The 144179-nt window shown below is 37.2% G+C and overlaps 1 protein-coding gene across 1 annotated transcript; it reads right to left on the bottom strand.

Moving 5' to 3' along the window:
* Nucleotides 1–25173: 25173 nt before the first annotated feature.
* ND-42 (NADH dehydrogenase (ubiquinone) subunit ND-42) lies at nt 25174–141898 on the bottom strand. The gene is made up of 8 exons (XM_090382835.1): nt 141213–141898; nt 123923–124009; nt 97473–97594; nt 85432–85520; nt 57661–57715; nt 51005–51114; nt 43346–43460; nt 25174–25405 (listed from the first exon to the last, which is right to left on the bottom strand). Exons 1-8 carry the CDS (start codon nt 141742–141744, stop codon nt 25289–25291), a joined length of 1227 nt encoding a protein of 408 aa, XP_090238961.1. The 5' UTR covers nt 141745–141898; the 3' UTR covers nt 25174–25288.
* Between the last annotated feature and the right edge of the window lie 2281 nt (nt 141899–144179).

The following is a 144179-nucleotide window of genomic DNA, read 5'->3' as shown; positions in this document are numbered from 1 at the left end:
GCCAAGCTGCCAATTCAACCTCCTTTGACTGTGTTTCAAACATGTCTTTCAGGAGTTTCCTAATTTGGGGTCCTGTGAAAATTTTTCCTTAAGTTTGGCATATGTTAAATTAGGAAACACTTGTCAAGTATGCAAAATCCGTTACCCTCTTTATCTAGTCCCTTCATGAAATTTTTCATCAATCCAAGTTTGATGTGCAGGGGTGGAAGAAGAATCTTGTTTGATTGTACTAAAAGGAATATACAGTTGGAACTCTCTTTAACAAACTTCCATATAGCGAACTTTTTTGATCTCCCCGTGGTCATTACATTGAAAGCAGTTTCTGTATAATGAAGAAAATTTCCGTATAATGAACTGATTTCGAGAGACCTTGGTACGCGTTGTTCGCACTTCTGGCCTTTAGGCAATAGAGCTGACGCTGCAGAAAGCACAAATTAAGGACTAAAAGGATTAAGAATTAATCCCTTTAGCTTTAATAGCTAAAGGCTTTGATCCCACGAATTAAGAGCTAAAACATTTTACAATTTAATGGTGCCTGTAAAACCCTGCAGGAGGAAACTGGCCAACCACGGTGCGGAATAGAAAAAGATGGAAGTTTCTGGGAGAGTCCTTTGTGCAGCAGAGGGTCAGCAATGGCTAAAAAGAAATAAAACCTATACAACTTATACACTACTATAGCGAGAAGTCCTGCTGGTCAGCTGTCCACAGCCATTGGTAAATATTAAGGCATATTCCCCATGTGGGCATTGGCTCTGGTCAACCTATTTCTACCGTAAGAATCCTATTAGAGAATTATGAGAGAGTGATTTTCCTTTATCTCAGAAATTCATCTGTTGTTTTGAAGAAATGAATCATACACTTTCACTAAATTTCACCTGTCTCTGCTTACATGATAGCTACAAGTGGTCCCTAATTTCAGCATTGTTTTAACTGCTGTGCAAGTAACCTTAGTGTCTAAGAGGAGATCCTTGAGTGTAGTGTGAAAAAGTGGAAATGTAGATCGGAGCTTTAAAAAAAGAAAAAGAAATCACTTTAAAATTTAGTATCCCTGCCAGTAGTGTGTCAACCATTCTGAAAAACCGTGTTTAGATTTTCAAACTGTTTGTGGAAATGGGACCCAGTCGGAAGAGTGTGAAATTATACCTTTGGGAAGGATGTAGATGAAGTAATTTTTAAGTGGGTGAAGTTGATTCAAGACCAAAACATGCCAATATCAGCTATTAATAAAAGAAAAGGCTATGGAGTATGCATCTTTTCTGGGACACAAAACATTTTAAGGCAGTTCTGGTTGGCTGCACAAATTTAAAGAGCATCATGACTTACTCGAAAAAGATTTCTGATGAAAGTGGAGTCTAATCAAAGAAGACCATGCCCATTGGAAAGAAACAGGTCTATTTTTTAAATGTTTGCAGAACAAGACACTGACTTTTAAAGGTGATAAATGTGTAGGTGGTAAAAATAGTAAGGAGAGAATTAAATTGGTTGCAAATATGGCTGGTAATGAAAAACAAGCTTTTGGTAATAGGCAAAAGCAAACAACTCCTATGTTTCAAGAATAAAGTTGTTAGAGTTGAACTACAACAACAAACTTGAATGACAAGCAGAATTTTCGAGCAGTGGATTTTAAATTTCAATAGAAGGATGACTAAAGAAAACAGAAAAATCGCGTTGATTGTCGATAACTGCTCTGCCCACCTTCACTCGGTAATTTCGAAACTTACAAGTGTGAAGCTTGTTTTCTTCCTTCTGAATAATTCGTCTTAACTTAAATCCAGCCAGCGCGGGATTTACATATAAGCTAAACAAGCTACACCTTAGGGCTCACGTTCCAAGGGGGCCTTGCTCCATCTTAAAAAAATCCTTTTTTTAATATTGTCAGAGGTGAACAGTAAGGGAGAAGGGCCTCATACATGTTATAGCTTAAGACCATGACAAGTTTAAATCCAGCCATGACTGCAGCTAATGGACCAAGGCATTATCAAGAATTTGAAAATGCACTACCGAAGGTGCATACTGAAAAAAATTATACCGAGAATAGAAACCAACTAACCAACCTATAGATTCTGTTATAGAGATGTGCATATCCAAGTTGGCGAAAGTATGAAGTCAAGATGTGACAGAAGCAATGATTAACAATTGTGCAAAAACAGGTTTTGCTAAAATGCTAATTAACAGAGATGAGAGGTTTGTTTGTTTTTTTTAGTTGTTGGCACATCGGCTTCTGTGGCCATAATGCACCTCCCAAGGTTTTTGCAGTACTGTGATCCAAGACCGAGGCGGGATTTGAACCCCTGACCTTTGGATTGCCAGGCATGCACTTTACCCACCAGGCTGAGATGAGAGGGATGAACTACTAGAAAACATTGAGCAATCTTGGGAAGAGTTCCAAGCGAGGTTTGATCAGTGGAGAAATTGTTCTTGACGAATTTTTAGGAGTTGATAATGATGTCATAGTAGCTGAATATCCCAGTGACTCCAACATTTTGGAGCGTATTTAAAGAACTAGTGACGATATTGATGATGAGTTGGATGAAAATGAGGGCAATATTAAACCTTCCAAACAAGAAACGGCAGCATTTGAAACTTTGCATCGAGGCCTTCAGTGGGAAGAAAATGTAACAGAAAATATCTTAGTGGTTAAAGTTTAAACAAATTCGAACATTTTTATGAACGGTGTACAGTAAAATCCAGTGTACAACAAAAAATAAATAAATTATTTACAACATAATTCTTAAAAGTGTACTAATATATTTTGCACATCATGTACGTAGTCATTTCTTAATATGTATGTATTAATAAATTGTTTTGAAATGTTAAAAATGTAACCATTCCCACTTCTTTCTGAATTTACAGTATTTTTCATTGTTGAAAGGTCATATTTTTTTTGTAACAAAATTTCTGTATGACGAATTTTTTCAAGGGAACGAATTTCATTATACAGAGGTCCGAATGTATTTTACATTACATTGTCCTGGTATGAACTCGTCCCGTTTGTCCCACAAACACAAAAAACAACAATATTTTGTGACCCCCCCCCCCCACACACACAAACCAATAACCTTAAGATCACTGCATATGTTCCAACCATAATCCTGGTATTTTATAGCATGTAGTCATGCTTTCATGACTTTAAGTCCAACTGAATGAAACACAGGAACTGATGGAATTTGCTGCCATTATGAAGCAAAACTGCTTTTAAACTTAATTTTCAGGCCATAAATAAATAAATGAATAAATGCCATTTATCTGACTTATGCATGACATCTACTTCTTTCAGAAGCCCAGTAATGTCTTTGCAAAAACACATACTGTCCTCCGTAGCAAAATATTTTGAAACACTGAAATCTTTGTTCCTGCTGCAAGTATATTTCACCTCTGTAACCGTTCAGCTTGTTCTTTCAGTAAATTTAAGTCTCAAACCAAATCATTCAACTCATCATGTTTGACACCTCGCTACCTGAACTTACTGGCCGATAGTTGACATCTTGTGAAGTGGAGGCTTCCAGGGAATCCTCAACTTGAACTTGATCACTATTACCTTCCCCACCACTGTTATCCCAAGTTTTGTGGGACACTGGGTACTGGCAAATTGCAGAAGGTATATTATAACACATTTGCTTTTTTTTAGACATATGAGGGTCGTTTATTAAAGAATCCCCCTCACCTACTTCCACATATCGCAGAGTCATGATATTTTGTCACTGTGCGGAACTGGCTGAATTGCAGAAGGTATATTTGGATATATTATAACATATTTGCATTGCAGAGTCATGATATTTTGTGTGTAGCATCATACATATCTCTGTACTAAAGGTGTAAAATTTCAACCGTCTTAATTTATTTTTCTCTTACAGAGCTGAACGTGTGACAAAGTAGCATCATGGACAAAGTTGAAGCCAGAGCTGTAATCTGATATCTGTTCTTGAAGGGGAAATCTCCTAAAGAAATCCATGAGGAGATGACTGCTGTATATAAGGCTGAAGCCCCATCCTTGAAGCCCCACTGGCATAGACAGTTTAGGTGTGGTCGGAAATCGGTAGAATCTGAGCCCATTCCAGGTCGTCCCCATTCAGCCATTGATGGCAGCACGATCAGAAAATGAGTCGTTAATTATAGAAGATTGCCGGATACCTGTGCATGAATTGTTCCAAGAGGTGAAGATTAGTGTGGGCTCTGTTGAGACAGTCCTTCAAGACCAACTCCATTTACAGAAATTGAGTGCAAGATGTATTCCCCAATTATTGACTGGTTTCCAGAAGGCTGATCAACAACAGAAATCACAAGTTGTTAGCCCTGTGCCAAAAAAATGAGGAAGACTTTTTCTCTTGTCTAATCACTCAGGATGAAAGCTGGATACACCATTTCGATCCTGAAAGTAAAAAGCAGTCAATGGAATTGACTGCTTTTTATCCCCCCCCCAAGAAGGCAAGGGTCCAAGCGTCAGCAGGAAAGGTCTTGCTGACAGTGTTTTGGGATGAGAAAGGCATAATAATGATTACCTGCCAAAAGGTAGAACAATTACAGGTGCCTATAATAGGCAACTTACTCACAAAATTACAGGAGAAAATCAAAACATGTAGGTGTGGCATGCTGTCCAAAAGTGTGAGAATGCTCCAAGACAATGCCCCAGTTCACACTTCTGAAATTGCAACAACACAAGCGGCCACTTGTGGATATGAAATACTGCCCCATCCAGCACCATCGGAATTCTTGTTTCCTTCCCTCAAATCATTTCTTTGGGAGAACCCATTTCCCTGGTGACGAGACACTCATTTCTGCAACAGAGTCATGGTTCAAAGACCAACTTCACCACTTCTCCAAAAATGGTATCCGTAGCCTCATCCATCGATGGGAAAAATGTGTAAATCTGCACAGTGGCTATGTAGAGAAGGACCTAAAACCTGTGCCAAGAAGCAACAGGCTAGCACCTCTGCAGCTAGGTCAGGGCAATTCTTTATTGAACCACCCTCGTAACAGATATATTTGTCATACAGAAGTAGCAATCATTAATGTGGTTAGATGGTTCTCGCCAAACCACAGGGACTGCAAAAGGTAACGCTTTGAGTTTGCCACATAACCACTTCCTAAGGTTTGTCTTGATCACCAATTTTACATCCAAAATAAAAATACAAAAGTTTTGTAATGTCATAGATATTTTTCCTTTGAGCCTTTGGGGTAAACCATCCACAAACAACAAAAAGTGTCTGGATGATTGATACACTTCCTATGTGTCTGCTTATTCATTGTAGCACTAAATAAATTTCTGAAAATGTAAATTCAATTTTGAACACTACAATATAAAAACAACACAAATTCAATTTTTATCCCTACACAGTACACAGACGTGGCAACTTACTAGTTCTACTCGTGTGAAAACACTGAAAGGAAAAATATTTGCGAATCAGCAGGTATAGTCTGAAATTATTTTACTGCTACTGCAAGGGTTGTGGGCTGCACCTTCCTACTCTCAAGGAGCCGCTTATGTTTGGATGATAGACGTACAACCCTGAGAACACATCATGATCAGTTAATACTTGGAAAACTTTAGCACAGCCTACAAAAATCCTCACCAAAAACACTAAGTGTGCTCTCTTCAAATTGTAAATTGTTGCATCATAATTTGAACTTAAAAACCATAGGTAGAAGTCTGATTATGTTTATCACAAGAAAATAAAGGCCAAAATCAATTGATAAAATAAGAGAATTAGCTTATATCTGTTAAAATAAATCAGTAAGCCATACATTACTGGCTAAATTAGCATATTTTGGTAAAATGCAACTCCCTTTATATTTAATAACTTTGATGTGATGTGAAACTATCATGGTGATTTTCAAAATCTACGCATAAAAATTGGTTAAAAACAGCATTTAAGTTCTGGGAGGTAAAAATCGTGCTGGTTACTGTTATCAAATGAAACTCGACTTTCAACAACAAACAAATCAACAAGAGAAACCGATAATAATAATAATTATTATTTTTAGAATTTTCAAGGCCACTGATCCTGAATTCGGTTTATAGCAGTTGTTTTGGTTTGGTTTGGTTTTTAATGGCGCATTGGCAGCTAAGGCCATAATGCGCCAAGTCAATTACGTATAGCAGTTGTCAAAAATATCACACCTAATTCACCTTAAAAGTTTTGTTAGATGTTGCAATTTTTTATATAAACAGTATGATATATTCTGAATAAAATCTAAATGTTATTATAGCCAAAGTTTATACTATAAAATTTGGCAATTTTTATATGGTAGGATGAAGTGTCATTAGGATTTTTGAAATTGGTTTTTAAAATACTTACACAGAATACATCAACTTCATACCATATATAATTCTCATAAGTACAGATTTTAAACATGATTGTAGTATGTACTTTGTCAGACGCAGTGAAAATTTAGTATTTTTATCTTACAACCATTCAAGAAAATTTATAACTCCAGAATCTGTTACAATTCCCAATAAGAACTGGGTTTGAGTGAGTAGTATTTAAAACTAAACTGGATTGTACTGAGATTACTAAGAACTTGCGTGATTTAGATAAGGATAAGGATTTGGAGGGTAATGTAGTTTCATTTTAAAACTACATTACCCTCCAAAAAGTATCTGAACAGCACATTGGTTTCACACTAGCGTACACAGCACTCACTTCAATAGTGTCAGTCCTGCTTTGGTCAATATGACACACTCCATCCTCCTATGTAGCTTTCTGCCAACAAATGACTGCAGTGGGCATAAGTCCTCCATTCTTCCAGCCAAAAAGTGACCAGTTAAACTACCAATGTGGAACATATCAATCTGGCTCTCACCTAAAGGTGAACTGGAACTTTAGATGAAAGCCAGACTGACATGTTGGCATAATGCACAAATGTTCCATAGGGTTTAAATCAGGATCTTTATGCCAGCTATTCCAACTTCCATTCATATCAATAAACCATTTTCAGATGTCACTGGTAGTATGGCATGAGGCATTATCCTGTTGAAACAAGCATGGATCTTTATCAAAGAACTACCACATTTTGGGGAGTATGAAATTGTCCAAAATGTTAAGGTGGGCATCAGCATCCATGGTCCTCTGCACAACCAAGTCCTAGATTATGAGATCAGCCCCATACCATAACCCTATCTCCTTTGAGCTTCACCACTGGCACAATGCACTCCGGCAGCAGACATTCTCCACCCCACATCTGACCAGAACGGTGTATTTGTCACTCCATATAACCAATTTCCACTGCTCTATGGACCAATTATGGCATTCATTGCACCATGCAATGTGATACAGATTGGTGATGTTTAGCTTATGAGCCACATCCTCCAAACACAGGTGAAAACTAAGGTTTGTAGAGCTCTGTGTAGATATTCATACAGACCTCGACACCTTTCAACATCTTAAACTCCTAGTTGATGTTTTGCAGGGATGTCCGATTATCTTATCATACTACCCTTCTGTGGATCCTCTGGTGACATATAGCAAGCTTCTGTGGTCTTCCTGTTCATTGACGGATGGTGGTTACGTTGTAGGTGTACTGTCTATGCAGGCTGGAGGTTGCTCTCAACTCCAGTAAAGGTCTCTTTGTGGAGAAATGCACACTCCTAAGCCAGCCAGTGAGAGTAGTGATTCATGTGTAGTGGTGTGTGGGTTGTGTTGTTGCATTGTTGTGACCGGCCATTCAGTTACTGGGATTGGCTCTCAGCTGGAGGGCCTCTCTCCCAGCATACAACCCTGGGATGTGGACCCAGCCATCTACTATCTTCTCTGTCAGGGCTGGCCCCAGCTTGTCTTGAGTAAGACTGGTTGAGTCCAATTTTTATTGAAGATGCAACAGAAATTTTTATTGCAGTTTTATGCAAACAATTTTTATCGCACATGTGACAGAAAGAGAGGGAAAAAAAAAAAAAAAAAAAAGAAAAGGGTAGAAAATAAACAAGATCTGGACAAGGAACAGGAGGCATCCACCTGGGGGGGGGGGGGGCAGAACCTAGAGGGACAGTGAGTGGGAGTCACCAAGTCCAGATGCTGGCTGACTGAGATGCCAAAACAATGAGGGGCAAACCAACTGTAATTAAGTACTAGATGGAGTACTAAATTAAGGTTAGATGCTTATATAAATAAATAAAGGATTATACACTAAATTAAACCCAAATTTAGTAAAGTTAACTAACAATTAAAAAAAAAAATTATAATTAAGTACTAAGTGGATACTAGGTGATCCTATGAAATACAGTTACTAACTCAAACTTAATTTTAATTAACTATTTAAGTATATATATATAAAAAACAAACTGCAATTAAGTACTAGGTGGAGTATTAAGTTAAGATTAGACAATTATCTAAATAAATACAGGTTGACATTACTAAGTTAAATTTAATTAAGTTAACTAGAAAGTATAAAAAAAAAAAAAAAAAAAACTAAGTACTACATGGAGAACTAATTTCAGGTTAGATAATTATCTAAGTAAATACAGGTTGACATACTATATTTAACTTAAAATTAATTAGGCTAACTAGTAAGTTTAAATAAGGAAAAAACTGTGAAGTCCTAGGTCTTATGAAATACACAATTATATACTAATTTAGACTTAGTTTTTTTTAACTAAGTTAACAGTAAGTGAAATAAAAAAAAAAAGTATGGTATACATACCCTTGCATGCTAGGAGACAAGTTTAACCACTATAACCCCTCCTTTGCAGTGTTGTAGAAGTTTATGCAAGAATATTTGTCACAGTGAGTCTCCTCACCTCTCCAAAGACCCAGCATTACAGGCAATGTATCAAGAGCATGCTGTCCCTGTCCTTATGCATTTGATGGTTATTGTCTCAGGGCTGGTTGTTATCTTCACAGAAGGTTTTCTCTCTCTCTCTCTCTCTCTCTCTTAGTATGGTGAGAATTCAGCAGGTTGGGTTTTTTTTTTTTTTGGTTATTTGTGGTTTTTTTTTTTTTTTTTTTCGGAGCATTAGCAACTAAGACCATACTGCTCCGGGATATGCGGTGGTCATTCCTTGACCTTTCCACATCCTCCGTATTTGGTGATGATGGGCTCGAACCCCGGTCTAATCAAGAAGCGTGTGCTATGCACTGCTGCTCCTTCCCACCTGGCTACGGAGGCGCCAATTCAGCAGGAACCTTATTAATTGGCTTCCCCATGGTACTGGGGACTTTACAAGAACCTTCTTGGCAGGTGTTGTAGTTCAAAATCAAAATGATCACATTTTTGGATGTTAACTCCAAAAATGTTAGGTTTATTTATCTATTGAATCCTCAAAAGAGAGGGGAGGTTCCTAATGATGTACATTTATTGGATGAGTCTCTGCAAAGTTGTTTGTAACAATAATTATCCCCACCTCTCCATAGCATTTGGAGGTGGGGAAACGTAAGAGACTTACTGTTCTTGTTCATTTAATGCCTAAACAAGGCTGGTGGTTGTCTCTATAGAAAAAACTACTTGTTTATATAATGGCATTTCAGCTATGATGGATGGTGGTAACATTACGCTTCTATTTCATGACATCAATGACAACTGACTTTGGATGGTGCAGGTTGTCAACAATGTGCACAAATCAACAAGCCAGCAATGTGACATCTAACAACCCCCCCCCCCCTCTCAAAATCAGTCAGCTTGGCTCTATGTGCCATGACAAGAACTAACTTGTGTGGTTCATAAACATTCTTAATATGGTCTGAATCATTTGCTTATCCAGGAAGGTCCAACAGACTGTGAAAACAGTCTGTTATATATTGTGTATACACAATATATAACATGGAAATTGCAACAACACCATATAGAGGCAGGCAAATGATTGACAGGGTTTGGGGGTAGAAGAGTTAAAATGGCAGACAAAACATGATGTGTGATCATGTGAGAGGCATGCATTTGGGACCCCTTTCTTGTTTTAGTAGACTGCTAAATGAACTGCATATGCTTTTGGTACAATATCACAGAAATAACCACCTGAACCCCATTAGAGAAAATGGCAATGAAACTGCAGGAGGTTGGGCTGATCATTACAGCTATCACTGCATGGATAAGGAATGATGTTGGCACTGCTGGACACTAAATTCAAGAGCGCTAAAACAGATCCTAACCAGGCTACAATGCAAGACCACGGCATGCAAGGACCAGAATCTATTGCGAACAGTAGTGCAGGATCCCTTGGCCATGCTTAGGCAGCTTTGAGGTGACTTATGGGCAGTCAGCAGTACAATTCTGTCTCCCCAAACAAATCAATGCAGTTTAGACGATTCCAATTTCGAAGTGCACCAACTATCATGCTGCCTGCTGCTAATGTTGCAGCATAAATCTCAATGACAAATAGAAAGTGGCGATGTTCGCAGACAAATCCCAGTTCTAAGACAGGAAATATCTGGCAGCTTTCGGAAATGTATAGTGGACCAGCCTCTGGTGTAATTCTGTGGGAGGCATCATACGCAGCTAAACACCTGGTACACATTTGGGACATTCTCACCACTCAATGTTACACTGATGTTGTGTGGCCCATCACTGACATTCCTCAAGAATGAACCAGGTACCATACTTCTGTAGTCTAATGCCTGCCATTACAGTGGATGTTACCACAGACAGGCTACATGATGTGAATGTATTGCAATGGTCTACAAGCTCACTGGATCAGTTTTCCATCAAACACACCTAAGACACCATGGAACCCCAAATCCTCAGGATCTACCCACTTCCCTCCAGCATGCACAATGCAGGAGCCTCAAGCATAAGCTATTGTGTGAATGACTATCTACACCATGCCAACCCAACCCAGCCCAGAAGACAAATGTATACATTGCCATCTAGCTGCCTGTGTTTCCACACAAGAAAACACATTCAGAAAACTCAACTCAAGAAAACTGATTAAAGTCTCATTGTATATGCTGCATTCTCACATTATCCCTAGGTTTCCTTATGTATGTTGGAAATTTCGTGGGAATCTCTCACCATTTATTTGTCATTGCTGCAATTTCCATGCTGTATAATGTAGATTCAAGCACTGTAAAATTTACAAACTATTCTATTATAAGCATTGAATCAGAAGCTAATGGTGCTAGTTTATGGCAAGAGTGGACAGTTTCTTTTTTAAACCAGTAGTAGACACACTCATCCCACAGCAGCAAAAAAAAAAAAAAAAATAATAATAATAATAAATAAAATAAACCAAAAATTAAAATATCTATTAGAATTATTCAGTGTGAATTTTAGTATAGCTTCAAGTATGAAGCTGGAGATTTGGATGTAAGCCAATTGTGAGATGCATTCTTATCCTGAACTGCCTTGGCACATGGAAAAACCAGTTTTTTTTAATAATTGTGCCACGGTTTAAACATAGGACAAGAATTAAGTGTGGAATGAGGGATAAAGGATTTAATCTATACAAGAATAATTTCAATGAATGATCTGAGCAGGTATCAGGATCAATAGATTTCAAACAGTAGTCCAGCCAAGAAAAAGTTATATAAATCACACAGATCATCCCATTTCACAATTTTTTGTAATGCCAAATGATGCAAGTGTGACAAGGGATAAATGATCATCAGCGAGTTGTGATGATCTCTGACATGCCTAGAGAATAGCTAATATGAACTGTGCATCTTGCAAAAGTTATGAAGCCAGATTAAAAAACATGTTTCTTCATTTATAACCCCATTGCTATGTGGCACAGCAACTTCCAACTAAGTTGCCATATAACTTAATTTCTAGTTAGTACATGTGTAGTAGCATTTCTGTGTGGTCATTCATTTACAAGTTGTACTGTAGCATCTTTTAACATACAGTTACTGAGTTTCTGACTGCCAAAAATGTTAGACCAGTTGAAATGCATTGATGAGAGTCTAAAGAACATATCCAACACATTCTGTCCAAACTAGGGTAAAAGATTAGTACCAGATAGGTTCCCACGAGCTTTGAACAAGAAATGAAAAGACAAGTGGAAGTCTGTCAACTTTTGTCCCATTTTGAACATGGAAAGGATACATTCTTAAACATTATTTGTGATAAGAAGTGAATGCTGAAACCCATTCCAAGGAATTTCACCATATGAGATTGTTACTAAAGAATTACTCTGACATCATTTGCTTAGATTTCAGAAAGCTCTTAATATGTTCCACATAAATGATTGCTATATAAATCGGAGCAATGTGGCATTAAGGGAAAGTAACTACTATGGATAAAACAATAGTTAAGCATTAGGAGATAGACAGGCAGAAAGTAGTTATAAATGGCTACTGCTCTTCATGGACTAATGTTATGGGTGGTGTCCCAGAGGGTTTGGTTCTTGGCCCCCTTATATGATTATTATTATCATTAATATTCACCAATGATAATAATGTAGGTATTTCAAGTCTACTGTCTAAGTCTGCTGATGATATAAAGGTGGGCAGGATTAGTTATAACTAGAAAAAAAAAAAAAAAAAAAAAAAGAGTAACAGCTTTCCAATACAGCAATGTTGCTTCAACGTGAAAATAGTGACCTCAATGCAGCCAGCGAAACACTGTCAAGAATTTTCTTGCTGAAATTTGAGGTTGTTGTAAAAAACAAGTTTAAGTCAGTTTGTTTCTGCTGTGAGGAATCAGTTCTTTCTCCTCAAAGGCATATAACCAGCAAATGCACACATATTGAGTATTATCTGGCAAGTTGTGTGAGTCACACCTTATATTCAATATAACTTATTGTGAATTTATATTGAATATTTGCAAAGCCAATACACAATACTCATTGATTTCAGGAAAGCTATGATGAAACTAGAGAATACAGGCAATTCTCAGTTTACGAAAGAGTTCCGTTCCAAGACATTGTTATATGTTTTGTTCATTGTGTATCTTGCATTCCTGAGCTTTTACGATACATACTGTATACGTTATCAGCCATTTTAAAACATTAAAACCATGTACTAAACATTGAATGGTCTATACAACACATCTTATTATAATGTATGTATGCATTATGGTTTATCGTATATTATTATTATTATTATTAGCCATATGGTGCAAGGAAGCCTGAGGCTTATGCTGCACCAGCCAAAATAAAAATTCTGAATTACCCTCAGAGAGAGAGAGAGAGAGAGACAGAGAGAGAGAAGTAAAAGAAAATCACCAAGAAATAGAAGAATGATGATATCCAGCTCAGCACCCTAGGTGTGCCAAGTTCATACTCACCAGATGTGAGCCCCTTGCTCATTAGTTTCCTAAGGATTGAGACCCATATAATTATAAGATACAAGTCATGTTTCAACTTATCGCACTGTAGAGTTTCCTGATATACTCCTTCAAAACTTTTATAGTTTAATAAATCTCTGCCTCCATTTAGCCTTTCTGCTGAAGATATTATTTTTTTGTTTATGTAGATTTTTAAAATATAGAATCCTATATTAATGGTACCAATACCTATGCAGGTTTATTTTCATTGGGTTTGTTTCTATATAAGTTTTCCTACCAAGGTTTAAAGAGATATGTCCAGATAGGGGTGAGAAGGGAGGCTACGTAATTTGGCTGCATAGCTAAGAAGCAATACTTCTCCTAAGATTTAGTGGAGGTTCATTGGCGTCTATATACAAACTTTGCACTAGGGATGTCTTAAACACTCCAGAGGAAATCCTGAGAACACTATGTTGGACTGGATCGAGCCAAGCCAATGCTGTCTTACATGCAGAATCATAAAATGGGGCTCCATAGCCTAGACAAGATTTTATTAAGGTTCGATATAGGTGCAGAAGTGTAAAGCAATCAGAATATCCTCAAAGTTATCTGAATAGATAACTTTGAGGATATTCATCTTTTTCATGCACTGCGTTCATAATTGCCTTATATGCACCTGAAAAGTAAGTTCAGTGTCAAGTACTAGTCCCAAGAACCGGATATTGCTGCTAAGTGGTATTTGTTGGATTCCTAACCTTAGTTCAGGATCTGGATGGAGTTGACACTTTTTGCAAAAGTGGATAGCAGTTGTTTTTGTTGGAGAGAGACGACAGCCATTGTGGGATGCCCATGATTCTATTTTATTTATTGAGAGCTGCAATTGACTCTCAATTGAGCACATATTTTGTGTGGCAGGATATTGTAAGGTCATCTGCATATAGATGGGTGTCAACATTAACTGGAATATTTTCTGTTGCATTGTTTAGCTTAACTACAAAGAGCGTTGCATTAAGATCTGATCCTTGTAGGACCCCTTCTTCTTGGACAAATGTATGGGATAGAGAATTGCAGTAACACACTTGAAAGGTTCTGTTTTATTGAAAGCTCTCTATGATTAGTGGTAGCTGATCCCAGAGTCCTGTGGCATACAGATTTTGAAGAATGCCGTAGCACCAAGTGGTATCAAAGGCTTTCTCTATATCCAGGCAGACCATGACAAGATGTTCTTTATGAATAAAAGCATTCTGTATGTCGGATTCTGCCTTGATCATAAGATCTAGAGTTGGCCAATTTTTTCTAAAGCCGTACTTCTTCCTGTGTTTATTATTGAATGAGATTCTAGGTACCATATTAATCAAGCGTGAATCATTTTTTCTAATGTCTTACCAAGGGAACTACTAAGAGATACTGGCCGATAGTTTTTGTGGATTTGATTGGTCCTCTCCAGGTTTAGCAAAGGCTAGGACTATTGAGTGGTGCCAAGAATGAGGGTAGGGTGGATTTGCAATTTGTACAGAGTGAACAGCTGTTTGGAAGAAAAGCAACACCGAGAATGAAAGAGAAAACCAAGTTTTTTAGAAGCAGAGGAAGCAATATTTGTAATGTGCTTGTGCCAAGAGAGATTAGAAGTCAGGGTAATCCCTAAAAGAGATATATAGTCTTGCCTAGAAATCGGAGTGTCACCAAAGATATAGGAGCAGAAGAATCCTTTTTGCAAGATATAAGACAGAACTGAGTTTTAGAAGGACTGAAATCAACTAACTTGTCTTTGCCCCACTGGAGAATTACCTGGAGATCGGCATTTAAAGAATTGGTAGTGGATATTCGAGAGGTTGAAGCTGATTGAGCAGGGCAAGGTTTCTTAAACTGGAAGGTGGAATGCAATGTGCTATCATCAGCAAAACTATGGATAGGATTTCTGGTCAATGAAAGAAGGTCATTAATACACAAGAGGAAAAGTGTGGGGGAAAGAAATGAACCTTGGGGGGGGGGACACCAGCATTAGTGGAGAAGTTAGATGACACAGAGCCATCTACCATCACCCTCAGTGAGCGGTCAGAGAGAAAACTGGATAACTAATTACAAAAAACAGTTTACAAACTTATAAGATGGAAGCTTGTTTAGAAGACCTTTATGCCAAACACGATCGAAAGCCTTTGAGATGTCAAGAGCAACTGCTTGGGTTTCACCAAACTTTTCCATTGAATTTGTCCATAAATGGGTAACATAAGCCAGTGGATTGACATTGATGGAATCCATACTGGTGATCGTTGATCAGGCAGAAGGTTTCTAGATAGTTTAAGAGTTGGTGGTTAATTGATTTCTCCATTACTTTAGAAAGAGTAGAAGTAATTGCAGTGGGACGGTAAATTGTATGGGAAGGATTTGTCACCCTTTTTAGGAATTGGCTGGATGTGAGAAAATTTCCAACCAGAAGGAAAAACATCTCTGGAATAAGAAAGTGAAAAAAGGCGGCAAAGAATAGAAGTAAGTTCAGGAGCACAGGTTTCGAGAACAAGTGAAGAAATACCATCAAGTCCTGGAGCTTTCATAACATCAAGATTCGTAAAACTCCTTCTGACATCCTTTTGACAGAAGACCACAGGAGGCATTGAATGAAATGTGCTGGGAATAATGGGAGGTGTTTTACCAAGATCATTAATACGTGAATTGGAAGAAAAATGGGATGCTAGCAAGTCAGCTTTATCCTTGGCTGAAGTGACAATAGAACCATCTGGTTTGGACAGAGGTGGGAGCAGAGATGGGCAAAAGTTGCAGCCAATAGCTCTGGCAAGAGACTAAAATGCTCGACTACCATTTGGGCAGGAAACAAGTTTTCTACTCTTAGTCTGTTCAAAATCTAGTTTGGACTGATTAATAATTGCGTTACAATTGTTGCGAGCTCTGGTGTAGGCAGAAAATGAAATTGAAGAATTGGAAACAAGCCAGTTACAATATGCAAGGTTCTTCTCTTGAATAGCCTTAGCACATTTATTGGAAAACCAAGGTTTAGATAAAGGACAAGATTTTAAGTTGGAATGTGGAATAAACGATTTCTTTTCTACTAGAATAATTTCACTGACACGATCTGAGCAAACGTTGACATTAGAAGTTTTGAAACAGTGATCTGACCAAGGAAAAGAAGAAAAGAAACCTCACAGGTCATCCAATTTTGCATTCTTGAAATGCCAAACAACACGAGATTGGGAATAGCCAATCACCAAGTTGTGATCTGAGGTGCCTAAAGAACCACTCACTTCGACGGTGTACTTAGGATTGTTTGTGAGAAAAAGATCAAACGTGTTGGCTGTGTGGTAGGATTGTGTGGTATTCTGGTAGGTAAATGAACAATCTGTGCACGGTCATTAGTAATTGCAAAAGCCTCGGCATCTTGACCAGCTGGGTCTGTGTGACTAGAAAACGGAAGAAAGCTGGAGTTGTGGAAGTTAAAATCACCAAGGAAAATTACCCCACTGTTAGAAAAGTTGGACTGGAGAAAGTCAAGCTGCAAAGAGAGGAAGTCAAAGAGTTCCAAGTGATTAGTGGAATTGGGAGAGTGGTAGAGACAACAGATGAATTTGACACAATGAGGTAGAGAGATTTTAAGCCAGAGAAGATCAAAAAGAGGAGATTCCAAATTACCAAGTCTCTGACAGGGAATATCGGAACAGACATATGCACAAGTACCACCTTTGAGGCAAAATGAATCATACAGCAAATAATTTGGGCAACTGAGATAAGCAGTGGTTGAATCAACTGATAACTGAGATTCTGTCAGTAAAAGTACATGGGGATTGGCAGACTGTAAGTGGAAATGGACATCACCGAGATTAGAACTGAGACCACATATATTTGTGAAATGAACTAGGAAGTGTTTGGGAGGTTTAGATCTTTATGCAGGTAAGTTTTCTCTATTAGTTTGACAATTCATGGTGTATTCAATAGTAAGAAAAGGTGGGGAGGGGGGACATGCTGTATGTAGTAATGAAATTTTTGGATAGGGCATACTCATGGTAAGAATATACCCAGGTCATTGACATAACATGGCCTCGACAAGGTGGGGAGGGGGGACATGCTGTACGCAGTAATGAAATTTTTGGATACGGCATACTCATGGTAAGAATATACCCAGGTCCTTGACATAACATGGCCTCGACAATGCCCCCCCCCACCATACACACTACTCAGACTCCCTCCAGTCACTATCTGGCAGAGTAGAGGTAGCAAGATTATACACTAGCTGATCCGGAAGCCTCCTAGAGAGTTATCAATAGGTTTGGTCCGGTGTACTTACTAGTGGCCAGCCTGCGAATACCGTTTTATGGGGCAGTGAATCAGTTGTAACACCATATAGGTTTGGGCGCCTCCGTAGCCAGGTGGGAAGGAGCAGCAGTGCGTAGCATACGCTTCTTAATTAGACCGTGGTTCGAGCCCATCACCACCAAATACGGAGGATGCGGAAATGTTAGGGAATGACCACCGCATATCCCGGAGCAATATGGCCTTAGTTGCTAATGCTTCTAAAAACCAAATAACAAACCATGTAGGTTCTATGACTGACTACAGCAGTGAAATGTTAGAAAACTATTTTTGTTTCTGATTTTCTTAGAGTTTATTCACATGTTGCTCATTATATTTGAAAGTTACTGTTTTAGGACAATAATAACATATATCAAATAACTTGATTTATTTTTAAGTAGTCATAACATTAATGACCAGAAAAATGAATTCATTTGGAAATATTCATACACAGCATATTATTAGCTTCTGAAGATTGTCTTATAATGCTTATACATATGCTTATTACTGCCCTAGGATCCTTAATTTTGCAGTACTTACTCGCACTGTAAGCACAGGAATGTGTGTACTCCCCCTTTTGCACATCTTAAGTTGTACCTGGGTATAGTAAATGGTGTAAAATGTATCTATATTTCTTGTATAGAACCAAGATTGAGAAAGTATGGGCCCACCATTCAATTATTATATGAAAAACAAGCACACTCTACTGCTATGGGGGGAAAAAAAAAAAAAAAAACACACCTACTGTCATTATAATTTCAATGTTACAGAAACTAAAAATAAAAAAAAATTAAAATAAATAAAAAAATCAAATAACATAAATTTTAAAATTTTTAGAACTATAAGCATTTCAAAATGAGTAGTGTACTATTCATGTTTGCAAACTCAAATTCCATGCCTTCACTTACTGCCAGATTCAATTAAATATAAGATATAATGATAATTTACTAATACGAGACAGTTCAATACAGAATGATCATAATTTTTCATGAACAACCATATTGCTTGCTATTTCTAGCTGAGCTGCAATATTTAAGACCAAACCAAGCTACATCAAATAGCAACTGTGTAGTTGATTTGTACATTGTGTGATGTTGGTGGTCAATCAAGTTTATGCCTGTTCACTTTTTTGCCTATGTAACAATAAGAAACAGTATGCTGCTCTCCAATTTTGTTTCTGTCTCAAGAAAACATCAGCTGAAGAGTATGAAATGTTAAAATAGGCTTATGGTGAATCTGCACTTCCATATAGCACAGCTCACAGGTGGTTTAGAATGTTTAAAAATGGATGTGATTCAATCACAAAAATTGGTGGTCCTAGAGCTCCAACCACTGCTGTCACCACAGAAACCATAAACACAGTTTCTGTAATCATGAGAGAAGACTGTTGTATAACAGTAAGGTAACTGGCCAATGTTGAGAATATCAGTAGGATGCACACATGGTATTCTCCATGATATTTTCATATGATTTGTTTGTGCACACTGGGTTCCAAGACTATTCAAACCTGAGCAACAGCAAGTTCGCATGAAGGCTTGTTAGAAGCTGCAATGAATGGTTACTGGAAGTGGTGAGGTTCTGCAAAAGGTGATAACAGCAGAGAGATGGCTTCATCATTTCTACCCAGAGTAAACAACAATGCTCTGTTTGGAAGTCTACATTATCGGGAACACCAAAAAAAAACCAAAAGTTGTGACTTCTGCAGGAAAGGTTTACTAACAAGTCATGGGACCTTATTACAGAAATGTACTGCACACTTTCTGAGATCACATTTGTCACATACAACCACAACTACATGCAGTTGGGTGGATGCTATATCATGACATTGTAAGATTTCACATTACTCACTGTCATCAAATACATTAATGTCAAATGTGTTCCTCATCTGCCCTACAACCCCGATTGCACCCTGCAATTTTTTTTCCCTTTCCAAAGTTAAAGAAGGAGTTACAAGTAAAATGTTTTTAGTCATCAGAAGTAGTAAAGATATCAGAGGTGATTCTCAAACTCATGTCATAAAATGGCTTCAACCATGCTTTTGAAGAGTGGCAGAAACTTTGGAATAAGTGCATTTCATCAAATGGGGACTTCTTTGAAATATGGATGACTAATAAATGTATGTTATGAAAAAAAAAATTATGATCATTCTTTACTGAACAGCCCTCACATATGAAATGCAATAAATGTGTGACGGTATGAAAAAAAGGATAAAATAAGTTAGCATATACACTTGCAGTGTATGGGGGGGGGATGAGGAGTTACAGTTATATTGCATGCTAAATATTTTAACAGAAGAAAAGAAACAAAAAAATATATTGATCTTAATGTCACTATATTATATACTCACCCACCACTGACTGAAATGAGTGAATAAAATATGAACTGACCTATCAATGCTCTACCATGTCCAAGTTCCACTTTTCTGGTCTTTTTCTTTGAACTGCATTGTGGAATGAAGCATTGCAGAACTTTAACATAAAATTCTTTATTGTTTGTTCTTCTAGTGCATATTCATGTTGGGCAATAATCTTAGTCAAAAAAATGCTAGGAAAATGGCTTTGCTGGTTCAGGGGAAAGAAAGAGTCCTCCACTGGGATGACCACTGTTTGGTTCAAGAATCATAGCCTACTCATACCCCCGCAATTTGTTTCCAATTATGATATGTTTCAAAATTGTCTCATCATTAGTTGCACATTCCAACAAACTGGATGTGACCTTCTGGTGCTGTTCACATTCCTGTGTTAACAGCTGTGGCATGAACTTTGCAAAAACATGCCTTGCACTCCAAGTTTTCTTTAAAGTGGAATAACAAGATCCAACAGAGATAAAAGTTTCTTCAGTGATTTCGCAAACAGTTAAGCTTCAGTTCTTTTGTACCAAAGTTAACACTTAAGTTGTTTGTTATTTGGTTTTTAGGAGCATTAGCAACTAAGGCCATATTGCTCTGGGATATGCAGTGGTCATTCCCTGACCTTTCCGCATCCTCCGTATTTGGTGGTGACGGGCTCGAACCCCAGTCTTATCAAGAAGCGTGTGCTATGCTCTGCTACTCCTTCCCACCTGGCTATGGAGGTGCCGCACTTAAGTTGTGATTTCATCATTTGTTGAAGACTGTCCAGATCATGGATCACTTTCAATAGACTCCTTGCCCTCTTTGAAACAATGGTGCCAATTGTTTCAAAGTACACTGGCACAGTTGTAAAACAGCAGTGCCCGTGTAGAGCTCATCGAAGTCACATATGCTATTTAAGATCAAATGTTTTAACTTGCAGTTTTTCCAAATTTTAAGTAAAATTTAACATGAACACATTGTTCAGTGCATTCTGATATTCTGAAATATGACAAGATATGAAAACATAACATTGTTGGCTGATACTAACTGCTGTAATTGAGAGAACAGCTTACTGCACAGAAGTAAGTTTGTCACAGTGTGCCCTGCTGTACCAACCTCAAAAACAAACAAATTCAGATACTTTTTGCCATATAAATGAAATATTTGAACTATGGCAAACTGACATGCAGTAGGCTTCTGTTCCTTCTAATGGCTGATAATGCCTTCTCTAATAGAGGTCAAAAGATTGAGAATTTTCTTCACAGTCAAAATATTTACCAAATGAGGTGAGCCATAGTATTCAGACCTTGAATCTCACTAAGCACATCATTAATTGATTAAATCATTTACATCAGTATAAAACATAAGAGATCCCTCCTTGGAGTAGAAGCAAATAAATTCCTTTTCTCTGTATCTAAACAAAGAAAATGAAATGCCAAGTTCCAACAGATTCTTTTCATTTGACTTGGAGCCAAAAGAGTCATACCGAATTCTTTCAGAAGATCAAAATCCTATATGAAATCATTGAGTACAGCTTGTGTAAGCATTTGTATCTTCTTTGATATGGCCTCAACTTCACTATTCATATTGATGATCCTGAACAGGATCATCAATAGTTGTGCTATTTATATCTAGTGGGACAATGTGATTCATCCCTTTCCTTCTAGTGTTAACATAAGCAAAGAATTCTTTGCATTCTTAGCAAAGACTTCTCATAATCTGCCTTAGCTTGCCAAACCCCTTTAGTAACTTGACTGTAGACTATTTTGTACTTACTGTAGGTTTTGTAGTAGCAACACTAATTTTACAATACAAAACTCTACTCTACTGTAACATAAACAGCTGTAACATACATGTTAAATATATAAATCCTCAAATTATCTCACTCTCATTAATTTTCCTTTCAAAAGATAGTGTACTCTGCAACTGTTGATTACCAAAGAGCAGCTTTTGAGTTCATAAATCAAGTTTACTGCATGTTACAGTGAGAGGCATTTTAAGAGAGGGTAATAGAGTGGAAGGTTAGCAATGAGAAAATAAAACAGAAAAGTGTTGAAAATAACTGACACTCAATCTGTTTTATCACAAATACTGAACAAAATGTTATTTCTCTAAAATGAGAAAAGGAGTAATTATTTTTTAACATAGTGAAAAACTTCTTTGGAAAACAAGTTTCAGGACTTCTAAAAAATTCCAATATTTTAAATACTAAAGCACTGCAAAGGATTTTGGTACATTTTTACTCTTAAAGGTACAAACATGGAAATAAACAGAAATTCCTATTATTTCAAAAAAATTGATTCAAGAAACCTTTCCAGCACATTCAAATTTTGAGGTAGGAGGAATTTATTAATCTTAAAAGAATCTGTGAGTAATCTGAATTTGTGAAGAACAGTTATAATGTAGAAACGGAAATTCAAGATATGTTCTAATATGTGTAAAAGAGGAAATATGCATTTAACTCATACAGAATTTAATTATGGAACACTATAAAGAATTTTTGGATGAAACAAAGGTATACCTAAAATCAAAACACTAATAACAAACTTCTATAGACCATCAGATAACATTGTTTCAGTGTTATCAACACATATCTACTATGTTATTATCTGAGTAATCTTTCTTCTTCTTTCTCAGAATTTTTCTTGTGGCTTAGTGATCTTAGTAATATTACTGATCTTACTTTAACAACAACAAAAATAATAATAATAAATAAATAAAATAATAATAATAAAAAACTAAGTGATTTAAGCACAAATTGAACTGGATGATAATAGTCATCCAACTGACCACTCTCACTACAATTCCAGAGTGTGGTATTCTTTCACTGTGTAATCACGCAGTTATTTATTCTAATCTCATTATATTTTTGGTATCAGTTTTGATTCTGGAGTCCAATGTTCCTGTCTGAGGTGTTTTTTAAATAAAACATAAATAAATTTATTTGTGTTTTATAAAAAAAACCACATAAATAAAATAACTATGTTATTTTATTTATGTGTAAATAGATGTTGCTATGTTGCACCGTAGAAGAATTAGTGACAGGAATTTTAGTGCTAGGAATGAAACATATACAGATTATGAACTAAACAGAGCATTGGGCATCAGCCACCCTGAGCATATTGACCTGCATCTAGACCACTGCCATGAATTACAAAAAAGAGAAACCAGGGGCTCAATGAGGCTGTTTTTCCTAGGGCCATTGCTGGCTTTTGACGCCCATGGAACTAAATAATTCTGAATATGGAGAAAACAATGCTGACCATGATTCTGCTACAACCAGATGACACTCAAAAAGTTTTTCACAAATTTTCCCAAATCATGCTAATGATTTGGGAAAATTTGTGAAATAAACTGTAAATAAATTGTAAATAAACATATAAATAAACTGTTTGAACAATTACAACTGAAACACAATCATTATATTCTCACTGAATGAATAAAATTCAAGTGGAAGATCCTATGTATCATTTGACAGTTACATTTTTCATAAATATTTACTGATCTGAATATGGTTTGTAATAACAACAGTACTCCGCACAATGTAAAACTTGAACAAAAATTAGTGACTTCCTAAGAGTCCTGTTTCTATATTTTTACTGTAATAAAATGTAATGCAGTTATTATTTTGGTGAACAGTGGAAATCTAAATCAAAACCTGTCTTTAATTTCTAGAAAGAATACAGATAATTCTCAGATATTTCGTGGCACTTCTTGTAGTTAGTGATTAGGATGCTGCCTTTATTATAGTGGTACAAAACGTTTGTCCCCTTACCTAGAAATAATAGCCCTAGAAAGGTGTAACTTCACAGGAAGTTTAATCCTTTTCTATGTACTCTCCATGTATAGTAACACATTTCTCCCATCTATGGATCAGTTGTTTAATGCCTTGATCACAGAAGTCTGCACTTTCTGCCTGAAACCACAATTCCACTTTGATGCCTTTCTGAGATGAATCAAAGTGGCGTCCACACAATAGTTTCTTCATTTCTCAAAACAAGAAGTCTGACAATGCTGGGTCAGGAGAATAGGGTGGGTGCTGCAGTAGCACAAATCCAACAGTTGGTGCGAACATTGCATTTGACATTGCTTCTGCAAAGGTGTCAGCAATTTTGGAACCCTTTGTGCGGAGACCTTAGACATGTGCAGATGATCCTGTAAAATATTGTGGGCAGACCCATAACTAATTTCCACTGCATTTGCGATGAAACGAATTGTCACATATCTGTCACTCAGCACCAGCTGCTCAACCTTTGCAACCATCTCAGTGTCTGTGGATGTTGATGGCCTTCCTTCTCTTGGCTCATCAAAGACACTTGTACAACTGCACTGAAACTCCTGTTTTCACTTTTTTACAGTGTCATAGGATGGACAATTCTGCCATACACAGCTTTCATTTCTTCGTCAATTTCCTGAGCTTTCTTGCCCTGCAAATGCAGGAACTTGATCACTGCTCGATACTCCACGTTTTCAACCATTGCATTCTTCCTCAGATTCTGGGCTCCACCTCTGGTGTATGATCACTTACAGGAATGAAATTTCACATGTTAGTTATTGAATATGTAGACAACTTATATTAAAAACAGCATCCTCCTACTGATGTTTTATCTAGGTCAGAGTACGAACTTTTTGATACTCCTTCGTATGTGGTCCTAAAGCCATTATGAAGATGAAGTGGTACAAGAAGTACAAAGAAATATCTGAGATTCAACTGTATTCTTTCAAGAAATTAAAAATAGGTTTTACTGTGCTCAAGCTAAAGTGCTTAGATTTTTACTGTCTTCCATTTCAATTTGCCTGTACACTATGATGTTAAAAGAACAACTCAGTTATTATTTTCAAGAAAAACATTTCTTCAAAATGTATCGCCTAATAAGCAGCTAGAAATCAATATCTTTATTCCCTGTCAACGTAAGTGAAATTGTAACATATTTTCTATCAATGCTCAGCATCAGATGCCTCAATTATTTAAGGCAGAATGTTTTCTCCCAGAACCTTAAAAGTTGAATATCATGTCTCTGAACAGGTTAACAAAAACACCTATTATCAGATTAGAGAGAGAGAGAAAATCTTTTTTCGTGCAAAAACAAATTTTTAAATCGGACAACAATAGTCATCCATGTGTCTAATAGTGCCATAAAAGGTCAGAAAGGAGGGAAGTAGAAATCTAGAACACTGTTAATTATATATTATACAAAATGCAAGGTTCTTCACTTCAGTATGCTATCTTATTTACATTTCATCCATTTGAAACAATGGCATTATGAAGATTTTCCAAATAATTTATCGGTGCATGAGTTTGCTTATTATTTATTCTATTATAATCTAAGAAATATGCCTTTGCATATTTCTAGAACATCCATAATCAAGTGAATCAGTACAGAAAACTAAAATTTTTATTTTGTATCCATATTTTTATTAGCCTAAAGTGAAAACAATTTGAAACTTAATTTAGTCAATGCTTGTACATCAGCAACACACCATACAACTAAAGCATACCCCTTCATGCTACAGGTTCAAAATAAACAGCTATGTAGGAAGAGGAAAAAATGGGTTCATCCTTTGTCTGTAAGGAATTTTTGTCTTGAAGAGGACTTTGTCACCTGCATCTTCATTATAGCCTTTTATATATGTCTGACCAGGAACCTACAAGCAGATTTAATAATAAAATTATTAATTAATTGTTCTGTGTTAAATGAAAGGCATTATAAGGGAATGTTCAACAATCTATACAAGAAATAAAATACTCTAAACCACATACGATAGATGAATTCATTTAGTGAATGTTAAAGAAAAGAGCTAAATACAAATGTACCGAACACTTAGTATACTGAATTGGTTAAACTAATTAGCTCAATATTTATGAATCTCCTTTGGGATTCTGTCATCAGTCCAACTAAAAAGTAATAATAGACAAAGAAATAAATAAATGGAAATTAAATGAAAGAAGAAGAAGACAGGCTAACCAAAAAATATTATGTTTATAAAGCACAGCCATGCACTCTTAATTACAAGCATAGTATTTCAGCATAAAGGCAGTTGCAAGTTTACATGGCAGGAGCATAACAGAAACAAGAAAAGCATATTATTAATTAGAAATAAAACTAATAATTCTAATATTAACAAGTTAGTTAATGTATGCAGTGTATTACATTTCAAGGTGTTAATAATGATTCATAAAAAAAAATGACAACTTTTATGCATGATCTGAGAGTAGATGTGTATTTCTGTCCATTCATTCCTCTGATCAGCACATGTCAACGAACAATATTTGGTACTTCAGCCACAATATACAGCATATAGATAGACTATGTCAGGGATGACAAACCTTTTTAAGGGTCATGCCAAAATTGGCTAAATCTTTTAAAAACTACCCTTGCGTGCCCAGTACACAAAATTCATTAATTCTTTGTTATCCTTCTTAATCATACCAAATCTTCCACTCCAAGATTCTTGAAATCTTCTGATACTACTCTTCATTTGAATGTTTTTGTTTTTTTGATGGTTGAGCTGACATTCTAAACAATCTGTAAAGGACAAATAGCAATTAAAATATTTATGGGAATTAATGAAGAATAATCTCCAGTCTCCACGCCACATACAAACCGTAATTGACAATGAAGGAGGCTACACTAAATAGTGAATGTGGATAATATATATAACCTAACTTTACCAATAACTCATGTTCTGGTGTGAAATATACAAATTTTTTTCTTAATTTTGTTTCAAAATTTCATCAGTATGTCTCACCACTCCGACTTCAAACAAATCACTGCATGAAGTTCAAAATTTTTTTAGGATGTTCTGAATTAAGCGTGCCCAAAAAATTTGTACATGCTACTTTGGGCACGCATGCCATAGATTCATCAGCCCTGGACTATGTGATACACATTAAAAAAAAAAAGAAATAATTTCTGGACTTTTACTGGTCTGATTTTAGTAATATTTGGGAAGTTTCAACAAATTGTTCTAAAAGAGCCAAATATAAAATTTCATGAAAATCTATCAACTGAGAGTAATTACATGCAGACAGATCAGCAAAGAAATAATTACAAGATTTGTATTAGTCCAATTTTAATCAAATTTGGAATGGCTTGACAAGTCTGTCTAAGAGAGCTACATATAAAATTTTATAAAAATCCATCCACTGGGATGGATATGATTATTCATATCCATCCACTGGGATGTGAATAGATGGACAAAGAAATAATAGTTGGATTTCTACAGGTCTGATTTTAGTGAAATCTGGGATAGCTTGACAATTTTTCTAAATGAGCAAAATATAAAATTTTATGAAATCTTCCAATTAGGAGTCAACTTATTACATGTGAAGAGACAGACAGACATGGTGAAGGCAATAGATACTTTATACATACATGCCATGCTAATGCACCTAATAAAAGAATAATACTAAACTTTATCAAAAGAGATAATTCCATTATATAAAGCAATGGTTAGGCAATATTTTGAATATTGCTTACAGGCTTGGAAACCCCATTTTAGGAAACATCAGAACCTGTTTGAAAAGGTACAGAGAAGAGCAATGAGATTAGTTAATGCACAAAATTGTATTCTTATCAAGAGACACTTGAATTTTGTAAGTTAGTGTTTAGAAACTAGGTATCTGTGGAGTAACCTGATTGTGGTAGTAGTAGAAAAAATGGCAAATGATGCAAGAAAGCAAGCTTATACAGCATCAGCCAAAAATAGGTGGGGGGGGGGGGAAACAAGAAACACACAGTTCGCCCATTCATATGGTCCAAGAATTTGTCTAGTTCTCCCTTGAATTTATTCAAACCATCCAATTTCAAAACTTGTTCCAACAAATCCACCCTCAAATTGAATTTATGCCACCTCCTGTGTGTAGTGTCAGCAAGTGGAAGAATACCATTAACATTCACTTTACTCAATCCATTCAAGTCTTTAAACACCTCAATCAAATCACCCCGCAACTGCCTGGTCTCGAGACTGTAATTTGCAGAACTGAAGCCTTTTTGGTAAGGGCACCCTCTTGTTCTCTTCACCAATCTGGTTGCCCATCTCTGCACTCATTCCAACAAATCTACATCCTTCCTAAAATGAGTCCTCCAGACCTGTATACAGCACTCAACATGCAGTCTAACCATGGCCTTATATAAAGGGATAATCACCTTATCCCAGTTAGCAAAGTTTCTGTATATCATTGACAAAAAAAGCACATGAGCTGTCCTGGCAGCATGTCTGCACTATCAGAGAATTTCATATTTGACTGCATAATTACCCCCAGGTTTTTTTCATTCTCTACTACCCTAAGTGTAGTACCACACAGTTGATAAGTTACTAAGGGGTTACTGCTACCTATGTGCAGTACCTTGCATTTGTCAATGTTCAACTTGAACTGCCATTTCTCAGCCCAATGACCCAATTTTCCTAGGTCTTGTTGCAGTAGTTCACCCCAATGACTGTCATTAACCACACAGCCAACCTTTGTATCATCTGCAAACTTAACACATTAAGCCTGATATAGCATCATCAATATCACTGATAAATACTGAAAACAACAGTGGACCCCACAAAATAGAGAAAGAAAATGGGCCAGCAAATCAAAATGTCGCATAATGGGGGATTTTAACTTTTCACATGTTGACTTGAATTTGTGGGTTCACATGCTAACAAGACTTTTGTGGATTTCTTGGATGACTGTTTTCTACAGCACCAGGTTAGAGAGGCTACAAGAGGAAGCAATACTCTTGATCTGGTTATCAGCAGTGATTATTCATGCATTAAGAATCTGCAGGTAAAAGACCCAATGTGTAGCAGCGATCACAGTGTACTAATGATGAATTTAATTAAAGACATAACTACTGTCAAGGCATGCAGTGGGACCAACTGATGATGTTATCAACAGCAAATTCTAAATGGGAAGTAATCAAAGAAGTTACTAGGCTTTTCATACCAACAAATATACTGTTCAAGGCTTAGATCTAAATGGATGTCAGATGAACTACTGAAACGTGTGGCAGAGAAGAAAAGTGTATGGGATGCATATAAATTAGTCTTTAATCAAGTCACAAAAGAGATTAGGCAAGCTAAGGCAGATTATGAGAGGTCTCAGACAAAGAATGCAAAGAAAAACAGCAAAGACATTTTTTAATCCTTATATTAACTGAAGAAGGAAAGGGTTGAATCACATTGGGCCAACTGATGTCTGTGGCTTAACTGTTGATGACCCTGCTCAGGTTCCAGACAAATTGAATAGGTATTTTGTATCTACATTCACACATGAGGAATTCTTTAGGGAAGGGGATGCCAGAAGTGTGTCACAATCTAATGAGGAGCTAAATGACATTGTGATAACTGAAAAAGGAAAGTGGAGAAGAAATTGTTGAGGATGGACATAAAAAAGGCACCTGGGGCAGATGGAATCTATCCAATTATATTAAAGGAGGCAGCAAAGGAGGTAAACAAAACCTTAGCCATAATTATATTCAGGGGAGGTGTTTTTCAGCACCATGTATTGTAATATTGATGTTTTATAATTTTGAATCATCAAACTTACTGCATCTAGTGCACAGAAGTGATTTGTCACAGATGACTAGTTTTTTAAGAGCCTTTTCTATAATGATGTTATTAGTATTGGCAAAATGATGCAAAGAAGCAAGCTTACATAGTGAAAGCCAAAAAAAAATAAATAAAATTAAATTAAATTAAAAATAAAATATAGTAACAAATTTAATCCTCCCTCCTTTCATTTACCTATTTCCTTCAGGTATTTATGTAATCCTTCCTTAAATTTACATACACTTCTGATCTCCACAAGAATAAATGTGAGGTTATTCCAACAATCAATCAGTATCAGTCTTTAACTAAAGGGAAATTTTTGATTGGTCATCTAATTTGGAATTATCCCATCTCAATTTAAAGTTATGTCCTCTTGTGTATATCACATGACTAAGCATAAAAATTCCCTCAGCATTTAGTTTATTTCTGCATTTCAAATAGTTTATTTCATTTTGGCTGATGGTCTGGCAGTAGCATTACTGGAATTTTTATGAAGTTATTTGTGTGTTGATATTATTATTATTATTTATTTATTTTATTATTTTTTTTGTGATTTTATGAAACAATTGGAGAATAGTAATATCTAAATATCTTAAGCAGTTATGCAGAGTTAGTAAGGATTTTGGACTAAAGATGAATATGGCTAAAACAAAAGTAATGATGAACAAGTATGCCACAGAAGAAGCTATAATGATTGAAGGAGCAGTAATTGAAAAGGTGGAGTCATATACCTATCTGGGACAAGTCATTAGCTGTAATAATGATAAATGGATGGAAGTCAAAAGAAGAATAAATTTTGGATGGATAGCATTCAGGAAATATAGTCACATACTGAGGAGCAATATCCCAATTTGTCTGAAACGTAAAATAATGAACCAATGTATACTCCCCACATGACTTATGGAAGTGAAACTTGGGCACTCACCAAAAGAATAGCAGAGAAACACATGGATTAGGCAGCAAACTCAAGTACAGGATATTCTTATAAAAACTAAAGAGCTAAAATGGTCTTGGGCAGGACACAGCTCAAAGACATGATGACAGATGGACTAAGAAAATAACAGAATGGTACCCAAGAGGAGCTACGAGAAAACCTGGATGACAACAACGGAGATGGACAGATGAAATTCATGAGTTTGTGGGTAGTAAATGGATGGCTATTGCACAAAACAGAAGGAACTGGAAAGATGCTGGAGAGGCCTTCATCCTGCAGTGGATTGAAAATGGCTGATGATGATGAAGAATATCTAAAGTGAACATTTAGATCTTAATGTTCTTTTAGTGACATGATGTGCAGTTATATCAAGAACTGGAAATTGATAAAATGATGAGCACTTAAAACTGAGTGAAGGGTAATCCACATTTAATTTCATTAAGCATTATGGATTAATTATTCTCAGATGTTTGTGGTACTTCCTTTACTAATATTTCAGTTTGTGCTTTGTGATTTTTGGATAGTGCTGTTTTTCATATACGGATCTTAAATGTTCTTTTAGCAGAATGGTGCAAAGATATATCAAGAACTGAAAATTGGTGAAATAATGAGCCTTTGAGCCTGTGCGGAGTGTGGTCCGCCTTTAATTTCTTAAAGAATTGCACATTGTTCTCAGATGTTTCGTGGTACAGGAATTCTCAGACGCCGACTGGGCTAGCCGGGTGGGTAAAGTGCCTGTCTGGCAACCCAAAGGTCGTAGGTTCGATTCCCGCCTCGGGCTTGGATCAAAGTACTGCAAAAACCTTGGGAGGTGCATTATGGCCACAGAAGCCTATGCGCCAACAACTACCAAAAAAAAAAAAAAAAAAAAAAAAAATTCTCAGACAAAATGTCCGAGAATAATCTGTGATTTGAAGGATTGGATGCAGATTGCACTTCACGCAGGTGTAAGTGCTCAATTGTTTGCCAATTTCCAGAACATTCAGATGCTGAAATAATTAGAAAGAATTGAAGTTAATAATTCTGATGGGCTATTTGATGAATCATTGTATGTTAGTTTTTGTACACAAACTAATATAAATTAGTTCGCAGTAAGAGGAGTAGAGCAAGAAATTATATTATTTTACATACATTTAAAAAAAAATCAACTTCAGATTCTTCACAATATGAGATGTAATGAAACAAACAATGCCACTACAATAACTTCGGTCAACTTCTGCACATAGACATGAATATCTGCACTAACTTATAAATGTCCAGGGTTTAGTTTTGCCATAGTGTTTTGCTTTCAAGATGACTAAGTTTACAGTGATATATGCAATTTTATTTTGTCTGAAGGCAGTGCAACACTATGGCAACTCATGGAAACAAAATTTATTCTGCTGTAAGCATTAAGACTATATACTAGGCAGTTTAAACTCCGCTAGTGAAAACACACATACACACAGGGCAGGGAAAGTCTTGTACTTTACAAAAAAAAAAAAAAAAAAAAGGAATCTTAATTTACAGCATTTATAAATAATTATTTTTGTAGATAAAAGTTTGAGAACTACTGAAATAAAAATTACATCTGAAATGGAGAGCACAGTTTTTATCTGTAGTTGTCACAATAAGAAACTGACAAGTTTAATTATGGATTAATTTTTGAAATGAACCATTCTTATACCTAGTGCTTTTTTTTGGGACGGTACGGTGTACTGGTATCTTTATTAACAATGACATGTAACATTTGGATGCAGTGCACTTCGAAATTTGTAATATTCCATAAATTTTTTTCGCACGTTTACCTACTATTCAAATAAGCTTAAAATTATTTAACTAAATTTGCATTTTTTACTGTCTGTTGTTAAGATTTACTATATAAAACTGTATAATCATTTTTATAATTCTAAATTGCTCAGTCGGACCTCTGTTTAACGAAGTCCTTTTATAGCGAATTATTTTTAATTCTCCTTGGAAGTAACATTTAAAATAGTTTCCGTTGAGCGAAGAAAATTTTCATATAGCAAACGGATCAGGAGAGAATTAACTCGGTACGCACTGTTCATATTTCTGGCCTTCAGACAATTAGTGCTGCCGCAAGAATTAAGAGAGCTAAAGCATTCTACAACTTAGTGGTACCTGGTAAAACCTATCCGACCACCTGTCCTACATATGGAGGAGTCGCGCTAGTCAAGAGTGAGCAGATCAAGGTGTATTCCCAGTGGGGCTTTGGCCCGCCTTCTACTGCAGTGGTGTCCAACCTTTTCCCGTATAGGGGCCATATTCAAAAAAATTCAGTTACATTTCTTTAGTGTGTTACATTTTCCACATCTTGTTGCATGTAAAAGTAAAATTGAAAATATTCCGAAAATTTTTATTAAGTACAATATACAATTATATTGTACTTAGAGGGGAACAGGGGGCTTAGAGGGGAACAGGTATCCTGTGTGTTATCAGACACTCAGCCTAAAACACTGATGGATCCAATATCTCTCTATTACAGAAGATTTAGGAGAAGTCCGGTTGGCCTGCCTCCCTAAAATCCACTCATGCACACCTTCTCGATGGTAAGCCCTGTTACGTCACTTAGGTGGCAACGAACGTGTAGAGTGGTTCTCTTCAAGATGCCTGGTCAGCATGAAGAGGAAAAGACCAACCCCTCCAGCAATATGAAAGCACGACGAAACAAATGGCCCTCAGTCCCCAGCAGCTTTCACTCTTCCTCTTACGGCAGCGAGAGGATTAGAGTGGAAGCAGAGGGTGCTAAGAATCTCTGGGTACGACCAGGCTGCCATGCACGGAAACTGAACTTGGCCTGTTATAACGTAAGAACACTCATCGGTGAAGACAGGATATTAGAGCTGGAAAAGGAATTAGAAAATGTGAATTGGAATATCATCGGTTTGGCTGAAACAAGAAGAAGAAATGAATCACTTATAAGTTTATCAAGTGGAAATCTGCTGTACACCAATGGAAACAGTGAAAGGAGTGAAGGTGGAATTGGGTTTCTGGTCCATAAAGATTTTAAAAACAACATTTTGGAATTCAAAAGTACATCACCAAGAGTGTCAAGACTAATACTCAAGATTTCTAAGAGATACAAGCTAAAGATTATAATGATTTATGCACCAACATCGAGCCATGATGATGAAGAGGTTGAAGAAATGTACACTGAAATTGAGAGTCTTCTAGATGAGCAGAAAACCCACTACACTATTATTATGGGAGACTTCAATGCTAAGGTTGGAAAAAGACAAAACAGCACAGAAAGGGGAACTATAGGAAATTTTGGAATTGGTGAAAGAAATGAAAGAGGTGAAAGACTTGTGGAATTTGCAGAATCTCAAGGACTGTCAGTAATGAACACTTTTTTCAAGAAAAGGGTGAACAGAAAGTGGACATGGAAGAGTCCAAATGGATTAACTACTAATGAAATCGACTTCATCCTCACTAACAGAAGATATATTGTGAATGATGTTACCGTCCTGAATAAGGTAAATGTTGGAAGTGATCACAGAATGGTAAGATGTACACTTGATATAGATGTAGGAAAGGAAAAAACTGACTCGAGTAAATAATACAAAGGTCTTTGAAATAACAGAGGAGGAGAAAAAGCAGTATGTACTGGAACTTAAGAACAAGTTTGAGCTTCTGCAGACTGCTGATATCGACCAAGATATCGACGAGGAATATTACAACTTTTTGAAAGTGATAAAGCCCAAGAAACCTATAGGGAAAAAGAAATCCAAAGAAGAAAAAATTAGTCAAGAAACACTTGTCATGATGAACCAAAGACGACAAATGAAAAGCAAGAAAAACACTGACAGGGAGAAAATTGAGTATACTGAGTTATGCAAAGCCATTAGAAAGAGACTCAGAGAGGACATAAGAAGATTTAACACAAGAAAAGTAGAACAAGCATTAAGGGAAAACAAAGGATTTAAATCAGCAGCCATGAGCAGTAATACAGAAATACAAATGATACTGAAACTGAAGAATAGCGATGGTGTACTTATAAACAGCAGAGAAGGCATAATTCAAATAGCAGAAGACTACTATAGAGAATTATACAAGGAGCAGGGGAATGATGCCAGCAGTGGGGAAGATGGATTGCAAAGTAGCAACACATACGACATACCCAATATTCTTCCTGATGAGGTAGAACATGCATTGAAGAAAATGAAGAATCAGAAAGCCCCGGGGGAAGACGAAGTTACTGTAGAGTTGTTGAAATTGGGAGGAACAGACATAACACAAAAACTGGCAAGGCTCTTCACAAAGTGCATTAGAAAAGGTGTGACGTCTAAGCAGTGGAATAATGCAATCATAGTTTTGCTGCATAAGAAAGGAGATAAATCAGAAATTGGAAATTATAGACCAATTAGCTTGTTATCCCACATCTACAAGTTGTTCACAAGGGTCATTACTAACAGATTAGAAAGAATACTGGATGAGAATCAACCGAAAGAGCAAGCTGGCTTTAGGACAGGATTCTCAACTATGGATCACCTTCATGTAATATCACAGCTAATGGAGAAAGCAAATGAATATAAAACACCATTATGCCTGGCATTTGTGGATTATGAAAAGGCATTTGACTCCATACAGCATAAGGCAATGTTTCGGGCACTGGAAAGACAAGGCATTGATACCCCATATATTATGATTTTGAAGAAAATATACGAGAGTGCTACCTCCTTTATTAGACTAGACAAAGACAGTAGGAAATTCAAAATTGAGAAAGGAGTTCGACAAGGAGACACAATATCTCCGAAGCTGTTTACTGCTGCCCTTGAGGTAGCTTTCAGAAGATTAGACTGGTCGCAGAAAGGAGTCAATGTGAATGGAGAGTACCTAAACCATTTACGATTTGCAGATGACATTGTGGTCATAAGCCATGATCCCAAAGAATTAGAGGAAAATCTTAAATCAGTTATGCACAGCTAGTAAGGATTTTGGACTAAAGATGAATATGGCTAAAACAAAAGTAATGATGAACAAGTATGCCACAGAAAGGGAAATAATGATTGAAGGAGCAGTAATTGAAAAGGTGGAGTCATATACTTATCTGGGAAAAGTTATTAGCTGTAATAATGATAAATGGCTGGAAGTCAAGAGAAGAATAAATTTTGGATGGATAGCATTCAGGAAATATAGTCACATACTGAAGAGCAATATCCCAGTTTGTCTGAAACGTAAAATAATGGACCAATGTATACTCCCCATCATGACTTATGGAAGTGAAACTTGGGCACTCACCAAAAGAATGGAAGAGAAGCTGAGAACTACACAGCGAAGAATGGAACGAATCACATTGGGAATAAGACTGTTAGATAAGAAGAGAAACACATGGATTAGGCAACAAACTCAAGTAAAGGACATTCTTATCAAAACTAAAGAACTAAAATGGTCTTGGGCAGGACACATAGCTCGAAGACATGATGACAGATGGACTAAGAAAATAACAGAATGGTATCCAAGAGGAGCTAGAAGAAAACCTGGAAGACAAAGGCGGAGATGGATAGATGAAATTCATGAGTTTGTGGGTAGTAAATGGATGTCCAGTGCTCAAAACAGAAGGAACTGGAAAGTTGCTGGAGAGGCCTTCATCCTGCAGTGGATTGAAAATGGCTGATGATGATGATGATGATGATGATACAATTATATTTACTGAACAAAACATTTAATGATGATTTTTTTTGATAATTAACAAAATTTAAAATGCTGTTTTAGTTCATTTTCCTCGCAGGCCGTTGGTTGGACACCGCTGTGAATCAACTGTAAGCACCCTGTTTGAGAATTAGGAGAGGATGATTTTCTTTTACCCTGACAAATAGTTTCACGGACGTGCGTTATCCACATTTTCTGTAAATTTACCCTATCTCTGTTTACATGGTCGCAGTACCTGAATATCCGAATGACCGACATTTTCGACAGTTTCAAAAAAAAAAAAAAAAAATTCAAATTTAACAACTAGTGACGAGAGACGGAAAACGATGACAATGGAGGTATTAATCCTTCTAAACATGAATTGTTAGCATTTGGTGAAAGTGAAATTAGAAAATTGTAAATTAGGTTATAATTAAATGAAAGAGATGCAATTCATGGGTTTTGGGGATACCTAATTGATAAGGTTTCAGAAGAATTGAAGAATTTGATGAACGCTCTGAGTACGATACCAATTTCAACGAGTGAATGTGAACGAGGATTTTCACAAATGAATCTGATCACCAGTGCTTCATTGATGACAAAACAGTTTCTTCACTACTGTTTCTTAAAATTGTAGGCCAATGCTGACCCGCTTCAATCCAGCAAAATATGTCGATTCATGGCTGCTTCGGAAACATCATTCAGCATCCGACACACAAAGAGGAAGAAAAGAAGTCAGCATAGGACAGGAGTTGGCAACCTGCGGCTCGTGCCGCATGCAGCTCTTTTAATACGTAGCTGTGGTTCTTTAACTTTACAGCAAACATGAAGCACAATTTGAAATGGAGTTAGAGGACTTAAAAATCAAGGACATGTGGAGTGCAAGACTAAAATGCCTTAAAACCGAAATTGAGGATTTGGGGAGGCAAAAGGCTGCTGCTCTTGCAATTCTACACAAATGGACGGCGATAGATGAGTTTAAAATGCAGACCAAATTGTGTTTGATGCGTGGAGTAACTTACCGGACCCATATATAAATTTGAAAATACTTGCATTTGGACTTCTCTCAGTTTTTGGTTCGACGTATTTCTGCGAGCAAATATTTTTGAACATGAACTATATTAAAAATAAATCAAGAAATCGTCATCTGAACAATGCAGGCATGTTTAATTACGACATACTCGCATGACGTTGAGAGACTTGCTCAAGAAGTTCATCAGCAAAAGTCACATTAATTTATACCTAATTGAATGTTTGTTATGTTTTTTTCAGTATTAATAAATAATATTTCAAAAAATATATATTTTTTAATAAACACCTTCCCACTCTATTCCATTTCTTTAAAAACTCTCGCCTTTCTTCCTCTCCTCCTCCCAGCTTGAGCTGAGGTGCGTGGCTCTTTGGACTCTCTCTTTTTTAAATTAGATCAAAAATGGCTCTTCACTCAAAAAAGGTTGCCGACCCCTAGCATAGAGTGTCAGATGAGAACTTAATAAAAATTTGAAATATTCTACAAAAACTTTATTATGAAATTATTTTTACTTATGTTATTATTTTTTACTTATTTTACTCACATTTTACTTATTTTTTTATACACTTGAATAATAAATTTATGCTTAATAAACTGTGTTAATATACCTAATTTGTTGTTCTTATTCTAAAAACATTACTACTAAAGTAACAATACCAGGAAAAATATTTTTTAGAGTACTTTTCATATCCTTTTAATTTTCAATTTTTCCTGATAGTGAAGAATGAGTACCGGCACCTATTTTTTTTTTTACAAAAAAAGCACTGCTTATATCACTTATGAAGTGCTTTGACCAAATTCTTAAACTTATTAACAAAAGTGATGTTCCAGGATCCTTGCTGGATCCCATCATTAGACCACATAGGACTATTAACAGCTCCTCACCACGGCTCACTAACAAGACTGTACAAGAACTGCTAACAGTCCTGTACGGTCTGATGACGGGATCTGGCAAGGATTCTGAAATGTTACCTTTGCAATAAATTTAGGAATTAGATCAAAACAATTAATAAACTAATTTGCATTATTCACATGGTATAAAAGTGGTTCATTTTAAAAACTGATCAATGGATAATCACTATGTAGCATCATTTCCAAATTATATTAAGTTTAATTATATTATGAAAGAATGATAAATATAAAAATCACACAATCTGCAATACTTTGCTGATGCAGTTGTTGATACAGTATTTTCAGCTGCAAATTTTATAATGAATTTTTGGCTGAAGAGAACCAAAAGACTTCTTGCATATGCATTCCCTTTATTATTATTCACAAAATCAAATTCCACTATCAAAACTACAAATATGAATAAGTTTATAGGGAAATGATAACACAAATCCTCAGACCAAAGCTATTTCAAGAATTGAGTCAAGATTTGTAATTCTCATGAATAAATAAATGAAAGAACCACACTGATCCAAACTTCAATAAAAAGGGAAAAGATCACTTGAATCAAATTAATTTTCTCAATTTTTGAGAAGTGACTATTTACTTTTGTGAAATTAAAATACTTACATTGGGTTTAAAAGATTTGTGCTTTTAATAATGTATATGCCATCTCCTGTTTCAATTACCGAAATATAAAAATATAATTTGCGGTTGAGAATATTTGCAGCAACAATCTCCTTATACATCCATTTAAAAATTGTAAATTAAAATTTCACATTAGTATTCATAGTATGGGAACAAGTTGGTCCTTGAGGGTGTCGCAGACATTCTCTCAGATATGCCAAGCTGTGCTTGCTACCTAGGAGTCTAAAACACTGATGGAACTGATATTCGGATGAAACTCAAGTCAACTGGACCTAATTTCGGCAAAGTCCAGTCGGTCTGTAACAGCCAAATCCCTGCTTGCACCTTCACGATGGTGGGACTGTTAGTAACCTGGGTATAACCTCTGTGTGCAAGTCCTGAAATATGGCACCTAGCACACTGTGGATGACCACCCAAGTGCAAACCAACGTAAGCAGGGGGTCGAGGTGTGGCGCCCACACCACATGGAGGAATGCCACCCCTGTGTTACCAGGCAATACTAGGTGGTAGATGACTCATCAACCGGTGCAATACCACCACTTTGCTTATTGGAGGCTTGAAGTGGTGGAACCCATGTTTAGTCTCCAGAGCAAAGCTCTGGTAATCCTTCACCCATCTCTTCCATCATGCAGTATGATTGATGGCTTTTGAGGTTATGATGGACATCATCGTGAGATACAATCTTCCTTACATTTTGAGGGGGGTACAGCTCTAAAACGATGTTCGCAGGCCGGCTGCTAGTTAGTACGCCGGGCCGAACCTATTTGTAACTCTACAGGAGGATTCCGGATCAGCTAGTGTATAATCTCCCTGCCTCTACTGTTCCAGACCGTATTATTTTTTATTTTTTTATTTATTATTTTTATATTTTTTTTATTTATTATTATTATTTTTTTTTTACACAGGCGGCCCTTGCCACTGAAATCTTTGGAAACTAGGTGGCAGGGCCTGCCAGAGTACAAAAATCTACTGGGTACCTGACCTGCCTCCCTGGGGCCAAGTGCGGTAACGGTGGGTCTCAACAGCTAAATGGTCAGAAGAACAACGGTACACAACACTACACATCCTTCCACTCCCCACACACTTTTTAAATCTCTGGCCTTCACAGAGTTCTTTGCTACACAGAGTGCACAACGCAGAAATGGGGGAAACCCCTGGTGCCATCAGACAACTAACGCACTTTGTTCCAGACAGGTCTCAGTAGTGTGTATGGGGAGGCCACGTTATGTCAAGGAGTTGGGTATATTCTTACCGTGTGTATGCCATATCTAACAATTTCATTATTTCATACAGTCCCCACCCCACCTTTTCTTACTACTAATAACACCATAAATTAAATAAAATAAATTTTCTGTTTATACTCCAGGATGACCACATGATCAGAAGAATTCACAAGATAGAGAGAATACAAGAAACAGCACCGTATCTAGTAATCACAGGCTTTAATCCCCGGTCACTCAAGGCACCCCAACCTCACCACTCGGATACGGTGGCCTTTGTCAAACTAATAGAGAAAACTCATCAGTCAAAACACCTAAACTTCTCAAACACTTCTTCATTCATTTCACAAATATACATGGTCTCAGTTCTAATCTAAATAACGTCCATTTCCACTTACAGTCTGCAAACCCCATGTACTTTTTCTGACAGATCTCAATCATCGGTTGATTCAACCAATGCTCATCTCAGCTGTCTGAACTATTTGCCGTTGATTCCCTTCTCTTCAAAGGTGATACTTGTCCATACGTCTATTCTGATATTCCCTGTGAGAGACTTAGTAATTTGGTATCTCCTCTTTTCGATCTTCTATGGCTTACAATCTCTCCATTTTCTATCAAATTCAGCTATTGCTTCTATCATTCTCCCAACTCCACTAATCACTTGGAACTCTTTGACTTCCTCTCTTTAAAACTTGACTTTCTCCAGGCCAACTTTCCTAACAGTGAGGTAATTTTCCTTTAAAAAACCAAATGTTCAAAACTACAGCTGGCTTATGTTTTCTAGTCACACGGACCCAGCTGGTCGAGATATTGAGGCTTTTCCAATTACTAATGACCTTGCACAGATTGTTCATTTAATACCAGATAGTCCTAACCAAAAAGTCAACGTGCTTGATCTTTTTTTCACAAACAACCCTTCTGAGTACAGTTAAGGTGAGTGGTCCTCTACGCACCTCAGATCACAACTTGGTAATGGTTCTCCAGTGGAGCCTTTCTTTCATGGCCATTCCCAACCTCACATTGTTTGCATTACAAGAATGCAAACTGGATGATCATGTCTGAAATTATTCTTGTAGGGATGGAATCATTATTCCACACTCCACCTTAAAATCTCGTCCCTTACCCAAATCTTGGTTTTCCAATAAATGTGCTATAGTCTTCTGTCAAAAGGATGTCAGAAGAATTTTGACAAATCTTGATGTTAAGAAAGCTCCAGGTCCTGATGGTATTTCTCCACTTGTTCTCAAAATCTGTGCTCCTGAACTTACTCCTGTTCTTTGCCGCCTTTTTTCACTTTCTTATTCCAAAGGAGTTTTTCCTTCTGCTTGGAAATTTGCTCATATCCAGCCAGTTCCTAAAAAGTGTGACAAATCCCTCCTATCCAGTTACTGTCCCATTGCAATTACTTCTACTCTTTCTAAAGTAATGGAGAAATCAATTAACTGTCAACTCTTAAACTATCTAGAAGCCTTCCATCTAATCAAGATTGCCGGCATGGATTCCATCAGTGTTGATCCACTGGTGATATCTGCCCTATGTTACACATCTATGGACAAATTCAATGGAAACGTTTGGCAAAACTCAAGCAGTTGCTCTTGATATTTCAAAGGCTTTTGATGGTGTTTAGCATAAAGGTCACCTAATTAAGTTCCCATTTTATGGTTTGCCAAGCACTTTTTGTAAGGTGCCTCCATAGCCAGGTGGGCAAGAGCAGCAGTGCGTAGCACACACTTCTTGATTAGACCGGGGTTCGAGCCCGTGCCCACCAAATATGGAGGATGCGGAAAGGTCAGGGAATGACCACCGCATATCTATCGAGCAATATGGCCCTAGTTGCTAATGCTCCTAAAAACCAAATAACAAACAAACTTTTTGTAATTGGGAATCCAGTTTTCTTTCTGTGGGTGATGGTTGATGGCTGTCTACCTTCTAACTTCTCCACTAATGCTAATGTTTCCTAAGGTTCAGTTCTTTTTCCTCTTGTATATTAATGACCTTCTTCCATTGACTGGAAATCCTATCCATAGTTTTGCTGACGACATCACATTGCAATCCACCTTCCAGTTTGTAAAACCTTACCTTTGCTGAAATAGCTTCAACTTCTCAAATATCCACTACCAATTCCTTAAATGCTAATTTTCTGGTAATTCCCCAGTGGGGCAAAGATAACTTAGTTGATTTCAATACTTCTAAAACTCAGTCCTGTCTTATATCTCACAAAAAGGATTCTTTTGCTCCTATGCTGATCTTCGATGACACTCCAATTTCAAGGCAAGATCGCATATCTCTATTGGGGATTACCCTGACTTCTAATCTCTCTTGGCATAAGCACATTACAAATATTGTTTCCTCTGCATCTAAAAAAACTAGGTTTTCTCCTTTGCTCTCATCTTCTAAACAGCTGTTTACTTTGTAAAAATCACAAATCTGCCCTATCATAGAATATTGTTCACACATCAGGGGCGGTACCCCCAAAATCTCTCAGACTTCTAGATTCTATTCAAAAGAGGGCATTTAGGTTAATTAATGATTCATCTCTAACAGAGTCTCTCCATCCCTGTCTCATAGACGTTCTGTTTCTGCTGCATGCCTTTTCTATAGATACTTCCGTGGGCGCTGTTCTTCTGAACTAGCCTCTATAATTCTCACTCCCCTTTTCAAAGTAGTCTGAATACATGCCACAACCAGTCAACATCCTTTTACTGTCCAACTACACACTCACAGAACCAACTTTTCTTCTCCCTCATTTATTCATTCAACTTCCATTTTCTGGAACAACCTTCCTTCATATGTATTTCCTGAAAATTTCAATCTACAGAAGTTCAAGTCTAATGTCAACAAATATCTTCTTTAATCTTCTCAACCTACACATACTACTAAGTACTATAGGTTCTAATACCTCTCGTTTTTTGGGTTTCATTTAAAAAAAAAAAAAGAGTAACGCACCTGATAAATTTGCATACTTTGCAAGGGCAGATTTATTAATATAGAAATGCAAATTATTACATTAGTAACTGATTTTATTCATAATAATTTGTTGTAATTAGCTATTTCATCTATTATTGCATCAAAATTACTATTTTACAAAAAAAAAAAAAAAGGTATAAAATTCACATAACACAGGTAAGAAACTGTCTGGTTTCATACAATATTTTCCTAAAAAGTCGCCACATCACCAAACAGCCAGTACAGTGTTTATATATTTAACCTATCAAAAAATTAACACAGATCTCAAAATTAGTCTTCAGGTTAGTTTCTGCTGCTGCTACTTAAATTTTTATTTAGCTGGCAAGATCAGATTCCTGAAGACTGTAAAGCAAAAATAAATGACCTTACTCTATTCTGAAAATTATTTCTTTAGACTTTAAAATCAGTGTAATTACAAATAATGCTGCAATAAAGGTGTTTTTTAGCATTCCCACCCCCCTCCACATGTGTTTTGGCAGAAAATTCATATCAATGAACATGTAGAATATTTTTTGACAAGGAAAACTCTTCCAATTATGCAGAATTTTTTTGGCACACAGTCCTCATTAATATAGAGCTTTTATTGTGTAGTACATATAATTCAGCAGTGCCAGCTGAGATCAAGAAAATCATGGCTGCTAGTAGAATAATTGTAAAATGGTGGGGTCTTGCTTGCCTGATTTCATGTAACTTTAATTATTATGGATTAAAACATTATTTATACTTACTTTTCTCAATACATGATTAAATTGAATCGTGTCTTCAGCTGAGGCCCATACTTCAGGGACATCAAAATTTGGAACTGAACACAGCTCTACCAACGTAGCCTTGGAATTGGTATACCTACGAAAATTTGAAACAAGTCTTGTTATCAGAAAAAAATAAATACTGACCGACTGAAGTCAAATTTCATGGTTGAAAAGTGGATGAAATCAGACAGTAAAACAGTGCCAAAAGCTCTACAGAAAATTAGCAGTATAGCACTAAAATGGCACTCTTTTTCACCCAAAAAGAGAGAGAAATATTTTTCATGGCTATAATTCTTTAGTTAAAAAGTAATGATACATAATGGGAGGAGGCAAATATTGTACTTAAAAAATACTAAAATTATCACTTTTTTTTTGAAAATTCACACACATTTAAATATTTTTGGTAGGTGCTGTATACCAATGTGTTAATTTGAAGGTCAAAAGGAAAGATGAAAACTTTTGATTTTTGAAGAGCAGGAGATGTTTTTTTTAAATCCAGACTTTGGCAATGAAATTAAATTTTGCCGACAATGCATATATTAAGATACAGCACAGAATCCTTTACCAGTATGGTACAGTGCACTTTTAGCATTCAATACCAGATGACTACTTTGCCCTCTTCAGAAATATTACGACAACTGTTAGCATTAGCAGAGGCATATGATGCAAGAAAGCAAGCTTATATAGCATCAAGCAAAAAAAAAAAAAAAAAAAAAAAAAACACTACCAAATTCACCCATCTATTCATTCCAAAAGTTTGTACAGTTCTTCCTTGAATTTATTTAAGCTATCAACTTTCACAATAACAGATGGAAGTTTGTTCCAGCAATCAACTACCTGCTGGCTAAAGGCAAATTTTCGCACATCTATTCTACAATTGCCTTTCCTCAATTTGAATTTAAGCCCCCCCTCGGGTTTATAATCCGAGCAAGAGGAAGAATCCCATCAGCATTGAGCCTGCTCAAACCATTCAAGGCCTTATACACCTTAATCAGATCACCTCACAGGTACCTGGTCTGCAGACACTGCAGTTTGCAGAACTTAAGCCTTTCTTAGTAAGAGCACACCTTCGTTCCCCTCACCAATCTTGTTGCCCTTCTCTGTACTTGTTCTAGCAACTCTGCATCCTTCCTAAAATGAGACCTCCAGACTTGTACACAGTATTCAAGGTGTGGCCTGACACCACTGCTTTATACAAAGGAATAATCACCTCCTTATCAAAATTCCTGTATATCATTGACAAAACCACATGCTCTGCTATGGGAGCCTCTCTGCACTGCTCAGGAAACTTCATATCTGACTGCACAATTACTCCCAGGTCTTTTTCATTCTCTAATACCCTGAGTGTAGTACCACACAGTTGGTACATTTATCTGGGGTTACTGCTACCTATATGTAGTACTTTGCATTTTTCAATGTTAAACTACAGGTGCCACTTCTCAGCCCATCTGCTCAACTTTTCTAGATCCTGTTGCAATAGCTTGCTGTCATTAACAATCCTGCCAACCTTTGTATCATCTGCAAACTTCGACATTAAGCCTGATATACCTTCATCAATATCATTGATAAACACACAAAACAACAATGGATCCAACACCAAACTCTTGGGACTCCACCAATAACATCAGTTCACAAAGAGCAGTGGCCATTGATTACCACTCAGTCTTCTCCCACTCAACCATCCATTTATCCATTGTAGCAACTTTCCCTTAATGCCATACTGCTCCAATTTATACAGCAGTCTTCCATGTGCAACAGTATCAAAAGCTTTCTTGAAATTAAAGTATATGATATCAAAATTATTTTCTGCATCCAGTTCCTTTGTTACCACATCATAGTATCCAATCAAATTGGTCAGACAAGACTTCTCCTTAACAAACCCACACTGAGTCTGAAGTATGACTGCAGTCTTTTCTAGATGATCTTGCAATGCTTCTTTAACCAGTGACTCCATTATTTTCCCCAGAACAGAAGTTAAACTAACAGGTCTGTAATTACTTTGTTACCCTTTCATCCCCTTTGTGAATTTGGGATACATTTGCACATCCCCAGTCCATGGGGACCTCATGCATGACTCAAGATAATTTGTTATATTTAAAGTTTCCTTTTGTTCCCCAGCCAAGGAATGGGGAGCAATTAGAGATGATTAAGCACTGCTGATAAGTTCTTTCTTCTTCTATAATAGCTTCCAGTAGGTTTACACACACATTGAAACTGAGTGAAATAATACTGCAGAACATCTAATGCCTATCTATTCATCTATCTTTAATGGTACTGAGAAGAATTGGAAACTTGTCCACAAACATTTCAAATTTGAAAATGATGCAATACCAAAATTAGTGTTACTTCAGAATTTATAAGAACATTTTTCAGTGGGACTATGTAATCACATGCAGTAATAAAGTACAGCAATACCACGCATAGCACTGATAATTGGTACCGAAACTATTCCATGTTACGTGAAACCGTGTTGATTGAGGTATAATTATAATGGGTTTTAACTGAATGCGTACCAGAGAAACAGTCTATAAACAAATTATAACAAACCTATAAACAATTTGCACTTGATAGCCAATTAAAAGGATTTAAAAAAATATATATATATACTGCAAAAATTTAATTAATGAAAAGGTAACAGCATGAGAGATGAGAAAAAAGCGTTATTGTTTATTTAAGTATTTCAACGAAGTCTGGTGAAGTCGTCTCTTCTTTTTCTCAGCATACAAGTCTTTGTAGCATCAAATCCCACCTTGTAAAATTTGCCGTATCTTGATGCTATGTTTAACATTTGGATCTCCATTCATAATCGCCTTGCAGGCCATGTAAATCTCCCGAAAATCTTTCTCCAATTCTTCTGTTGAAAATTCTTTGGCAGTTGTTTGAACTTGCGATTCAAAACCAGTGGGATCATTTGCCAAATGGGGCAAAACATGTTGCCAAACAGAAGGCATGTTGTTGACAGTGATTTCTAGAAGATGCAAATATATTTTCGATCGTATTTAAAGGGGTAAAAAATAAATTGTGAAATGAAAAGTTTGAAAAGCTATCATGTTGTCTCATCATAATGGAATTAAGAATACCGAACACTGTTGCATGTTGCCGCTGACTGCCTGAGGGGAGCTATTGGCATATATGCACATGTGAGACAATATAGTTGGCACCGCAGCATATATGTATGTTTAACTAGACTACGACAACACAGCATATATGTAGAGTACGTGTCTAGGCAATTGAATGAGTTTTAATGTGTATAGTAAATTTTCAACTTAAACTTAATTGAAAACTGGGTTATAGTGAAACCTGTGCTGTTTGAAGCCGTGCTAAGCGAGGTATTGCTGTACTTCATAGAATAAAAGAACAGAATCTCTTATTTTTCCCTTCACTACCTTGGCAGTAGAGCCAATGACTCAGTTAGAATCATCCTTCTGACTTAGTCTGCTATGATAATCAACAAAAAAGAAGTGGAGGATTTGCTAACTAATTTATGTACCATCACCTCCTTCAACACATCAAGCAGCAAAGACCTCAGTAAATGGACATGAGAGATGCATTTGATTGAAGAACTATGTTTAGATTTGCACAATGGGTGCCAGACAGTTTTCTAAAGGAATCTCCCATCTTTCAGGTTAGTCAAAAGAAGGTGCCCAACATTGTACCCTATAGAGTCACCTTACAACATTGGCATTGAGAACAATCTGTTTTTGACATGATGATTCTTTTTCTTGTCAGGAAAGATCACCACAATGAGACACAGCAGTAATCACTTTGATTACTGCCAGCCGTGGCAATTAAAAAAGCAAATTTCTTCACTGCTTTCAATAACAATGACTGCTGTTTTTGTTTTCCTATATCTACATTATTTCACTATAAGAAAACATATTTCAGAACAATGCATAACACCTTTCAGAAAATAAATGAGTATCTTGGAGATCATTCAATAATCAGGTTTCAGATAGTGTAGACTAGCAGTTCCCAACTGGTGGTTTGCGAACCCCTGGGGGTTCACAAAAGTGTTCCAAGAGGTTCACACTAAAAATTCTATAATGGCATCTGCTTAGATTTACATAGGTATATTTTTGTAAACTACAAATAGTTTAATATTAATTTATGCGGTTCGGTACAAAATTTATATTTATTTGTGGTTTGGGTCACATGCGCTTACATAGCGAGCATGCACAACAGGATATTAGTGGGGAGGATTGGGTGCGAACATGATATGTATCACGCCGTTCAGTCATATGTCAGACAATTTTGTGTGTTAATAATAGATTTTTTTTTAATCATTATTGGTGTCCTTGTAATTACTCAAACTATTGACATATACATTTTGCCCCAAAAAAGAAAAGTAGTAAATGACATTATAACCCAAAGATCTTGCACCTTCTGATCATACAAAGCAGTCAGGTAGCTTGTGGGCTGTGGTAAAAGGGTTATAAAAAATTGACTAATAATAAACAAAGATAGAATGAAGTAAAATAAAATTAAATATACAGAATTAAAATTAAAGAATTGTCAATGAAAGAAATCACATCTCCCACAATTCCTTATAATTAGTTTACTATCTTACAGTATATAGTGTTATATAAATATATGCGTCCACACTAAATTGTTTTTCATTCTCAAAGACCATTACAGGTGACCCCCGCTTAACGCTGATCATTCGTTCCGGAAAAACAGAGCGCTAAGTGAATCCGCGCTAAGCGAGCGCCGCTTTCCCATAAGGTAACATATATATTTGTGAGCTGTGGTCGGTGCCATAGGATATTTCCTAATCAATAATAAACGGTAATGAAAGTGAAAAGATGCACAAATGTCGGTCAAAATATTTAATATTCAAATATTTGCACATATAAAATATTCTGCATTACATACGTATAATTATATGGTAACTACTTGTGTATCAAAAGTAAACTTAAAATTCTAATTAAAATAATGAATTTAATTGATTTAATTTAATGGATGAATTTAATCATGAAAAATGTGTGGATTTGAGTTGAACTTTGGCCCTCTTCCAAATAAACTAAAAGGGGTATTAATTTTAAATGGCCCGCAGCATTACCACCCAACAATAAAGTCAATTGATCCTTCGCCGTTTTGAAACTTGGCATGTTTTTTTCTTCTTTCAATACGAAACTTCTTTTAGGCATTCGTTTCCATAAAAGTCCCGCTTCATCTATGTTAAAAACTTGTTGAGAAGTATAACACATAATACCCCGCTTCAATAATTTTAACAAGTTCTTTTTTGAAAGTTTTGGCTCCTTGATCTGCACTAGCGGCTTCTCCCTGGATTTTAAATCTATTCTACCAGCCCTTACTAGTTTTAAATGGTTCCACATTTTTTTTTTTTTTTAGGCAAGTTTTCTTCAGATCATCATATTGGCTAATCTCTTTCTCTCTCTCTCTCTCTCTCTCTCTCTCTCTTTTTTTTTTTTAAATATTTAACTTGACTGAATTCTGCATTGGAATATTATCTTCAATAAAATTAGTCTTTCCATTTCAATCCTAATAGCCGGCCTAGTCCTAGTTGCTTGCAGTGGAACAGCTATCTTTCCCGCTGCTAAAATTAATTCTTTATTTTTTTATAATTGTTCTTACAGTTAAAGTTGCAAGTCCTAAATTATGGCACACATCCGCTTGTCGTTGACCGGAATCGATTCGCTTCAAAACGTCTTAATTTAATTTTCAAATTCAGTCTTTTTCTTACATTTATAGTCTTCGTACTGCGCCCAGACGTTGTTGCCTTTTCATTCCTGTCGGTCATTATTAGCTCTTCGAAAATATAACTGCGTTGGTTGAATTAATTATGATACAATGTTCAAGTAAACTTTCCGTTACGCACGATGTCTAATACTGTACTGAATGATGACTAGACTTCGGATAAATGCATGTAACGCAAATATTACAAACAATATATTTGATCATTTTTTAAAATTTTGATCTCGGAACTACGTAACAAGTGACTGTACTGCAATTAAATTAGCGTGAGAGAAAATTTCACTGAGCGTGGGAAAATTCCTCAAGTCGGCGTGGGAAATGTTTCAATGCTGTTTTGCTATTCATTTTCAAGCTATCGACTCCATCAAATGAAACGATTTCGTTAAATATGCCAAAAATGCAATCTGTAAAAGAGCGTTATAGTGATCTGTGACAGCGTTATAGTCAGATACGGGTTATAATATAAGAACAGCGTTATAGCGAATCAGCGTAAAGCAAACCGCGTTATAACGGGGGCCTGCTGTATTCTCTAACGGTACTTAATAATTTTATATCATTATGCAATATCACTTATAAAAACGCAGTACTGGCAATATTTTATAATAAAAATTCAGAACTATTATACAATTTCAGAGAATATAGACAGTGGTTCGCAATAAAAATATTATGCTGAAAGGGGTTTGCAAGTCAAAAAAGGTTGGGAACTGCTGGTATAAGCACCAGAACTGTTGGAGGAGTGGGCCCTCCAGAAAGGATGGAAAAGTGGGTCCTGAATCAGTACAGGAAACTCCTGGTAGCGGCAGCAGCAAAAAGTATAATACACAACTGTGTGGGGAATTTTATGGAAGAAATAACTTGAACACGCCACTTTTAAAGGTTACAAGGTCTTATGAAGCTGATTTCCCACCACAAACTTGGTTTCATGAACAGCATGTCTACAATCCCCCTTTTCTACCCTCCATATTGTTTTCTGATATCTTATTTCCATAAGAAATAGCATGATCAATTTTCACAACACTCATGACTGTGCAGAAGAGAATCCATTGCATCATCCAGTTACAGCACTAGCAACAATTTAGTAATAATGTCATCCAGTTAAGGCGCTAACAACAATTTAGTAATAATGTCATCCAGTTAAGGTGCTAGTAACAATTTAGTAATAATGTCAGGAATTACTGCCAATTGCTTATTGGCAGTAATAATGAAAGGGTTATTCTTCCAGCTAAATCCTGGAAGATTAACCAGAGAATCCTATTTCAATTTTTTAAGGAATGATTTATACAATTTACTAGGTGAAGTTCCTCTTAGTGTTTGATGTTGCATGTGGTTTATGCACGGTAGTACTCTGCCTAATTTTAGTCAAACAACCAGAGACTATGGATGAGCATTTTCAGGATAAATGGACATGCCTGTTGCATGGCCGGCTAATTTCCCAGACCCAAATCCACTTGATTTTTACATGCCTGGAATATCTGAAATTCATTGTTTATGCAACACCCACATATAAGCAATACCTGGAATTTTTGAACATATTAGGCAGTCCATGTTCAAGCATAATACACATGTGATCATGGCTCAAAAGTGCAAAGCAGCCATTTTGAGTACTTCCTTTAAAGGTAAGGTATATAACTGTTGGAACACAACGGACTGTAATTCGGAAGCAAAGCAATTTCAGGCAAAACTTTGTTCACTGTTTCCAGGTCCAGAATCAACCCCAAAAGCCTACACCTTAAAAAGCACCTTTTGTAACTAAAATACATCTTAAAAAAAAAAAAAAAAAAAAAAAAAAGTCCATGATGAATCAGGATGCACGTATAGATACAAATAACTATGCACAATTACATTTTGAAAATAATGGTTAAGGGCTAGCTAAAAAAATTTTTGAATAAAAATTGAACCCCTCTCATACATACAAACTCTTACCATCGCCGTCTTTCATGCCAATACCACTTGCCTGGAAGACGCCAATCTTCCATCTTAGAATCATATTTATCAAAACTGTCAAAGTCAATTCTTTCAATATCTTCTACTACCTGGAATAAGGAATATTATAGAATATTTTCTAATAAAAAAGATTAAAGTTTATTCACATGGGACATTTTCATGTTTTTAATTACCATAGTGAAATTTTTGATAATCCTATAATAGCAATGATATTTTCAGCATAAAGCCCAACAATATATTATCTAAATAATAATGTTATAATGGTTAGTAATATCTGAACAACATGAATAAAATTTTTATTAGTAAAAATCAGGCTTGAAATCTTCATGCATTAAAGTAAAACTATGAAAGTTGAGCCATGTACTGTATTTTGAGCTCAAGGCTAACCAACATCCCAATACAAAGAATTCAGAGGAGTTTACAAGTAAATTAAAAAATACAGCACAAGTGTTTGCACAACTAAAAATCATTAATAATAAATTTAAAAAGTCACCACCTAAATCCAAAACAGTTTCTGAATGAAGAGACTGTACTCCTTATATATTCCAAAGAAATCACTAGAACAGGAAGACATGCCTTGCCTGAAGAATGATATCAGACATGGCTTTCCTGAAGAATGACACCAGACATGTTTGTCCTAAGGTCCCAAACATCTTCCAGATACTTGTGACCAAAAGGGCTTTTCACATGGCCCCATGCAGGAAAATCAGCAGAACATCTAAAAACTTAATAATCTAAAAGGCTAAAAAAAAAAAAGGAAAAAAAAAAAAAAAAGACTAAAAAAACGTGCATGATTAATAAGAATTAACATGTAATATATGCAATAACTATGCTTACCACAAGAAAATTAAAAACCATGAATGCATTTTATATGAAAAATATGCAAAAAATAATAATAAGAACTCACTGACTGATGATGATAATATTGAAGAGCCATGACGAATTAATCAATGAGGATGTTAAAAAAAATGGGATCTCCCTGAAGGTCATTCTGGGAAAGGGATTACAAGTGACTGAAGAGAAAGAAGGCACAATTGCAATCTTCTTTCTGCCAGTGCCTTAAATGCCAGCTAAGGTTTAGAATCACATCACTTTTCTCACAGCTTTCACCTTGCTTTATTATTATTACTGTTAGCCGTTTAGTGCAAGGAAGCCTGAGGCTTATGCTGCACCAGCCAAAAAAAAAAAAAAAAAAAAAAATTGAGTACCCTGAGAGAGAGAAGTAGGAGGGAATCTTCAAAAAAGAGAATAATGATGATATCCAGCTCAGGACCCTGGGTGTGCCAAGCCCATACTCACCAAATGTGAGCCCCTGAGGTCAATTTCTTTGAGATCATCAAAATCCTCTCTTCCTACATCACTGCCAAACTCACAATCCTCTGCAGCCTCTTCTTTTTCATTGCTGGGATGCTGTTCAGATCTTTCAGTGCATCAGGCAATGATCTCCTCCACAATGCATTCCAAGTTAATGGTCTGCTTTCATCTGGATTCCTATATATTTGTTATATACGACCATTAGTGACAGCAATCACTGATGTGAAATGAAACATGGCTTGAAGAGAGACTACACACAAATAATCATAACTGCAAATGTTAAACAGGTATACTGTAAAAAGGTATTATCCACAAATATCGAGGGTTTACTCTACATGCATAATAATGCACATAATAAGCTAGCTTCCAAGTTTGCCTTGCACAAGAAACACAAACATTTTTAATTGGAAAATATTAAATGTTACATATGTCTGTAATATCTGCATATTATGGGAATTTAAGAAAATATTTTTATTTAATGAAATATGAAACAAACTTCAACTTAGTTTTGTGGTGAAAGTAGCATTTTAGAATCAATGAGGTTGTTAATGGGATTTTTAAAATTTTCAGAAATTAACTTAAGGGAAAATATCAGCATAATATATAAAGCACTACATCATGTCCTAGCTATTTATGTATCACTGCCTAGCAACTGACTGGATCCACTGTTCAACCTTTTCACGAGTACGTATGCACATCTATGTTTTATATTTTTCACATGTGGACAATGGAGAGTACATATATAGATCCACATTTTGAAGGTAACTTCAAACAATGTGTTCATTAATGGATGAACCATCTTGAAATTTCTCTAGTTAAGTACTGTCACCACTTATCTGTGCTTCTATTTATAGACAAATTATAACACATTACAGCAAGAAAAAAGCTTTGAAAGTCAAGGAAGAGGAGACAATCACACCTGCTAACTTTAGTTACCCAATTTAGGTTTACAAAAGGCAAAGTTAAAGAAATTCTGTGGAATTCGGATCCAGAACTTGTTGGGATATCAGGGATGTAGTGTCACACAGATACAAGGAAAGCAGAATCGAAATTTGGGGAGTACAACGTGTACAGAAAGGATAGGAAGAGAGGAGGGTTTATGCTGTTAGTTAAGAAACAAAAAATCTAAGGCAATGCATCCAGTTGACATTGGTGGACAGTACAATGCTGAGTCAGTTTTGTGTGACATAAGCACTGGGAAAGCAAAAATGAGGGTAGGAGTGTGTTATAGGCCTAATAAATCTAAGGAGTATAATGAACAACTATACAGAGAAATAGAGTGGGCCAGTAAATCAGAATGTCATATAATGGGGGATTTTAACTTCCCAGATGTATACTGGAACTTGTGGTTTGGTCACTCGCACACTAGCAAGACTTTTGTGGATTTATTGGATGATTGTTTTCTACAGCAGCATGTTCAAGAGGCAACCAGAGGGAGTAATACACTTAATCTGATTATCAGCAGTGATCACAGTGTACTGATGGGGGATGTACATAAAGATGTAACTACCATCAGGGAAGGGAAGGGTTTTTGCTTTCGTAAAGGTGACTACAGTGGTCTCAGTTTTTAAATTATATGCAGTAGGACTAACTGATGATGTTACCAACAGTAAATTCTAAATGGGAAGCATTCCAAGAAGTAATCTTGGAAGCTACCAGACTCCTTGTTCCAACTAAGAAATACTGTTCGAGATTTAGGCCTAAATGAATGTCATATGAACAACTGAGACATGTGGCAGGAAAAAAATGCATGGGATGCATACAAATTATCAGGCAACACAGAAGCCTATGATAGACCAAAAGTAGTCTGTAATCAAGTCACAAAGGAGGTTTGGCAAGTGAGGCAGCTTAAAAGACAAACCTTTAGCAAAGGATGCAAGAAAAACAGCAAACGCTTTTTTACTTATATAAATTCTAGAAGGAAGGGGATAAATCAGATTAGCCTACTTGATATTGATGGTTCGACTGTTGATGATCCTGCTAAGCTGACAAACTGAATGAGTATTTTGCATCTACATTCACACATGAGTAATTGTGTAAGGAAGTGGGGGACAGAAGCTTATTAAATTCTAACAAGGAGCGAAGCTTATTAAACTTTAACAGGGAGCTAAATGGCTATAATAACCAGAGCAAAGTGGAGGAGAAATTGTTAAAGTTAAAACATAAGAAAGGCACCTTGGTTGAACAGGATCTATCCAGTTATATTAAAAGAGACAAAAAAGGAAGTAAGCAAACTCTTAGCCATAATTATAAGAGCATCCTTGGACTCATTTTCACATCCCCACAGAGTGGAGAAGTGAAAATGAATCCCCAATTTACAAAGGGGATCAAAGGGTGACACGAATAATTACAGACCTGTTAGTTTAACTTCTGTTCCAAGGAAAATAATGGGGGTCACTGGTTAAAGAAGAACTGCAGTCATAATTCAGATGCGGCGTGGGTTTGTTAAGGAAGGGGAAGTCTTGTCTGACCAGTTCAATTGGATACTACACTGGTGTGCAAAATTTAAGGACCAACCCTATTTCTAAAGGTTACAACCACAAAATTTTTACTTAAGGTACTCTTTACTGATGAGAGTAGATTCAGTCTCAGCAGCGATTCTGGACGTCAGATAATCTGGCGAGAGGTTGACACACAGTATCACCCTGCAAATATCACTGAAAGGGATCGATATGGTGGTCGAGGTGTTCTCGTATGGGGAGGAGGCGTTATCTTGGATGGACATACATAACTCCAGATACTGGAAGGCGGTACTGTAACCAGTGCGCACGCTACTGTGCTGAGGTAATCCTACCCTGTGTGCGTCTGTTCCGAGGTGCCACTGGCCCCAAGTTCGTGTTTATGGATGATAACACCACACCCCATCACACTGCAGCTGTTGATATGCTTTTGGAAAGTGAGGACATAAAAAAAAACTGATCTAAATCCCATTGAACACATATGGGATGCTCTGGGGAGACGCCTAGCGGCACGCCCACACCCACCAGAAAATATTCACCAGCTGAAGATGGCACTGACAGATGAATGGACAATGTTACCGCAAGAACTTATCAACAACATTGTTCTAAGTATGGACAGGCGGTGCAAAAGCCTGCATCGACATTAGGGGTGGCCATATCTCCTACTGAGGACCACCTCTTCCCTTTGTTCCACCTTTGGCAGTGATGCATCTGTATCATAGCAGCCAGTGCTATGTTGCCATTTTTGAATAAAGTCACTCTGTACCGTTTTGTTTCCGTTGCTGTGTCAGTGTTGTTTTTCTTCATCATTTCTGTACCTCACGAGGTTCCTTTGGTATGCTTTTCCCACATCCAGGCCACTCCTATGAGAAGCTACAGGTGAAAAACTGACGGGTCCTTAAATTTTGCACGCCAGTACATGATGTGGTCACAAAGGAACTGGATGCAAAAAATAAATTTTGATATCATATACTTGGATTTCAGGAAAGCTTTAGATACTGTTGCACATGGAAGACTAATGTACAAATTGGAGCAGTATGGCATTAAGGGCAAGTTGTTACAATGGATAAATGGATGGTTGAGTGGGAGAAGACAGACAGTGGTAATCAATGGACACTGCTCTTAGTGGAGTAATGTTATTAGTGGAGTACCCAGGGTTCAGTGTTGGGCCCATGTTATTTTGTGTGTTTATCAATGATATTGATGAAGGTATATCAGGCTTAATGTCAAAGTTTGCAGATGATACAAAGGTTGGCAGGGTTGTTAATGACAGTAATAACAGAATGCTATTGAAACAGGATCTAAAAAAGTTGAGCAGATGGGCTGAGAAGTGACAGCTGAAGTTTAACATTGAAAAATGCAAAATGCTGCATATGAGTAGCAGTTCCCCCAGATAAATGTACCAACTGTGTGGTACTACACTCAAAGTATTAGAGAATGAAAAAGATTTGGGAGTAATTGTGCAGTCAGATATGAAGTTTCCTGAGCAGTGCAGACAGGTTGCCAGAGAAGGTCATGATGTCTTCTCAATGATATACAGGAATTTTGATAAGGAGTTGATTATCCCTTTGTATAAGGCAATGGTATGGCCACACCTTGAGTACTGCATACATGTCTGGAGACCTCATTTCAGGAAGGATGTAGAGTTTCTATAGCGAGTACAGAGAAGGGCAACCAATCTTGTTGCCCTTCTCTGTAAAAATTTTTCTTTTTAACCTTTTCTTTTATAACTCTTTCTTTTTATGACACTCATCTGAATAAACTCACCTGTTTAAATGATGTATTCTTCAATGGTAATATAAATATTCATATTATATTATGAATATAAAATACCAAAATGAAATCGATTAAGAATAAAAACACTCACCAAAAGCTGAAATGAATCTCAACATTCTGATTTGTTTTCACAATTTACAAAAATTAAATGTTGGAAACTGAAACAGATTTTTTTTTGGGCATGACTGTCATCTGCCAACATGTAGAAGTGAAAATAAGACTTGGTGAGAACACGTTGTGGAACTATTTTGGGAATTCATGTGTTCATATTATTAACACAATTTCTTGTTTTAAATTTTTCATGTGGAAAAGTAATGTGATTCATGGTTCCCCTTTTTAAAATATTTACTAGGTATCTTATATTTAATAAAGGAATACTATGAAACTGAAAATATTCCTTGAAATATTGTTTAATATTTCTTTAATAAATTCAAAATTATCAGTAGACATTTCAAAAATGTGGAAAACTAATCACATTACCTTCCCATGCAAGAAATTTAAAATTAAAGATCACATTAGAGACACAAACACATGATTTCCTCACCTAGTTTACTGTGTGTTGCCACTGAGCCTCATTTTCACTTCTACATGTTGGCAGATGACAACCATGGCCAAAAACTCAATTTAAGTTTCCAACACTTAATTTTTGTAAATTGTGGAAATGAGCCACAATTGGAGAATATTTTCATTTTTAATCAATTTCAGTTTGTTATTTTCACTTCTTAATATTCATATTATGTATTGAAGAATATATCATTGAAAATTGTACGAAGTTCATTCAGGTGACTGTTGTATAAGATTTATACCAAGTTTTTGATTTAATTGACCATTACCGACACTATAAGTTACTTACCACAGTTCACCTTAATTAGAGAAAGTGTTAATTTCATTGGGCTCATACCTAGTTCAAATATTAAGTGAAAGAGAATATATTGACTTATATGGTCTTATATTTATTTATATTTGGTCAAATCTTATTTGACTAAATATAAGTATTGTCCCTGCTACTAAATTCAACTTTTCCTTAAAAAGCAAGGATTAATTTGCATATACGAGCAGATATGAAAGAATATTAAATTAACTTACCACTTCGACATCACCATAATTACTCCAGTCATAAACTAATAATTCAGCATGGGTGCTAAAAAAAAAAAAAAAAAAACCATCAAAACAGGAAACAAATGATGCCATTTAATGGGTAACAGGCCACAAGTCATCTTAAAGTTATACATATTCTGATGGGTGGTGAAAAAATTATATCCAGAACCATATTGCAGTTTATACTATATACCAGTGGTCCTCAACTTGGGGTATGCCGTGAGAGCCCAAAAGTCGCTAGATCTAGTAACAAAGTCGCTAGGTTGGCAACACTGCTACTGATTAATATCTGAGAACTGAGTGATGAAGTGCAGCACTGTAGTTCATGTCTGTACTTGTTTGTCAATCCTCCTCCCCTTCTCTACCTGAGCTGAACAGCTGATCTCAAAGTCAAAACATCCATTCTAAGTAAGTGAATGTGCCTTCTTACTGCTCTATGTATTTGTTATGATTTATTTCACTTGCTGTGCTTAGTTATTTTTAGTCTTCAGTTTACTGTTAAGTTAAATGAATGTGTCTAAAGTGCCCTGAAACATGGATAAATGGATAATTAAGAAGAAAAGTAATGTGGAGCCGGAGCCGACTGCTTCTACATCTACGACTACACCATCATCCCATGTGAGTAAAGAGGTGGATTCAGCAGTAACTAAAAGAACGTTAAAAGTTAAACAATCAAGTGATAAAAAAATTAAAAAAGATGAATATCATGAATCATATTTACAATTTGGCTTTACATGGACAGGAAATTTAGTAGAACCAAATCCACAGTGCGTTGTTTGCTCTGAAGTCCTGTCACAAAATACTATGAAACCGCCTCTTTTATGGCGACACTGAAACAAAACATGAGCATTTAAAAAATAAGCCCTTAAGCTATTTTGAACATCTTTTGGAAGACTTGAGTAGTAGAAAAACCGTAATTAAGCATTTTTCTGGTGTAGAAGAAAATTAAAGTACACTTACAAAAGCCTTCAAATTGCCAAAGCCAGAAAGGCTCACACAATAGCCAAGTCACTCATTCTTCCGGCAGTGGAAGAAATAGTTTCTTGTATGTTTGGTCAAAAGAGGCAAACCTCATCAGAACCATTCCTTTGTCAAACAACACAGTTTCCAGGAGAATTAAAGATATGGCCTGTAATATTAAGGACCAACTCATTCAAACTATTCAATGTAGTCCGTGGTTTGCCATACAAGTGGATGAGTCGACAGACGTAGCTGGACTAGCTCAATTACTTGTTTTTGTGCATGGAAATTCCAAGATGCAATATTCGAAGATATTTTATTTTGTAAGCCTCTCAAAACTTCTACTACAGGTGAGGATATTTTTAATATGATTGATTCATTTTTTGCCAAAAACAACCTTGAATGGAAAAATTGTATTTCTGTATGTCCTGATGGAGCAAAAGCAATGAGTGGTTATATCACATGGCTAGCAGGTCGTATAAAACAAGTTGCACCCAGAATGTAAGTTCACTCATTGTTGTCTTCACCATGAAGCGCTGATAGCTAAATTTCTCCCTGATGATTTGAAAAGAGTTCTGGATGAAAGTGTAGAAATGGTTAATTTCATCAAAACCCGACCATTGAAGTCTCGACTTTTTTCGATTATGTGTGAAGAAATGGGTAGCCTGCATAAGAGATTACTGCTTCACACAGAAGTACGTTGGTTGTCACGAGGAAATGCTCTTTGCCATTTATTTGAACTCCACAATGAAGTATGCCTTTTTTTCATGGACCACGAGTTTCGACTTTCTTTGAGGCTACAAGACTTAGAATGGCTTCTACAGTTAGCATATTTAGCTGATATTTTTGAAAAAGTGAATATTTGGAACTTATCATTGCAAGGAGACAACGTTGATGGGTTCTATGTTGAGAAGAAAACAGAGGCCATGGTAAAAAAATTTCTCCCTGGAAAAACGGAAAAAAAAAAGAACAGCTGGGACCAATTTCAGTGACTCGATTCATTTCTTAAAGAAAATGAGCAAACGATTGCAGACTTTGAAGACATCAGACAACAAATAATCGTTCACTTAAGCACTCTTGAAACTCTTATAAGGCAGTATTTTCCACCCCTGATGAAATGCAAGAATGGATTCGAGATCCCTTCACTTTTGATTTAGAAAAATGTAAGCTTTCACTGTCCAATAAAGAAGAGTTGATTGAGATATCTTGTGACAATAGTTTAAAAAGCATTCATTCCAAAAAGCCACTGATTAGTTTTTGGATTGGAGTGGAGAAGGAATATCTGACTTTGTCAAGAATTTCCGTCAAATATTTGTTACCTTTCACAACAACTTATGTGAAACTGGTTTTTCATCTTTAACTGCTTTAAAAAATAAATATAGGAACAGGCTGGATGTTGAAGATGACTTGCGGCTCTACCTTAGCAAGATAATCCCAACCATTGATGAACTGTGCAAGTGTAAATAAGTGCAACCATCTCACTGATTACCCAGTAAAATGTTTATAATTTTATAAGATTTGTTAAATTGTTTATGTCACTGTGTTTATTGATAAATGTAATTTATGGATACAAAATTTAATGTGTATATATACAGTATATGTTTTATTTTATTCCCATTGTTATACTATAACTATAGTTTTATCTGTCTATACAAGGGGTATGGCAGTTACATACACATTTCCAGGGGGTACGTAAAGCATAAAAGATTGAGAACCACTGCTGTATACAACAACCATGACTGTGTTAAATTTATATATATTATATACGAAAAATATCATTATGTATAAGTTAAACCAGCATTTCCCAAACTGCAGTCTGCAGACCTCTGGGGATCCCTACACCAGTTCCAGGGGGGTCTGAGAAATGTTCAGAAGGTATCAAGTAATATGTGTTTATTTTCTTAAAAAATATACTGATAGAATCATACAAATTTTGTTATAGAACCTTACTTATTTTCAATATAATTAGTACATATAATTGTATACATATTTCAAATTATTCATTCTATGTATAGCAAATTGATGATAAATAAAGTTATTATTATATATCTGTATAAAAATAAGAATAAAGTTGAGTTGTTTCACACATAAAACTTTTAATTTTTTTTTCAGAAAACTCAGTGTTCATACACACATATATACAGGGTGTTTAAAAAATATTGGTACAAACGCTTAGGGGAGGTAAGTAACATCTAAAGGAATATGAATCGTATAGGAACCCATAACCGGAAACGTCACCGTAAGTCAGTAGACAGCGCTATTCATCAGTTCGCGAGAGGGAAAATTTCTGGGGTTTACTCATTCAAGCAGTAGTCGCTGCACAAAGAGCATGCATTGATATACGAACTGTGAGCTGGCAGACATGCACCTAGTGTATGGATTAGCAGAGGGCAATGGACGCACCGCTCAACGTATTTATGGAGAATGCTTCCCAGACAGACATGTACCGGACCACCGTTTGTGCGTGTGCATCAAAATTTGTGCGATTATGGGTCATTTAGAGGTAACAGGAGTAGTGCGGGCAGACCACATTTGACGCAACCTCCTGCCATGGAAGAAAGTGTGTTGAATGCCGTCCAGAATAATCCTACTACCAGCACACGTGCCATTGCCTCTGCCTTAGGAGTGTCTGGCACGATGATTTCTTTCACCCCTTTCATCTCCAAAGGGTTCAGTTACTGCTCCCCAAGATCATCCTGCACGTGTGGCTTTTGTGCAGTGGTTTCTCCAAGAAAGTGTTCAAGACTTGAATTTTCCAGCCTATGTTTTGTTAACAGATGAGACTTATTTTACTCGGGAAGGCTTATTCAATTAGCACAATGCTGATGTGGGGGCTCACGACAACCCGCATGGTGTGTGCCCCCATGCAGCACAACATCGCTTCGCAATAAATGTGTGGGCAGGTATGGATGGTCGGTGACTACTTAGTCAGCCCATACCTGTTACCATCCCGCATGAACTCCGCTAAATATCGGATCTTTCTTGAACAAGTTCTACCAGGGTTACTTGACGATGTTCCAGCAAATGTGAGGCCCAACATTTGGTTTCAATATGATGGGCGCCTGCCCATTATGGAAGGTGTGTTTGTGACCATTTGAACAGGCGTTTTGGGAGTTGATGGATTAGCCGTGGTGGACCCATTGCCTGGCCCCAACGCTCACCTGATTTATCAAGCCTTGGTTTCTTTCTGTCGGGGGGGCTCAAATCTATCGCGTATGAATCACCTATGGAGACGGAAATGGATCTCGTGGCGAGACTTGTCTGCGCTGCTGCTGCTACTGTCAAAGAAACAGGTGTGCTCGGCCGTGCCCGCCAATCCATGCTGCATCGGTGTCACGCATACATCGCGTCTCGTGGTGGAACCTTCGAGCTTCTGTTGTAACATCATGAAATGCAGCCATCTCGTACTCCATTGTTAATATTATGTCAAATAAATGTTTGCAACTAATTACTGTCTTGTGTCATTTCTGCTTCTTGTGCCTCTGCTACTACTTTCCCGTGATGTTTCCGGTTATGGGTTCCATTGCGATTCACATTCCTTTAGATGTTACCTACCTCCCCTAAATGTTTGTACCAATATTTTTGAGACACCCTGTATACAGTGCTTTTTTTTGTAAAAAAAAAAATAGGTGCCGGTACTGGTTCTTTGGTATCAGGAAAAATTGAAAATTAAAAGGATATGAAAAGTAATCTAAAAATTTTTTTTTTCCTGATATTGTTACTTTAATAGTAATGTTTTTAGAATAAGAACAACAAATTAAGTATATTAACACAGTTTATTAAGCATAAATTTATTATTCAAGTATATAAAAAAATAAGTAAAATGTGAGTAAAATAAGTAAAAAATAATAACATAAGTAAAAATAATTTCATAATAAAATTTTTGTAGAATATTCCAAATTTTCATTAAGTTCTCATCGGACACCCTATGTCGACTTCTTTTCTTCCTCTTTGTGTGTCTCTTTCTCAATGATGTTTCCAAAGCAGCCATGAATCGACATATTTAGCTGGATCGAAGCGGGTTAGTGGTGGGACTACAGTTTTAAGAAACAGTAGTGAAGAAACTGTTTTTGTCATCAACGAAGCCCTGGTTGGGCTGGCTATCAGACTCTTTTGTGAAAATCCTCGTTCACATTCACTCGATAAAACTGGTATCATACTCAGAGCGTTCATCAAATGCTTCAATTATTCCGAAACCTTTTTATCAATCAGGTATCCCCGAAATCCCAGAATTGCATTTAACTGTAACCTAATTGACAATTTTCTAATTTCATTTTCACCAAATGCCAACAATTCATGTTTAGAAGAATTATTACCTTCATTGACCTCATTTTCCTTCTCTTGTCATCGGTATTGTCACTAGTTCTTAAATTTGAATTTTTTTTCCCTTCTTCTTCTTTTTTTTTTTTTAAACTGTCCAAAATGTTGGTGTCATTCGGATATTCAGCTACTGTGACCATGTAAACAGAGATGGGGAAAATTTACGGAAAAATGTGGATAACGCACTTCTGCAAAACAACAGATTATTTGTCGGGGTAAAAGAAAATCACTTTTCTAATTCTCGAACAGGGCGCGCTTACAGTTGATTCACCGAGGTGTCCAACCTAAGGCCCACGAGAAAAGTGAACTAAAATATCATTTTAAATTTTGTTAAAAAAATTCCCATTAAATGTTTTGTTCAGTAAATGTAATTGTGTATTGTACTTAATAAGTTTCGAATATTTTCAATTTTAATTTTACATGCAACAAGATATGGAAAATGTAACACACTAACCAAATCTAACTTTGAATTTTTTTGAATATGGCCCCTGTACAGGAAAAGGTTGGACACCACTGCAGTAGAAGGTGGGCCAGAGCACATTGGGAATATACCTTGAGCTGCTCACTCTTAACCAGCGCAACTTCTCCGTATATGGGACAGGTGGTCAGATAGGTTTTACCAGGTACCACTAAGTTGTAGAATGCTTTAGCTCTCTTAATTCGTGCAGCAGCACTAATTGCCTGAAGGCCAGAAATACGAACAGTGCGTACTGAGTTAATTCTCTCCTAATCCGTTCGCTACATGAAAATTTTCTTTCCTCAATGGAAACTATTTTAAATGTTACTTCCAAGGGGAATTCAAAATAATTCGCTATAAAAGGACTTCGGTAAACAGAGGTCCGACTGAGTAATTTAGAATTATAAAAATGGTTATACAGTTTTATATTGTAAATATCTTAACAATACACAGTAAAAAAATGCAAATTTAGTTAAATAATTTTAAGCTTATTTGAATAGTAGGTAAATATGTTAAAAAAAATTTACGGAATATTACAACTTTTGAAGTACATTTGCATACCGTCCCAAAAAAAGCACTGTGTATATATATATATACAGGGTGTCCATAAATGATGTTTCTGATTTTGATAATTTTTTAATTCAGAATTACTTCAAGCTATACTCATGAAACACACAACAGCTGAAAAATCAATTCAATACATTTTATGAAGGTACATTTAAGTTATTGGTAAAGTTCAATGTGGGCACCATGAGTAACTCAAACGATATCATAGCAATATTCAATCTCCTGCCACACGCTGTGTTTCATTTTGTGATCAATTTTACCAAAGGCCTCTGTGCTGTGCCTTCAGCTCCTGCAGTTCGTTGGTAATGGAGGGATGTACACATTGTCCTTCACATAACCCCACAAAGAGAAATCCATTGGCATCAGATCAGGCAACCTCAGAGGCCATTCCATATGGCCTCCACACCCAATCCAAAGCTGAGGAAGATGTTCATTCAGGTATGACTTCACTTCATTATGAAAATGTGGAGGGGCACTGTCTTGTTGATAAATCACATCTGTAATGTCCTCCTGCAGCTGTGGCATTAACCACTTACTGACTATGTCCAAGGAGATGAACCCTGTTGATTGATTGAGTTTTATTGGCGCATCAACAAAACCTTGTCAAAAAAAATTGTAAAACATTCAGTGACCTAATGAAGATGAACCCTGTCACAGTTGGTTCGACGAAGAACAGCCTGTACAGCTTTTCTCGAGACATTGCTGCAAAAATGTTAACTGTGAGACTCTCTTTCATGTTAAAAAAATCTCATGAGGATTTTCACTGCCCCAGATTTGTAAATTGTGTCAATTCACTCATCCCATTTTGTTGCATGAAATACTAACACACAGAGTGCTTTCTCCTGCCTGGTCGCCATTTTGCCATTCTGGCGAACGTAGCACTGCATAGTGGGTAGAATGAAAAACTGGCAGTCGAGTACCAATTTAAAAAAACTTATTGAATTGATCTTTCAGCTCCTGCAGTTCTGCTTGAAGTAATTCTGAATAAAAAATATCAAAATCAGAAACATCATTTACAGACACCCTGTACGTACACACACACACACACACACACACACACACACACACACACACACACACACACACACACACACACACACACACACACACACACACACACTGTACTGTATTAATAGAATCACATGAATTACGCTGAAAAACATTACTTATTCGCGATAAAATTAGTAGACATATTTCAAATTATTCATTCTATCTAAAGCAAATTTATGATATAAATATTTGAAGGTATATATATATATGTTTAGATATATATATATTGATTGTTATATTTATGTGCAGTGGTTCTGCAAATATACTGTATTTTGATTTTTTGAAGGGGTCTGTAAATCTTAGTAGTTTGGGAACCATTGAGTTAAACAACAGTCACTTTTAAGTTATTTCTACCACACAATGGTAAAAGTATTAAAAACTCTTCTTCATGCCCAAAACAAATTTCTTTCAGATTAGTTGTTGAATACTAAACAATGAATATTTACTAACAAGACTAAAATTTAATAATCCACTAGAAGAAATTATTTGGCAAAAAGTGAAAGACTGTGACATTTACTACATTAAAAAGTCTAATGTTTGAGAAAACATTAGTACATTTTCAAAAAGCAAACTATTTGCTGCTTTTAACAAACAAAGAAATCCAGTTTTCCAGTTTTCATTCACAGAAGTTGGCTATCTCAGTTTGGCTTTCTATTGTTATTTCAAATGTGTCCCAGGGGGTGTTTAATTGGATTAAGACTGAAGCCCCCATCATAACACTGCCTATGGGGACAATTCACAGTGTTCTCCCCAGAAACTTTTGTCAGCAGGGTAACATTATGAAGTAGCTGGGTGGGAAAGTATAATACTTCACAATATTATAAAATTTTCTGTTATTTATAAATGTGACTCAAGCAATCCAAAGCAAAAATTAATTGCATAATTTAACATTATATGCTATTGTCGCATTGACCTCGATCACATAGAATATTCAAATTATTGATCGAATACTAACATTAGCATTAGTAGAGGCATTTGATGCAAGAAAGCAAGCTTATGCAGCATCAGCAAAAAAAAAAAAATAAAATAAAATAATAAAATAGATAAATAAAAAATAACCACTTCCACTTCACCCCTCTGTTCGTTCGAAATACCTGTCCAGTTGAGCCTTAAACTTATTTAGGCTATCAACTTCCACGACAAGGGATGGAAGTCTGTTCCACCAACCAACCAACCACCCGCTGGCTAAAAGCAAATTTCCGCACGTCTATCCTACACCTGTCTTTCCTCAATTTGAATTTATGCCCTCTCAGCTGATTTTTCTGAGCAAGAGGAAGAATCCCATCAGCATTGAGCATGCTCAAACCATTCAAGGCTTTATACACCTCTATCAGATCACCTCGCTGGTGCCTAGCCTCCAGACACTGTAATTTGCAAAACTTAAGCCTTTCTTCGTAAGAGCACCCCTTTGTTCCATTCACTAATCTTGTCGCCCTTCTCTGTACTCATTCCAGCAGCTCTACATCCTTCTTGAAATGAGGCCTCCAGGCCTGTATACAGTACTCTAGGTGTGGCCTGACCATTGCCTTATACAAGGGAATAATCACCTCCTTATCCCTGCTAGAAAAATTCCTATATATCATTTACAATACACCATGAGCTACTCTTGCAGCCCGTCTGCACTGGTCAGAGAACTTCATATCAGCCAGCACAACCACCCTCAGGTCCCTATTCATTCTCTACCACTGTCAGTGTAGTACCACAGAGTTGGTAAGTTGCTCTGGGGTTGCTGTTTCCAATATGAAATACTTTACATTTGTCAATGTTAAACTTCATTTGCCACCTCTCAGCCCATCTGCTCAACGTTTCCAGATCCTGTTGCATCAGCATAGTATCAGTAGTGTCCTTGACAACCCTGCCAACCTTTGTATCGTCTGCAAACTTGGACATTAAGCTTGATATACCATCATCAATATATTTATAGATACAGAAAACAATAATGGACCCAATACTGAACCCTGAGGGACTCCACTAATAGCATTAGTCCACAATGAGCAGTGTCCATTGATTACCACTCTCAGTCTTCTCCCCCTCAACCACCCCTTTAACCATAGCAGCATTTTGCCTCCAATGCCACACTGCTCCAATTTGTGCAGCAGTCTTCCATGTGCAACAGTATCAAAAGCCTTTCTAAGATCCAAGTATATAATATCAAAGTTATTCCCTGCATCCAGTTCTTTTGTGACTGCATCATAGTATCCAATCAAGTTGGTCAGGCAAGACTTCCCCTTAACAAAACCATGCTGTGTCTGAGCTATAACTGAAGTCTTGTCTAAATGATCCTGCAGTGCTTCTTTAACCAGTGCGTCCATTAATTTTCCGGGAACAGAAGTTAAACTCACAGGTCTATAATTACTTGTGTCAGCCTTTGATCTTCCTTTGTGAATTGGGGTCACATTTGCACATCACCAGTCCATGGTTCCTCCCCGAGTCCAAGGAAGCTCTCATAATTATGGCTAAGGGTTTGCTTACTTCCTTTGCTGCCTCCTTTAATATAACTGGATAGATCCCATCCATCCCGGGTGCCTTTCTTGTGTTTATCTTCAACAATTTCTCCTCCACTTTACTCTCAGTTATTACAAGATTCTCTAGCTTACTGCCAGAGTTGAATACACCTCTGGCATTCCCCTCGCTGAATAACTCGTCATGTGTGAATGTCGATGCAAAATATTCATTTAGTTTGTTAGCTACCTGAGCAGGATCATCAACAGTTGACCCATCGATATCAAGTGGACCAATCTGCTCATCCCCTTCCTTCTAGAGTTTACATAAGTAAAGAACTCTTTGCTGTTTTTCTTTGCATCCCTTGCCAAAGATTTCTTGTAATCTGCCTTCGCCTGCCTAACCTCCTTTGTAAGTTGGTTACAGATCAACTTGTATCTATCATTGGCTTCTGTGTCGCGTGTTAATTTGTATGTATCCCATGCATTTTTCTTCTCTGCCATATGCCTCATTAGTTCATCTGACATCCATTTAGGCCTAAACCTTGAACAATATTTCTTAGTTGGTATGTAAAGCATAGTAGCTTCCAAGATAAGTTCTTTGAATGCTTTCCATTTTGAATTTGCTGTTGGTAACATCATCAGTTGGTTCCACTGTATAGAATTTAAATACTGTCTCAGTTCATCGTAGTCGCCTTTACGAAAGCAATAACTCTTCCCTTTACCCCTGATGGTAGTTACCTCTTTGAGTAAATCCCACTTCAGCACACTGTGATCACTACCACCTAGTGGTTCATTTATCTGCAGATTCTTAATGCATGAAGAATCACTACTGATAATCAAATCAAGAGTATTACTCCCTCTAGTTGCCTCCCGAACATGCTGATGTAGAAAACAATCATCCAATAAATCCACAAAAGCCTTGCTAGTGTGTGAGTGACCAGCCCCCAAATTCCAGTCAATATCTGGGAAATTAAAATCCCCCATTATAAGACTCTCTGATTTACTGGTCCACTCTGCTTCCCTGTACAGCTTCTTATTATACTCATCAGAGTCATTAGGCCTATAGCACACTCCTACTCTCAATTTTGATCTCCCAATGCTTATGTCACACCAAACTGACTCAACACTGCACTGTCCAGCGATGTCGACTGGCTTCACTTTCTTGGATTTTATGTCTTTCTTAACTAATAGCATAACCCCTCCTCCTTTCCTATCCTGTCTATCCTTTCTGTAGATATTGTACTCCCCAAATTCCAGTTCTGCATCCCTTATATCTGTGTGACACCGTGTCTCTGAAATCCCAACAATATCTGCCTTTGATGTTTTGAGCAATACCTCAAATTCATCAAATTTATATACTAAACTCCTAGCATTGGTGTACCCGCAAGTATACATGCACCTGTTCTTTTTCTTAGCCACCCTAACTACAACCCATGTGTTTACTTGTACCCCAATGATTCCCAGCAGTCGCTGAAATATCCTCTATCTTATTTTCCAGGCTGCTGCTCATTCCAATAGAAGTCGTGAAAGAATCACTTTCACCTCTGCCAGTGGCTACTGTTAATCTATTAGTCCTTGTATCCCCCCCCCAATCTAGCAGTTTTCCGACCCACCCAACACTGCCTCGATAGCATCAGCAAACATTCTTGCACTCTTTCTATTTAAGTGTATCCCATCCCTGTAGAAGCAGTCTCTCCTGTTAACAAGTACAGACCAGGCTGAAAAAAATTTTACCCCTTGAGATGTGCACAATCTTTCCAGGACCGAATTGATAGACAGGACTCTCATCATATACTCCCTCCTATCATGTCTGGGCAGAACTGCAGACACTTTCAAATTCAACCCTAATTCACGGCTTTTTTTTTAACAGTGACCTGTACTTGTTAAGTAATTCCGCCGGTCTCCTACTCTTAATATCATTAGTGCCAACGTGTACAACTATATCACCTTTTGTGCCCTTAAAAGATGATATCCGCTCTACAACGTCATCAACCTTTGCCCCTGGCAGATACCCTGGTCCTGTTCCACCTATCCTTTTTACAAAGCATGTTTCCCGTTTCCCTGACAATAGAGTCACCAACACCTACTAGTTCCTTTGGGACCAGCGCATTCTGCCTTGGGGGGGCTGCCGCTGTGTTGCGTGATGACCAGGTGCAAGCTCTGGGATTGGTGTGGGCAGCTGAGAGCTTGATGGGCCCCTCACTTTTAATCCTTCAAGGGTATCCACCCTGTCCTTCAAGCTCTCATATAGGCCCAAAACAACACTTAGCTGTCGCCTGATTTCCTTACACTCCTTGCATCACGCACACACAAAGACATCTCCCGTGGCAGTATCATGTCCCGTACCCGACAGCTCCACAAACATCAAGCAAGTAGTGCATTTTAAAAGGCTGTGATTCAGAGGGCAACTGCCTCCCTGAGTTCTCCCCTGACCCACAGCACTTCCATTAGCTTGAGCCTTTTGCTTTGCTGCTCTGGTCTGAGTCATGATTTCGATTTAATTTCAATAAAATTTCAATTTCAGTACAAAATTAAAACCCCAAACTTGTATCCCAACACAGTTATAACGCTATATTTATGTTTCAGTATCGAGTGTTATCTACGAAATCCCTTTATATAACTTCCGTAACAAGTATTAATTATTTATTTTTACTAATTATTTATGTTACGTAACCTAAGTCGTTATATGTATAGTTAAAAGTACAATTTAATTGACAATATTATGTACTATACTATAGTATATTAAGCTTATGCTATCTTGTTCGAGATATTTTGTATCGCGTAACAATGGCGGCAATTACGAACGGTAAACACGTGGATTTGATACCCTTACCGATACTAAGTAATACCTACAAAATCTCTATCTAAGTTACTTTAAACTAAGTATTGTAAATATGAATATAAAGCTACTCTAGAAAATAAGTTAATATGTCAATAATAAGTAAATAAGTCAATTTAAACTAATAAAACAGAAAATAAATCAGAAAAAACTTCTCTGTTCCAGGAGCGGCAAAAAGCTACTAATCGAAGTATATTCGAATTATTAACATTGATCGAGATCAGTGAGCAGTACCATATACCGCGAGAATTGCTTAAATTTTAGCCAGGTGGTGTGCATATTCAATAGGTCCTGGGGAGAATACTGATTCAGTTTGCATGATACCATTCCTTTGGCATAGGACATACCTGGGCATGTCATATGGACTGATCCCATACCACTGCTTTATTGGCTGGGTAGCTTGTTTGTTTGTTATTTGGTTTTTAGGAGCATTAGCAACTAAGGCCATATCGCTCTGGGGATATACGGTGGTCATTTCCTGACCTTTCTGCATCCTCCGTATTTGGTGGTAAAGGGCTCGAACCCCGGTCTAATCAAGAAGCGTTTGCTATGCACTGCTGCTCCTGCTCACCTGGCTGGGTAGCGTGACGAGTCATGTTATTCAGTCAGTATAGCAAGATGAAAGATGTAAGCCTCTTCTCAATAGAATTCTCATGACAGTATATTAAAATCATAGATATCACAGTAGGTATATTCATTCAAAGTTTTATGTCAATAAGCCAAGACTGAACTATACGAAAGCCTCAGATAATTACATTACCATCAGTGAGACATGATGGAGAATGCAAGCAACCATTCCTTTCGCATTTGCCCCACCCAGACGGGTTTATTTGACATGTGAATTTTGTAGCGCAACACATCATGCCACATTACCTTCTGCAGTGGACTTTTTGGTGGCGACAGAGGGAGTTATGTGACATGATATATTGTGCTACATTACTCTCTGCCATCATTGCAAGATAGAATGCTTAAACTCTATAGACAAAGACACTGGCTACAAACATAAAGTGACAGCTTGGTATTGTGAGCATCTCTATGAGCACGGTATCCCATCCAATGCAGTTTTTCATTGATAGTACAATTGTGAAGGGTAATCAAGTCACAAAGGAGGTTAGACAAGCTAAGGCAGATTATGAAAAGTCTTCGGCAAAGAAAAACAGCAAAGCCTTCTATGCTTATATTAACAGTAGAAGGATTGAATCACATTGGGCCACTTGATATCTATGGGTTAACTGTTGATGACCCTGCTCAGGTTGTAGACAAATTGAATATGTATTTTGCATCTACATTCACACATGAGGAATTCTTTAAGGAATGGGATGCCAGAAGTTTATGAAACTTTAACAAGGAGCTAAATGACTTTGTGATAACTGAAAGAAGAGTGGTGTAGAAATTGTTGAGGGTGGACACCTTGGGTGGATGGAATCTGTCCAATTATATTAAGTGGGGCAGGCAGCAAAGGAGGTAAGCAATCCTTTTACCATAATTATGAGAGCACCGTTGTATTCAGGGAAAGTTCCTATGGACTGGAGAAGTAAGAATATATCCCCAATTCATAAAGGGGAATCAAAAGGCACCATGAGTAATTACAGACCTGTTAGCTTAACATCTGTTTCAGAGAAAATAACGGAAACACTGGTTAAAGAAGTAATGCAAGACCATTTGGACAGGCTTGCAATTATAGTGCAACAACAGCATGAATTTGTCAAGGAGTGGCCTTGTCTAGCCAATCTGATAGGTTACTATGCTGCAGTGACCAAGGAACTAGATGCAAAAAATAATTTTGACATCATATACTTGGACTTCAGGAAGGCTTTTGATACTGTTGCACATAAAAGACTGCTGTACAAACTGGAGCAATGTGGCATTAAGGGCAAATTACTGCTATGGATAAAGAGATGATTTAAGTAGAAGACAGGGGGGTGGTTATTAATGGGCACTGCTCTTCGTGGACTAATGTTATTATTCGAGTTCACCAGGTTTCATTGAATCCACTGTTGTTTTCAATATTTATCAATGATATTGATGAAGGTATATCAGGTTTAATGTCTAAATTTGCAGATGATACAAAGGTTGGCAGGGTGGTTAACAACAGTCATCAGGGTGAGCTATTGCAACAAGATTTAGGAAAATTGGCTCAATGGGCTGAGAAATGGTAGTTGAAGTTTATCATCGACAAATGCAAAGTACTACACATGGGTAGCAGTAATCCCAGACAACTTGTGTGGTACTACACTCAGGGTAGTGGAGAATGAAAAAGATCTGGGGGTAATTGTGCGGTCAGATATGCAATTCTCTGAGCAGTGCAGACATGCGGTCAGGACAGCTCATGGGGTTTTGTCAATGATATACAGAAACTTTGCTAGCAGGAATAAAGAGTTGATTATCCCTTTGTATAAGGCCTTTGTTAGGCTACATCTTGAGTAGTGTATTCAGGTCTGGATTCCTCACTTTAGGAAGGATATAGATCTGCTGGAACAGGTGCAGAGAAGGGCAACTAGATTGGTAAAGGGAACAAAAGGGATGCTTTTATCTAGAAAGACTTTGGTTATGCAAATTGCAGCTTCTCAGGATCAGGCACTTGTAGGGAGATCTGACTGAAGAGTTTAAAGTCTTGAATGGATTGAGCAAGCTGAATGTGAATGGCTGGTTGGTTGGTTTTTTTTTTTAGGTTTTAATGGTGCATTGACAACTGGGGCTATAATGCGCAAAAACCACGTCCCATACAAGATATAATGTGAACAGCATTCTTCCTCTTACTGAGAACACACATGAGGGGTTTGATTTGATTTGATTTTGGTTTTATTGGTGCAAAAACAACTAAGGTTATACTGGGCCAGGACACGATTAAAATATCATCAAAGATAAATTCTGGTAACCTTTAAAAAGGTTACCTCATCAAATTGTTATTTATATATGTGTGTATATATTAATAGCTTGTAAAAACTTAACTGCCGACACATGGTCGTTGTCTGATAAAATCTGACTGAGTGTATAAGGCTCAGTCGGATGGGTAAAAGTGGTAAAATGTATATTGCGAACATGGGCAAAATGAACGCAATCTATTAAAATATGCTTTAAAGTTAAAACGATGTCACAAGACTCGCACATTTGAGGGTCATCCGCCCTCAGCAGAAAAGGTGTCAGATGACTGTGTCCTATGCGGAGTCGAGCAAGAACAACTTCCTCGCTCCGATTCCTGCACAGACTAGACTGCCATGTTTCTATTACAGGCTTTATTTGGTATAATTTATTTGTTCTCTCTCTATGCCATAGTTCTTGCCATTGGGTATATATCTTGTTGTGTATTATTTGCCTGTAGTCTGTATAGGGGACTGACAAGCAACGATTATTAGTGGGTGTTGCTGATTTGGCTGCAGTGTCAGCCAAATCATTTCCCTTTATCCCAATGTGGCTAGGAATCCAGCAGAAGCGGATATCAAACTTGTATTCATGAAGAGAATGTATCTTCTGCTGAACCCGACAGAGAACTGGATGAGAGTTGTGTCTCAGAGATAATAAAGCCTGTAATACACTCAAAGAGTCAGAATATATTATTGAACTTTGGCATTGACAGGTTCGAATGTGATCCAAGGCTAGCTCTATAGCATACAGCTCTGCAGTGTATATGCTGGATTCAGTAAGAATCTGCTGCACATTAGGGGGGGGGGATAAATTCAAGTTGAGTAAGGATGGCTGCAGGACAGATGTGTTGTAGTTTGCCTTCAGTCAATAAGTTGTTGACTGAAGGCAAACGAAGAACTAGACAAATTCTTGGTGGGTATGGATGGATGAACTGTGGGATTTTTTTTTTGGCTGACGTTATATAAGCTTGCTTTATTGCATCGTTTGCAATTACTACTACTATTTGTGATAATATTTTATTGCTTATTCCAAAATTAAGTGCTGCCTGTTGTTACCTTATCTAATACTCTTTTTATTCCTATCTCTTTTAAAATAGGTCATTCAAGTTACTGATAAATTCTGAGTTGGCAAAAGATATAAAAAATTTCAGCTCATTTCATTAAGTTTTTTTACACTAGCAAGCAATGTTTTCGAATTTTCCTCCTGCCACCTTTAATTTTTTTTTGACTACATCCAAACTTGCATTTTCAGGTCTGATAAACCAAATAGGTTAATATTCAAAATCTGGAAAAAAGCTCTTAGGATATATTACTCAGATCTTCTTGATTATCACTGAAACACAGTGCTGTTAATAACACTTATTAAAATAATTTCTATGATAAATGTTCTACCAAAGTCTGTTAAAAGGAGCAGGGAATCTAAGGACAGACAAGCAGGAAAAGAGAGACTTGAAAATGTTGGAGGAGGAAGTGATAATAATGGTAGCATTGATATAATGAATTCTATCATACTGCATAAAACACAGTGGAGTCCCAATTATCTGAGGTAATGTGGATAATCAAAAGCTCGGATAACATGAAAGATTTGGTAAATTATTATTAAATAAACTGGATTTGAATACATTAACATGATTTACGCTCTATTTTCAGGTTACACCTACTCATTGAACATAATGACTTTTAAATTATACAATAAAACACTTAATTTTATTTACAACTGTTTTATTACAAAAATTACAAAATTAAAAAAAAAATGTAGTGTATAAAAATTACAAGTCATAGACAAGACAAATATACATTTACAGTCGTTAGCACTACACCTTAATATCATATAAAAAATTCCTTAATCGGTTTCTGTTTCATAGAAGCTCCTCGCTTTTTAGCTGCTATATCTTGTAGGCGCCTAAGTAACAAAACATCAGCAGGTGTAGTATCCTCCTTCTGATGTACAATACAACATAAAGCTGACTCAATAGCATTTAGACCGTGTGTGTGTGTGTGTGTGTGTGTGTGTCATTTTTGTCATCACCTTCACTTTCAACTTTTTGTTTGTCAACAAACTTTACAATCATGTCATCAGTCATTTGAGGTGATTGTCCTTCTGTATAAGGCAATGGTCAGGCCACGCTTTGAGTATTGCGTACAGGTCTGGAGACCTCATTTTAGGAAGGATGTAGATTTGCTTGAGCATGTACGGGCAACAAGATTGGTGAAGGGAATGAAGGGATCCTCTTACCAAGAGAGGCTTAAATTCTGCAAATTGCAGTGGCTGGAGACTAGGCACCTCGCAGCGATCTGATTGAGGTGTATAAGGCCTTGAATGGGTTGAGCACGCTGAATTCTGATGGGAACCTTCCACTTGTTCAGATTACGAACCTAAGGGAGCATAAATTCAAATTAAGAAAAGACAGATGTAGAATAGATGTGCGGAAATTTGTCTTTAGCCAGCGGGCGGTTAATTGCTGGAACAAACTTCCATCTGTCGTGGAAGTTGATAGGTTAAATAAATTTAAGGAGGAACTGGACAGGCATTTTGAGGGAATGGTGTGATTTTTTTTTTTTTTTTTTTTTTTGACTGATGCTGCATAAGCTCATACACTTGCTTTCTTGCATCACATGCCACTACTACTACTACTATTTCCAGCTGTTCATCAGAATTCATCCACTCTTTAAGATCATCTGTAGTAAGAGTGTCCAAAACAGAAAGGTTATTGGCTAGTTCTAAAAGGGTTTCCCACCTCTTTCATTTTCATTTGCAGACTCGTTCTTGTTGACTTTGTTTTGAGAGCGAGCATAAAATATTTTTCCTGGATTTAAAAAGAGTAGATGTTTTAACATTGTTCCATGCTTCTGCCAACCAGTAAATAATGCCCTTGATGTTTATTTTTTTAAGATTCTCAACAAACACTGGTACCCATTTCAATATTTTGAAGCAGATGTTTTAAAGACATTGCCAATAGTTGCATTTCAAAGTCTCCAAAACAGCTTGATCTATAAGTTGAAGAAGGGATGTCACATTAGGTGGAAAAAACAGAGCTCTGGTGTCACCAAAAACTAGTTCACTTTTGTCTGGATGGGATGGAGCATTGTCTAAAATTAAAAGTGCTTTATGGGAAAGTTTCTTTTTGTTCAAATATTTTTTTGTGCTAGGGACAAATTCTTCATGAAACCATGTTTTAAACTAACTTGAATTCATTCATGCATTTTTTTGATTTGTGTAGTTAACAGGCAAACATTTTCTACATCTCTACATCTGTATTCTACATCTCTCTTTTCTTAATTTGAATTTATGCCCCCTTAGGTTCGTAATCTGAACAAGTGGAAGGATCCCATCAGAATTCAGGGTGCTCAACCCATTCAAGGCCTTATATACCTCAATCAGATCAGGTGCCTAGTCTCCAGCCACTGCAATTTGCGGAACTTAAGACTCTCTTGGTAAGAGGATCCCTTCATTCCCCTCACCAATCTTGTTGCCCTTCTCTGTACACGCTCAAGTAAATCTATATCCTTCCTAAAATGAGGCCTCCAGACCTGTATGCAGTACTCAAGGCATGGCCTGACCATTGCCTTATACAGAGGGATAATCACCTCCTTTTCCCTGCTAGCAAAATTCCTATATATCATTGACAAAACCCCATGACCTGCCCTGGCAGCCTGTCTACATTGCTCAGAAAACTTCATATCTGCCTGCACAATTACTCCCAGCCCTTTTTCATTTTCTACTATCTTAAGTGTAGTACCACACAGTTGGTACGTTTCTCTGGGGTTACTTCTACCCATATGCATTATGTACTTTGCATTTGTCAAGGTTAAACTTCAGTTGCCACTTCTTAGCCCATCTGCCCAAATTATCTAGATCTTGTTGCAGTGGCACACTGCCATTACTGTCATTAACAACCCTGCCAACCTTTGTATCATCTGCAAACTTCGACATTAAGCCTGATATACCTTCATCAATATCATTGATAAATATACAAAACAACAGTGGACCTAACACCGAACCCTGTGGAACACCACTAATAACATTAGTCCAAGAAGAGCAGCACCCATTGATTACCACCCTCTGTCTTCTCCCACTTAACCATCCTTTTATCCATTGTAGCAACTTACCCTTAATACCATTCTGCTCCAATTTGTACAATAGTCTTCCATGCGCAAAAGGTCAAAAGCTTTCTTGAAATCCAAATATATGATATCAAAATTATTTTTTGCATCCAGTTCCTTTGTAACCACATCATAATATCCTATCAAATTTGTCAGACAAGATTTTCCCTTAACAAACCCATGCTGTGTCTGAATTATTGCTGCAGTCTTGTCTAGATGATCCTGCAATGCATCTTTAACCAGCGACTCCATTATTTTACCCGGAACAGAAGTTAAACTAACTGGTCTGTAATTACTCGTGTCACCCTTCGATCCCCCTTTGTGAATTGGGGATACATTTGCACATCTCCAGTCTGTGGGAACCCCCCCTGAGTCCAAGGATGTTCTCATAATTATGGCTAAGGGTTTGCTTAGTTGCTTTGCCGCCTCCTTTAATATAACTGGATAGATCCCATCCACCCCAGGTGCTTTTCTTACGTTTAACTTCAACAATTTCTCTTCCACTTTGCTCTCAGATATTACAAAATCATTAAGTATCCTGCTACAATTTGATAACCTTCTGCCATTTTCAAACCTTAATAATTCCTCATGTGTGAATGTAGATGCAAAATACTCATTCAGTTTGTTTGCTATCTGAGCAGGATCATCAACAGTCGAACCATCGATGTCAAGTGGACCAATCAGATTCATCCCCTTCCTTTTAGAGTTTATATAAGTAAAGAAATCCTTGCTGTTTTTCTTAGCATCTTTTGCCAAGGATTTCTCGTAATCTGCCTTCGCCTGCCGAACCTCCTTTGTCACCTGATTACAGATTAACTTATATCTGCCATAGGCTTCTGAGTCGCTTGATAATTTATATGCATCCCATGCATTTTTCTTCTCTATTCGGAGTCTCATTAGTTCATTTGACAACCATTTAGGCCTAAACCATGAACAATATTTCTTAATAGGTATGAAACTTTTAGTAGCTTCCACGATTAATTCCTTGAATGCTTCCCACTTAGAATTTACTGTTGGTAACATCGTCAGTTGATCCCACTGTACTCGCCTTTACGGAAGCAAAAACCCTTTCCTTTACCCCTGATGGTAATTAAATCTTTAAGTAAATCCCAAATCAGTACACTGTGATCACTGCCACCTAGTGGTTCTTTTATCTGCAAATTCCTAATACATGAATGATCACTGCTGATAACCAGATCAAGAGTATTACTTTCTCTGGTTGCCTCTCGAATATGCTGCTGCAGAAAACAATCATCCAATAAATCCACAAAAGTCTGACTAGTGTGTGAGTGCCCAACCCACAAGTTCCAGTCAATATCTGGGAAGTTAAAATCCCCCATTATAAGACATTCCGATTTACTAGCCCACTCTATTTCTCTGTACAATTGTTCATTGTACTCATTCAAGTCATTAGGCCTATAACACACTCCTACTCTTATTTTTACTTTCGCAGTGCTATGTCACACCAAACTGACTCAACAGTGCACTGTTCATCTATATCAACTGGATGCACTTCTTTTGATTTTATGTTTTTCTTTATTAACAGCATAACACCTCCTCCCTTCCTATCCTGTCTATCCTTTCTGTACACATTGTACTCCCCAAATTCCAGTTCGGCATTCCTTATATCTGTGTGACACCACGTCTCTGATATCCCAACAATATCCGCCTTTGATGTCTTGACCAACACTTGAAATTCATCAAATTTATTTACTATACTTCTAGCATTGGTATACATGCAAGTATACATGCACCTATTCTTATTCTTAGTTACTCTAACACATCCCATATAACCACCTGTTTCACGATGACTGCCATCCGTCCCTGAAACCCCCAACACCCTTCGCTCCCGGTCGCTACTTATTCTAATAGAAGTTGTGCAAGAATCACCTTCACCTCTGCCTATGGCTACTGTTAAACTATTAGGCCTTGTATCCCCCCCCCAAGCTATCAGTTTTCCAACCCACCTAACACTGCCTCGATAGCATCAGCAAATATTCTTGCACCCTTTCTATTTAAGTGTATCCCAACCCTGTAGAAGCAGTCTCTCCTGTTAACAAGTACAGTCCAGGCTGAAAAAAATTCTATCCCTTGAGCCTTGCACAGTCTTTCCAGGGCCGAATTGATCGACAAGGCTCTCATCATATACTCCCTCCTATCGTGTCTGGGCAGAATTGCAGACACTTTCAAATTCAACCCTAATTCACGGCTTTTTTCATCAGTGACCTGTACTTGTTAAGTAATTCTGCCGGTCTCCTACTCTTAATATCATTAGTGCCAACGTGTACAACTATATCACCTTTTGTGCCCCTAAAAGATGATATCTGCTCTACAACATCATCAACCTTTGCCCCTGGCAGACATACCCTGGTCCTGTTCCACCTATCCTTTTTACACAATATATTTCCTGTCTCCCTGACAATAGAGTCACCAACAACTACTAGTTCCTGTGGGACCAGCGCATTCTGCCTTGGGGGTTGCCGCTGTGTTGCGCGATGACCAAGTGCAAGCTCTGGCATTGATGTGGGCAGCTGAGAGCCTGATGGGCCCCTCAATTTAGATCTTTCGAGGGCATCTACCCTGTCCTTCAAACTCTCATATAGGCCCATAACAACGCTGAGTTGTCGCCTGATTTCCTTACACTGCTTACATCGCGCGCACACACAAAGACATCCCCCATGGCAATATCGTGTTCCGTTCTAGATAGTTCGGCAAACATTTCACAAGTTGCACATTTTTTTAGGCTGTGATGCGTTGGAGAATCGCCCCCCCCCTCAGTTCTCCCCCGAGTCACAGCACTCCTGCCACTTTGTGCCTGTTGCTTTGCTGCTCTAGTTTGGGGCATGACATTTTAAATTAATAAGATCGATAAATTAAATTAAATGTCAATACTACGCTATCTAATAGAAACAGTGAAGTGCATTACTGTTTCTAAAATTATACGTTAGAGCTACCTAGCTACCTCAATTAAAAATTTGAATTCACTATCACTATATACAAAAACAATGCCTGCAAGATTCGAACGAAATAACGGTTTTATAAAGTATTACGTATATCTACAAAAACTATTGATATAAATTAAAATAAAAATAACCAGCGTAATTAGAACTATAAGACTACGTATTAAGTACAATATAAAATAACAATTATGTAAATAAAAAGCAAACACTTATCGTTTTTTTCGGAGCCTGTAACTCGCAGCTGTATTTTCTTATCAATTTTGTTATCAATGTCTACTGTGGTTAAAGGGAAGGGCCTTTGATTATCTAATTGCGGTGAGACTGCCCCAATCTCCGAAGCTCGGCTTGTGGGTAACCAATCGAGGTCCAGATCCAATGTCCACTTGTATCCTTTTCATGGTATAACTGGCCATAGTAGGGATGAACTGGCCATATGGGACTAAGCTAAACAAACTACATAAATTATAGATTAAAATCTTATCATTATGACAGAACAAAGCAACTTAAACACATACCAGCTGGGACACTACTGGTAAACAAGGTCCTTCTGTGTTCATAATAGGTTGTAGTCCACTTACAGTTATTCCAGTCCTAAGCATTGATTAGGTGTTATTTCTTACCAGAGAAGAGTAAGATTGGTGGCCACTGCACTGCTGAATTTAGGGATGACTCTTTAGTACAATATTAATTGTACAGAGGAACTATTCTGACAAAGTAGTTATTTCAGAAACTTAGAAAATGTTTTTTTCAATATTTGGCAATGATTTTCTCTAAGCTACTCTATCAACTGGATATTACACAAGGACTAATTGTTATCAATGTCTACTGTGGTTAAAGGGGAGGGCCTTTGATTATCTAATTGCGGTGAGACTGCCCCAATCTCTTAAGCTAGGCTTGTGGGGAACCAATCGGGGTTCAGATCCAATGTCCACTTGTCTCCTTTTCATGGTATAACCTGTTAGTAGGGATGAACTGGCCATATGGGACTAAGCTAAACAAACTACATAAATTATAGATTAAAATCTTATCATTATGATAGAACAAAGCAACTTAAACACATACCAGCTGGGACACTACTGGTAAACAAGGTCCTTCTGTGTTCATAACAGGTTGTGGTCCACTTACAGTTATTCCAGTGCTAAATATACTAATAGAAAAACTATCAAGATAAGTACTGTCAACATCAGAAGCTTAAACTGCAAACAAGTATAATTAACAGAAGAACTAAGTTGATATAATATCAGAATAACTGCTATCACAGAAACTAACAGGATGAATATAGGCGAGCTACATACAGCTAGACCATAACTATAAAAATTAATTTATTCTAGGAGCAAAATACATCAGAGGTATAGGTACAGAAATAGTTTGGAAGAAAGTTCAATTGGCCAGGAAGCATCATTCAGTAGATGGGCAAAATTTAAGATGGAAAGTTGGGTGATGAAATTTATGTGTACATATGACACAGCTGAAGGCTCAAAAAAAAAAAAAAATGATATAAAAGAGTTCTTTAATATTTTAGAAATAACAGTGGGAATGAATAACAAATAAAGAATAGTACAGCAAACCCCCGCTATTCGCGGTATCTGTATTCGCGGTTTCGCGATCGCCGATTTAATATAAAATGAAACCTGAAAAAATGTGAATTTTAAAGCGCCGTGAATATTTTCCGCCATAAAAAACATGGGCGTGGCTAAAATTATCTTTCCCAGTCAAAACAGCGCTCAGTAGGTGGGGGGGGGAGGGGTGAAAAAATCGCGAGCGTGGATGTTTCTCGGTAATCCTTGTTCAGTATGTGTTAGTCATGGAAGGTTTCGTCGTTTGCTTTTAATTTATATGCTTATAAACTGAATAAATTTATCAATTTATAAATTGATATGCTTATAAAAAATGATAAATCTACCGTTTTGCAGTGTAAAACAGACTTTTTCGAGTGCGTTAACGGAAGAAAGTGACTTTATTGTGGACAAGTTCTTTCTAACCCCTACAAAAATATGGCTACGAATAAAAAGAGAAATGTGAAAATATCAAAGAAGGTGATAACATTAGCGAATAAAATTGAGTTATTAGACAAAATGTCTAATGGTGAAAGTGTCTCCTCAGTGGCAAAACATTATAAAATCAATGAGTCAACGGTACGATCAATCAAGAAATCGGAAGAAAAAATCCACCGTAGTGTCCGTGAAAACGCGCTAATTGCTTCAAAAATTTGCTCTGTAACTCGTGATGTTAAATTAGAAAAAATGGAAAAGGCTTTAAATCTGTGGATAGAAGACCGAACTCGAAATAAAATTCCGTTAAGTTCACTCATCATTCGCGAAAAGGCAAAACTCCTCTATCAACACTTTAGCGAAACTGCTGATAGCACTGGCGGGATGTTTTTTTTTGCTAGCAAAGGCGCTGGTTTGAAATTTCTAATAAATATTAGATTTAATATTAAATTGTTTCTTATTTTCATTTCGATGCTATATGCTTGCATTTCACTATGTACTGTCTATGTACATGTCATATTATGAAGGTACATATAATACATACATAGACAAAATTTTAGACTAGTTTTTCTTATATATTTCATACTTTGGAACGGAACCCCTTTATTACTATGGGAGCCATAACTCAGTATTCGCGTTTTCGGTATTCGCGAATTTCTCAGGAACGTAACCCCCGCGAATAGCGGGGGTTTACTGTATTGCTGGAAATTTAAACAGCAGGATATTTAAAAAACAGAATATGGGAAATGACAATTTACATCTACAATGGCATTTTAAGAAAACTTGAGGATAATGGTAAACCTAATAATAATGGTAAATGGCTATTAGAACTTTTCTAAAGTCATGCACTCTTAATTACAAACACAGCATTTTGGAATAAAGGTAGCCAAGGTTATATGGAGGGCAAGAAGAGCATGCATAATGGATTACATCCTTAGAGAAAAGGATCTAAAATTGATATAAGATGGTCGTCATAGCTAAGTGCTCAAACATGAGTACATTAGTACATGCGTTTCAGTTGACCATAGTTCAAGCCTGTGTGACTAAATTTGATGATGTTTTTGTCTACTCTCTACCTTGTGAATTCTTCAGACCCAAAGTGGCTGCCTCAGAGCATATAATAGTTTGGAAGTGACCATCATATGTTAATAAAATTAAAAATTATAATTAGCGCTAAAAATAAGTGTTAAACAAAAATCAAATTGCTCTAAGATATGCCTGCAATCATTAAATAAATAAATAAAGAACAGAAAACAGGTTTCTCCAAAGTTCAATTGCATTACTGATGCTAATATGACTTTAGATGAGGAATGGTAAAAACATAAGAGAATTTTAGTAGAAGCTGCAAAAGAAGTACATAGGAAGAAGTTTTGTAAAGACAGGAAGTTCAGACCCAAAAAATCAGAGGCAGTTAAAAAAAAGAGAGAAAAGAAAATATAAGAAATTTCTGGCAAATAAAGCTAATTAAATCTTATTGGAATATAACAACAAAAAAAAAAAAGTGCAGGAGAGCTAAGATATGTATAAAAGAGGTTAAAGAAAGATCTTGGAAAAATATAGAAAGCAAATAGCAGGAAGTCGAAAAAATATTTTGGAGCATAGTTAAAAATATTCAAAATATTCAAATATGGAAAACCATAACAAATATAATCAAAAACGATAAGGAGAAAGTTAAAGATGTAAATTTTAGAAGTATGAAGCAAACAGTTCTTCAATGCCTTTCTAAGTTTAGAGGAAGGTGTAAAACTTGTATCATTATAATATAGGAATAATACTGTGCAATTATATAGTAGCTTGCAAGATCTTTTAGAATCTTTGAATAAATTACACAAAGGTTGTAGAGAATTTTGAAATAAAATCTGTTAACAATTCAAATTAATTACATCATAAGAATTTGTTTTTAGTAAACAATACAATCTCAGCAATTTGTTACTGGTAGGATCCTCATGATTGCAACTAATTAATTAACATGACAAATTACGAGGCATACAGAGCTATATTGTATAAACCAATGGGAGAGTAGCTTACTTTAAAAGAAAGAAAAAAAAAAAAAAGGCAAAACAAGCAGTGTGGCTAATTAGGCAGGTGACAAATTATCAAGATCATAATATGGGCATATTGAGTATATACCTTCTTTTTATTTTAAAGTGTGTAAAAATAATGTAGGCGAATGATAATTTTTGGTGGAACATCTTACAAAGAACTTAGCCAATATTTGCAGAATATCAATTGAAAAATACTGCCTTAGTTTCTGTCTGCCAGTGCATGATCATTTCAAATTAAAACAAAGTCAAAGCAAATTTTACCAAGATAGGAGCTAATTTTCCCAAGAAAATGCAAGACCCTCTGACCTTGTAGCCATAGAGGGCAATACTGTAACCTAATATGCATTTAGGTATAATGAAGATAATCACTCTCTCAAAATTTGTAGATCTAAACAGGTCAACAATAAACTAGAAAAATTACATATGACAAAGCTGCAGACCTAAAAAGTTCACTTTTGTCTTTGTTTTGATAACAATGTCCACAGTAATCAATGTTAACACGAGTATGTTATGTGTTAAAAGTATTTTGATGTAAATGAAAATAATACCTTTTTCAATTGCATCACATGAATTTTCTTTCATTAATTAATTAATGGGTAGGTTACAAAAATTAAACAGCTGAGCATAACTGCTGGGTTGTAATGTGCAAAGAATCACAAGCTGATGAGCTTTTTTTTTTTTTTTTTTTTCGTTAGTTGTTGGCGCATCGGCTTCTGTGGCCATATTGCACCTCCCAAAGATTTTGCATTTTCTACTCTGATCCAAGCCCGAGGTGGGATTCGAACCAGCGACCTTTGGGTTGCCAGGCAGGCACTTTACCCACCCGGCTAGCCCGGTCGGCGCTGATGAGCTTACAGCTAAGTATTGACAAAAGGACAAGTTTTTATATCTCATCATATGGTGCCACTATGGGACATATTTTATTTAACATAAAAGTATTTGAAAGCTATTTGAAAATCAAACCACCATGAGATAAAAACAATCACACAAACTCTATTATATTTCCAGATGTTTTACTGCTATTTCACTATACTTTCATGCACTATTAAAAAAAACAGTCAATGTGCATAACACCTTCACACTATTCAGCGATGTTCGTAATCAGTAATAATAATAATAATAATTAATCATAATTTCTTATTAATAACCATCTCTTACCTAATTTCCTTGAGAAAATTCTGTTTGTAAAAATATTCTAAAGATTCAAGGTATTCTTTGCTAAGAACTTCAGTATTCATTTCATGAGGCTATACAACAGAAAAAAACAGAATTAATGCATAACGGCAGTAAGGCCTTGAGCATCAGGAATCATAGTATAATAATAAAATTTTTGCAACATTGATAGCAAAATAAATAAAAACTACAGTAAAAATAATGTAACCATAAAAATACAAAATAATATATACATAAAAAGAAAATATAAATTGAATGAAATATACTGTAAGGATAGAATTAGTGGGATACCTGGTTCCTGGGCAACGTCTCGCTAGTAGACGAACCCATTGCTTAGCAGGTATACGTATAGGTACACTGCATTCACGTAGACAGTAATTCGATGTCAGTATGGATAAATGTCATGAGTTAACCGACTTTGAAAGAGGGATGATAGTGGGTGCCCAAAGCCGGGTCACTCTTATTGTGGAGGTGGTACAGAAATTGAACTATCCCCATTCGACAGTATCAAGGGTGTATCAGGAATATGCTATTTCCGGAATAACATCTTATCATGGACAGCGCTGTGGGCGGAGAAAGGTAGTGGATGAACGTGGCCGTCGACGTCTGTGTCGCATTGTTTCAGCCAACTGAAGAGCAACAGTGGCACAAATCACCACCAACTTCAATGAGGGAGGTGTCAGAAATGTCTGCACCAAGACTGTCAGGCGATCATTAGCCGCAATTGGTTATGGAAGCCATCAACCCACCAGAGTCCCACTGCTAACACCACGACCCAGGACTATGCCTCGACCGGGCGAGGTGCCTCCGTAGCCAGGTGGGCAGGAGCAGCAGTGCGTAGCACACGCTTCTTGATTAGACCGTGGTTCGAGCCCGTGACCACCAAATACGGAGGATGCAGAAAGGTCAGGGAATGACCACCGCATATCCCCGGAGCAATATGGCCTTAGTTGCTAATGCTTCTAAAAACCAAATAACAATAACATAAGAGCCTCGACCAGGCGAAAGAACATCAGAACTAGACTTTGGATGATTGGAGATAGTTTTCTCCTGATCCGATGAGTCCCATTTCCAGTTATTTAGAGTGGATGGGAGAGTGCATATCTGGCGGAAACTGCATGAAGCTTTGCACCTGTGTCATGTCAACAAGGAACTGTCTAGGCAGGTGGACAGTCGGTAATGATCTAGAGCGTGTTCAACTAACACATGGAAGGGATGCAGATGACCATGAAGGGATCTGCATCCCTTCATGGTCATCGTGCACCCACAGGGCAATGCACCTTTCACAGAGCCATGGTTGTTGTTGATTGTTATTTGGTTTTTAGGAGCATTAGCAACTAAGGCCATATTGCTCCGGGGATATGCGGTGGTCATTCCCTGACCTTTCCGCATCCTCTGTATTTGGTGGGCACGGGCTCGAACCCTGGTCTAATCAAAAGCATGTGCTACGCACTGCTGCTCCTGCCCACCTGGCTACGGAGGCGCCTACAGAGCCGTGGTGACTATAACATGGTTTGAAGAGCATTCTGCAGATTTTACCATCATGGAATGGCCTCCCCATTCACCAGACATGAACCATGTGGAGCATCTTTAGGATGCTATGGAAAAGTCTGTTCAAGCTTTGGTTTCTCCGTCCAGGAATATGACGGAATTATGGACAGTGGTGTAGAAGCATGGATGGAAATACCTGTGGAACGCTTTCGTGAACTAGTGGATTCAATGCCTCACTGTTCGACTGCCCTTATCTGGGCAAAAGGATTTGCCTACCCATAACTAGGTAGGTATCCCATGATTTCTGTCCACTCAGTGTACACACAATATACACAAAAAAGTAATATAACGATCATATACCAAATAAGATTGTGATAGGTGCATTATGGCCTTAATAGCCCTTGCACCATAAATCCAACAAACAACAACACAAAAAAAAAAAAAAAAATCACAGAAAACAGCCATGAGGTTGCTACGTTGAGAGAACTGGTGAAACACATATACCCTTTTTGTGTCCTGGACTATATACAATTCCAAGTATGTGACATATCATGTACCTGTGAGGCATCTTCCCCCTCCAAATTTGTTGCAACAGCCTATCCTTCCCACTATTCATATGTTTGTCTTGCCGAGATGTTGCATAACTCACATTCACTGTGCTCGACATCTTGGCAGGAGACATCAATCTATCATCACTTAGATTAAGACATCTATTTATGTTGAGTACACATGAGCCTTCCACATGCAGTGTTCCAACTGTGGGATTCTTGTAGGAGGCTCAGAGCACAGGATATCCAAATAGATGTCCTTTTGATATTGGTGTGAGCAGCAGGGTTGATTTGAATGGTTGTCTCATCAAAGGGTACCATGGGACATATTTAACATGGCGGCGATCTATTTGAAAATCAAAGCACCATAGGATAAAAACAATCAAATAGTACTCTATTATAGTATACTTGGTTTAGATAACAATGCCGACAGCAATCATGACAGATAGTTTTAATTTAATTCAATTTTTGAGCTGTTTAATGCAAATTCTAATAATAAAAATAATTCACACAGTCAACTAATTCAAAATTGCAAGTGTTGAAATAGTCAAGTATTTCAACACTTGCAACATTGAAACAGCTGACTGTGCCAAATATTACCATATTTATTAGCTCATTTGTTCGTCAAGCACAACTGACTTCCCTTCAATAATAATTCTTTCCTTCTCCACTTCTCTTACTTCCATTTCTCTCTCTCTCTCTCTCTCTCTCTCTCTCTCTCTCTCTCTCTCTCTCTCTCTCTCTCCCCCTTCCATACTCCTCCCCACCCCCACTTCTTTTTTCAGTGTTAGATATAATTTTCCATCTGTTATGTTATCATCACATGTGAGCACATGGTTACATTTCTAACTTTTTATGGCCATTCATGAACTACATTTAATGAGCTGACAAAAGGGCATAGAGTTCCAAAAGCTCATCTGTTTTGGTGCATATTCTGTATATTTTATCAATTTTATGAGAGCCTTGTCAATCAATTTGGCCCTGGAGAGATTGTGCAAGGATCATGGGGTAGAATTTTTCTCAGCATGGTTTGTGCTTAATAGGGGAGAGACTATGCCTACAGCATTGGGATACACTTAAACAGAAAGAGTGCAAGAATATTTGCTGGTGTTATTGAAGCAATGTTAGGTGGGTTGGAAAGCTGTTAGCTTTGGGAGGGATACACAAACTAATAGATCAACAATAGCTAAAGGCAGAAATGAAAGTGATTCTTGCACTGCTTTTGTTGGAACATGCAGCAGCCCAGAAAGCAAGGTAACAGGGATTTCAAGGCATGCTATGAGTTATCATGGAACAAGGAAACATGGACTGTGTCAGGATAGCTAAGAGTAAGAATATGTGCATGTATACTTGCATATACACTAATGCTAGGAGCATAGTACATAAATTTGATGAATATGAAGTGCTGGTCAAGTCATCAAATGCAGACATTGTGGGGATATCAGAGATATTGTGTTATTCAGATTTAAGGGATGCAGAATTTGAATATGGGGAGCACAACATACACAGAAACAATAGGCAGGATGGGGGGGGGTATGATCTTAGCCAAGAAGCACATCTAAGACAGTGCATGCAGTTGAAATGTGTGGCCAGTGCAACGCTGAGTGACTTTTGTGTAACACAAGCACTGGAAAAACAAAATGAGAGGAGGAATGCATTATATATCAAATGACTGTGATGACTACAATGGACAACTGTAAAGAGAAATAGTGGGTGAGTAAATCAAATGTCCTATAATGGGGACTGAAACTTGTGGAACATTCACTCACACATTAGCAAGACTTGTGGATTTATTGGATGACTGTTTTCTACAGCAGCATGTTAGAGATGCAAAAAGAGAGAGCAATATTCTTCACCTCATTATCAACAGTGATTCTTTATGCATTAAGAATCTGAGATAAAAGAACTAGTAAGTGGCAGTGATCAGGGTGTACTGATTTGGGATTTACTTAATGATGTAACTACCATCAAGGGTAAGGGGAAGGGTTTTTGCTTTTGTAAAGGAGACGACAGTAGAGAGAGTTTTTAAATTCTGTACAGGGGGGCCAACTAATTGTGCTACCAATAAAAATTCCAAGTGGGAAGCATTCAGGGAAATAATCATAGACTCTACTAGGCCTTTCATACAAATTAAGAAATACAGTTTAAAGCTTAGATCTAAATGGATGTCAGATGAACAATTGAGACATGTAGCAGGGAAAAAAAATGCATGGGATGCTTACAAATTATCAGATGATACAGAAGCCTATGGTAGCTTTAAACTAGTGGCAAATGATGTAATTAAGATATCAACAAACAACAGCTGGAAGTTCTAACTTCACAATTGCCTAGCCTGCAGATGCTACAATTTGCAGAACTGAAGACTTTCTTGCCAAGAGCACCCATTTGTTCCCCCACCAATTTTGTTGTGCTTCTCTGTACCCATTAGAGAAGCTATAGATCATTCCTAAAATGAGGTCTCCAGTCCAGTATGCAGTACTCAAGATGTGGCCTGAACATTGCCTTATACAATTTGTTAATTATCTCCTTATCCTGCTAGTAAAATTCATCTATATCATTGACAAAACCCCATGAGCTATCCTGGTAGCACTGCTTAGAGAATTTCATATCAGACTGCACAATTAACCCCAGATCATTTTCATTTTCTACTAACCTCAGTGTGGTACTACACAGTTGGTACGTTACTCTAGGGTTACTGCTGCCCATATGCAGTACTTTGCATTTGTCAATGTGAAACTTCAGTTTCCATTTCTGAGCCGATCTGCTTAACTTTTCTAGATCCTCTTGCAGTAGCATACTTTCATTAACCACTCTGTCAACTTTTGTAACATCTGCAAACCCAGACATTATGCCTTCATCAATATAAACTGATAAATATAGAAAACAACAATGGGCCCAACGCTGAACTCTGGAGAACTCCACTAATAACATTAGTCCACGAAGAGCAATGTCCACTCATTACCACTCTGTCTTCTCTCACTCAGCCATCCCTTTACCCATAGCAGCAACCATAGCAACAACTTGCCCTAAATTCCACACTGCTCCAATTTGTACAGCAGTCTTTTATGTGCAACAGTATCAAAAGCTTCCTGAAATCCAAATATATGATATCAAAATTATTTTTTTCCATCTAGTTCCTTTGTGACCACATCATAATATCCAATCAAATTGGTCACACAAGCTTTTCCCTTAACAAACCCATGCTTCAAGGAACTGCATTTGAAGTACGAGTGCAGCCTTGTCTAGATGATCCTGCATTACTTCAAGGGGCAGTTTTGTCTAACCAATCTAACAGGTGACTATGATGCAGTGATCAAGGAACTGGATGCAAAAAAAATTTTGACATCATATACTTGGATTTCAGGAAGGCTTTTGATGCTGTTGCACCTAAAAGACATGTACAAACTGGAGCAATTTGGTATTAAGAGCAAGCTGCTGCTATGGATAGAGGGATGGTTAACTGGAAGAAGACAGAGAGTGGTTATCAAAGGGCACTACTCTTTGTGGACTAATGCAATGTTTCTCAACCTGTGGTCCGCAAACAACCAGTGGTCTGTGAGTTAGTTGTAGGTGCTCCGTGGGAAAGGTAAATTTTATTGTAAGTATAAAATATAATCACAAATAAAATTAAAATTGGCAATCAACTGTTTACTCTGTTGTCGAAAATCAAGAGGTAACCCTTACAACGTAAGGGATACCTCCTGATTGGAATGTAAGGCTTACAATGTAAGACATTGCGTGTCACCAGGGCACTGTTGGTGGGGCTACAAGCTTTAATCTGTCACAGTCAATCACCAGCATCTGAGAATGTGATATGTATTGGATTTGTTTTTGTGTATTCATAAAGCATTTTTTGTTTTCACAAAACTAGTGTGCAAGAATAACTGCTAAAAATTTGTAGTGATTATTTGATTGTATATGTTGGGCGAGTTTTTTTTAGTATATTTTTAATTAACAAGTGATATTTTATTTGAGATTGGAATTATTCATTTTAGGAATTTAATATCAGCCCAATACTCAGCATAGATCCCAGGCACCTGGGGTGGATGGGATCTATCCAGTTATATTAAAGGAGGCAGCAAAGGAGGTAAGCAAACCCCTAGCCATAATTATGAGAGCTTCTTTGGACTCAGGGGAGGTACCCATAGACTGGAGATGTGCAAATGTAACCCCAATTCACAAAGGAGGATCAAAGGCTGACACAAGTAATTATAGACCTGTTAGTTTAACTTCTGTTCCAGGTAAATTAATGGAGGCACTGGTTAAAGAAGCACTGCAGGATCATCTAGACAAGAATTCAGTTATAGCTCAGACGCAGCATGGTTTTGTTAAGGGCAGGTCTTGCCTGACCAATTTGATTGGATACTATGATGTAGTCACAAAAGAACTGGATGCAGGGAATAACTTTGATATTATATATTTGGATCTTAGAAAGGCTTTTGATACTGTTGCACATGGAAGACTGCTGCACAAATTGGAGCAGTGTGGCATTGGAGGCAAATTGCTGCTATGGATAAGGGGATGGTTGAGCGGCAGAAGACAGAGAGTGGTAATCAATGGACACTGCTCAACGTGGACTAATGTTATTAGTGGAGTTCCTCAGGGTTCAGTGTTGGGTCCGTTGTTGTTTTCGGTGTTTATGAATGAAATTGATGAGGGGATATCAAGTTTAATGTCCAAATTTGCAGATGATACAAAGGTTGGCAGGGTTGTTAAGGACACCACTGACGCTATGCTGCTGCAACAGGATCTGGATAGGTTGAACAGATGGGCTGAGAGGTGGCAAATGAAGTTTAACATTGACAAATGTAAAGTACTACATATGGGAAACAGTAACCCCAGAGCAACGTATCAACTCTGCGATACTACACTGACAGTGGTGGAGAATGAAAAGGACCTGGGGGTAATTGTGCAGGCAGATATGAAGTTCTCTGAGCAGTGCAGACGAGCTGCAAGAGTAGCTCATGGTGTCTTGTCAATGATATACAGGAATTTTTCTAGCAGGGATAAGGAGGTGATTATTCCCTTGTATAAGGCAATGGTTAGGCCACATCTTGAGTACTGTATACAGGTCTGGAGGCCTCATTTCAAGAAGGATGTAGAGCTGCTGGAATGGGTACAGAGAAGGGCAACAAGATTAGTGAATGGAACAAAGGGTTGCTCTTACGAAGAAAGGCTTAAGTTTTGCAAATTACAGAGTCTGGAGACTAGGCACCGGCGAGGTGATCTGATAGAGGTGTATAAGGCTTTGAATGGTTTGAGCATGCTCAATGCCAATGGGATTCTTCATCTTGCTCAGAATAATCAGCTCAGAGGGCATAAATTCAAATTGAGGAAGGACGGATGTCGGATAGATGTGCGGAAATTTGCCTTTGGCCAGCGGGTGGTTGGTTGGTGGAACCGACTTCCATCACTTGTTTTTGAAGTTGATAGCCTAAACAAATTTAAGGCTCAACTGGACAGGTATTTCGAGCGAACGGAGGGGTGAAATGGGAGTGGTGTGTTTTTTTTTTTTTTTTGGCTGATGCTGAATAAGCTTGCTTTCTTGCATCATATGCCTCTACTAATGCTAATAGTATACTAAACAACATGGATAACTGGCTAAAAACAGGATTTTTGAAATGTCAATCCAATACTAGTTTTTTTCACAGATGTAAGGAAACCCTACCCGGTGGTCCGCAATAAGTAAAGAATGCTTGAAGTGATCTGTGAATGATAAGAGTTTGAGAAGCACTGGACTAATATTATTTGAGTTCCCCAGGGTCAGACATGAAATTCTCTGAGCAGCATAGACATGCTGCCAGGACAGCTCATGGAGGTTTTGTCAATGATATACAGAAACTTTGTAACAGGAGTAAGGAGGTGATTATCCCTTTGTATAAGGCTGCATCTTGAGTACTGTATACATGTCTAAAGGCCTCACTTCAGGAAGGTTGTAGAGCTGTTGGAATGGGTGTAGAGAAGGGCAAGCAGATTGGTGAAGGAAACAAAAGGCGGCTTTTACTGAGAAAGGGCTTCAGTTCTGCAAATTGCAACTTGAGATCAATCAGATCTCCCTGCAGTGCCTACCTGCGGGGAGATCTGGTTGAGATGTTTAAAGTCTTTAATGGATTGAGTAAGCTGAATGTTAATGGTATTCTTTCACTTGCTGAGCCCAAACACACAAGGGGGCACAAATTCAAGTTAAGGAAAGATGGTTGCATCAATCACAATCCTCGACTTCAGTCAACTACCTTGTTGGAACAAACTTCCATCTGCTGTTGCGGAAGTGGGTGGTTTGAATAAATTCAAGGAAGAGCTAGAAAAATTATTGGAGCATATGGATGGGTGAACTGTGTCTTTTTTTGGCTGATGCTATATAAGCTTGCTTTCTTAAATCATTTACCATTACTACTACTATTTCTTTAACCAGTAACACATTATTCATCAGTTTTATTTATTATGCTTCTAGTATTGGTGCACATGCAAGTATACATGTACCTACTCTTACTCTTAGTTACTCAGCACAGCCTATGGATTTACTTGTTCTATGATAACCTTTCCAGGTCTTGAAATCTCTGGTACCTTGCTTTCCAGGCTGCTACATGTTTCAAAAGAAGCAGTGAAAGAATCACTTTCATTTCTGCCTGTACTGTGACTGTGACTATTGTTAATCTGTGACAATTTCAAGTAGTTCAAGATGACAGGGATTTAGCCCAACTAAACAATTATCTCCCCCCTCATCCTACCTAACACTGCCTCATCAGCATCAACAAATATTCTTGCATCCTTCTATTTAAGTAGTAGTAGCATGTGAAGCAAGTGTATGAGCTTATGCAGCATCAGCCAAAAAAAAAAAAAATCACACCATTCCCTCCAAATGCCTGTCCAGTTCCTCCTTAAATTTATTCAACCTATCAACTTCTACAACGACAGATGGAAGTTTGTTCCAGCAATTAACCACCCGCTGGCTAAAGGCAAATTTCCGCACATCTATTCTACATCTGTCTTTTCTTAATTTGAATTTATGCCCCCTTAGGTTCATAATCTGAACAAGTGGAAGGATCCCATCAGAATTCAGCGTGCTCAACCCATTCAAGGCCTTATACACCTCAATCAGATCACCGTGCAGGTGCCTAGTCTCCAGCCACTGCAATTTGCAGAACTTAAGCCTCTCTTGGTAAGAGGATCCCTTCATTCCCCTCACCAATCTTGTTGCCCTTCTCTGTACACACTCAAGTAAATCTACATCCTTCCTAAAATGAGGTCTCCAGACCTGTACGCAGTACTGAAGGCGTGGCCTGACCATTGCCTTATACAGAGGGATAATCACCTCCTTTTCCCTGCTAGCAAAATTCCTATATATCATTGACAAAACCCCATGACCTGTCCTGGCAGCCTGTCTGCATTGCTCAGAAAACTTCATATCTGACTGCACAATTACTCCCAGGTCTTTTTCATTTTCTACCACCTTAAGTGTAGTACCACACAGTTGGTACGTTTCTCTGGGGTTACTTCTACCCATATGCAGTACTTTGCATTTGTCAAGGTTAAACTTCAGTTGCTACTTCTTAGCCCACCTGCCCAAATTATCTAGATCCTGTTGCAGTAGCACACTGCCATTACTGTCATTAACAACCTTTGTATCATCTGTTATATTAAGGGATTTTTTAATTATATTAAGGGAGCAAATTCCCTGGTAGAAAAGGAAGTAAGCAAACCATTAGCCATAATTATGAGAGCATCCTTGGATTCAGAGATTCAGGTTAGGTCCTCGCAGACTAGAGATGTGAGAATATATCCCCAATTCACAAAGAGGAATCAAAGGATGACACAAGTAATTACAAACCTGTTAGTTTAACTTCTGTTCCAGGGAAAATAATGGAGTCACTGGTTAAAGAAGTAATGTGGGACCATCTAGACCAGGCTACAATTATACTTCAGAGAGAGCATGGGTTTATTAAGTAGAAATCTTGTCTGACCAATCTGATTGGATCTTCTAACTTCTCCACCAATGCAATTTCTCCAAGGTTCGGTTTTTTTTCTGCCACTCTTTTCCTCCTATATATTAATGACCTTCTTCCATTGACGGGAAATCCTATCCATAGTTTTGCTGATGACAGCACATTGCATTCCACCTTCCAGTTTGAGAATCCTGCCATGTATAAACAGCTTCAACTTCTCAACTACCCATTAACAATTTGGTAAATGCTGATCTCCGCGTAATTCTCCAGTGGAGCAAATATAACTTAGTTAATTTCGATCTTTCTAAAATTCAGTCCTATCTTATATTTCACAAAAAAGATTATTCTTCTCTTGTGCTTATCTTTCATGATACTCAGATTTCTAGATAAGATCACATGTCGCTATTATGAATTGCCCCAACTTATCATCTCTTTTGGCATAAGCACATCATAAATGTTGCTTCCTCTGCATCTAAAAAACTGGGTTTCTCTTTTGCTCTCAGCATTACTTTTTCCTCTAAGCAGCTATTCATTCTATACAAATCTCAAATCTGCCCTACCACACAATGTTATTCCCACATCTGGGAGGGGGGGGTATCCCCATAATCTCTCTCAGGCTTCTAGACTCCATTCAAAAGAGGGCAGTTAGGTTAATCAATGACTCATCACTTACAAAGTCTCTGCATTCTCTGTATTCTATTTTTGCTGCATGCATTTTCTATAGATACTTCCTTGGGTACTGTTCTGAATTGTATTGTATAATTCTCCCTCCCCACTTCAAAACCAATCCAAACATGTACAGAAACCTGTCAAAATCCATTTACTGCCCAACTTTGAACTCACAGAACCAACTTTTCTTCTTCCTCATTTATTCCTTCAACTTCCGTTTTCTGGGACAACCTTTCTTCACATCTATTTCCTGAAAATTACAACCTACAACAATTTAAATTATCTTCTATCATCTTCTGAACCTTCAACACATACACAGTACTAAGTACTATAGGTTTTAATACCTATTATGATTGGGGTTTTTTTAAAACAAAAAAAAAAATCATCATAAAATCTATCCGAAACAATTTATAATAAAATAATTAGATAATTGAATTACATATTAAATAATTAATATGTTATTCAAATAATTACACATTACATTCACGTAGGTTGGACAAATAGGTATGTGAGTGGTATATGATCAGTCTCAGCACAAAATCTAGACATGCTAGAGGAAAAACCAAAAATTGATTTGGAATCAGCATTCAGATCTAACTAGTTCTCATATTCTTTTTTCAATGAAAACTACTTGCCGACCTGTGCAATACAATATCGACTTATGAATATATGTACGACAATCTTTGGTACCTCCTCCGCTTTCTTCTAAGTCAAGATCACACATTTATAATGATAGATTTATAAATATATTAGTAATACAACTGTAAAACTTGCATAAGTAGCTGAAAACCAACACAAATTTGCAGATAGATTTCTAGATAAAGTTTTGTAAATAAATTTGTTATACAGCTCATAAATATTTATCACAAAGTACAAAATAGCCTTTACTAAATTAAAGGCTGTTTTGTGATAAAGTAGTTATACTGCTAGAAGGAATATGCTCATTTTATACAAGTACATAGTTTCTTAAAGTAACTTTGAAGATTAAGAAGTATCTACTTTTTTCCTAGATGACTTTCAATTATGAAGGGTTTCTGTCAAATTATGACTGAAACCCAAATTTTACATTGGTTGCTCTTTCTCTCCAGATAAGATAAAAAAAATCCTTAAACTGAATGATTTACATTCTGTTTACAAAGAAAGCCAGAGCAACTCCAAAAAAGAATCTGATGGTGGTAACGGAATGCAAGACAACAGCAAGAATCAGACATTACTCTTCTCTGCTATTAGGAGGCAATTGCACAAGAATATTATTATGCACTGCAGTAATAAGTCAAGAAACATAAGGATTAAATGTTTGCACTCTATGCTGAAAATCAAATAGACTTTTTATAAGTTCAAATGTTATGAAAAACAGTTCACATATGAAATTTACCCTATTTCTTTTCTTAATTCTTTCCATAGCAGTGTCAACTGGAATATCCAGATATATTATCAAATGTGGACGCATAAGTTCTATAATAGTTCGCTCTTTCATGTCATAGTAATATTGGCGAGCTGCAATAAAGAAATTTGTAAAAATATAGTTTGGGTAATAATCTTATACTTAATTCAAAAGTTTATGAACTTAAATAAAGAATGCTAAAGTTTAATTAAAACTGAAATTTTATTACATCAGTAATAATTATTTCAGTTTAAATAAAAATAATTACAATTTCAAGTAGTTCAAGATGACAGGGATTTAGCCCAACTAAACAACAGAAACCATTACAGCTCAAATCTTGCCGACCGGGCTAGCCAGGTGGGTAAAGTGCCTGCCTAGCAACCCAAAGATTGTGGGTTCGAATTCCGCCTCGGGCTTGGATCAGAGTAAAATGCAAAAACTTTGGGAGGTGCATTATGGCCACAGAAGCTGATCCGCCAACAACTAACAAAAAAAAAAAAAAAAAAAGCTCAAATCTTACAGTAATATACTTTGGCAGTTCGAGGACTGAGCTGAATCACTGAAATCTTGAAGTCATCACTGACAATGTGCATTTTCTATATAGCACTTAATTTATCACTATTCATTATTTTTTGACTTGTTCATCATATTACAATAATACTACATTATATTTATATTCCATCACTCTCTCAATAACGGGAATGGGTGTGTTTTCACCCCATCTCTTACTGATGATATCTACCAATTTATTTCTTGTATGGTAATTCCTATAATTACCACTAAATGCAGCATATACACATTCAATGCCCCTTTATAAGATTTTGTGAAAATGGACTGACGTATCTATGATGATGACACGACTCATGTCATAACATCCAAATGAAAGGGAGTAACCCAAGTAATCATAAGTCTTTGAACCAGATGTTATTTTATCGTGCAGCTCTCAAATCCAAATATGCAATTCTAATATTAGTTTTGTACAGAATAATTATATAAAAATTGACAATGTATATAACAATCTTATACAGTTTTTAAAGAGGTAATAATTATATTATCCAGGATAGAGGCACTGACACCGCACACTGCATATGTGAAGAGGTGCATAAGTGCCAATAATCTAAACGTCACTTCGGGGAGGGAATCTGTTGTTATCAACAGAAGAAAAATAATTATACATCCATCACAACATACCCAATCTAGCCAAATGGAATCCCTGCCCGCCAATTCTTACGTGGTTTCAAGAAAAAGATAGAAGAAATTTGAATTTAACTAGCAGAAACAAAGATGGTTTAAGTAATTCCAGAAATAAGAGACAATAACGATGAGGACAAAAGTGAATATGAAAATAAAAAATTTTAACTTAAGGATATACACAATCATTTGGTACTTTTATTACAGAAAAATAATAAAAAATTATTATTTTTCTTTCTTCACTTAAATTATTGCAATATATATATATATATATATATATATATATATATATATATATATATTATTCTTTTGTAATATGATAATTCATGTTGTATTTTATTTTTAATATGCTTTTATAGTAGTTTTACTTAATTTATTTCTATCTCTAGCTTTTTCTGTTGTCCCAGTAGCTGTTTTAGCAATGCATGGGTACGAACAGAGTATATATTGTTATTCTTTTTGTATTATCATTCTATTGTAGTTTATTCCGTCTTTGTTCATTTTCTTAATTACAGGTATTTTCTACACATAGGTATTATAGTTAATACATTACTGGTCTTTAAGCTAGCCTAATCTCGGTTATCTTAATTTCCCATGGCCTATACATTCAGGATTTTTCAACTTGTTACGTATTGCTAAAAAAATCATATCAATTATTGATGAAAAACTGTAGCAATACTATTTTAAAACAATATGATATAATATTAAACATATTTATACGTTTTTGTATTACATCTTTATACATTTTTGTATTACATCACATGGACGTCAATCCCCTACTTCATCGGGGGCTTTGAGCAGATTGACGGTCCATTCGATGTAATGCATTTCTTACTTACCCGTTTCTGTTATTGCAATATATTAAATAAACTTACCCGTTGGGCTTTGTGTATTCTATCACAGTTGCTGTAGAAATTATGGGGAATTAATTTGGTTCATAATAAATTTATAATAAATAGTACTGATTTAACTAATAACAATTAAGATAAACATGGGACCAAAAAATTAAAAATAGAAACTTAGAATTTAGTAATTGGATAAAATAGCAAAGCTGTGATAGATGCAAACAGAAACGGGTAAGTAAGAAATGCATTACATCGAATGGACCGTCAATCCGCTCAAAGCCCCCGATGAAGTAGGGGATTGACGTCCATGTGATGTAATACAAAAATGTATAAAGATGTAATACAAAAACGTATAAATATGTTTAATATTATATCATATTGTTTTAAAATAGTATTGCTACAGTTTTTCATCAATAATTGATATGATTTTTTTAGCAATACGTAACAAGTTGAAAAATCCTGAATGTATAGGCCATGGGAAATTAAGATAACCGAGATTAGGCTAGCTTAAAGACCAGTAATGTATTAACTATAATACCTATGTGTAGAAAATACCTGTAATTAAGAAAATGAACAAAGATGGAATAAACCACAATAGAATGATAATACAAAAAGAATAACTATATATATATATATATATATATATAATATTATAAAATATTAAGGATATTAGGTACAGTTACTGTCGTTTTAACTTTCTTTTCTTTTTTATCACTAATATAATATAAATATATATATATATATATAAGCTAAATTAAAATAGAATATTGCCAGTAGCATGGCAAACCAGTAGAGTGAAAATGAACTGAACCAAATAAAATAACAATAACAGAAAAATATGGGGGAAGGGTGAAGATTGTTGTTGTTGTTGTTTATTTGGTTTTTAGGAGCATTAGCAACTAAGGCCATATTGCTCCGGGATATGCGGTGGTCATTCCCTGACCTTTCCGCATCCTCCGTATTTGGTGGTGACGGGCTCGAACCCCAGTCTAATCAAGAGGCGTGTGCTACGTACGGCTGCTCCTTCCCACCTGGCTACGGAGGCGCCTGAAGGATGAAGAAGAAAAGTAGAAGAAGAAGAAAAGGTAGTGTTGAAGTAACATTCCTAAAATAATTTAGAAATTAAGCCAATTTTCTTATTTATTTTAATATATAATTTTTATTTCTCTATTTAATTTTCAGATTAATTTGATCATATTTAAATGGGGGTAGCTTGATGATGTGCTAACACTACGTTAATACTGCCATCTATAGCCTAATTTGTTTCTATATATTTTCAGTTCAACTATTGTTTTGTCAGTGGTGTGGTTTGGCCATGTGAGTACTAGGCTTTCTGTTTTATTATTTTTCGCTGCTATGCAAATCTATTGCATCGGCAGTTTGATCCTAGTATCATTCCGTTGTTGCATGGATTTGTTTAATGTTCGAAATGCAGTGATACCCTGACTATTATTGACCTCGTGATCCTCTGTCGAGATGAAGCATAATGGTCAGTCTATTTTATTTTATTGTATTAATTTTCAGTTTATTTGGTCATGTAATGTTGCTAGTTTACGTTTCCACCTTAGTGAGATTTCACATAATTCGGAAATGGGTGCCATCGAGGGGGCACCACTAAATTTCTTTTAATTGGTTTAATTTCTAAATTATTTTAGGAACATTGCTTCCACATTACCCTTTTCTTCTTCACTCCGCCCCCCCCCATATTTTTCTGTTATTGTTATTTTATTTGGTTCAGTTCATTTTCACTCTACTGGTTTGCCATGCTACTGGCAATATTTTCTATTTTAATTTAGCTTATTATACGCAACATGTAGTGGATTGTGCTTTTCTGCTGCCACTGATGTTAGCTTTTCCTATTATTCTTTTTATTTATTTTAATATATAATTTTTATTTCTCTATTTAATTTTTGGATTAATTTGATCATATATATATATAATTTATATTTATAATAAAGGAAACATAATATAATATATGATTTTATTTTCCTTTTCAATTTTCCTACTTGTAGTTTCTTGCACAGTTCTAAATTTTTCTTCAAATAATCTCTGCTTTGAACACAGAATGCTTGTAGACACCTAGAGAGCAGGTGTTAGTATTTCTATAATAATGGCCAGAAGAGTAGTGGTTGTGCATGGTATACAAGAAATGGTTGGCAGAGCAAAAATATGCAAGCAACCAGTCAGTGTGTGCACTAGTTGTATATTAGAAGTTCATATGGGGGGGGGGAGAGAGAGAGAGAGAGAGAGAGAGAAGGCTTTTCAGAATTATACATGTCAACATGAGGAAAATAGCAATCCAGTTCAATTTGGTCCTTGATGTTGTCACAGACATTCTCTCAGATATGCCAGACAAGCTGTTCTTGCTACCAGGGAGTCTAAAACGCTGATGGAACTGATATTCGGGTGACACTCAAGTCAAAGTGGACCCAATTTCGGCGAAGTCCGGACAGTCTATGACAGCCAAATCCTCTGCTTGCACCTTCACGATGGTGGGACTGTTAGTAATACTGGGTATAACCTTCATGCACAAGTACATGGTGGGTGACCACCCAGGTGTGAACCAACGTAAGCAGGGGTCAAGGTGTGGTGCCCAAATCACATGGAGGAATGCCGCCCCTCTATGTTACCAGGCAGTACTGGGTGGTAGATGACTCTCATCAACCGGTGCAATACCACTACTGTGCTTATTGGAGGCTTGAAGTGGTGGAACCCATGTTTAATCTCTAGAGCTAAGTTCCAGTCAACCCTTCCCTATCTCTTCCATCATGCAGTATGATTGATGACTTTTGAGGTTATGATGAACATCATGGCGAGATCCAATATTCCTTACATTTCGAGGGTACAGCTCTAAAACGGTGTTCGCATGCCGGCCGCTAGTTAGTACACCGGACTGAACCTATTGGTAACTCTCTAGGAAGCTTCCGGATGATCAGCTAGTGTATAATCTTGCTACCTCTACTCTGCCAGATAGTGACTGGAGGGAGTCCGAGTAGTGTGTATGCGGGGAGCATTGTCGAGGCCACGTTATGTCAAGGATCTGGGTATATTCTTACCACATGTACGCCATATCCAAAAATTTCCAAATATCCAAATATTGAATACACCACGAATTGTCAAAATAATAGAGCAAGCTTATCTGCGAAAAGATCTAAACCTCCCAAGGACTTCCTAATTCATTTCACAAATATACGTGGTCTCAATTCTAATCTCAACGATGTCCATTTCCACTTGCAGTCTTCCAAACCCCATGTACTTTTTCTGACTGAATCTCAGTTATCAGTTGATTCAACTACTGCTCATCTCAGATGTCCAAATTATTTGCTGTATGATTCCTTTCGCCTCAAAGGTGGTACTTGTGCATATGTCCGTTCTGATATTCCCTGTCAGAGACTTGGCAATTTGGAATCTCCTCTCTTTGATCTTCTCTGGCTTAAAATCTCTCTACCTCATTGTGTAAAATTCATCTGTTGTTTCTACCGTTCTTCCAACTCCACTAATCACTTGGAGCTCTTTGACTTCCTCTCTTTGCAACTTGACTTTCTCCAGTCCAACTTTCCTAACAGTGAGGTAATTTTCCTTGGTGATTTTAACGTTCACAACTCCAGCTGGCTTCCGTTTTCTAGTCACACTGACCCAGCAGGTCGAGATGCTGAGGCTTTTGCAATTACTAATGACCTAGCACAGATTGTTCATTTACCTACAAGAATACCGGACAATCCTAATCATCCAGCCAATACGCTTGATCTTTTTCTCACAAACAACCCTTCTAAGTACAAGGTTGAAGTGAGAGGTCCTTTAGGAACTTCAGATCACAACTTGGTGATTGTCTCTTCTCCAATGGAACCTTTATCTCATGTCTATTCCCAACCTCGTATTGTTTGGCATTACAAGAATGCAAATTGGGATGACCTGCGAGACTTCTTTTCTTTGGTCTGATTACTGTTTCAAAACTTCTGATGTCAACGTTTGCTCAGATCGTGTCAGTGAAATTATTCTTGCAGGAATGGAATCCTTTATCCCACACTCCACTTTAAAATCTCGTCCTTTATCTAAACCTTGGTTTTCCAATAAATGTGCTAAGGCTGTCCAAGAGAAGAACGTTGCATATCGTAATTGGCTTGTTTCTAATTCTTCAGTTTCATTTTCTGCCTACACCAAAGCTCGCAACAATTGTAAAGCAGTTATTAATCAGTCCAAACTAGAGTTTGAACAGGCTAAGAGTAGAAAACTTGCTTCTTGCCCTAATGGTAGCCGAGCATTCTGTTCTCTTGCCAAAGCTATTGGCCGCAACTTTTGCCCATCTCTGCTCCCACCTCTGTCCAAACCAGATGGTTCTGTTGTCACTTCAGCCAACGATAAAGCTGACCTGCTAGCATCCCATTTTTCTTCCAGCTCATGTATTAATGATCTTGGTAAAACACCTCCCACCATTCCTAACACGCTCCATTCAATGCCTCCTGTGGTCTTCCGTCAAAAGGATATCAGAAGGATTTTGATGAATCTTGATGCTAAGAAAGCTCCAGGTCCTGATGGTATTTCTCCACTTGTTCTCAAAACCTGTGCTCCTGAACTTACTCCTATTCTTTGCCGCCTTTTTTCACTTTCTTATTCCAAAGGTGTTTTTCCTTCTGCTTGGAAATTTACTCATATCCAGCCAGTTCCTAAAAAGGGTGACAAATCCCTCCCATCCAATTATCGTCCCATTGCAATTACTTCTACTCTTTCTAAAGTAATGGAGAAATCAATTAACCGCCAACTCTTAAACTACCTAGAATCCTTCTGTCTGATCAACGATCGCCAGTATGGATTCCGTCAGTGTCGATCCACTGGTGATATTCTGGCTTATGTTACCCATTTATGGACTAATTCAATGGAAAGGTTCGGTGAAACACAAGTAGTTGCTCTTGACATCTCAAAGGCTTTTGATCGTGTTTGGCATAAAGGTCTTCTAAACAAGCTTCCATCTTATGGTTTGCCAACTGTTTTTAGTAATTGGTTATCCAGTTTTCTCTCTGATCGCTCACTGAGGGTGATGGTAGATGGCTCTCTGTCTTCTAACTTCTCCACTAATGCCGGTGTCCCCCAAGGTTCAGTTCTTTCCCCCACTCTTTTCCTCTTGTATATCAATGACCTTCTTCCATTGACTGGCAATCCTATCCATAGTTTTGCCGATGATAGCACATTGCATTCAACTTTCCATTTTGAGAAACCTTGTCCAGCACAATCAGCTTCAAGTTCTCGAAAATCTGCTGCCAATTCCTTAAATGCCGATCTTCAGGTAATTCTCCAGTGGGGCAAAGACAACTTAGTTGATTTCAACCATTCTAAAACTCAATCTTGTCTTATATCTCGCAAAAAGGATTCTTCTGCTCCTATGCTTATCTTTAGTGACACTCCGATTTCTAGGCAAAATGATATATCTCTTTTAGGGATTACCCTGACTTCTAATCTCTCTTGGCACAAGCACATTACAAATATTGCTTCCTCTGCATCTAAAAAACTTGGTTTTTCTCTTTCGCTCTCGGCGTTACTTTTCTCCCAAACAGCTGCTCACTCTGTATAAATCGCAAATCCGCCCTGCCATGGAATATTGTTCCCACATCTGGGGTGGTGCCCCCAAAACCTCTCTCAGGCTTCTGGATTCCATTCAGAAGAGGGCTGTTAGGTTAATTAATGATTCATCTCTAACAGAGTCTCTCCACTCGCTTTCTCATAGACGCACTGTTTCTGCTGCGTGCCTCTTCTACAGATACTTCCATGGGCACTGTTCTTCTGAATTGGCTTCTATAATTCCAGCTCTCTCTTTCAAAACAGTCCGAACACGTGCCGCCACCAGCCAACATCCATTTACTGTCCAACTTCAAACCCACAGAACCAACTTTTCATCTTCCTCATTTATTCATTCAACTGCCGTTTTCTGGAACAACCTTCCTTCATACGTATTTCCTGAAAATTACAATCTACAGAAGTTCAAGTCCAATATCAACAAATATCTTCTTTCATCTTCTCAACCTCCAACCCAAGCACGGTACTAAGTACTATAGGTTATAATACCTCTCGTGTTTGGGGGTTCTCATAAAAAAAAAAAAAAAAAAAATTAGGAACACAGTGGTAGGCATTCGTGTTTACAATGCTTGATTGATTTTGATTTGGTAGTTGTTGGCGCATCGACTTCTGTGGCTATATTGCACCTCCCAAGGTTTTTGCAGTACTTTGATCCAAGCCCGAGGCGGGAATTGAACCCGCGACCTTTGGGTTGCCAGGCAGGTACTTTACTCACTCGGCGTTTACAATGCACCAGGTATTGCTACAGTATACATTATACTATACATACAGCAATACCTCTCACAGTGCAGTTGATGCCTTGGAAAAAACTACTGCACTAACTGAATCAGCACTAAACGGGGAACAGTTTCAGTGGGAAAAATAATGATACGTGGGTATCATAAGGATTTTTTTTTATATTAGAAATAATTATGCATGATTAGTTAGAAAAATAATAAATACAAATAGTAATGAGGTAGACTAAGAACGAAATTAATTGATAAACTTTAAAATTTTTCTGATTAAAGAAAAAAAAATCAATCTAATCTAAGATGCACCATTACGTTTTTCTTCTTTTCTTTGTGGAGTTCTCAGTAACTTTTTTTTTTTTTTTTTTTTTTTTTTTGATTTTTAGGAGCATTAGCAACTAAGGCTATATTGCTCCAGGAATATGCGGTGGTCATTCCCTGACCTTTCCGCATCCTCCGTATTTGGTGGTGACGGGCTCGAACCCCGGTCTAATCAAGAAGCATGTGCTACGCACTGTTGCTCCTTCCCACCTGGCTACGGAGGCGCCAGAGTTCTCAGTAACACTGAATGGCATTTTCTAACACTTGTCAGGCATTAATGCTACACACTACGTATGGATTATGATTCATATTTAAATATGAAGCAGTTTCCACTGACCTAAACATTTTTCAAGTTCTTTTAAGGAAAATTCTTTTTCTCACACCTACCTCTTTTGTTAGCCTGGACTTTTTCCTTCGTTGCACTCTGGACTTCTTCTGCTCCCTCATATGCCTGTTCTTTGTCTAAAATCTCCAGGTGCATTTCCAAACAGCAAAAGTGTCAGACAATCTTTTGATGCCTTGTAACCTGGTTGAGTTTTTTCATTTTCTGATAGAAAAGTTCTAGAAGGCATTTTTTCCCAAAACAAACCCGTTTCATCAACGTTAAAAATTTCGTTATCTTTGTACCCACCTTTTAAATAATTACTATAAATTCTTTAGGAAATTTTTTGACAGCATCTTTGTCTGCACTTGCACTTCTACCTACAATACGGACATTATGAATCCCCAAGCTTTTTTGTTAAAACAAAAGAACCAACCACAACTTGCCAAAAATGTTTCATCTTCTCCGTAATTTTCTTCTATTGCATTTTCTTTAAGTGCATTGAAAAGACTCGTAGCTTTCGTTTGAATTTCCATTTGACTTAATGGGATTCGCTTCTGATTGCAATCTTCTAACCATATCGATAGCAGACGTTCCATATTTACCATTAGAGAGCTCCTTTTCTTTACAACTGTTTTCGAGGCAAAAGAGTTGGTAGTTATTCCATACTCTTTGTACTGATTCTTTCCTTTTACAAGTCTTCTTATAGATGATTCATTTATTCATTTGTCTCGTGTGAGTATGGCAAACAAAGCGCCTTCCTTCTTCATGGCATCTAATAATTTTAAGTTTCTCTTCTAATTTCAACCATTTATGTATCACAAACCGCACTATAGTGAATCCCATACTGATTGAACCCACACTGTGCGAGGTATTACCGTATATTGCTACAGTATACACTATACAATACATTTGTAAAATAATAAGAGGAGTATACCTCAATATAGGTATATAGAACACTTCTGTATGATACTCTCCAGAAATTAAAACGAAGAAATCGAAAAACTTACATTAGAGTAACAAATAGTTTAAAAAATAATTAAAAATCAATTTAACACAATTAAAAATCACAGGAATTTTCATTCCCGTGATCACGACATATGGTCGAAAAGCATTGTCAGCTTCAGGAAGGAAAATCGTTTGAAATTTTTTTCGTTAAATTCTTTTAATTAATTTTCTTATTTTTAATTGCATTAAATTGATTTTTAATTGCGTTAAATTGAGTTTTAATTATTTTTTAAACTATTTGTTACTCTAATGTAAGTTTTTCAATTTTTTCGTTTTAATTTCTGGAGAGTATCATGGAAGTGGTCTATGTAGTACATTGAGGTTTACTCCTCTTATTATTTTACAAATATTGATATCAACGTAGAATGTATTGAGCATTACAGCTCTAGTTCATACTAACTATACTATACATATATTGCTCCAGTCTATGCTATAGCAGTGTCTTTCCCTATACCAGTTTTAATTGGTAGCAATACTGTCTTCCCTCACTGGTTGGAAAAGATCTGATTTCAAATCCCATTAATCATACAAGCAATTTTTTGGGCATTTTTGACAATCTGGCTGAGTCAGTTGGTCTCTGATGATGGCTATATGGTTTCTCTCTTGTAAACTGATTTTTCATCCAGTAACAACAAATCGACTGAAGAATATATGCAATTACAGACACAATATACAAAAGCTTCATAGCTTTAGCACTTAACACCACAACTAGCCTAGCTTAGCCTAGCCTAATCCAACCCTGCACAGCAAAAGTAGAAATGCCTACAACAGGCTATGAAGCAGACATCAAAACTGAACATTATCATATTGAAAAAGAGTCTGGTGGATGGCCAATCCTGTTTTCAACTCACTGTGCTGGTGTCAAGGTTAGCATAAAGAAATCAACACGAACTAGTCATGAATAAGCACAATATTAAAACTGGTGAAAGAAGTATAATAGTCCAATACATATATTGTTGGAAGTCCATAGACTCCTTGATTCCTATATAGACCAACATCTGAATAGCAGAGCACATTTAAGCAACACTGCAATTCAGGTGCACCCCATTATGCTGGATTGATCAGAGAGCATAACCGAACCTTAATCCTATAGAGCAGTGGTTCCCAAGGGATCCACAAACAGTTCCCAGGGGATCCGTGGATAATTTCTGTAATAGCTACTTTGAATTTTACTTATTTTTTTTAATTGGAGGAAAAACGTTTTGTTAAAACTAATCACGAAACTTCTTTAATTGGCGATATGTTTATTTCGCATGACCATTGGAATATCTACTTAAGAAACCCCCAGTACCTATGAAGTGAGCGACAATCAGTTTAATTACGGTCAAATCTTGCAATGCATTATTACGTATGCTACAGATATATATTTGTAGCTATCTGATTACGAAGTATGTTGCATGTGGACAGAAAGAAATGCATGTGCAACACTGCAAAAAACTTGCATTGTTGCACCTGCTACAGATTTCAGTAATCTCTAGCTGTGACTTCCACCACCACAGATCGCCAGTTCAGTTTAGTCGTAGTTCATATAGCATTAACATAATTACAAGGGAAGGGAAGTGAAGTAGTTATTTTTATTAGCTTCAATAGTGTCAGTGAAATAGCATGCAGTATCATTACTGTTAATTTGTTTTTCATTTATCATGGATCAGTGGCTAAAATGAGGGTAGTTAAGTAAACAATCAAGTACTACTACAGTAAGTACATGTGTAATCGACGTTGTATGTGAATCTCAATGCTTTATGTCACCGTCAAGTATCGGCAGTTCTAGAACTACAGGAAGTTGTAAAAAATTGAAGTACAATAATTCCTATCTGTCTCTGGGGTTTATGTATACAGGCGACAAACTTGACCCTGATGGTCAAATTCATCGCCTGTTTTGTTGCATAATTTGTTAAAATTATGCAACAAAATATTATCAAATGGTCTATGTTACCTGCCAAATTTTGTAAACATCATGATACTAATCATCCTGAATATAAGGAAAAAGATATGTTTTTCAAGCATAAGCTTCAGGCATTAACAAACTGTCAGAACCTTATAGCAAAAAGTTCAAAAACTGATAATGAAACACTACCGAGGCTACCTAAAGATAAGTTATGGTATTGCACTTGTAAGAGAAGCCCATACAATTGCAGAAACCCTAATTAAGCCATGTGTGGTGGAAATGGCAACTTTTGTGCTTGGTGAACAATCAAAAAAGAAACTTGAAGCAGTTCAGTTATCTAATAATACTGTTAAACATCACATTTAAGATATGTCAGCAGATATAGAAAAGCAATTGGTGTCATGACTTAAATCCAGCTTTGCATTTTTGTTGTAACCTGATAAATCAACAGACGTATCAGGATTAGCAGTATTACTTGTATTCATACATTACTTGTTCCAGAACAAAATTGTAATAGTTACATGATAGAACATGAAATCAGTTGGGAAAAGTGCATTGATGGGGCCAGAGCAATGACAGGAATATGGTAGGGGGTGGTGGCATGTATCAAAGAGTTGGCACTGTCTTGTTAGAGTAGCCACTGTGTGTTCCATCAACAAGTGCGTGTCACCTAAACCAGTGGTTCCCAAACTACTGAGATTTATAGACCCCTTCAAAAATCAAAACATGTTTGCGGACCCGTGTGCGTGTGCACACTGGGTTTTCTGAAAAGAAAATTTAAAGTTTTATGTGTGAAACAACTAAACTTTATTCTTATTTTTAATGTTAAAATTAATTCAATTTGTTAAAATTTAATTAATTTAATTTTATTTTAACAAATTAAATTAAATTTGTTAAAATTATTTAAAAATTAATTTTAGTTATTATATATTTTAATAACAAATATATAATAATAACTTTATTTATCATCAATTTGCTATACACAGAATGAATAATTTGAAACATGTATACAATTATATATACTAATTGTATCAAAAATATGTAATATTCTATAACGAAATTTGGTGTGATTCTATCAGTATATTTTTTAAGAAAATAAACACATATTACTTGATACCGTCTGAACATTTTGTAGACCCCCTGAAACACAATGGGCAGTGAACACAATGCTGCAGCTTCATACAGAAACAAGGCAGCAGGGAAAGTTCCTGTTAGAGTTTTTGAACTTTACTTGGAAATTTTTTCTTTCTTTTTTTTAACAACATGGCTAAGAAATTGGCATACTTAGCAGACATTTTTACAAGGATTAATGAACTAAATCACTCACGTCAAGGAAAGAGCGTGTCAATATCCACAACAAGGAACAGAACTGAGTCTTTTCAACGTAAACTTGAATTTTGAAAGTGGTGCATAAAAAAGGCAGTATAAATGCTTTTTACCTGAATGACTTTTTGATAGAAACAGAATCTAGTCTGGAAGAAACTATTTATGGTAGCATCATCCAACATTTAAATGGTTTGCAACACGCATCATTTCAGAAATATTTCCCATCTTTTACCGATGGAGTTACCTGGATCCAAAATCCATTTTATGTTTCAGAGTAACCAGATCTAGCTAAGGAGGTTGCCTTTGTATGTGCTAGATGTCTAGAAATTAGGCACCAACTCAGCGTTCTGATGGACGTCTACGAGAGCTTGAGGTGTAGGGTAAATTCCCTCGAAGAAATTAACATGAGCAGCCCATCAAGCTCTCAGATGCCTAGCTCAATGGCAGAGCTCACTCCCGTGCATAAGACAACACAGAGGCAATCTCCAAGACGGAATGCGGTGGTCCCAAAGGAACTAGTTATTGTTGGTGACACTATTGTAGGGAGACAGGGAATATACTATGCAAGGATAGGTGGAACAGGACTACAGTATGTCTGCCAGGGGCAAAAGTTGATGATGTTGTAGAGCAGATATCTTTTAAGGGCACAAAAGGTGATATTGTTGTACATTGGAACTAATGACATTAAGAGTAAGAGATCTGCAGATTTACTCAACAAGTACAGGTCAATGTCGCGAGTTATGGTTAAATTTGAAAGTGTCTGCAATTCTGCCCAGACTTGATAGGAGGGAGTATGTGATGAGAGCCTTGTTGATCAATTCGGCCCTGGAGAGATTGTGCAAGGCTCAAGGGGTAGAATTTTTTTCAGCCTGGCCTGTGCTTGTTGACAAGAGAGACTGCTTCTACAGGGATGGGATACACTTAAATAGAAATGGCGCAAGAATATTTGCTGACGCTATCGAGGGAGTGTTAAGTGGGTCGTAAAACTGCTAGCTTGGGGGGGGGGGATATACAGACTAAAAGATTAACAGTGGCCAGAGGCAAAAGTGATTCTTGCACTGCTTCTATTAGAATGAGCAGCAGTCTGAAAAGCAAGGCAATGGAGATTTCCAGAACTGCTAGGAATCATAGTGGAACAAATAAATACATGGGCTGTGTTAGGGTAACTAAGAGTAGAAACAGGTGCATGTATACTTGCATGTACACCAATGCTAGGAGTATAGTTAATAAATTTGATAAGCTTGAAGTGCAAGTCAAGACATCAAAGGCGGATACTGTTGGAATATCAGTGACGTGGAGTCAAACAGACATAAGCAGTGCAGAATTGGAATTTGGGGAGTACAATGTGAACAGAAAGGATAGACAGAACAGGAAGAGAGGAGGGGTATGCTGTTAGTTAAGAAACACAAAATCTAAAGAAGTGCATCCAATTGATGTTGGTGGACAATGCAATGTTGAGTCTGTTTGGTGTGATTTAAGCACTGGAAAAGGAAAAATGAGTAGGTGTGTGTTATAGGCCTAATGAATCTGATGAGTATAATGAGCAACTCTACAGAGAAATAGAGTGGGCCAGTAAATCAGAATGTCTTATAATGGGGAATTTTAACTTTCTGGATATTGACTGAAACTTGTTTTTGGTCACTCGCACACTAACAAGACTTTTGTGGATTTATTGGATGACTGTTTTCTACAGCAACATGTCTGAGAGGCAACCAGAGGGAGTAATACTCTTGATCTGATTATCAGCAGTGATTATTCATGCATTAAGAATTTGCAGATAAAGGAACCACTGAGTGACAGTGATCACAATGTACTGATGTGGGAATTATTTAAAGATGTAACTACCATCAAGGTTAAAGGGAAGGACTTTTGCTTTCGTAAAGGTGACTACAGAGGTCTCAGACAGTTTTTAAATTCTGTACAGTTTGATCAACTGATGATGTCGCCAATATTGAATTCTAAATGGGAAGCCTTCAGGGACTTAATTTTGGAGTCTACTAGGCTTTTCATTCCAACTAAGAAATACAGACAGTCCTCGTATAACATGATAGTTGTGTTCCTAGAAACCCTCGTGCAATATAAACAACAGGCCCTATGGGAAAAATAGGGTTAGGTGCCGACCACCCAAGATTGAACACACATTTGTAACCAAAACATTACCAAACATAATAAATAATGGTAATAAAATACTTACGTATTTTATTACGACTATTACATAATAAAATATTGCTAATGCTTTTGCTTCTATCGTAAGCAAACTTGTTTTTTGTTTGATTTTCTATCCAAACAGATGACAGCCGTTCCATCTCTTCCAATTCTTTGTGTCTTAATCTAATGGATTTTAATTACATTTTGAGTTGTTCCTGCTATGAAAGTTGTTTTTATTTTCTCTGCATTCTTTGCAATTCTTGGCGTTGCCTCATTTAGGTCTGTATCACATGCAATATCACATGGTCTTTCATTTCGCTCAAAGCGTTTCAGAGGAGGACTGGCCATAAGCCTTACATAGGGAAACCCCGGTGGGCCGGAGGTCGGTGTGATTTTGGCCATAAATGCTAATGAGGCTGCTACAAATTTTCCAGGGTAAGAATTTTTGACCCAGTCCACCTCTGTTTATCGATTGCTTTTCTTTTTCTCTCTGAATCTGCAGTGTCTTCACCAGGACGCTTCCTTTTCACACCTTTTAAATATTTTACTCATTTAGGGAATAAAGCACAATTACAAAACGAGGAGGCACGCTTGATACACATAAACAAAGCTGTAGCAACTGAATAAACAACACCGTAAAGGCCGAGATACACTATTAACACCTCACATTTTACTAAAGCACATTTCTAGGGGTTACTACCATAAAACAATAAAAACAATTTCCAGTTGTGTTTCTGCTAGTGGAATCTGTTATAAACTGGTAGTAAACTCGATCTAATTGCATTTGCAATTATACCGATAGTTGGAATTGTGTTGGTTTTTACGTTATTATGGTGCAATGTGTTTCCCCTTCACTGATATAAAAAACATAAATACATTTTCAGAATCTTCTCTTCATTCCTATCGTGTTGCGTTCAGTTGGGGTGATTCCGCGTTTGACTGCCATTTCTTGTAAACACAAAGGCGAATCATGCATAAGCGAATTCGGTTTGTGTTATATAAGATATCGTTCCCCTATTTATAAATCGTGTATGATCGAATTCGTGTAATGTGAACAAGTGTTATACGAGGACTGACTGTACTGTTCAAGGTTTAGGCCTAAATGGATGTCAGATGAACTAATGAGGCTTGTGGCAGAGAAGAAAAATGTATGGGATGCATATAAAGTATCAGGTGACACAGAAGCCTATGGCAGAAATAAACTAGTCTGTAATCACATCCCAAAGGAGGTTAGGCAGATTACGAGAAATTTTTGGCAAAGGATGCAAAAAAAAACTTAAACCGGTATTACTAATTTACAATAAATTACTATTTACAATAAGTATATAAAACGAAAACAAAAAGAATACAATAAAATATACAGAATTAAAAGTGCTAAAATCTGAAGCTTTCGAAGGCTCTGCCTTCTTTATAAACAGTATGCTTTATTTTTGCAGTGCAATCTTAAATACCTGCAGGTTCACAGCACATATCACGTGATTCAATAACACGTGCATTGTTCTAATGCGTAAGAGAACCGGAAGTGGCTCAGGAGTACGTCAGGTGGATTCGTTCATCCCCTCCAAGGATCACTGTCTCAAAGAGGGGATGAATCTGCATACCCCTATCTCTATTAATGTTGCTCCCAATGGAACTAATACGCAAGCTCTCGAGCCACTTACGGTCCCAAAACCTATACGGCCGGTCGATGATAACAGCTTCGTCCGGGGAGATTTGATGTTGCTTCTTCTAATAATGCTCTCCCACGGCTGATTTAGCATAATCTTTGCTTTAATAAAGGCGACTATGGAAGTCTAAGACAGTATTTAAATTCTATATGGTGGGACCATAGTTAAATTGCTCATAATATGATCATAGTTAAATTGCTGACAAATTTAACTTTTTTTTTTTTTTTATTTATAAAAACCCCAAACACGAGAGTGTATTAGAACCTATAGTACATAGTACTGTGCATGGATTGGAAGGTGAGAAGATGAAAGAAGATATTTGTTGACATTAGATGAACTTCTGTAGATTGCAATTTTCAGGAAATACATATGAAGGAAGATTATTCCAGAAAACAAAAGTTGAATGAATAAATGAGGAAGAAGAAAAATTGGTTCTGTGAGTTTGAAGTTGGACAGTAAAGGGATGTTGACTGGTTGCAGCATGTGTTCAGACTGGTTTGAAAGAGAGAGTAGGAATCACAGAAGCAATTCAGAAGAAAAGCGCCCATGAAAGTATCTATAAAAACACACACACACGGCAGAAACAACATCTATGAGACAGAGTGGAGAGACTGTCAAAGATGAGTCATTAATTAATCTAACCGCCCTCTTTTGAATGGAATCTAGAAGCCCGAGAGAGGGGTACTACTCCAGGTGTGGAACAATATTCCATGGTAGGGCAGATTTGCGATTTGTACAGAGTGAACAGTTGTTAGGAAAAAAAGTAATGCTGAGAGCAAAAGAGAAAACCCAGTTTTTTAGATATAGAGGAAGCAATATTTGTAGTATGCTTACACCAAGAGAGATTAGAAGTCAGGTAATCCCTAATAGAGATATACAATCGTGGCTAGAAATTGGAGTTTCATCGAATATAACCATAGGAGCAGAAGAATCCTCTTTGTGAGATATAAGACAGGACTGAGTTTTAGAAGTATTGAAATCAACTAAGTTATCTTTGATCCACTAGAGAATTACCTGGAGATCAGCATTTAAGGCAGTGGTTTTCAACTGGGGTGCCGCAACAACATTCCAGAGGTGCCACGTAATTTGGGTTTAAGTTACTTGAACTTAGTTTTAACTATTTTTTCATTATAAAGAGGTACATCCTTATAATTATATTATTATAATAACTATCATATATATATATATATATATGATAGTTACCGTATTTCCCCATGTGTAAGACGCTCCCATGTATAAGACGCACCTTAATTTTGGGGCCCGAAATTTGAAAAAAAATGTATTACATAAAGTGATTGAACTCAAGTTTTATTCATCATAAAATTCATACAACTCATCACTGTCAAACCTCCCATCCATTAGCTTGTCCTCGTCTGTGTCTGATGACGAATCACTGTCTTCATATATTGCCTCGTCCTCAGTTCCATCTATGGCATTTGAAATGCCACACTTCTTAAATGACTTGACAACGATCTCAATCTTGATATTATCCCAGGATCTTTTCACCCAGGAACAAACTTCTCCTATAGTTGGTTTCTTCACTCTTCCTGCTGGTGTCAAATTGTCCCCAGAAGACTTCATCCATCGGTTCCATTCGTCTCTCATGTCAGCTTTGAAGGGTTTGTTAATGCTGACATCAAGTGGTTGGAGCTGGGATGTCAAGGTATGATGGCAAGTTTTGTTTTTTGCTCTGCAGCAATCTTCTTTGTATTTTTTGTTATGTGTGCCCTGAACTGATCAAGCACCAATAGGGCAGGTTTGCATAAGAGCCCACCTGGTCTCCTGCTCCAAACTTTCTCAAAACAGATCTTCATCCCATCCTGATCCATCCAACCCTTGTCATGAACATGGACAATAACTCCTCGAGGAATGTCTTCTTTTGGCACTGTTTTGCGTTTGAAAATCAGCATAGGAGACAGCTTGGTTCTGTCGGCACAACAAGCTAGAACAACTGTATAATGGCTCTTTTCATGTCCACTTGTCTTCACAGTTACAGTTTTCACCCCCTTCTTATCAACAGTTCTGTTACTTGGGACATCAAATTGAAGGGGGACTTTGTCCATATTTGCAATCTGTCCCAACTCAAACTGATGTGTCTTCCGACATTGAATGACAAAATGATGAAATTCAAGGACCTTCTGCTCATAGCTTTCAGGCATCTTTTGGGCAAGTCTGGTGCGTGTACGCATGCTTAGTCCATTCCGTTTCATGAACCTGAAGCACCAATTATGTTCTCCTTTGAAATCAGTAACTTCTTTTTCATCAGCATTTCTTCTTGCCTCATGCTGAACCATCTTTCCACTGAAAGGTGGAATGCAATGTGCTATCATCAGCAAAACTATGAATAGAATTCCCAGTCAATGGAAAGTCATTTATGTCCTGACATCAGGAAATGCTGCTTCAGGGCACTATATGAAGTTACTTAATTTATAAGGGTCTAATAAAATGAAATGATTTATGAATGCAACTTCTATCTCTTCTATTTTTTTCCACTTTTTTTTAATATCATCTTTTGGATGCAGCTTTTATTCTAATTTGCAAAAAATACCTATTTGAATTATAATGTACACAATGGATGTGCTAATTCTGACATAGCTCATACATAAGATGACATGTACTTTTTGATTTTAAACACATTCACAATTTATCAACTTATATTCAAGTATCAAACTTAGGAAAAATTCTTTTCTTTCTGCAAATTGCAATATCTTGCTGGTCCTTATTCTTTGACTAAGTATACTCCAATTTTTTTTTAATGCTATAATCAAATAAATCATTTTATCATATACTGATTGTGATATATTGGTTAATAAGGTTTAATTTTTTAGGATGAAGCAGGAAATTTTGTTGGAAGCCTATTAGGTTTATTAGCATGTTATATGTACTAGCCTGTCTCTTTTATCTTTTTTTTTTTTAATATTATGCAGTAAAATTTTGTTTATCATATTGTAAGAGCCCACTCACCAGAATTACAACTTCTAAGTATTGACTGTTTTTTTTTTTTTTTTTTTATATATATATTCTATTTTACTCTCTATGGCAATTAAGGAATACAACATATAGAGGGGTGTCAGATGAACTGCAAGGCTTCTGAATCCACTACACATATTCAGAGGTTCAAAATAAGAGGAAAAAAAATTAATAATAAGTGCATAAATACTTCCTAACAGGGAACAGATGATTTAAATTTTGGTCCATAGCAGTAGACCAAAGAGGCAAATAAAACACAGTGCCCATAGGAACATCTTGTGGAATTTCCCAATTCCCATCTCTCTAACAAAATTACATAATCACATGTTGCACATAAACACCTTGAATTTACAGTCTGTTTAATCCAAACAGACCCTAAGATGGTACAGCAGTTCTGCATCTTTAATTTCCAATTAAAGGCAAGTATATTTGTTTTGTTAGCAATACAAAAATGTAATAGTATTATAACTGCTAAAAATCAAAACAAAACAACAAATTAAAGAAGGAAAAAAAAGTGTGAACTGGGCTGTACAGTCAATGCCTTGTTGAAACCTGTGCAGCAATTATGTGACTGGGAAATCCCAAACAGGATTCATATATTATTCTGTCCCTTTTTTTTTTAGGCATTATTTTAATTTACAGAAGAGATGCAGAAAGTATATGTGTTATATACTTACTGTATATAACAGATTTGATTTGTCACAGTCCATGATTAATTTTTTGGAATTATCCAGGATTGTCATAATATATCTTTGCTATAAAATCCTGTATTGTTTATGCCTACTAGTGCTAGTTTACTATTCTCACATGTGCAACCTCATGGCATAAATCATACCTAACCATCTGCAGGCACGCATAACAGTTGTTGCTATGGAAATAAGAAATAATGAATAAAAAATAGAAAAATGATAGAGTGACAGTTTTGAATGCACACTAGTGAAGCTATAATCTCATTAGTATCTATATTTTCAGTAAATACATAGTCTTAATTCAAGAAATGTTGTGCTGAATAATGCATTATTATTGTGTTATTTTGCATTATAAGAATTAAGCTAGACAAAGTGCTGTTTTTGTTATTAGGTATGGTTATATGTAAATTAGTTATGGAGTTTGGGTTGATAAAAGAGTTTGTTTTTATCACTGCAGTAATAAAAAGAAACTCTTTTATTAGCCTAAAGAAGGCAGGTGATAAATTCTTCAGCATTCTGATATTTTGATTGTTATAATTATAAGTAATGCTCCACAAAGCTACAATTACCCTGATGTGACTGTACATTAAATGTAATTCCTTAAAACTTGAAATATTATAGTGCAATGTACAAAAAAAGAAAGTGGAGTATCCAGATGAAAAACAAAATGAAATATCAGATTTAAGAACCAATGTGATAATAGGCTACTTTGCTCTATCATGTTTCTTTGACAACAATACAACAAGCATACTGTAATTTACATAAATAATAAATTACTAATATATCTATAATAATAATAATGACTGACAAGCTATAATAACAATACTATAGTGTTTGTTTGCTCTATATTAATTTTTTACCTAGTGATGTACTGTTCAGTTATATAGCATTAGCATTAGTAGAGGCATTTGATGCAAGAAAGCAAGCTTATGCAGCATCAGCCAAAAAAAAAAAAAAAAACCCCCACTTCCACTTCACCCCTCTGTTCGTTCAAAATACCTGTCCAGCTGAGCCTTAAACTTATTTAGGCTATCAACCTCCACTACAAGGGATGGAAGTCTGTTCCACCAACCAACCCCCCCCGCTGGCTAAAGGCAAATTTCCGCACGTCTATCCTACATCTGTCTTTCCTCAATTTGAATTTATGCCCTCTCAGGTGATTATTCTGAGCTAGAGGAAGAATCCCATCAGCATTGAGCATGCTCAAACCATTCAAGGCTTTATACACCTCTATCAGATCACCTCGCTGGTGCCTAGTCTCCAGACACTGTAATTTGCAAAACTTAAGCCTTTCTTCGTAAGAGCACCCCTTTGTTCCATTCACTAATCTTGTTGCCCTTCTCTGTACTCATTCCAGCAGCTCTACATCCTTCTTGAAATGAGGCCTCCAGACCTGTATACAGTACTCTAGGTGTGGCCTGACCATTGCCTTATACAAGGGAATAATCACCTCCTTATCCCTGCTGGAAAAATTCCTGTATATCATTGACAATACTCCATGAGCTACTCTTGCAGCCCATCTGCACTGCTCAGAGAACTTCATATCTGCCTGCACAACCACCCCCAAGTCCCTTTCATTCTCTACCACTGTCAGTGTAGTACCACAGAGTTGATACGTTGCTCTGGGGTTGCTGTTTCCCATGTGTAGTACTTTACATTTGTCAATGTTAAACTTCATTTGCCACCTCTCAGCCCATCTGTTCAACCTTTCCAGATCCTGTTGCAGCAGCATAGTGTCAGTAGTGTCCTTGACAACCCTGCCAACCTTTGTATCGTCTGCAAACTTGGACATTAAGCTTGATATATCATCATCAATATCATTTATAAATACAGAAAACAATAATGGACCCAACACTGAGCCCTGAGGGACTCGACTAATAACATTAGTCCACGATGAGCAGCGTCCATTGATTACCACTCTCTGCCCTCTCCCCCTCAACCACCCCCCATCCATAGCAGCAACCCGCCTCCAATGTCACACTGCTCCAATCTGTGTAGCAGTCTTCCATGTGCAACAGTATCAAAAGCCCCTCCAAGATCCAAGTATACAACATCAAAGCCATTCCCCGCATCCAGCTCCCCCGCGACCGCATCACAGTACCCAATCAAATTGGTCAGGCAAGACTTCCCCTCAACAAAACCATGCTGCGTCCGAGCCACAACTGAAGTCCCGTCCAAATGATCCTGCAGTGCCTCTCCAACCAGCGCCTCCATTAATTCTTCTGGAACAGAAGCCAAGTCCACAGGTCCACAATTACCCGCGTCAGCCCTTGATCCTCCTCTGCGAATTGGGGCCACATCCGCACATCTCCAGTCCATGGGCACCTCCCCCGAGTCCAAGGAAGCTCTCACAAACTGGAACTGGAACTCATATAACTAGCAAACATAATAATATTATATCTTATTAATGATAAATGACAATTAGCTGATTTTAATAGATTCACAGCTAGTCCTATAATAAGTTAGGATAAACAAAGTTTGAATAACAAGGTTAAAAATTAAAATATAAATTACACTATTCCAACTTATTTTTACTTTTCTATATGGTGAAAAATAATAGCTTTACTTATTGTCATGGACATTATGAATTTTCATGGGGAGAGAGGAAATGAATTACCATAGATACTCAAGTACAAGTCGACCCTTAGTTCTGGGCCTTGGGGAGTCAGAAAATGTATAAGTCGAGTTTAGAAAATGTGTTTTAGAGGGCATGGCTGAAGCTGCCTGATTTTTTTATATTTTAGCATAACGAAATGGGTTAAGTGGTATAAACCTATTTGATCCAAAATCTTTTTGATTATAAATGAATGGAATACAGTAAGCACTGGTTACAGTGATCACATTCGCAAATTGAATTTTGATTCTAATAAACGGTGATTATAATAAGCAAAAATCTATAAATATTATCCATAGGCTATAAAAATAAAGATATAAAGCACAAATTTACACTTTATTACCAGAAGTTTATTACCAATTAAATGATACGTGAAAATCAAAAGGACTATTATCCACAGGTTAGCAAAATAAAAATAAATTTATACTTACATACAAAGCTTAATTAATAGACATATTAATTAAACATAACACTTTATAATATGATTATAATTTAAAATTAATAATTTATAGATTGTTTTAAATTATCACTGCAAAGTCTATTTACAGATTTTTCAATATTGTTTAACAGTCTATATTCACGATCACTTGCACCAGTTTCTTCCACAGCTCTCCTCAGGAAGGCTATAGCTTCACGAGTTTGCCATTTTGTAACTGGAATTTGTTGAGATTCATCTTCATTTTCTCCTCCTCCTCCTCTTTGGCAAAATCATCAGTAACAGACTGGGCAATTTCTTCATCTGTTAAAGCTGTAGTAACTTGTAGATCACCATCTATGTCCACCCAATCATTAAACTCCTGTTCACCCATATATTCCGGCTTTTCAACGTAATCAGTTTCATGACTTAGTTGACCATCATGAATAATAATCCACATTTTTTGAAACAGTTGCTAATGCAAGTTTCAGAAACGTCATTCCAGGTACTCATTGTCATATGAAGTGCATCTAGAACAGTTATCTGCTGCTTTGCAATATCGAATGATGTTCCCAAACCATCATCTATAAACTGAATGGTTATTCACCTCATATCTAATCTATAAAACATCTTAAAGGTTTTTATTATTCTCTGATTGAGAGGTTGAATCAGTGATATTCAAAGGTAGAAAAACTAATTCAATGTTTTTGCAAACCAACTTTGGATGAGCTGGACAGTTGTCCAAAACCAATGCAATTTTTTGTTTTTCTTATCCAACTGCAAATCCAATTTACAAAGATAATCTTCAAATAAAGAAGCTATCATCCAAGCGTTGGCGTTATTGGCATATTCAACATGAAGCTGTTTTACTCCTTTATCTAGGCAATTTACTCTTGCCTATAACAGCTTCATCTTGACCATTCCCATCATGTTGCATGTTAAAAGAACTGTAATCCTGTCTTTGATCGTCTTTCCTGTAGATGCAGAGGAATTTTTAAAAATCATGTGGTCTGGGGTAGCCCTGTAGTACAACTGTGTTGCATTTGTATTAAAAATGTCTTCAAGATTATAAGTGCTTAACACAGTTTGCCAAGAAGTTTCCAACCAGTTGTCAGCTGCAGAACCATCGGATCCTGTTATTCTTTGTGAAGTTTTTTGTAAACAATATCATGCTTCTCCTTCCATCTTGTCAGCCATCTGTCCGTCGTCTTAAACTCTTTGTGTAGTTTTTCAGCAAAATCATTAGCTTTCTGACGGAGAATGATACGACTGATTGGTGCATTAAATGAGCTGATCTGTTTGAACCAAAAGAACAGAGCTTCATCTACTGCTTGGCATTTCCTTTCATGCTTCCTTTTACTGGATTCACAAATCACATCTTCCTAATGTGTGATGTGATTTTAATAATTCTGATAAAGATGACTGAAGCACTCCTAATTTTATTGCTGCTTCCCTTTGAGACATATTGCTTAAATTTAATCTGTCATACATTTCTGTAATTTGTAACTTATCTTTTACACTCAAATTCACTCTTTCTGTTCAGTGACCTTTTTTTGGGTAGTAAAATTTAAAACACACTAAAAAAGATAAGTGTCAATCAATAGCAAAGCACACATCACGCACAAATTGGAACTAACACGACACGTGCATGTGAGATATAGAGTAAAACGTTTACAAAGTTTGGATATAGGAATGAAGAGCAAATTTCAGTGAAAGGGAAACACATTTCATCATAATAACTTAAAAACACACAGAATTTCAGCTATCGGTATTATCGCAAATGCAATAAAATCAAGTTTACTACCCATTTATACTAGATTGTACAAACAAAAAAGCCCAATAAACCGAAAATTGCAAATTGTTTTTACTGTTTTATAGTTGTGACCTCCAAAAATTAAATCTAGAAATGTGCTTTAGAAAAATATCACAGGGGCATTCAAAATTGATTATTATAACAAAGTGTGATTCTAATAAAGGATGAAAGTGTATGCATTTTATTGATTTGAATCAGTTCTTTGAAATTTGATTCTATAAGATGATTGATTCTAATAACCAGTGATGACTAAACCGGTGCTTACTGTACTTATATTACCATAATTTAAAAAATCAAATATAAGTTGAGAAATGCAAGACTGTCACCTGGAATTGTTCTACAAAACATTACAACAAAAATTAGTAACAATTGAATATGCAATAATCTGTGTCTGACACTTGCTCTATAAAGAACTGAGAACAAGATGAATTTTTTCCATCATAAACATTAAATTATTTTAAGATTTTGCATAAATTTTTCTATATATGTTTAAATTTGACATGGCTCATATATAAGACATGTACTTTTCGATTTTAAACACGTCCAAAATTTCAACTTATACTTAAGTATCTACAGTAAGCTTATGAAAAATTCTTTTCTTTCTGCAGCCTATTTCTACACTTCAGGCAATTTGCACAGAGAGTGAGCTGTAAAATGCAGCCAGTCTCTCTGAATACTTATCTGGGATCAGAGTATTTTGGAAAATGATTGTTAATATAATAACTTTTTAATTGCATGATTGCCCAGATAATACATTCATTATTCTAAATTACTAAGTTCACATAAACTAATATGTAAAGAGGAAATATTTTCCTTTTCACATATTGGTTTTGACATATCAGTGTGAATTATTTGACATTCAGTAGAGTTTGAGGTTTACAGTAATTCATTAATACTGCTTTTATTACATAGGCCAAATTTGACTTACCTTTCTTGCTGATATAACCAGATTTATACATCGTTTCAAGAAACACAAAATCGCTGTAAACACATCTATCCAATATAACCCCTTGTCCTACAAAAAGAAAACAAAATTTTATTAGAAACAGCAAAAAATGCCTTTCATATTTTTTTAACTGCCATTTATTTAAAAAAAAATGGTTAGGACACACACACACACGATATTCAAAAGCATGTGCAAAAATATTGAGGCATTCTAGCATCCAAAATGGGGGTGGATCAAAAATACGTGTGCAATTTTTAATGACAAAAGTACTATGGCTATATGAATCTTAAAAAATGGTTATGATATTTTGAACGATGAAAATAATATAAATATTAAAAAATAAATAAAAAGAAGCAGACATATAGGTAGTATAAATAAACATTTTATTAGATGTGTCTGCATATTCTTATTTAGTTTTCATTATTTTATTGCACACACACACACACACTATATGATCAAAAATATTTGGATGCTCCACAAATACATTTTGTGCCGGAAACCACCCATGCACAGATATTAGCTCAGGCACAGTAACATAAATCTTGGGGGTCTATCTGCACATTAAGCAGTATGTTAGATGCCAGTATGGGTTGTGAATTGTGAACTGCAATGTGAGGTGCCAGTAAGATACCAATTAGTAGCTTTTTTTTTATGCACACAACTGTGACTCATCTGAAACCCCCCAAAATCCACTGTGTTGGATGTTACTCAAAAATAGACTGTTCAGTTATGGCATGAATCATGGGCACAATATAAAACAACATTTGAAGTAGTGCCTTTCTTAACATTCATAGATTCAAATAATGGCAGAAGGTGTTACAGAGTGATGAACCTTGCTACAGAGTGTTTCATTCTGACAGAAATGTTTGGGCATGGAAAATATCCATAGTGTGTATCACCTCAACCATGAAGTCTGATGTATGCAGCTGTTTCAGACTTGGAGTGTTGGTGGTAATGCCCTAGATGTTTTGGACGATTATGTACTATTTACACTATGGAAATACCACGGAAATTTAAAGTATCATGCCCCAAACTAGGGCAGCAAAGCAACAGGCACAAATGGCAGGAGTGCTGTGACTCGGGGGAGAACTGAGGGGGGGGCGATTCTCCAACGCATCACAGCCTAAAAAAATGTGCAACTTGTGAAATGTTTGCCAAAATCTCTGGAACGGAACATGACATTGCCATGGGGGATGTCTTTGTGTGTGCGCGATGTAAGGAAATCAGGCGACAACTCAGCATTGCTATGGGCCTATATGAGAGTTTGAAGGACAGGGTGGATGCCTTCGAAAGATCTAAATTGAGGGGCCCATCAGGCTCTCAGCTGCCCACATCAACGCCAGAGCTTGCACTTGGTCATCATGCAACACAGCGGCAACCCCCAAGGCAGAATGCGCTGGTCCCACAGGAACTAGTAGTTCTTGGTGACTCTATTGTCAGAGAAATGGGAAACATGCTTTGTAAAAAGGATAGATGGAACAGGACCAGAGTATGTCTGCCAGGGGCAAAGGTTGATGACGTTATACAGCAGATATCATCTTTTAAGGGCACAAAAGGTGATATAGTTGTACACGTTGGCACTAATGATATTAGGAGTAGGAGACTGGCAGAATTACTTAACAAGTACAGGTCACTGTTGAACAAAAGCCGAGAATTAGGATTGAATTTGAAAGTGTCTCCAATTCTGCCCAGACACAATAGAAGGGAGTATATGATGAGAGCCTTGTCGATCAATTCGGCCCTGGAAAGAATGTGCAAGGCTCAAGGGGTAGAATTTTTTTCAGCCTGGACTGTACTTGTTAACAGGAGAGACTGCTTCTATAGGGATGGGATACACTTAAATAGAAAGGGTGCAAGAATATTTGCTGATGCTATCGAGCCAGTGTTAGGTGGGTCGGAAAACTGATAGCTTGGGGGGATACAAGGACTAATAGTTTAACAGTAGCCATAGGCAGAGGTGAAGGTGATTCTTGCACAACTTCTATTAGAATAAGTAGCGACCTGGAGCGTGGGGTGTTGGAGGTTTCAGGGACGGATGGCGGTCTTCCTGAAATAGGTGGGTATATGGGATGTGTTAGAGTAACTAAGAATAGGAGTAGGAGCATGTATACCAATGCTAGAAGTATAGTAAATAAATTTGATGAATTTGAAGTGTTGGTCAAGACATCAAAGGCGGATATTGTTGGGATAGCAGAGACGTGGTGTCACACAGATATAAGGAATGCTGAACTGGAATTTAGGAAGTACAATGTGTACAGAAAGGATAAACAGGGAGGTGGTGTTATGCTGTTAATTAAGAAAAACGAAATCAAAAGAAGTGCATCCAGTTGATATAGATGAACAGTGCACTGTTGAGTCAGTTTGGTGTGACATAAGCACCGCGAAAGCAAAAATAAGAGTAGGAGTGTGTATAGGCCTAATGACTCGAATGACTACAATGAACAATTGTACAAAGAAATAGAGTGGGCTAGTAAATCGGAATGTCTTATAATGGGGGATATTAACTTCCCAGATATTGACTGGAACTTGTGGGTTGGTCACTCACACACTAGTCAGACTTTTGTGGATTTATTGGATGATTGTTTTCTGCAGCAGCATGTTCGAGAGGCAACCAGAGAAAGTAATACTCTTGATCTGGTTATCAGCAGTGATCATTCATGTATTAAGAATTTACAGATTAAGGAACCACTAGGTGGCAGTAATCACAGTGTACTGATGTGGGATTTACTTAAAGATTTAATTACCATCAGGGGTAAAGGAAAGGGTTTTTGCTTCCGTAAAGGTGACTACAGTGCTCTCCGACAGTTTTTAAATTCTGTACAGTGGGATCAACTGACGATGTTACCATCAGTAAATTCTAAGTGGGAAGCGTTCAAGGAATTAATCGTAGAAGCTACCAAAAGTTTCATACCTATTAAGAAATATTGTTCAAGGTTTAGGCCTAAATGGTTATCTCATGAACTAATGTGACTCGTAATAGAGAAGAAAAATGCATGGGATGCATATAAATTATCAAGCGACTCAGAAGCCTATGGCAGATATAAGCTAGTCTGTAATCAGGTGACAAAGGAGGTTAGGCAGCCGAAGGCAGATTACGAGAAATCCTTGGCAAAAGATGCTAAGAAAAACAGCAAGGCTTTCTTTACTTATATAAACTCTAAAAGGAAGGGGTTGAATCTGATTGGTCCACTTGACATCAATGGTTCGACTGTTGATGATCCTGCTCAGATAGCAAACAAACTGAATGAGTATTTTGCATCTACATTCACACATGAGGAATTATTAAGGTTTGAAAATGGCAGAAGGTTATCAAATTGTAGCAGGATACTTAATGATTTTGGAATAACTGAAAGCAAAGTGTAGGAGAAATTAGCATTAGCATTAGTAGAGGCATATGAAGCTAGAAAGCAAGCTTATTCAGCATCAGCCAAAAAAAAAAAAAAAAAACACCACTCCCATTTCACCCCTCTGTTCGTTCGAAATACCTGTCCAGTTGAGCATTAAATTTGTTTAGGCTATCAACTTCAACAACAAGTGATGGAAGTCGGTTCCACCAACCAACCACCCGCTGGCCAAAGGCAAATTTCCGCACATCTATCCGACATCCGTCCTTCCTCAATTTGAATTTATGCCCTCTGAGCTTATTATTCTGAGCAAGATGAAGAATCCCATTGGCATTGAGCATGCTCAAACCATTCAAAGCCTTATACACCTCTATCAGATCACCTCGCCGGTGCCTAGTCTCCAGACTCTGTAATTTGCAAAACTTAAGCCTTTCTTCGTAAGAGCACCCCTTTGTTCCATTCACTAATCTTGTTGCCCTTATATGAAATTATGAAATCATATATTTGGATTTCAAGAAAGCTTTTGACCTTTTGCGCATGGAAGACTATTGTACAAATTGGAGCAGAATGGTATTAAGTGTAAGTTGCTACAATGGATAAAAGGATGGTTAAGTGGCAGAAGACAGAGGGTGGTAATCAATGGTTGCTGCTCTTCGTGGACTAATGTTATTAGTGGAGTCCCACAGGGTTTGGTGTTAGGTCCACTGTTGTTTTGTATATTTATCAGTGATATTGATGAAGGTATATCAGGCTTAATGTCGAACTTTGCAGATGATACAAAGGTTGGCAGGGTTGTTAAGGACAGTGATGGCAGTGTGCTACTGCAATAGGATCTAGATAATTTGGGCAGATGGGCTAAGAAGTGGCAACTGAAGTTTAACCTTGACAAATGCAAAGTACTACATATGGGTAGAAGTAACCCCAGAGAAACGTACCAACTGTGTGGTACTACACTTAAGGTGGTAGAAAATGAAAAAGACCTGGGAGTAATTTTGCAGTCAGATATGAAGTTTTCTGAGCAATGCAGACAGGCTGCCAGGGCAGGTCATGGGGTTTTGTCAATGATATATAGGAATTTTGCTAGCAGGGAAAAGGAGGTGATTATCCCTCTGTATAAGGCAATGGTCAGGCCATGCCTTGAGTACTGCGTACAGGTCTGGAGGCCTCATTTTAGGAAGGATGTAGATTTACTTGAGCGTGTACAGAGAAGGGCAACAAGATTGGTGAGGGGAATGAGGGGATCCTCTTACCAAGAGAGGCTTAAGTTCTGCAAATTGCAGTGGCTGGAGACTAGGCACCTGATCTGATTGAGGTATATAAGGCCTTGAATGGGTTGAGCATGCTGAATTCTGATGGGATCCTTCCACTTGTTCAGATTACGAACCTAAAGGGGCATAAATTCAAATTAAGAAAAGACAGATGTAGAATAGATGTGCGGAAATTTGCCTTTAGCCAGCGGGTGGTTAATTGCTGGAACAAACTTCCATCTGTTGTTGTGGAAGTTAATAGGTTGAATAAATTTAAGGAGGAACTGGACAGGCATTTGGAGGAAATTGTGTGATTTTTTTTTTTTTTTGCTGATGCTGCATAAGCTCATACACTTGCTTTCTTGCATCACATGCCACTACTACTACTACTAAATGGGCCTTGTCAGTATCGGCATAACAACGCTCCACACAGCACGGGTGAAGCAAGATTGCATTGTTGAAAATAATCTTCAAAAAATTAAGACTAGTCAGCTCAGAGCCCACTAAACATCTGTGGGATAAATTGGAGTGTTTGATAAGTTTGTGGCCAAACTGGTTTTGGTTATAGCCCTCTTTCAAACTGGCTATGGAATGGAATGGAATGGAAGCAAATTCTGGCCTGGACTGTCCAGGAGAGTTGAGGCTATCATACAGACCAGAGGTGGTCCTACTGTCCTACTATGTATTTGGTTTTTGTTATAGGGTTTCAGGAACATTAGTGACTTACTTAGTACATATTACGTCACTGTATATTACGTCTGTACAAGTGTGTATTCATGGGCCGATCTGCATGTTGTAAGGCTGAAAAACTCAGAGAATAACCCACAGTGGGGAATCCTACTCCATCCACCCAAGATTGGCTAACTACAGCCTCAATTGCAGAGAACTTTATAAAATTCTTCCAACCATAGACAGGAATTGGTGAAGGTAAAGAAAGGCAACATGAGAACCACAGGAAACATCGGCTAACTTAACCGGAAAATTTGTTTGCCAATACCGCACTCCAGCGCTGCTTGCTCGGTAAATAGATGGTAGGTGTTATTGGTCTGGAGCAGAAGTTGAGAACAATATATTGATTGACAGGTAGGCGTGGCAATCAATGTACTGATTACAATGTACTGGCAATCAATGTACATATGCCCTAATGAACGCTTTCCATAATGGTGAAAAGAGGTCAGGTTAGCTTCACTTGAATCCCATGGGAGCTTGAACTCCTCCCAAAGTGGAGGGGGGTAACTTGACCTTTTTTCTTTAGAATCATGGGTGGACTAATGCATACATTGTTTATTAACAAAATATTAATTTTTTATTACTGTATTTTTAAAGACACTTGCACAGATACACACATATCATAACGTCAATCAATACCTAAAAAGCTATTCACAATATATATATATATATATATTTTTTTTTTATGAAAATCCCAAACACGAGAGGTATTAGAACCTAAAGTACTTAGTACCATGATTGGGTTGGAGGTTGAGAAGATGAAAGATGATATTTGTTGACATTAACAAAAGTTGAATGAATAAACGAGGAAGGTGAAAAGTTGGTTCTGTGTGTTTGAAGTTAGACAGTAAATGGATGTTGACTGGTGGCGGCACGTGTTCCGACTGTTTTGAAAGGGAGAGAGAGACCGGGAATTATAGAAGCCAATTCAGCAGAACAGTGCCCATGGAAGTATCTATAGAAAAGGCATGCAACAGAAACAGTACATCTATGAGACAGAGAGTGGAGAGACACTGTTAGAGAGGAGTCATTAATTAACCTAACTGCTCTTTTCTGAATGAAATATAGAAGCCTGAGAGAGGTTTTGGGGGCACCGCCCCAGATGTGGGAACATTATTCCATGGCAGGGCAGATTTGCGATTTCTACAGAGTGAACAGCTGTTTGGAAAAAAAGCAAAGCCAAGAGTGAAAGAGAAAACCAAGTTTTTTAGATGCAGAGGAAGCAATATTTGTAATGTGCTTGTGCCAAGGGAGATTGGAAGTCAAGGAAATCCCCAAAAGAGATATATCAACTTGCCTAGAAATCGGAGTGCCACCAAAGATAAGCATGGGAGCAGAAGAATCCTTTTTGCGAGATATAAGACAAGACTGAGATACAGAAGGATTGAAATCAATTAAGTTATCTTTCCCTCACTAGAGAATTACCTGGACATCAGCATTTAAGGAATTGGTAGCGGATATTCGAGAAGTTGAAGCTGATTGAGCAGGGAAGGTTTTTCAAAATGGAAAGTGGAATGCAATGTGCTATCATCAGCAAAACTATGGATAGGATTTCTAGTCAATGGAAGAAGGTCATTAATATGCAAGATGAAGATAGTAGGGGAAAGAACTGAACCTTGGGGGACACCAGTAGTGGAGAAGTTAGAAGACATAGCCATCTACCATCACCCTCAGTGAGCGATCAGAGAGAAAACTGGATAACCAATTACAAAAAATAGATGGCAAACCATAAGATGAAAGCTTGTTTAGAAGACCTTTATGCCAAACACGATCGAAAGCCTTTGAGATGTCAAGAGAAACTGCTTGTGTTTCACCAAACTTTTCCATTGAATTTGTACATAAATGTGTAACATAAGCCAAAATATCACCAGTGGATCGACACTGACGGAATCCATACTGGCGATCGTTGATCAGACGGAAGGTTTCTAGATACTTTAATAGTTGGCAATTAATTGATTTCACCATTACTTTAGAAAGAGTAGAAGTAATTGAAATGGGATGATAATTGGATGGGAGGGACTTGTCACCCTTTTTAGGAACTGGCTGGATATGAGCAAATTTCCAAGCAGAAGGAAAAGCACATTTGGAATAAGAAAGTGAAAAAAGGCAGCAAAGAACAGGAGTAAGTTCAGGAGCACAGGTGTTGAAAACAAGTGGAGAAATACCATCAGGACCTGGAGCTTTCATAGCATCAAGATTCATCAAAATCCTTCTGACATCCTTTTGACGGAAGACCACAGGAGGCATTGAATGGAGCAAGTTGGGAATGGTGGGAGGTGTTTTACCAATATCATTAATACAAGAGTTGGAAGAAAAATGCAATGCTAGCAGCTTTATCCTTGGCTGAAGTGACAACAGAACCATCTGGTTTTGAGAGAGGTGGGAGCAGAGATGGGCAAAAGTTGTGGCCAATAGCTTTGGCAAGAGACCAGAATGCTCGGCTACCATTAGGGCAAGAACAGGCTAAGAGTAGTTTTCTACTCTTAGCCTGTTCAAAATCTAGTTTGGACTGATTAATGACTGCTTTACAATTGTTGCGAGCTTTGGTATAAGCAGAAAATGACTCTGAAGAGTTGGAAGCAAGCCAATTGCGATATGCAACATTCTTCTCTTGAACAGCCTTAGCATATTTATTGGAAAACCAAGATTTAGATGAAGGACGAGATTTTAAAGTGGAGTGTGGAATAAAGGATTCCATTCCTACAAGAATAATTTCACTGATACGATCTGAACAAACGTTGACATCAGAAGTTTTGAAACAGTAGCCTGACCAAGGAAAAGAAAACAAATCTCGCAGATCATCCCATTTTGCATTCTTGTAATGCCAAACAATACAAGGTTGGAATAGCCATGAGATAAAGGCTCCATTGGAGAAAAGACAATCACCAAGTTGTGATCTGAGGTACCTAAAGGACCACTCACTTCGACCGTGTACTTAGAAGGGTAGTTTGTGAGAAAAAGATCAAGTCTGTTGGCTGTATGGTTAGGATTGTCTGTTATTCTTGTAGGTAAATGAACAATCTGTGCAAGATCATTAGAAATTGCAAAAGCCTCAGCATCTCGAGCAGCTGGGTCAGTGTTACTAAAAAACGGAAACCAGCTGGAGTTGTGAACATTAAAATTACCAAGGAAAATTACCTCATAGTTAGGAAAGCTGGACTGGAGAAAGTTAAGTTGCAAAGAGAGGAAGTCAAAGAGCTCCAAGTGAATAGTGGAGTTGGGAGAACAGTAGAGACAACAGATGAATTTGACACAATGAGGTAGAGAGATTTTAAGCCAGAGAAGATCGAAGAGTGGAGATTCCAAATTACCAATTCTCTGACAGGGAATATCGAAACGGATATGTGCACAAGTACCACCTTTGAGGCGAAAGGAATCATACAGTGAATAATTTGGGCAGCTGAGATGAGCAGCAGTTGAATTAACCAATAACTGGAATTCTGTCAGAAAAAGTACATGGGGTTTGGCAGACTGCAAGTGGAAATGGACATCGTTGAGATTAGAATTGAGACCACATATATTTGTGAAATGAAAACGTGGCCTCAACAATGCCCCCCCGCATACACTACTCCGACTCCCTCCAATCACTATCTGGCAGAGTAGAGGTAGCAAGATTATACACTAGCTGATCTGGAAGCCTCCTAAAGAGTTACCAATAGGTTCAGTTTGGTGTACTAACTAGCGGCCGGCCTGCGAACACCATTTTAGAGCTGTACCCTCAAAATGTAAGGAAGATTGGATCTTGCCATGATGTTCATCATTGCCTCAAAAGTCATCAGTCATACTGCATGATGGAAGAGATGGGGAAGGGTTGACTGGAACTTAGCTCTGGAGACTAAAAATGGGTTTCACCACTTCAAGCCTCCAATAAGCAAAGTGGTGGTATTGCACCGGTTGATGAGAGTCATCTACCACCTAGTATTGCATGTTAACACAGAGGGGCAGCATTGCTCCATGTGGTGTTGTTGTTTGTTATTTGGTTTTTAGGAGCATTAGCAACTAAGGCCATATTGCTCCGGGGATATGCGTTGGTCATTCCCTGACCTTTCTGCATCCCCCGTATTTGGTGGGCACAGGCTCGAACCCCGGTCTAATCAAGAAGTGTGTGCTACGCACTGCTGCTCCTGCCCACCTGGCTACGGAGGCACCCATGTGGTGTGGACGCCACAGCTCGACCCTTGCTTACATTGGTTCATACCTGGGTGGTCACCCACAGTGTGCTTGTGCATGGAGGTTATACTCAGGATTACCAACAGTCGCACCACCGTGAAGGTGCAAGCAGAGGATTTGGCTGTTACAGACCATCCGGAATTCGCCGAAATTGGGTCTACTTGACTTGAATGTCACCAGAATATCTGTTCCATCACATCAATGTCTGTGACATCCTCAAGGACCAAATCATATCACAATATTGTTATCATATCACAATATATATATATATATATATATATATTGTGATATTATAACAAAACAACTTTTGTTATTTTCCTTTTTCTGCTTATTTTGCTTCTTAACAGTTTAATATTACTACTATATAAAGAATCTTTCTTTCTTTTCCTATTATTTCCTAACCTACCATATAAGGTCAGATTATGAAATATATCGAAAAATAAAAAAATCTTTTCCTTTTTTCGTAACCAAACATAAATCAATAAAATAATAAAAACACTCACGAACTCCAAAAATCTGCTTTTAATAATGAGAAAAAATCTAATGAAGAACATAAAAATGAATGGAACTTTTTCTGGAAAAAAAAAATCAAAAAAAAAAAAACCAATTTCACGAATACAAATCATATAGTTGGACCTCAAAAGCTATTCACAATTTGATTTTTATTCTGGAAAGTGTCTATGATTTTTCCCATAAATCTTATGCCACATATATTCATTCATGTGACCCGTCAACATATCTTTACAGCTGCCATTTTAGTCACACTTTAGTTCCTTCCACTGGGCTTTGATGTTATTCATATGTGTTCCTGTATGCAGATCTACAAAATGTTCCTTGTGTTTCACCGTTAAATGTTTGTAATTCTTTTTTTCTGAGGCCATAATAAGCCTAAATCCACGGCATTCATCTGTTATGATGGTAGTATTTTTCTTCTTCACTACTTTTCTAATAATGCATAAAAGAGTTCTTGCTTTCCGATTTTTATTATGAATTTCATGAAGACGAATTTTTATTCTCTGTTAAATACTCCAAACACCCATTTCTTCTTAGCAGTTAAATTTCATCCTCTGTGATGTTTTGGTTTTACCAATACAGTTTCATCTGCTTCTACAGTTCCCCCCTTAATGGGTTTTTTAACAAGAGCAATTCACAAATATCTCTTAGTTTCTTATAAAACTAAATTGCTGTTACTTTTGTAATCTCTAGACGGAATGCTGTCATAGTTACTGGCATGTACGTTGACCAAAAGTATATAATATACATTATCTTTTTTAATGGAAGTTTTGTATTTTCCATAAAACTATGTTTTAATAAAGAAATTTGCACAGAACATTTTTTACAATACCAGAACTTTCCATATGCCTCTGCTCATGATTCAATTAGTTTAAAATAATCATTGCACTTAAAACAGTACAATTTTGGTCTTATTAATTTAGTTTTCATCAAAAAATCAAGCAACATTTTATTTTCCTTACAACTTTCTTCCATCTTTAAAAGATTCATTGCTACTATTATCTGTTTACTGTTCATTACAAAACTAATTATGCACCATTCTTTACTCAATTCGGGATATAACGTTGCATTGTATAACAATGTCGGCAAATTACGAATGGTAAATCTACGGACACTTAAGTATTAATGAACTTCCAAATACACAGCAGCTTGTCATCTGTCATGCCCACCCCCAATCATTTCATAGTTTGCCATGCCTATCTGTCAATCAACATATCAACAATGCGGTATCGGCAAACAAATTTTCTAGGTAAGTTGGCTGACTTTTCCCATGGTTCCTGTGTTGGCTTTCTTTACCTTAGCCCAGGAATTACACTCTGACCTCTTCAAATGTGACTATACTGTCATGGAGGACTGTGTATTTAGTTTTTGAATTGAAAGTCCTTTTTACAACTGCCCGTGCTGCCTGAATATTTTTGGTCATACAGCGTACACGCATATATAATTTCACTTTGATAACAGTCAATATCTCAAAGAACTTATATAAGAATTCTAGCATGGATGGCTCCACATATACATAAAATAAAGGTACAAATTTTTAAAACTGTTAAATAACAAACAATTAAAAAAAAAAAAACAACGAGAAGTTTTTTAGCCATATTTAGCTGCTTTATTGACCAATTGTGACATCAAATTATTTTCTATAAGTAGCTTATAGATCTAGTCAGGATCCTTAGTTTATTCTGAATTGAGACATTGAGATTTGGAAGTTAATTAATACTTAAGTGTCCGTAGATTTACCGTTCGTAACTTGCAGCCATTGTTATACGACACGTTATATCCCGAACTAGACAGCGAAAGCTTAGTACAGTATATAATATAATATTGTCAATTAATCAGTAAAATCTATTAATCTTGTTAAACTTCGTTGTCAATTAAATTGTACTTTTAACTAAATACATATAACGACTTAGATTACAAACGTAACATAATTAATTAATACATAACTTTATACGGAAGTTATATAAACGGAACTCTTAGATAATACTCGATACTGAAAAATATATATAGCGTTATAACAGTGTTGGGATACAAGTTTAGGGTTATAATTTTGTACTGAAATAGAAATTTTATTGAAATAAAATCATGACTCAGACCAGAGCAGCAAAGCAAAAGGCTCAAGCTAATGGGAGTACTGTGGCTCAGGGGAGAACTGAGGGGGGGGGGAGCAGTTGCCCTCTGAATCACAGTCTTTTAAAATGCACTGCTTGCATGATGTTTGTGGAGCAATTGGGTATGGGACATGATATTGCCATGGGGGTTGTCTGTGTGTGCACGCGATGTAAGGAGTGTAAGGAAATCAGGCAACAACTCAGCGTTGTTATTGGCCTATATGAGAGCTTGAAGGACAGGGTGGATGCCCTCGAAGGAACTAAATTGAGGGGCCCATCAAGCTCTCAGCTGCCCACATCAACGCCAAAGCTTGCACTTGGTCATCATGCAACACAGTGGCAACCCCCAAGGCAGAATGCACTACTCCCACACGAACTAGTAGTTGTTGGTGACTCTATTGTCAGGGAAATGGAGAGCATGCTTTGTAAAAAGAATAGGTGGAACAGGACCAGGGTATGTCTGCCGGGGTCAAGGGTTGATGATGTTGTGCGGATATCATCTTTTAAGGGCACAAAAGGTGATATAGTTGTACACGTTGGCACTAATGATATTAAGAGTAGGAGAATGGCAGAATTACTTAACAAGTACAGGTCACTGTTGAAAAAAAGCCGTGAATTAGGGTTGAGTTTGAAAGTGTCTGCAATTCTGCCCAGACACAATAGGAGGGACTATATGATGAGAGCCCTGTCGATCAATTCGGCCCTGGAAAGATTGTGCAAGGTTCAAGGGGATAAATTTTTTTCAGCCTGGTCTATACTTGTTAACAGGAGAGATTGCTTCTACAGGGATGGGGTACACTTAAATAGAATAGAAATGGTGCAAGAATATTTTCTGATGCTATCGAGGCAGTGTTAGGTGGGTCGGAAAACTGCTAACTTGGGGGGGGGGGATACAAGGACTAATGGATTAACAGTAGCCACTGGCAGAGGTGAAAGTGATTCTTGCACTGCTTCTATTGGAATGAGCAGCAGCCTGAAAAACAAGATGCAGGATATTTCAGAGACTGCTGGGAATCATTGGGGTACAAGTAAACACATGGGTTGTGTTAGGGTAGGCTAAGAATAGAAACATGTGCATGTATACTTGCGCATACACCAATGTTAGGAGTTTGGTAAATAAATTTCATGAATTTGAGGTCTTGCTCAAAACATCAAAGGCAGATATTGTTGGGATATCAGAGACGTTGTGTCACACAGATATAACGAATGCAGAACTGGAATTTGGGGAGTACAATGTGTACAGAAAAGATAGACAGGACAGGAAGGGAGGAGGGGGTTATGCTATTAGTTAAGAAACACAAACTCCAAGGAAGTGAAGCCAGTCGACATTGCTGGACAGTGCAGTGTCAAGTCAGTTTGGTGTGACATAAGCATTGGGAGATCAAAATTGAGAGTAGGAGTGTGCTATAGGTCTAATGACTCTGATGAGTATAATAAGAAACTGAACAGGGAAATAGAGTGGGCCAGTAAATCGGAGAGTCTTATAATGGGGGATTTTAATTTCCCAGATATTGACTGGAATTTGTGGGTTGGTCACTCACACATTAGCAAGGCTTTTGTGGATTTATTGGATGATTGTTTTCTACATTAGCATGTTTGAGAGGCAACTAGAGGGAGTAATACTCGTGATTTGATTATCAGTAGTGATTCTTCATGTATTAAGAATCTGCAGATAAAGGAATCACTAGGTGGCAGTGATCACAGTGTGCTGAAGTGGGATTTACTCAAAGAGGTAACTACCATCAGGGGTATAGGGAAGGGTTATTGCTTTCCTAAAGGCGACTAGGATGGTCTGAGACAGTATTTAAATTCTATACAGTGGGACCAACCGAAGATGTTACCAACAGCAAATTCAAAATGGGAAGCATTCAAAGAACTTATCTTGGAAGCTACTAGGTTTTACATACCAACTAAGAAATATTGTTCAAGGTTTAGGCCTAAGTGGATGTCAGATGAACTAATGAGACATATGACACAGAAGAAAAATTCATGGGATACATATAAATTAACACAAGAAAAGAAGACTATGATGGATACAAGTTGATCTGTAACCAAGTTACAAAGGAGGTTAGGCACGCAAAGGCAGATTACGAGAAATCTTTGGCAAGGGATGCAAAGAAAAACAGCAAAGAGTTCTTTACTTATGTAAACTCTAGAAGGAAGGGGATGAATCAGATTGGTCCACTTGATATCGATGGGTCAACTGTTGATGATCCTGCTCAGGTAGCTAACAAACTAAATGAATATTTTGCATCGACATTCACACATGAGGAGTTATTCAGCAAGGGGAATGTCAGAGGTGCATTCAACTCTTGCAGTAAGCTAGAAAATCTTGTCACAACTGAGAGTAAAGTGGAGGAGAAATTGTTGAAGATAAACATAAGAAAGGCACCTGGGATGGATGAGATCTATCCAGTTATATTAAAGGAGGCAGCAAAGGAAGTAAGCAAACCCTCAGCCATAATTATGAGAGCTTCCTTGGACTCAGGGGAAGTACCCACAGACTGGAGATGTGAAAATGTGACCCCAATTCACAAAGGAGGATGAAAGGCCGACACAAGTAATTATAGAACTGTGAGTTTAACTTCTTTCCAGCAAAATTAATGGAGTTAAAGAAGCACTGTAGGATCATCTAGACAAGACTTCAGTTATAGCTCGGATACAGCATGGTTTTGTTAAGGGGAAGTCTTGCCTGACCAATTTGATTGGATACTATGATGCAGTCACAAAAGAACTGGATGCAGGGAATAACTTTGATATTATATACTTGAATGGGTTGAGCATGCTGAATTCTGATGGGATCCTTCCACTTGTTCAGATTACGAACCTAAAGGGGCATAAATTCAAATTAAGAAAAGACAGATAGAGAATAGATGTGCAGAAATTTTCCTTTAGCCAGCGTTTGGTTAATTGCTGGAACAAACTTCCATCTGTTGTTGTGGAAGTTGATAGGTTAAATAAATTTAAGGAGGAACTGGACAGACATTTGGAGGGAATGGTGTGATTTTTTTTTTTTTTTTTGGCTGATGCTGCATAAGCTCATACACATGCTTTCTTGCATCACATGCCACTACTACTACTACTACTTGGATCTTAGAAAGGCTTTTGATACTGTTACACATGGAAGACTGCTCCACAAATTGGAGCAGTGTGCCATTGGAGGCAAATTGCTGCTATGGATAAAGGGGTGGTTGAGGGGGAGAAGACAGAGAGTGGTAATCATTGGATACTGCTCATCGTGGACTAATGTTATCAGTGGAGTCCCTCAGGGTTCAGTGTTGGGTCCATTATTGTTTTCGGTATTTATAAATGATATTGATGATGGTATACCAAGCTTAATGTCCAAGTTTGCAGACGATACAAATATTGGCAGGGTTGTCAAGGACACTACTGACACTATGCTACTGCAACAGGATCTGGAAAGGTTGAGCAGATGGGCTGAGAGGTGGCAAATGAAGTTTAACATTGACAAATATAAAGTACTACACATGGGAAACAGCAATCCCAGAGCAACGTATCAACTCTGTGGTACTACACTGACAGTGGTAGAGAATGAAAGGGACCTGGGGGTAATTGTGCAGGCAGATATGAAGTTCTCTGAGCAGTGCAGACGATCTGCAAGAGTAGCTCATGGTGTCTTGTCAATGATATACAGGAATTTTTCTAGCAGGGATAAGGAGGTGATTATTCCCTTGTATAAGGCAATGGTTAGGCCACACCTTGAGTACTGTATACAGGTCTGGAGGCCTCATTTCAAGAAGGATGTAGAGATGCTGAAACAAGTACAGAGAAGGGCAACAAGATTAGTGAATGGAACAAAGGGGTGCTCTTACGAAGAAAGGCTTAAGTTTTGCAAATTACATTGTCTGGAGACTAGGCACCGGCGAGGTGATCTGATAGAGGTGTATAAAGCCTTGAATGGTTTGAGCATGCTCAATGCTGATGGGATTCTTTCTCTTGCTCAGAATAATCACCTGAGAGGGCATAAATTCAATTGAGGAAAGACAGATGTAGGATAGACGTGTGGAAATTTGCCTTTAGCCAGCGGGTAGTTGGTTGGTGGAACAGACGTCCATCCCTTGTTGTGGAAGTTGATAGCCTAAATAAATTTAAGGCTCAACTGGACAAGTATTTTGAATGAACGAAGGGGTGACGTGGAAGTGCGTTTTTTTTTTTTTTTTTTTTTTGGCTGATGCTGCATAAGCTTGCTTTCTTGCATCATATGCCTCTACTAATGCTAATGAACTACTCTCTTGCTGAAAGCAAATTTTAACACATCTATCCTGCATCCAACCTTCCTAAATTTAAATTTACAACCCATTATGTTGTTGTCTGAGCAAGAGTGAGGATCCCCTAAATATTTCCCTTACTGAATCTATTGAAAGCCTTAAAGACCTCAATCAGATCCCCTCACAAGTGCCTAGCTTCCAGCCACTGCAATTTGAAAACTGCAGTCTTTCTTAGTTAGAGTACCTTACCGTTTTGTGTCCTGACTAATCTTGCTACTCTTCACTGCACACAATTGAAACAGATCCACATCCTTCCAAAAATGAGGCTGTCAAACCTGAATGCAATACTCAATAAATATTTCCTTTACTAAATCTATTGAAAGCCTTAAAGACCTCAATCAGATCTTCTCACATTTTTTTTTTTTTTTTTGTACATGCATAGGCAAACTGGTGTGGGAATAGACATGGACATAACAAAAACACACACAATCCCTCATATCCCCCCCTCTCTTACACACTTTGATTTTTGTCTATATCAGTCCACTGCGTGGAAACTACTTATGAACACTTCAAAAGACTGCTGTTGTCTAGGTGGATTTCTTTGGTGAATCATATATTTTTATTATTATTAGCTTTATGATGCAAGGAAGACTGAGGCTTATGCTGCACCAGCCAAAAAAAAAAAATTTCTGAATTACCCAGAGAGAGAGAGAACAAGAAGGGAATCACCAAGAAAGATATCCAGCTCAGGACCCTGGGTGTGCCAAGCCCATACTCACCAGATGTGAGCTCCTGGGTTGATTTACGAAGGTTACTATACTATCTTGGTTCTACTTATTGTAATTTTTCTATTCAAGTGTGTCAATTGCATGTTGTAGGGCATGAAAAACCTGGAATAACTTATGAATAACCGTAAATTTAGTACATACCTGTATTTAAAATATGTGCTAATGCGTCAAGATACTGCATGAATCGAATAACATACATTCGGATTTGAAACATGGCCGTATTAATGTGTTTCGGATTTCCATAAAATGACTTCAAATCAAAGCTTTTGAAAGATTCTGGAAGAAATGGGTCAAGTTCTCTAAGATCATATCCATAATCACTAATGTAATAATCGTCCATGTTAGCTTCAGAAATATATAGCATGTCCAATTCTTTAGCTAAAGACTGGGCAAACGTAGTTTTTCCTGAAGCTATATTTCCTTCAACAACGAGAAGTTTTGTATTCTCATCAAAACGACTGAGAGTGTCCTCAAAGAGACCGTGTAAGAATGTGAACTTTTTTGTCTCATAAGGCCATGGTTCAGGCTTCTTGTAGTCTGGATCACGCATAAGTTTTCCACTTATCCAGGCTACTTGCTTATGAATATTGGGCATCCACACTGAAGAACGCATCCCTTTAGTGACATGGCTACCAAGTCGAGTGGTAAAGTTGCAGATATTTATTAACGCCATCGAAAAAAGAAATGACTGATTCAAACAAAACTTGGTTAATTCATTAATATAAGCAATTTGTACAGAATACAGGTAATAACATTAGTCGCACCAACAGACGATCTTATTTTCCAATGTGCTCCACACCTCCATCGCTAGGTGGCATACAAGAGTTTTCAGAGGTAACAAAAATATATATAAAAAATACACACTAATAATTACAGAAGAACCTTGTCGTTCGTTTATAGATTTTGTTCTCTACAGGGTGTCTCAAAAATATTGGTACAAACGTTTAGGGGAGGTAGGTAACATCTAAAGGAATGTGACTCGCATAGGAATCTATAACCGGAAACGTCACCGTAAGTCGGTACACGGCGCTGTTCATCAGTTCGCGAGAGGGAAAATTTCTGGTTTACTCATTCAAGCAGTAGTCTCTGCACAAAGAGCATGCATCGATATACGAACTGTGAGCGGGCAGACATGCACCTAGTGTATGGATTAGCAGAGCGCCCACACGGAGTGCGCCCCCATGTGGCACAACATCGTTTCGCAATAAATGTGTGGGCAGGTATGGTCGGTGACTGCTTAGTCGGCCCATACCTGTTCCCATCCCGCATGACCTCCGCTAAATATCGGATCTTTCTTGAACAAGTTATACCAGGGTTACTTGACGATGTTCCAGCAAATGTGAGATGCAACATTTGGTTTCAACATGATGGGGCGCCTGCCCATTATGGAAGGTGTGTTCGGGACGATTTGAACATGCGTTTTGGGCGTCGATGGATTGGCCGTGGTAGACCCGTTGCCTGGCCCCCACGCTCACCTGATTTATCGAGCCTTGATTTCTTTCTGTGGCGGGCCCTCAAATCTATCGTGTATGAATCGCCTGTGGAGACGGAAATGGATCTCGTGGCGAGACTCGTCTGCGCTGCTGCTACTGTCAAAGAAACTCCAGGTGTGTTCGACCATGTCCGCCAATTCATGCTGCGTCGGCGTCACGCATGCATCGCGTCTCATGGTAGAACCTTCGAGCATCTGTTGTAACATCGTGAAATGCATCCATCTCGTACTCCATTGTTAATATTATGTCAAATAAATGTTTGCCACTAATTACTGTCTTGTGTCATTTCTGATTCTTGTGCCTCTGCTACTACTTTCCCGTGACGTTTTCGGTTATGGGTTCCTATGCGATTCACATTCCTTTAGATGTTACCTACCTCCCCTAAACGTTTGTACCAATATTTTTGAGACACCCTGTATATACCAGGGGTCGGCAACCTGCGGCTCTTTAACTTTTAGCCCATATGAAGCAAAGTTTGAAATGGAGAGGACTTAAAAATCAAAGATGCGTGGAGTGCAAGACTAAATTGCCTTAAAACTGAAATTGAGGATTTGGAGAGGCAAGAGGCTGCCCTTGCAATTCTACACAAATGGACGGCGAGAGATGAGTTGAAAACGCAAGGCCAAATTGTGTTCGATGCGTAGAGTAGCTTACCGGACATGTACAGTATATAAATTTGAAAATTTTTGCGTTTGGACTTCTCTCAGTTTTCGTTCGACGAATTTGTGCGGGCAAATATTTTCGAACATAAACAATATTAAAAAAAAATCAAAAGAAAACGTCTGAATAATCCTAGTTTCTCAGCATGCTTAAAGATGAAAATTACGTTATACTTCCCTGATGTTGAAAGATTCGCTCAAGAGGTTCAGCAGCAAAAGCCACATTAATTAGAAATATTATTAATAAATAATATTTCAAGATATATGGTCCTTGAGGTTGTCACAGACATTAGCATTAGCATTAGTAGAGGCATTTGATGCAAGAAAGCAAGCTTATGCAGCATCAGCCAAAAAAAAAAAAAAAAAAAACCACTTCCACTTCACCCCTCTGTTCGTTCAAAATACCTGTCCAGCTGAGCCTTAAACTTATTTAGGCTATCAACCTCCACCACAAGGGATGGAAGTCTGTTCCATCAACCAACCACCCGCTGGCTAAAGGCAAATTTCCGCACGTCTATCCTACATCTGTCTTTCCTCAATTTGAATTTATGCCCTCTCAGGTGATTTTTCTGAGCTAGAGGAAGAATCCCATCAGCATTGAGCATGCTTAAACCATTCAAGGCTTTATACACCTCTATCAGATCACCTCGCTGGTGCCTAGTCTCCAGACACTGTAATTTGCAAAACTTAAGCCTTTCTTCGTAAGAGCACCCCTTTGTTCCATTCACTAATCTTGTTGCCCTTCTCTGTACTCGTTTCAGCAGCTCTACATCCTTCTTGAAATGAGGCCTCCAGACCTGTATACAGTACTCTAGGTGTGGCCTGACCATCGCCTTATACAATGGAATAATCACCTCCTTATCCCTGCTGGAAAAATTCCTGTATATCATTGACAATACTCCATGAGCTACTCTTGCAGCCCGTCTGCACTGCTCAGAGAACTTCATATCTGCCTG

The sequence above is a fragment of the Mastigoproctus giganteus genome, chromosome 10, assembly GCF_048544385.1.
Source record: "Mastigoproctus giganteus isolate SK-2022 chromosome 10, ASM4854438v1, whole genome shotgun sequence".
Lineage (NCBI taxonomy): Eukaryota > Metazoa > Arthropoda > Arachnida > Uropygi > Thelyphonidae > Mastigoproctus > Mastigoproctus giganteus.
Note: the sequence above shows the minus strand (reverse complement) of the source record. Positions and strands in the feature narration are given on the sequence as shown.

Bases quoted from the DNA above. Each gene is read 5' to 3' on its own strand.
- ND-42 (XM_090382835.1), bottom strand. From the start codon at position 141,744: ATGGCGTTAATAAATATCTGCAACTTTACCACTCGACTTGGTAGCCAT. The intron at 97,595-123,922 runs GTAAGTCAAATT...TCTTTATTGCAG, and splicing joins TGGTTATATCAGCAAGAAAG to CTCGCCAATATTACTATGAC. The intron at 43,461-51,004 runs GTAAGAGTTTGT...AAATTTTCGTAG, and splicing joins TGGCATGAAAGACGGCGATG to GTATACCAATTCCAAGGCTA.